Here is a 144179-nt window from a genome sequence, read left to right as displayed (position 1 = left end):
AGAAGTAATAATGAAGCCAAGACCTCCTCTTGTAATCTAGGACAAAGCTGACCTAAGAAGTTTTATTGTCTCAATTCTTTTAAATTAAAAATCAGAAGACTGAAATGAGAACTTATGGGGTATAAATACAATTTTTGTTTGTTTTCTGGTGCACTCTAAAATGACTGAAGCTGAGTTATCTCTACTAAATATAAATAATAGTAAGAATAATAAGAACAATGCAATCTCAAATGCATTAATGGCAATAATAAATAACATGCAAATAATGAGAAAAAAATAGAGAAAAGTATTGAATGGACTAAATTTCTTTAAAAATTTTAACATTGGTAAAATGATTGTTCTGCTATTGTGCAGCTACTGAGTGGGACTTAAAAGGAAAGTCATGTATTTTAATAACACCTTGGAAATTGTCATATAGCAGATATTTATTGAAACTTTTTCCATACTCCTCTCTTTCTCACTCTCTTTGTAAGACTTGGGAAATAAATTGGTTTTGTAAACTGTAAGTGTGAGAATTTTGAAACGGCTAATCTTCACAAGATATTACCGTCATAAATTACTTTTAAAAAACGTGGGGCAGGAATCTGGTATAGGAATTAATACATTATTCAGTTACAAGGAACTACCTCCAGAAACTGTTATTAATGGGAGCAAAGAGCATTAGTCAATGAGTTCTTCTGATACTGCATTATTAATACTCAAAATGCAAATTTTCTGAGATGAATTTGAAGCAAAAAAAAAGGCAGAAGGATATCTGACTTGTGCCAGCCATGATATGAAAAGAAATACATTTTGCATGCAGCACTATTGTATCTGTGAAAATTGCCGCCAAATTGTCATTGAAAGCATCAAGTCATCCTTTTGTTCAGTTTTCTATTTATTTACTAAACCACTTACGAAGGTCTACAATCAACAGTCTTTTCTTAAATTACCTAAAAATACCATTCAGTGAAATTGTCAGATAATTTCCTATTAAAATACAAAAAGACAGTTTTATGGTTAGAAAGCAATAGATTTATAGATGCATATGAAGTTTGGCAGCTCTGCATATGGGATGGAAATACGGAGCTGACTTTTGTGGGTGTTCCTTCAGTTGTCCCTAAAGCTCTCACTCCCTATCTTCCAGAAACATTGCTTACTGCTTTTTCCTGACAGGTCAGCTGAAAACACGGGCTCCAAATCAGCAGACCTCAGCCTTCCTCCTGTCAAGGGGTCACAGGTCTCCTCCATCAGCCTTTCTCTTTGAGTTCTTTATTACTTGCATGTTGCACTATTTCAGACAGTGCTTTGTCAAACAAAACAAAGCCTATTGCTCCTCATATTTTCCACCCTTCCCTGCCTTTACAGGCCTCTCCTGGGTTACTGCTAAAAGATCATGCCTTTGGTGACTCAATGCAGAGAGGACTTCAACACGCTTGCAGCCGAGGAAACCTTCTACCCCAGAGCTGAAGCTCTGCTTTCCCCCTCAAGTTAAAAATTGAGGTGGCCACATTTAGAAGCGTAGGGCCGAGCACAGGGCAGGCAGCCACAGGCAGCACTCCGCTGCCTGCACTGCTGGGGACATGGCAGGGTAGCAGGAGCTGCGAGCAAGGCGAGGGGGAAAGCCATAGCAATGAGCCACCCTCCTCCTCCTCCTCCTCGCCCCACTGCTCCCAGATCTCCGCGTGAAAAACCCTGGTGCATGTAGGAGCCATAGTGTGCTCTGATTCAGTTCCCCTTGGGAAATGCTGCTTTCAGGTAGATGGTGCAGCCGTAGTGTAAAGGGTCAGAGCAGCTGCTGAGCCCCAGGTGAGAAATAGGGATGGACATGGCCCTGTGCAAATTTTAGGTACCCTGTTCCTGCAATCATGGGCCATAAGATGAGCCTGGTGGAGGGAAAGCCCAAGAGATATAAGAGGCTGCCACCAGCCCCAGGCCATCGGATCCCCAATCCAGGTTAGGGAGGTCTGGCAAGACCCCTATTGCTGCTCTGGGCTCCTTTTAATGGAAATCCTAGACTTGACTACATTTTTATTTTCATATTTAGGGTAAATGAAGAACTATTCAGCGATTTGAATGTATCTTTAGAACAAGTAATTTTTGATCACTTCCTCCTTTATTTGATACAAGCACCACGTCTCTGGCTCTCTCTGAACTCAAGCTAGTGTCAGCAAAGACCAGCAGCCATCTCTCACTTCCTGCGGCTGCTGAAAGGAGCTATTTGTAAGTGTGTGCTGTGAGGAACAGAGCCACTTCCCTACCATGTTTGGCCAGAGAAAGAGATTGCACTAAACCCAGAAGCGCCCATCATTGTGCAGTTCGGGAAAGTATTTTAAACATCTCTTTTGCGTTCCTGCTCCTTTTTTTTTCTTCTTTTATTTTTGTTTTGGTAAGGGAAGGTGGGTATACTTCCACATTGTATTGTATGAAAACAAAAGGCTGAGCTATCTCAGACTTGTCTCAACAGTTTTGTTTGACAAAGCAGGATTCTGCAGTTGAGCTGAAACTGGCTAAAATGCAGTGCAAGCTTCAGCAAATGCTCTCAGGGCACTTACTGAGCAAAGTAGTAGGACCAAAACACCTCGTGTGTCCCTGGCTAAGTGAGGTTACACTACAATTGATAAAATACCAGCTAGGCTATGAAAGAAATTTAACATTGAACATGAAAGCAGTAAACACTGAGTGAATGACTGCTTTAAAAAACTGCAGTTTCAGCACTCTTTACATGAAAATAAAATTAAAATGCAGTCACTTTCCATTCTCAAGTATAGCTCTCCTGGGATGTGTACTACTAGCTGGACAGCAGCTTTAAATGCTTTTTTTTTCTGTCTCATAACAGGTCAGTGTCTGAAGGAGCTCAAATTAATCTCGCATCTTGGGAGCAGAGTGCCTATTAGTGTCTTTCCTGGTGTAAGCAGTGCCCACGGATGCATACAAACACCCTGGGGTCCAAGTCCCATCACTTCATGCTGAATGCCACAAGGCATGGGTAGCTGGAGGGACCCCCTCCATCCCATCTGGCTTCAGGCTTTCTGCTGCAAAAGGGTTCTGCAAGGGCTCGGTGAGGGCAATCAGAGCTTAAACCTGTGTGTTACGGGTTTTGCCGGCGCCATGAACAAGTGGTGTAAGCCAGAACAGGCCTCAGACTGAATTGTGGGACTGCAGGTAAAGCTGAAAGGTGCTAAGCAGGGCTGCCAAGGCATGTCCCACAGGCTGCTCAGGAGGTGCTGCCCCTCTTGTCCCACCTCGGCAGCCACACGCTTCCTGTCCCCCCTGCACACCTCCTGCTGCACAAAGAAAAGCACGACGCCAGCAAGACTGCATTTGCAGGAAGTCATTGTTTTTGCTCTCAACACATCTCTTCCTAGCAGAGAGACAAGTGGGCAGCGAGAATGACCCAACAGCCCATGCAGCTATGGATGCCCGAGACACCTGGCCTGAGACGTGTCAGGCCATGCCGTGCCTCCCTTTGCACAACTCTACAACTGCAGCAGGAAGTCTGCAGCAAGAGGAAATCCATCCTTTTCCCAAGGACAGCCTCACGTGTTGGGGCACTTTGGTTTTTTTTCCCTCCCACAGGACCGAGGCTTGGGAGAGTGTGCCTGCTGTGTTACTCATTTCAAAATCCTGGACTAAATAAATCCTCATCCACAGGACTGGTTACACTCTTGTCCTCTGCTGCAGGCTGGTGGTGCTCCCTCCCACACATGGGCACAGTGCTGGCGAGAGCAGCCCCAGGGAGGAGGATGCCTGGAAAGCTCTTCCCCCTCAGCCTCCCCATCGGTAGGGCAGGAGCTCCATGCTTCACACTGCCCTGAGAAGCCACACCACAAGAGACTGGAAAAATCTCACTCTCTGGGAAAGCAGTTGATCCAGCTTCTGCCGGGGGAACATTTCAAAGGCAATTATGGGGAAGAAAGAGTGATTCTTTATTAATAGTAATAATAGCAACAGCCGCAGCAGCAACAACAACGGATTGCATCCATCATTCTCTGCACTGAAAAGTTTTTAGCATCATCTGCTTTAGTTTTTATACAAACAGTTTCTGGGAAATTAGAGCTTATTGATTTCCCTGGGATTCATCCCATTCACTGGGATTCCACCCAGGTTTAAGAAGGATTATTGCTCTGTGACTGCAGCTGCTTCACAAATCAAAGCTGGTGATTCCCCACCTCTGCAGATGCTCGTGGCCTTCCTCAGAAGCCACGTGCAGATGTGCGGAGCCCCAGAGTTTGCCCAGGCTGTAGCTAGAGATCAAACATGGGAAGAAGGTGTTACTGTCAGGATTATCCTTTGCAAGTCCCTGCAATGAGAAGGAGCAGAGGAAAGACCTTTCTCTGACTATGGCTGATCCTGTGCAAGGACAACATTTTCCAATGAACGCTTTTTCCTTAGAAAATGTTGAATTCTCCAAACATCTTTTCCAAGCGCCAGTCTACAGAGAAGTGTTACTCCCATGCCCAAGCTAGGAGTTTCCAGTCACTTTCAGGCTGACTCTTCCATCCTCCGGTCAGCTGCTTTCCTGGTCTGAAACCTCCAGCATTTTCACTGTATGAAAATAAAGATTTCCAACTCCATCTCCTTGCAAACCTATGTAGCACCTTTATGCCAGAGAGAAGTGCACTGCCGATGGAACAGACAAGACAGTCTGAGAGCTGCCTGTATTTACTATCTGCATCTCCTCTGAGATCTCGTGCCACCTCACCTCCTCCATCCTGAGGCTCAGTCTGGCCTTCAGCCTCATTCAGTGCAGCCCTTTGCCTCTTAAATTCACACCCACTTTCCCCTCCTTTTCCTGTTTTCGCACACATTTTCTCCTCACTTCCTGTCACACTTCAGTGATCCCTGTGCTTGAGAGCAAAACCCTTGGTAAACGTCACTGGCGGTTACTACCATGAGCACAAGACAGCTGAGGTTAACCATCAACCTTTGTTCGCATCCCGTAAGCACCTAAAAGATGAGCAGTGGCCTTTGCACAAACAGAAGGTTAAAAGCAAAGACTTTGCAGTGCAGGTGGTGGCACCACCCAGTTCCACAGTCACTTAAGGCGTGGCTCAAGGCCTGGTCCTGACCGCCATAGCTGTGGAGGTTTTCTGGTGGAATTAAAGAGTAAGAAGACTGGGAGCACCAGATAAAGTCGCGTTATTTGTGTTGGCTTTTGCCTTCAGTTTATCATACCAAATATTACTCAGTTAATTGCCTGGTGGATCCACAGTCGCTCTGCATGGCGGGTGGTGACTCGGTGGCAGGGCTCTGCCCGGGACAGCACTGCGGTAGCGCTGCCACCTCCACAGCCTGAGCCTACACCCATGGGCTCGGGGACCAAAATGACATGGGGGGACCATGGGAGAGAAAACCCCACTGGGTGGAAGCTGCAACATCCACTGTGCACCTACCCCGTAGCGTCTGAGTCATCTTGAAAGCAGTGCCAGTGGACCCTGCCACACTCTCACACACATATGCCCAGCCAGATGTCACCACCCTTGCAGCGTGGCCACAGATCAAAGCCACCTTCCTACCCCCTTGCAACAAACAAGGTGAAACAGAGGTCCTTCCAGAGAAGCACAGCCTGACTCATGTCACTAAGTATAGTCAACGGGGCAGGTTTCTTCCTTGTCTGCTTGTCTCCCGTCCAGCAGAAGAGCTCTTGAACCAGTTGGCCAGAAGTGGTGTCAGGGTTTAAGGTGTTGCTCACTGAAGTGCCTGATGAAACCGGCAGAAACCACTCCAGGGTCCCTTAAATTACCTGTGACTCATCCCTCTATGAAGCCATGCCCCTTTCATGTTTATCTTTTTTACAGTTTTTATATTGTCTGATACTCTGCTGGTTCTTGTGTTTTATTAGACTTCCAGGTCAAGGGTTTTAAACTTGTTTATCACTGTCTTGTTGCACAATAAAATTACGTTTGCCAGCTTTTGGTTTTCAGTGAGGATTTCAGTATTCCCTGCATCACATATAGTTCTCCAGGAGTGTGAATGTTTATAGACTCAGTACAGATTTCCTCCATATATAACTAACAGATTGTATGCATTGTCCTCCTAGCACATCCAAAGTTCCCTCTTCATGGCCTCTGACTTCATCGTTTCACAGCCTTCTCATATGTGAACCCTTAAAACAAACCCTCAAACAGCCTGGCTGATCTAGTATTTCTGCTCTATGTTATATTCTGTGTAACTCTGGAAAATAGAGCTGGAAGGACCCTTCAGAGGTCATGACGTAGACAGAGTCAGCTCCAGCCAAATATCTCTAAAATTAAGATCAAATGTTAAGTGACTGCAAGCTCACAGCATCCTGGGACAAGGATATCTGCAGAAGGAATACGGGTCAAGGACACTGGCTGGTGTGGATACAGGCTTGGGTTTGTGGCCTCAGGCAGGAGAAAGTGCCATTAGTTCCTTGGTTATGTGAGGTCTTTGGTGGATCTTCTCTTTTCCAAACATCAGAGTCAGAAGGACTTCCCTGCCACTGGCAGTGAATTGATGGTTGTCATGGGACTGCACAGATTAAAAATGGTACTAATGCATCGGATAAGAATGTTGAAATGCAAGTAAAACATTTGTTCACCTTAATACTTTCAAAAACTTCTAAATGCTGAAAGAAGAAAAACTGCACACTTGTCTCTGAGGCTGGTGTACCCATAGTTACTGCAGGAGGCTACAGTCACACATAACAAGATACAAACACAACTGAAGTTGTTATGTGACTGGCTATTGCCTGCCTTGTGTAAATAATGCCAGAGCAGTCACCACATTGCCAATATTCATGTCACTCCTTGGAGAAAAGGAATAACTGCAAACCATAGCAAGCAACGCATTACAAGAAACACCGCAGCATGGATCTGTTATGATAGCTTTAGTCTAGTAACACACCTGGTGAAAATGCAGGGAAACAGTTCATGCCATGATGATCGTATGATTTAAATTGTATATGGCTTCTGCTGCCCAGTGCTCGTGCTATCCCCTAGCGTGCAGCTGCTACTTTCCTGCCTTCATGCTGTGTGCTAAACTATCATGGAATCATTGAATAATTCAGTTCGCAAAAGAGCTCTGCAGGTCATCTGCTCCAACACCTCACCCAAAGCAGGGCCAAGCTTGTAGTTAGAACAGGATGCTCAGGCCCTTTGGAGCTTTGAAGATCTCCAGTGATGGAGGTTTCCCAGCCTCTCTGTTTCCAATGTTTGACTATCCTGATTGTCATAAGCTCTTTTCTAACCAGTTGCAACTTGCAGGTGGAAAGACTGGGTCCATCTTCTTTATAACATCCCATTAAGGCTGGGTTTGCTCCAGGCTGTGCAAACCGAGCTGCTTTCACAGTCTTTCCCCTTACATCATGTGCTCCAGTCTCTAGTTGTTCTCCACTGGACTTGTTCCAGTACATCAATGACCTTATTGTACTTAGAAGCTCTCCAGAACATTTTCCCAGATGCAATTTCCAACCTTCCATTGTTTTCAAACTTGTAAGAAGATTGAGAATGGTTAATCTATTTATTTAAAGGAAATAAAAGAATAAGTCATATAAGGGCACAATCCCTGGGCTGTCTCTGTATTTAGCATTAGACAGATGGCTCAGATTCCACCTGTGTCTCCGGAGGCTGATGCAGCCCAAATCTAAATGGGGAGCTGCTCAGCTGCGGCCATGTCAAATGCTGAGCAGATGTCACAACTGCTAGTGTCAAAGGGAAGAGGGGAAAATAGGGCTTTATAATCCTGTTCAAGTGTCCTGGAAATCAATACCAGAGCCTCTTGTGTCTCTTATTTTCTGTAGATCTTAAAAGGACAGGAAAATTTTCTGTGGCCATCTGTCAGGTAAATAAGTTCCAGCAAAGGATGAAAGTCACCACAATACAGAGGCATCTCCTAATGGCTTGTCCTGGAGTAAAATCACCTTCATGAGGGAGGACAGAAGCAGAGAAGTGGCACTGGCCACTTGTAAGACAGCAAAGTTTATGGGGAGGTAAGGATGTAAGCAGTAGCCCACACAGAGATGAGTACAGGATGATGGGAGAGATGGCAGCAGTTATATACCTGCCTAGAATAATGGAAATACTTAGGCTGGTCCCTGTCTTTAGAGGGAAATGTCTCTCACTGTTGGCTGTATGGAGAGCCTCAGCACTGTGCTCACACACCACTCTGCCTAAGAATGAGACCCCTGACCTCAGCTAAATTAAGTGCTGGGCTCTCAGCCTTAGCCCTTCCAATAGTTTCTCTCAAGATGCATCTCAAGGTCCCGTTTCTCATAATGTTACACAGTCAACACATAGTAATGCAATCAATACAAAACAATAATGCAAAATCATCATCACATCAATATTGATGAGCTTTATACCAGCTTACTCCTTGAATAACACACCAAGAAAAGTAGATTTTTAAAAAGTACACAACTGTTGGCAGCAATGTCTAGAAAATATACCCAGGTATCTGGATGAAAGTACTGAAAAAATGTGCTTTTGGAGCGTCCTACTGACTTCTCACATGGTTACCTTTGACATGGTTATCTTTGGTGCTTATTGAAGTTCCGAGTCTTTTAATGTATCTCAGGTTGGGAACCAGAGTCATGCTCTGTCTTACTAGACAATAAAAAAATTATAAACTGAGATGCAAAACCATCTAAAAATAAAAACTAATGGGTCTAAACACACTGCTACATACTGCTGCCACAAGTAATGGCCAGCGGTTGTACCACAGACATGATCGTTATATCAGTGATGTCCTGGTGGTGGTCCAAAAATAATTGTACCATTGCTAGGCATGACTCAAGAAAAAAAAACTTTTGTAGCTGGAGAGAACCAAAGGGGCACTGCATCCATCTGCTTGCCTTATGGCAGACTCAGCTTGCTATTTATTGTGAATTCTACCTTCTGTAACTCGCACCTCTTGTTTTGCCCCTTGGCAGGGAGATGACAACTCTGAGTCAGCCAAGTCCTGTGCTCCCCACTCGAGCGGCCATACATTACGTGTCAGCAAGTCTCGCTGAGCACGCGGGAGTAGGAGTCGAGGAGAATTCACTTCTCAGAGGGTGCAAATTACGTGCTTAGCAGGCCAGAGAAGGTGCAAAGAACACCCAACTGTGCTGTTCTGGAGTCAGCTACAGTCCTACCCAAAGGCTCCTGCTTCTCCTCCCCTGCAGTGTGGGGCCCCGTGTCGCAGGAAGGGAAGGAACAAGCTAAAGGCAAGCGAACAAATAGCTGCTGAAGCTGGAATTAGCGTCTTGGTAGGAGGTTCAGAATAAATCTGTCATACTTAGCCTCTCTTTCAGCTGTTTCAGAGGAGGATGTTAGATCTAATGATGAACGCAGCAGGTAGCATGTAGGAACGGTATGGGCCAAAGTAGCAGCAACTCACTCTTCTCTGTCACTTATTATAAGTATTCTTACATAAGTATACTCATTATTTATCAAAGACTAGAGTCTCCAGATTTTTCAGTATTACAATAGCCAAAATGACAGGGCACTTGCCGACTGTTTAGCACCTTCAGAGAACAAAATAGGGAGGAAAGTAGAAACTCTTATTTAACAAATGTGGAAAGCTACAGTAGCACTGTGGGCACATTGACTTCACCAGGTTTCCAGTCCCAGTTACTGCTGAAGAACTCCAGTCCTTGTCCCCCCACTTCCCTCCCACACCTCCCTGTCGAGCTGACACAAGCCTTCATGCAACTGCGCAGAGACCTGGAGCAGGGAAGTGCTCTTGCAAGAAAATGAAACGGTTTTGAGTGGCAGTTTTTCACCTCTGTGGTGTCACTATGTGCCCATACCAACATCTCCGCCAGCTCAGTGGCGGAAATGGCACTAGTGTGGATGTAATCCAGCAGGGTTTGGTAGTGAGAGGAAAGGAGAAGGCAGGACTACTTAAACTCAGCTTGTTGTTAAACATGTAAGCGTGGCCTAAAATGGGTGAAACCTGCTTGCCAGGCTGCTCTCAGGGACCAGAGCTGTGATTGGTTTTCCTCTGGCATGGCACCAGGGTCTGCCGGCGTGTGTCCTCCTGCCCTCTCTGGTCCCGGCATTGGCTGCTCCTCGCATGCTGCTGCTCCATCGGGGATACTTGCCACTGGGGGAGACTTTCAAAAGAAGGCAGGGACTTTTAAATCTTTTTTCAATTTGCACACCTCTAAACCTTTCCAGCGGAGCTGCAGAACCCCGCATAGTGGATTTCAATGTTTGGTTTTCTAAAGTATTTTTTTAGCCAGGATTCCAGGTGGAAAATTGTGGGTCTGAGATGCCAAGCACAAAAATAAGTTCTTGTTAAGGAGAGCTATGTCAGTTTGAAGGCTTTGGGCTGCATTTCTTCTTTTGCTTCATTAAATTTGTTCACAGACAAATAGTTCCCAGTATGCTAACTCGAAGTATTATGAAAGCCTGATGGCTAATGATTCATAAAAATGTGTGATAAGACTGCCTGTGCCTTATCAAACAAAGGGCAAAATATCCAACACAACCACCCAGTTTAAACAGAATTCATTTCTAACTACTTTGGAGATATCTATCTGTAGGTTCAGCTAATGAGAAACAAAACCAGTAGGAAAGTTTCAGGTAAAAACTCATCCAAAATGGGACTACAGGAGCTAGTTTTTATCAGAAATAACACAATAATGTCATAGAGTAACTGTGAGTTTTGCTAACTGTGACCAACGGGATGAAGAGGAAGGGGTCTGAGAATGCCCTGTAATATAGAAATGAGCTGAGTCTCTCATATAAATAGACAAAATTGACCTAGGTGCACATCGAATTAAGCCTATACAGAATTACCTACTGGACGACGTGAGGTGACGCTTATTTCCCAAGCCACTGTAATATCTGTAGATCCCACTGCACCTGGAAGAGCATGGTAGACTCCATAGGGTCTGCTTTTGCAAATTTGTCCTGAGCCCGATTTTTAAATGCCCAGTTCTGTAAGGATGACTTTACAGAACAACTAGAACTCCTACTGAAAACCATGGTTTCAATGCATACATGTGTCCAAAGGGACTGGATAGTTTTGCAGATCTGTTCCTTTGCAAGATTTCTAAGAGCCTGCATAAATGTGATGAAAAAGATAGTCCAGGCATGCAGGGCAGTTTACAGTCTAAACTAAAGTGGCAGTGGCAGTGTAATTAAAATGTTACCTTTTTTTTTTCATTTTCTTAAAAAAAAAATAAATAAAAGAAATACCAGTTGTTGATGTTGTTAACACTCTGACCACACTTTTTGATTACGAGATATGCACTACAGTCCCCTCCCTCAGTTGGTTTGCATTGATGCTGATGTTCTGGGATCCTTCACTTCCACAAGAGCATTAGGGTTTGACCTTACAGACCAACACAAAGCAGAGCATGAAACACAGTAGATCAGGAAGCATATGGGAATAACTCAAGAAGTGAAAGACAAAGAAGAAAGAAAACTGTATTCATAAAGGCAGTAGGGCTAGGCAAATGCTAAATAGGTGGTATATAAGGGTATATATTGCCCTATAAATGCTTCACATAACTATGAAGGTTTATACTTAGAAGTTTTAAATTTAATAGTCTGTGGGGCTTACAGACATGTGCTCCTAAACGCAGAATTCATCCAACATATGGACCTATATGAAAAAGTCCCATTAAGACAATTACACAGGATCTACTAAAAGCAAGATAAGACCATCAGCTAGATCTTTTTATGTGGGAGGTCAGCCATCGCACATTTTAATGTTCTTTTAAGTTACTGGAAGAAAATCAAGATAGTAAGAAGTTAATGACGGTAACAACCCTTGATATTTGGTTCATTTCATGGGAGATTTACGAGATACATATTTTATAATGTTTTTACTAAGAATGCTTTGCCTGAAGTGGACTAAGTTTTTATGCTTTCACCCTGAAGTCGAAAGTCGTAATCGACCAAATAAAATCCATAAAAACCAAGGCATTGCCCTGTCCCAAATTTTACCTTCTAAATTATGAAATTCTAGCTAATATCGGTACCTGTTGAAATTATATCAAGAACATAAATCACAGAAGCATAGTGCATAATACAGGTCTACATTTGTAAGCTACAAGCTCCACTGCTGCTCTAAAATGACTGAATGTTTACCATTAAGGTAAACTAGCCAGAAGACCCAGTAGATGATAGGTGATAAAAGGTTAGATTAAATTAGAGGCTCATAGGATATCACAGGAAAAAGGCAGTTATTCATTTCCAGTCTTATTATTTTGCTGCTGTTATATGACTTCCTACTGTGAAACAAAATCACTGGTCACCACTGAGAAAAGTATTAAAAAGACGAGAATAATAAAACCACTGCTTATTTGAAACTTAATCTTTTTATATTCATGCCTGCTTTCTGAAGGTGGTAAAGTATGTACATTCTTGTCAATTAAAGTACTGACTGAGATAAAAGTGTGGGTTTTTTTCAAAAATCATCATTGCCTTAAGAGATAACGCATGTATGATTGACTGTCTGAAAAGCAAAGAACAAACACAGTAGGACCTACAGGAAATAAAAAGTGCCGCCTTATGGGTCTAAGTGTTGAGTTCGTAACTTTTCCCTAGCTCCAGACAAACCCTGAGCTAGAAAAGAAACATTTCTCTAAGCACTGATAGTGCAGCCTCAGGCTGCCTTCTTATTTTGGTGAGCGTGTTGCTGGTTGCTGAGGAATGAGGAAAGGAAGAACTGCTCTTCAGCAAGGATCTCTCGTGAGAGACGGGGATGGCTGCAGTGTCCATGAAATAGTGGAGTTCAAGATCCTTAGGGCAGCAAGGAGAACACACAGCAAGCTCACTGCCCTGGATTTCAGGAGAGTGGACTTTGGCCTCTTCAGGGATCTGCTTGGTAAAGTACCATGGGATAAAGCCCTGGTGGGAAATGGGGACCAAGAAAGCTGGTTAATATTCACAGATCACCTCCTCCAAGCCCAGGAGCAATGCATCCCAACATAGAGGAAGTCAGGCAAAAACTCCAGGAGGCTTGAATGGATAAACAAGGAGCTCCCAGACAACCTCATTCAAAAAGGAAACCTACAGAGAGTGGACACAAGAGCAGGTAGCCTGGGAAGAATACAGAGATATTGCCCGAGCAGCCAAGGATCAGGTTAGGAAAGCTAAAGCTCTGATAGAACTAGATCTGGCCAGACACATCAAGGACAACAAGAAGAGCTTCTATTGGTAGGTCAGTGATAGAAGGAAGACTAGGGAAAATGTGGACCCTCTCTGCAAGGAAACAGGAGACCTGTTTACCTGGATATGGAGAAGGCTGAGGTACTTGATGACTTCTTTGCCTCAGTCTTTACCAGCATCCAGCTCTGGGGACCACAGCATAAGAAAGACATGGACTTGTTGGAGCGAGTCCAGAGGAGGGCCGTGAAGATGATCAGAGGGCTGGAGCACCTCTCCCATGAGGACAGGCTGAGAGAACTAGGGCTGTTCAGCTTGGAGAAGAAAAGGCTCCAGGGACACCTTATTTCAGCCTTCCAGTACCTAAAGGGGCCTACAAGAAAGCTGGAGAGGGACTTTTTACAAGGACATATAGTGATAGGACAAGGACTAATGTCTTTAAACTGATAAAGAAGAAATTCTTCACCATGAGGGTGGTGAGACACTGGAACAGGTTGCCCAGAGAAGCTGTGGATGCCTCATCCCTGAGGATGAGGAAAATTAATAGCTCAATAATCTGTAATGAACATATCTATTTAATTGGCTTAATCTTGTCCAAAAAGCTCACCTATTTAGACACCTATGCACAGGTAAGTATCTTGCCGTCTGGTCTTTTACAATGTCCTCTGAAAGTCTGTCCAAATGCTCAACAGGAAAAGCAAAACTGAGCATAGCAGTAAAATAAGGGGCCTCTACAAATAAACTTGCTTAAAATTATACTGTCCACATTGTCTTCAAAGGATTAGTAAGAAGATGTTCAAATTAATTTAACCAGTATTTATGTGTGATCATGGTCTGGTCACATTAACAGTACTGTAAAGAAACCACTAAGAGACTCTAGGAAATCCAGTCTTTGAAAACATAATATGACAGAATCAGTTGCTTCACTACTAGCTCCAGTGTTCAAGGCCAGGTTGGATGGGGCTTTGAGCAACCTGGTCTTGTGGAAGGTGTCCCTGCTCATGGCAGGGGGGATTGGAACTAGATGATCTTTAAGGTGGCTTTCAACCCAAACCATTCTATGATTCTATGATGAGGAGCAGTGGCGGCAATTACCCCCACAGAAGGAACATTCTTTTCCTTCTGCTTGTAGAAAATACTATCTGTGTTGGCACTTTTATTTTCCTATCCAAGCCTAGTAATATCAGGTAGTAAATGTGTCAAGACTGAGGGTGTACATAAATTTCCACAGTTCCTGCACGCTCCATTCATGGAGCCATCCACCTCCTGCTAGTCCAGCTGAGTATTTGAAACGTAGCCCACAAAAGAAAGTGCGCAATAACAGGTTCTTGTTATAAGTGTATCTGCACCATCTATTTTAGGCTGGTTTGGTGTTCTAACTTCTGCACAATTTGAAAGACCGAAATTAGCAGACAAGTTTCCTTTCAAAGTCAATAGAGATGTCTGCAGTAGCTAGCTGAACATCTCCTTGCTTGTTGAGATAAAACTGAAGCATGGTTTAACATCACAAATATTTGTCAGCTTGGTCAAATACATAATAATTCTTAAAACATTACCAAGAATGGTATATGCAAATTAACAGCCAGTTTTCATCTTCTATGTATATAATTTGCCTAAAGCAGCACAATATACACTACAATAGATTGGATACTGCAGAATTACACTGGAGATATTTCTTCATCTGTCAAATACCATAATGTCTAAATGTTCATAAGGGCTCAAGTATGTTGTCTGTCTCATTGAAAATACTGTTTTGTGTATGAAGAAGGAGTGTCTGCCTGCAATATGTTCCTTCTATGTAAGTAATGAACAGTGGACAAATTGTGCTGAACTTGTAATAATGGCCTCGTTACTGTCAAAAGTACGAATAGTGGCTGAAGGCAGTGGACAGTCCATTACCAGACTGAAAATCTATACTTTGCATCTATGGAAGAAGGAATCTATCTATAAGGGCCTAATAACATAAGGACATATCAGAAAGGCTAATTTCTCAGACTTCATTAAATCTATTGAAAGAATTCAGTGTTTATTGCTGAAATTCAGCATGCTGTTATAAAAAAATTACATTTGCAAAGACGAAAGCACAGGCCTTGATCATATAATAAATTGATTTATCTGAGCAGAGAAGAACTGTGTACTTAATCCTGCCAAATCTTTGTTCATCGGTGTGGTGTTTACTCATGTGATTAGTCCCACCGGTTACTGCCATCTTCACTCAGCCTGGAGCATGCCCTCTCCATAAATAGCCCTCCACACAGGAGTGGACAAGGGAGTAAACTGCTTGTGATTTCTTCATAATCGTAAGATTTTATTAGTTTGTTCTCTCTGGTGGCTCATTTTCTTTTAACACCGATAACATTTTAGAAAGATATCGCGCTTGAAGACACGTGTGATTAAGATGGCTATAATACAGCGCTGATGCAAGCTGTATTGCTTCTGTATAAAAATCAATAAAAGGGAATTTTAAAACAGATGTTAAGCACTGCGTGGTACTCCAGTTTCCTATCTGTCTTTTAATGCCGCATGCATCTTTGGATACAGCTCTGTGTGAAGGATGATGGGTGAGGTGTTCCGTCCCACCAGTGCCTTCCACTTGCTGCCTCTGGGCCAGCAGCAAGTGACCAAAACGACCAGCTGCTCCAGATCACTTGCCAGAGCTGGGCATGAAGGGATGACACTTTCCCCCTGTCTTCCTTTGTGGGACTGTGCAGAAGAAAGTTGCCAAAAGCAAGATTCTATCTGGGGCTTGCTGCTTCCCCGTATGTATCCAGCTGAAGTCATGGTCACCCTTCCCATCACTTGCGGCTCCGTTTTGTCACCTACGCCAGGGTGGACTCCCACAAAATTCTGAAGAAGTAACAGTGGTCGTAGCCACTGAACAAGGCAGTAGCGAGGGCAGAAAAAAACTCAAGCAAATAGTACAAGCCTTATTCTCTCAGCATTTAGAAGCACAGCCCACTTGGAAATTGCATCTTGTGTGTGTGTGTGTGTGTTATAAACAAAGGGGTCTCACATTCCTTCAGGCCAATTTTTCATCAAGTCAAATCCTGACCAACAGCAAAGCTGTCTCCTGTCCCTGCTGACTCCAATGAGAAGTGGCAGTGATTCACTGTACTCTGCATGGATATTTCACGTGTTCGCCTTAGCAAATGTGCCAGTCCTGCTACACACAGTCTGTTAGCTTATGGCACTGCTGACAAGAAGGACGTACAGCACCTCCACATTCCTGCTCTGCGAGATAAGCATATGGTACTGATATAAAATGTAATTGATTTCACTGGCACAGCCTGACCTGCAGCTCACAGGCAACATACTAAAATAATTTAAAGGGATCAATAATCTGCTATTAGATTGCAACTATTGATATGTGATATTGCTCTTTCAAAACCCCCAACAAACGATTTGCAATGGCTTCCTCTCTTTCTCTATAACTTCAGCTTCCTTCTTTCTTTCTCCTTCCATATATATCCCTCATATATACTTGCCTGAGCACTCCAGGAGGATGACATGTAGGAAAAAAAGATATACCGAGACATAATTACACTGTCATAGCTAACAGAAAGGGCCTAGATGTTTCAAATGTCAGTAGATCTGAAGATGTGTGGGCAGGATTTACAACACTAGTATGTTGCCACTGGTAACTGACTGCATTTTTAACCTTCCCACTGCTGGCTAGCAGTGTGAAAGAGGATGAGTCTAGGGACTTGGCACTAGAAACAAACAAGCTCATTAAAAAAACCTAATACTTAGTGTTGCAAAGCTAAAATGAACAAGGGGAAGGACTGCGTAAAGGTTAGATAAGAGCTCTTTCTTCCTGATGGGCAGCCCAAACAGCATCTGACCCTTCCAGTTTGCTGACATGCTGCTGCTGCTTCTGCTGGGTCAGCCCTGAGGGACTGGTTTAGGCCACTCCAGAATGAGGGGAAAGGAAAGAGTGAAGCTTTTATTGGGAGTATTTTAAAGGCATGGATGTCTCAGGCAGAAGATATTTGATGAAGTCCCACTGTCAAAAAGTTGGCAGCAGGATCCTGCTGAGAGTGATTTGGAGACGCCAAGCAAACTGGCAGACTACTAGACTGTATAATGGAGTAAGAAATACAATCTGAAGTAGGGAGTAGTTGCTGGCAGGGTTGGTAGACCCACAGTTTGGGTATGACGAGCAAGGACTGAGGAGAAGGCCAAGATTCCTGGGCACGTAACAGTGGTATTTTCAGGGTACCTATCCACAGGGAGTGGAACAAATTTAGGGAAAAAAAAACAGGATTTGGTTAAAAACAAGGACATAGTGAGAAGAGAAAACCTTGAGATATGCAATTGCACTTCAGATGTCATGCAAAGAGAGGGGATACTCCAATTTATTCTGCAAAGCACTTGTTGCAACAGAGTCCTGCCAAAAAGGCCCCAGACAAGCTAAAACCATGAGTGGCAGGGGGTGGGGGGGGAGGCACGAGTTGCAAGGGACTAAAACTACATTATTACCCTTAATTAGGCACTCAAATAAAAAACAGCCTGATGTGCTATAAACATCTAGAAATCTCACTGGAATGAAGGCAAGCCCACCTGCTCAGCACCTTGGCATTTCACAGGCCTTTACTTCAGCAGGAAGGGAAATTTCACGGGAAGCTGTGAGCACCCAACTGCTCTGTTAACGTTATCCCTAAATATGCATTTAGGAGTCTTTCAGGCCACCAAACTGAAAATTGTGTGAACACATTTCTGGTCTTAAAACACTATCTGCTGGAGGTGGGGTTTTTTTGGTTTTTTGGGGGTTTTTTTCGATCTCTGAGAGCACAAACCGTAGGTAGATAGCCACAGCGCAGCCTTTGCTGAAAACAAACTGCCTATCAGCTCACAAAGTCCAGCTGAAAAGGATATAGAAGAAACTGTGCTCGTGCTGCAATGCATGTGATTAAACAGCTCTGTTCCATTTAAAGATCTTTCAAAGAATGCCAGACTGTTCCTAGTTTTAACCTTTAAAATGCAGCAAGGACTTTGAGAGCTACTTTGGCATTTCTCAGTGTAACCCACACCTCCCACATACAGCAGAGATGACTTTAACAAGCAAAGCACTGGGGAAGCAGCCGTATATGGGTATGTACAGCCTATGTACGGACTCCTGTAAAAGGGGGCATCTATCCTGGAAAGGTTTTTCACCTGTATTGCTCTTGGCATCACACTAACTTCTCATGCTGAGGAGCGGTGTCATTTAGCTTCACTCATTTTCAGAGCTTCCCCCTCCCCCGTCCACTTAATGCTAGCAAGCCAACTACCAAAAGCGAAGTAGGCAGCAGATTTCTGTGTGTCTCCCAGAGTGGTAGTTAAAGTCACTCAAAAAAAAAAAAAAAAAAAAAAAGAAACGTGAAGTTCTTCCTGGAAGCAATGCTCTCTGCATGATCCAAGCAAGCACGAGTTGCTTTTGTAGTCACGAGCTATGGAGATGAGACTGTTTGGGATCCATCTATCCTGCCCTAACATGTCAGAGCGGTGGGATATAGGTCAGCTGCCAGGAGTTCTCTTATTCCTAATTCATGCTGAAACAATAGAGTGGGACTAAACTCATTGATGCCTTCATCAACACACTTCATTTCTTGAAATGCTTTGTTTGCTACTGCTAGGGAATAGCAATGTTTGTATAAAGCTCATTGTGTATTGCTTTCTCATGGAAGACATTTTATTACACTGTCCATGATAATTTCTATGGGGACCTTCTAGCCTCTGACCTAATCTAAGGACAAGATTTTTTGAAGACCTAGGCATCAGCCTCTCTATCAAGAAAAGCCTTCATACACAGTGTAGTACCGTTGATCTACTCATCAGATTATTGAAGTAATGGATTTACGTATGATCTGGTTTGCACCATTCCTAGGATGCAAAGCAGTCCTAAACCCACCACTGAGCCTGCATTGGTAAGGTTATGGCTGGTCTATATTCCTGTATAGTGCTGGTAGGACTCAATCATTTTACGGTACTTTTCTGTATGGCTGAAACTTCATAACCGGGAGCTTCACTGTCTACTATTTCTGTCAAAAAAAAGCAATGTTGCCAGTGCTTATGGTATGAAATATATTTTTTCTGGGAGGTTCCTATATATTTTGAAGTCTACTTTTCAAAAGAGGTTCCAAGAAAAGATTGAAACTAGCAAGCACATATAACAAGAAAAGGCTTTTTTGTCAGCTTCTTTCAATTCAACTAACCAGTCGCCTCTGCTCTTACAAAGTTATCTTTGCCTTCCTGTCCTTGCTTTAATGAAATTTGTTCTCTGTGTTCCTCCTGACCCTAAGGTGACAAAGAGATACCAATGCTACCCACTGTTCTCACCTCTAGGTAGGGCAGCAGATGTGCAGGATCGGGGATCTCTTGACATCAGGGCATCTCTGATGGGCAGGCAGAGCAGGGTGAAGGGTGCTGGAGCTGACATGAGAGGCACACAGGAGCCCATGGCACCAAAAAACAACAGCATGCAGCCAGCACTAGCCCTGAGATGGGCTGGAGCTGGCCTGTTTTTGAACAGCAGCTTGCAGACCAACTAGCAATGAAATGAGCTGACAGGAAAGCTGAATAAAAATGTTAAAATAGAAAAGGCTCAGCTGCCCAGAGGAGTGTCCTGGGGCTGCACCTGGGAACCCACCCGATGATGCTGCCAGCAATGTGCACCGCTGGGTGACCTGCCCACGCGGTGCCTCTTCATGAGAACCCAAAATGATGGGAATAAACTTGCTGTGAGCCTGGCGGGTGCTCAGCATGCTGGAGATGGTGTCCTCTTTGGGAATGTAGATGCTCAGGGCCATGTCAGCTTTTGTGACTGATGATGTCACCCTGAAATAGCCTTTTCTGCACCACTGGTTGCTGTCATCACGCATTCAGAAAAACATGCATCACAAAGAATGGACATTTCTCAGTTCTCTCTTGATACTCCTCTCTGGGCTTTCTTTTCTTCAGGGGAGGATCAGGTGCCTGTGACAACCCAAGATACCAAAGCTAAATTTCAGTAATAAACCAAACATTGAGGATATATCGAATCATTGGGGCGTTGCATGCATGCAAAGACACAGCTGCATATAGGAAGTCTGGCAGAAACAGTAATCTATTATAGCAAGAAGGAAAAGCAGGAGGTGACATTTTCAAGGCAGACTATAGTCTGTTGCAGCCTTGGGTCTACTTCATGTACATCTAGGCCGTGCTTGCTGTGGGCAGTCCTCATGGTGACTCCTGATTTTACCAAATCTGTGCTCAGGAGTCAACTCTGTTCTCATAAGAACAGTTTCTTCACTACACACGTCTTTGTATCCCTTGTTTTATGAAAGGCACAAAGGTGCTGCCATAATACCTTGAAAAAATAACAGCAGTAAAGTCCAAGCAGTTATTCCTTTGACCAATTTTACTGGACACCAATGTAACCTAGTATCATCTTTTTATTGTCTGAGTTTGATATGGCCACATCCTTTGTAAGTGATGAAATCACACACAGGACATTCTGGAAATGAGTTAGAGAATGTTTCTTTCTATTTTTCTACCTGGTTCCCGTCTTGGTTTTGATAATTATAACTGTATAGTCTCAGAATACTCTAAAGATGACCTAAAATTGGTTTTCATGCATAGTGTTGTCCAATGCCAAATTAGGACCCTTCAGAGAGGAAAGCAAGTGTCATGAGCCCTTTGCCAAACACCTGAAATTTTTGTCCTTCAGGAAATACCACAACATGTTAGACATTGTCACATTTATAATATTGACTGCCATTCCCACTGCACAGTGGATCAGTGGCATTTCTGAGACGCAGTGCCTAGTTTGGGGGAAATGATGAAGCATATCCGTCTGTTGGCTCAATCTTCTTACACAGGTCAGATGATATAGAGCAGGTGAAGTAACAGCGATGCATGAAAAATTAATCCAGCAAGTGATTTTTCAGATTATTATGTAGCTTCAAAATTCTCTACATTATTTTGCATCAACATCTAGCTGTGCGGATGGCTTTAAAGATAAATTCCAAAGCTGCAAGTGATAGTTTGAAGAACTATTTCTCCATTTCAAAACATTTGAAAATGCTATACCTGAGTAATGTAAACCATATCTTACATAGTTATATGTCAGATGGAAAGGAAGCACTGCTATAGGAAATAAAGCATAAGGTGATATCTATGAAAATTTGTGAAATACATTAGGGGAGAATTGAAGCATCTGAGAGCCTGAATTTCATCCTTTTGATCTAGAGAGAAGTAAATTTCAGCTAGTTCATCTGTCTTATTTCAGAGACATGAATGTTGCTGCTACAGCTTCAAAGTAGCGTAATAGAAGATGCTAGGAATAACTAAATTATTAATGGCAAATATTATAAAATGCGCAAATGCATTCCTCTTCTTGTTTGTTGGTTGGTTGGTTGAATAGGGTCGGGTTTGTTTTTGTGGGGTTTTTTTGTTTGTTTTGGGTTGGGTTGGGTTTGGGTTTTTGTGGGTCATTTGTTTTCTTTGTTTTAATTTTCAAAGTCTGTAGTGAACTTCTAAGTGTACTCAATATTCATCCATATTATGCAAACAAAGAGCAGTGCAAATGTCTGTTCATGGAATATGCAATGTTACATGAGATCATTAGATCATTTCCAGGCCCAAATTCCAAGCCCCGGACCACATACCAAAGATAAAATGATCAGAATGACAGTAGTGGTAAAAAGTTTCTTCATCACCAATAAGCTTTCGGTCAATGGAATGATGAATTTTTTTTTTCCAGGACAATGTTTTGATTGGACATGTTGTGAATATTTGGGGACTATTCAAATGCTGGAAATATATTTAAATTAGAGTAAATCCACCTATTCATTTGCAAATTACTGGTGAAGGAAAAATCTGTTAGGTAAACAATAAATCCAGAGCTATCAGAAAGCCTGAGGCTTTAGGACTTCCGAATTTTAAAAAAAAAAAAAAAAAAAGAAAGAGACGTTTACTCCTTACAGGCCTCACTCTGACATTCTTTGCATATCATGGGCTGAAACTAATGCTATAGATTTGATCGTGCTTTGCCATCAGCATCCTCTTGTTGTGAGGGAGCAGTGGGTGGAGAATCTCCCAGTTTCCAATTCTCATTACATTGCATGAATTTCATCATGCCTGACAGTTTTCATAAAGCCCAAGCTCCAGGAGACTGAAAAATCTCCTGAGAACCTCAGTTTTTGATTACAAAGAAAAAAAGGAATGTCGTAGTCCTCATGATTGCAGAAACGAGAAAAAAAATGTATATTTGCTGTGGTCCCAATATGCTGAAGGCTCATTAACCCAGAGGCGAAACTAAACATCTCTCAGAACCCCCTATTTTTTTTTTTTATAAGCAGGAAGGAGAGAAATTCAGAGAGGAGTCTGACATTTTTAAAACCTGGTAAAAGCAATACCAGAATCCAGGTCATTAACTACAGCTGAAAACAGAGAGAAAAATGGATTATTTCTTATCATAAGTCACAGAATTTTGAAATAGGTGTATGGTAAAGAGCAGAGCTTTTTTAAAAAAATTATCATATCACAGGGACAATAGCAAATTAATCTGTCAGACAGTGTACAAATAATGGATAAATGTTGTCTGGAATTGCCTTTCTCCAAATTAACAAAACAGCCCATTTTATTTACAACTTGGTTGCTTCGCCTGTTGAATTGAAAATGCACAAAGCTGGTGCAGCAGATGATCTCATGGAAGGCAGCTCTGCCAAGACTGCCATAGGTTGCTTTGCATAGTCATCCTACTGTATATCATCAAATAAGCATGAGCTGCATTTTTTTTATTTCTTCACACCCTTTTTAGTATCAGCCCAGGGGAATTATTGCACTGAACACTGTATTATGTGGTCATTGTATTTTATATGATGCTTGAATTAGTGCACAGTTCCTTCTTAATAAAACTATGTTGTGCAGCAGATGTATGTGGCAGCCATATATGATTACAATACACAATAGGAACTGCTCATTTCTACACTGTTTCTAGGGAAGTAAAAGGTTACTAGGGGAAGTGGTGTTTTATCACACATTCAGCATTGCACAAAAATAGTCTAGAAGACCAAAATGCTTGCATTAAGGTCTCCACATTTCTGCAATTAATTTTAATACCACAATGTTCTATTTTGGATCTTGTTAGCATACACTTCCTGTCCAATATATGCATGGTTAATGGTAACTGGGGAGGTGCATGAAAGAGGGAGAAATATCTTTTCTTAAATATTGAGAAAGGAAGAATTTGGTACAGCACTTGAGGGCAGAGCTCCTCACCATGTAGCCGCGAGGGAGCTGCCTCGCTGCTGGGGGTGGGGAGGCAGCACGCCAGACACCGTAAAACCTTCATCTCGTAGGGCTGGGATAATGTGACTGCACAGCATGTCGGATCAAAAACCATATGTGCTTTTCTGTTGCTGATGACCCTTTTTCGTAACCAGGTTTTGGGCTGTATTTTTTTTTTTTTTCTGGTCAGTTTGTTGCTGGTGAAAGTTTCTAGACTGACAGCCAAAGAGACTGGTCTCCTTTATTAGCCCCCACCAACCACCACCGCAGATGCAGCCCCGAGTATTACAATCGATCCATCTGAGCCCTCATGTCTCATGCCATCAATTGCACCGCTGTGAAGCAGGTGTCAGATGTGACCACCTCAACATTGTCTATGCAATTTATGGAGAGGATCTGCCACGATTTTCTCTGAATATACACAAAATACTGAACAAGGAGTAAAGCAGGGGATGATAGGAGCCAGTAATTGCTGAATTTGACCTGGAAGGTTTATTTTCCAGTTGATTTTGTATTTTATTCAGTTCTTGATGTGGAAACAGAGCTCCTAACAGTAGTAGTAGCTTATTGCCGTATCTCCTGAAAACAGATCTGAGCTTCACCACCTCTTACCATGCGCCTGAGGCCACCAGGCACGTCACAGGTGGTGGTACCTTTTGGGCAGCACCATCTTCTGATCACTTCGGACTTGCAATTCTGAAGTCAGAGGTCTCATATCCCATTACGTTTTTGCTGAACTATGCTGGCTTACAGCATGCACTTTCATTGACTTACATCAAGCTATATACATCTCCTGCTTTGCCTCTCTCAGAAACGCATTGCTTTGGTTTTCTTCCCATAGATGAATTCCCAGTAAGCAAGTGCTCGCTTCTACTCATTTGCGCACGTACAGTTCAGACTGTACACTTCTGAATTTAGTCATGTTACATCCTGTGTTACCTGATTAAGATCAGTAGCTGGGAGTTGATTGTTTAATTGACTTTTCAGAAACTCAGCTAAAAGTTTCCTATGCTTTTCCCATTATATATGCAGAAAAAAATGAAAGCTCCAAACATTTACAAGCATAAGAAATGCCTCACTTCAGTCTTTAACTAAAACTACTGTGAGGTCCTACGCCACCAGGACTTCCCAAATCTTCCCATGGACTGCATCAAAACATCTCAGGCCTGAACCCTTAGATTCTCACCAAACACTCAATTCTGCAAGTTGCCTACTGCTGGGTGGCTGTGGACTGTACCCACAAACACGCAGCAGCCCAGGGCTCTCTCCTTCTCCAGCAGCACAGATATCCACCAGACCTGCACACAGAAGAGCCCCACTGCCCTCACTAGTGTGAACTCAAGGACAGGGCTGGTTGCTGCAGTCAGATGCTGCAAGGGAGAGGTGGGAGAATGAAACCCCAGATCTACGTGACTCCCCCCAGGTCAGCAGGCCCAGCAAAACCCAGGATTCCCCAGAGGGACTAATTTTGCTTTATAGGAGCTGGCTGAAATAAATACAGGGTCAAGCCCTGAAGATGCAACTAAGGCACTGAAGAACTGCACTCACCACCCTCCTACAGGCTGACAGCATTTTTTTCCCAAATGTTACTCACTTCAAAGTGAGTAATAGATGAAATCCACAACTGCTGAAGTCAACTCCTACTGACCTCCCTGGATCACAGATGTTACCTGCCATCATTTGAGAGAAAATAACTGGAAAGTGTCCTAGGTCTGAATGAACTGCCATAAACCAGCTATATGGAGTGTTGCTATTTGCATGTAGGATTTACTGTTATCATCTTCATTTTAAAAGTTACCATGAGGTCTTTGCTCCCAAATGGTTAGTTTTGAACTAGTAAAGAAACTGGAGCTTTTTTTTTCCTGATACAAATATTTAGAATCAAGTAACCATGAAGAGATTATAAAAGCGTTCAAAACATGACTATCTTTTTATAGCAAAATCATTTTTAGTTCCGTGGGACACAATCCACTAAAATAGCTTTACAATACTGAAAAGCTTATATTCCATCACAGACTGAAAATTAGAATGACTTCTTCATTTAAATACTGTTATCAGCAGAACAAGCCTTAATTATTAAATCAGTTATGGATTTCTACAACCAAGGTTGAACCTCTGCAACATTACAGAACAGTTATTATAAGAGCTATGCTATGGGAGGGGCAAAGCAATAAACATAGCCAAGTTTTCTGCCTTTATCAATGTCTACATTAAAAAAATATTTAAAGTTACATACTCACATGGCAACAAATTATATGACATGCAATTTTTTACTGTAACTGTGCAAAAGCTAGCTTTGAAGTATGCAAATTTATCTATTGGTGAGAGCACACAGAGAAAAAAATGAGAATGATGATTGAGTCATCTCCAGAGGTCTTATAGTATCCCGTGTCTCAGTACCGGCTTTTATGCTTCATATCCTTTGATACAGTTCTCCAAATAGAGGACATAAATACCATCCAGATTTTAAAACATTTTATTTGCATATTAAAAAAATTGTGCATTCCAATAATTAAAATCATTTGAACAAAAAAAAAAAAATGGCACTCGATTAACTGCATTTTACAGCTCGCAGGACCTTGGTACAGCTTTGCATTTATTCGTGTGTTACTCTAGTTTACTGTAGTCCCACCCAAGTTCTTCTTTCATCAACATGCAAGCTCTTTCATGCCACCAGGACCAAAGCCAGACAGGCAGAGGGAAAGGCAGCGCCTTCATTCAGTGTCAGTAGTTCTCTCTATTCTTTTGATGTGAAAGGGGCAGTACAGTCATTTTAAACTTTATCCAACCTCTTTGCATCTTACAAAGTTAAACAGCTAAAAGAAGTAAAATAAGAAGGCAATGCTTGTGGAATGTACAGTGCATAATTTGGAAGGGCAGATTTCATTACGATTCACCCGCTTGCTTCTCCTGTTCAATTGCTAAAAAGAGGAAAAAAAAAAAAAAACAGAAAAGGAGAGAAAAAGATGAAGATTGAGAACCTGAAATGTATTCACATGACAATTCCTATAATTTGTAAAAAATATCAAGTATAAAAAAAGATGTATCAAAAAAAGAAATGTAAATAATTGTAAATTAAGCGCTACTACGCCGTGGGTTCGGGTTTTCGCTGTCTGGCACAGCCACAGCCTTATATCCTCCCTCCACCCGCACCGCCGCACCCCCGCCTGCCGCCCGTCTTTGTCTCCTCCCGCCTCCCTCCCTCCCTGCCTGCCGCCCCCCCGCCTGCCTCCCTGCCTGCCTCCCTCCCCCGCTCCCTGCCCTTCCCCGCCGCCTGCCCGCACTCACTTTCTTTTGAAGGCAGCGGGTTTTTCTCTTGCGTCTCTGTCTTCTTCAATTTGGACTTGTCAAATTTCTCGATCTCAGCCATGTCTGGTTTGTCGGACATGTTGGCAGGTGACTCTGCGCACACAAGGGGAACAGCCCGTTACCCCCGGCCAGGGCTCCCCGGTCTCCCCCCCGGACCCCGGGGCGGCAGCGGCGCCGCGCCCCGCCGCACCCAACGCGGGGAGCCGAAAACTCAACGCACGCCGAAAATAAGCCGCTTAATCCCCGGCACACTTAAAAATAGTAATTGTAATTTAAAAAAACTGTTAGTTTAATCCAGCATCAAAGGCAGTGCAGCTCGCCGCCGGGGGCAACTCCCAGTATTTGCGCGCTGCAGAGTACAATAGAAGGGAACCGCCCGGCGCCGACCGCGGTTTTAACTCGTTAGTGGAAAATTAATTAAAAAATAAAGCCCTGGGACGGCAACAAAGCCGGCTTGCGGCGCGCACGCCACCGCCCTGCAACGGCACGGCCCCCAGACAATACCCCCCTCCCGAGACAATAGCCCCCCCCCCCCCCCACCGGACAATTGCCCCCCTGCCCTGCCCTGCCCGCCGTCCCTCGCCAGCCAGGGTGCCGGGCAGGGGCTCGTGCTGGCCGCGCTGGGGGACCCGAGGGGAGGGAGTACTGGGGGGGGAGGATGGGGGAGGGGGCGATGGGACCCACCGGTGTCGCCGTGCGGTGATGCTCGGACCCGCCGCTCGCTGCTGCCGCCGCTCCGCAAGCCAGTATAAAGAGCGCTCGCTGGCGGGGCGGTTTTATCCCCGCGCCTATGCAAATGACGGTGATGTCACCCGCTAACCATTTTGCCGCTTTCCGCCTTTTTCTCTTTCTTTTTTTTTGCCCCCCCCCCCCCCGCCTTGCTTCCTTCCCCTCCCTCCGCCGCGCAGCCCTCCACCCCCCTGCGCACACGCATGCACGCACACACAGCTATATACACACACCGAGGCACACATACACACTCTTAAAGCCGCAAATCGCCTTGCTTTCGGTCTCGGTCCTGGTCCCCGCCCCGGCACCGGTCGGCAGGAGGCACCCCCGGGACGGTCCGGGGGAACGGCCGCTGTCCCTGGCCCCCGCCCTGCCCCGCCGTCCCGGGGCCGGTGCGCGTCCGGGGCGGGGGCAGGAGCAGGGGCAGGGGGGCAAAGGTAGGGGGGCGAGGGGGCAGGGGCAGCCGCCGGCCACTTTCCGGAGCGGCGGAGAGCTGTGCTCGCCCGTGAGTGGTGCGGTGGTTTTGCTTCAGTTCTCTTCTTTGCCCTTCTCCTGCTTGAGCAATATCAGCTCGCTGATTGTGTTACTCAAATTTCCGCATTTCGAAGGAAAAGACGAAACCCTCGTCCCTTCAGAGATCCGGGTGTTGCTCCCGCCCTCCCTTCCCTTCCCCCTCTGCCTTTGCAACCCTGCCGCAGGGAGAGAAAAATCCCATTGCTGCCCTTGCAACCCTACTGCAAAGAAAGAAAATAAACTATCGCTGTCCTTGCAAATCTGCTGCAAGGAAAGAATAAAATCCCATTGCTGTCCTTGCAGCCCCGCTGCAAAGGGAAGAAAGAACCATCCCCCCCGGCCAGGCCATGCCTTGGTGCCGGTCCAGCAGACAATGGCTCTGGCCAGATGCCGGCCCTGGCCTCAGCCCCGCTCCCCAGCAGCGGGTCGGTCCCGGTGCGGTGCCCCCCGCCCGGGCGTGGTTGCCCGCGGCTGTGGGGGGCGGGAGGGCCGGGGCTGAAGCCGTGGTGGGTCCCGGCTGGGCCAGGCTTGCTGGGTCTCGGCGCTGCGGGGTCCCAAATGTCATTAACGGGTCTCTCGGGGAATTCAATCAGCAACCCCCGAGCAGCAATCGGACCTAAAATCAGCATAATCTAGCTGGGGGAGGGGTGATTGCCGTTGAGTAGGGGGCAGAAAGGGGTGGATGGTGCGGGTGACTCGTTTTTGCATTTACAGCATTGGGTAATAAACTGAGCTATCCACGTGAAAACTGAAAGACGAAGGGGAGGAGGGTGTGTATCTGTGCATGTGCGTGTGGCTGAATGACAAGGAGTCGGGGAAATCTCTGTGCCTTTGTCTGGCAGCAGCTCTGCAAGAGAGCGGAGGCGCGCTTGCTTTCAGGGTGCGAGGTGGTACAGGAGCCAGTGCGTGGGAATTAACTTAATTTCTGCTGTTTCTGCGACAACTGTATGGAAACTATGTAGCGTATTGCTCCTTGCTCCCTGCCTTCCATCAGGGTATCCGATGAGAGGGTGATTGCTGATGAATTAAGAGCCCTGAGTCACAAACAGTATTAATACACGCAAAAAGATCTGTAAATACATTTCGATAAATTCCCTGGGGATGCTGCTTCCTGTATTTCATGGCTATCCTCTCACCCTTGGCCAGCCATTTTTTGTAGCATTTCCAGAGCTGTAATTTCAAGGGAGTAAAATCTTGTCCCTGTGGCAATCCCGATAATACTATAGTGAACCAGGATTTCCAGTCATTACAGACTCTTTCTAAAGCTGAGCTCCTTCACGTTTGGAGGTGTGGGGTATAAAGTCTAATTTCCTCCTCTAGTCCATGAGCACCTCCAAAATTGAGATGAACAGAGTATTACCACCAGGAGCAATGATGTGAGCCAAAAGTACTCCTATGAGCGAGGGACTGTGAGAGACTGAAGACCAAAGGAATTGCTAAGGAAAGAAATGACAAGCAATATAACAGATTATTTTGGAACATTTACAGATTTTCATAGTAACTGCATTAAAAGCGTTCCAGAGAGATCTTCTGTGTTGGATACCAGTTAACTCTGCTAGCTTTTGAGCAAGCTCTGTAAAATGTGTTTCTGGCCTTTTACTGCTTTGATGCTTTTGAGTAGTGAACCTCCTGACAAGGAACTGTGAAATTTCTCTAATGATCGATTCAGCAGTGTCCCCGATGATGTTACAGCCTCAGAATTTTCAGTTTTGCCAAAGATTTTTTTGCCTCTTAGGTGAGAGTAGAATTAATATAAATATTAATTATAATTGTTGTCTTGTGTGGCTGCTGCAGTCGCTCACCCGTGTGCCTGGGAAAATCAGTATTCCCCCAACCTCAGTGTGGGAAATACACTCCTGAAATTAAAGAAGAGTGAATGTTTGTATGTCTGATTTTTCAGAAGCCACTTGTCCAATAGCAGCACTGCTTTCTTCTGCTCATTTTGGGACAGGCCACAGATCTTTTAAATCAGTGTAAGCCGCAGCCTTGGAGCTTTGCCACTATCTGCAAACCAGGCTCCTCTGCTGAGTTTAGATTCAATTATAGTTCTGAGATACAGAGACAAATGAAAAATTTACACTTTTGCTGCTTCTCTGCCTTCCTATATCTCCTTTCTAGTGGATGAATACTGAGATAGTCACAGTATCTTAGAAACATCACACATCCTTTATTACATATATGAAGACAATACCGTTGTGCTGAAGAAAAATAAGAGTGTTGCATTTCGGTGGCAGGACATAGGCTAATTTCTGTAAAAGTAAATCCTCTTCATAGCATTTTGTATTAGGCTACAGCTACAGAAGTTGCATATCTCCATGTGCTTTTATGTTTGCTTCTGTTTGTTGCTATTTGGAGAATGTGAAGAAGGTACGTGTTCATACAAGACTGCCTCATGTCAAATAACTTCTGAGCATAACAAACTCCAAAGCACACTTGGATGGGACAGAGCTGACATCCTCAATAAATGTCCTAGGCCACATGTTGTAAAGGATAGCTAGCTTAGGAGTTCTTATTTTGGACATTGATGAGCTGCTCCATTTTTTTTTAATTGCTTTGTTGGGTTTCGTGTCAGCAGTTTCTTATTGTGACTATTTGAAAAAAATTCCAGTAATAAATATTTGGTAGTGTAGTACCCTGCTAGACATGCACTCAGTCATTTGCATGTTAAATGAGAGCACTTTTCAGCACATTGCTGATCCCATTTGCAAGAAGGAAATTGGACCCTCGCTAACATAGTTTTCAGCTAACACCTTTGAGGTTTCAAACTAGAGCAAGGCTGCAAGTTCTTTCTTGCCTTCTAGGAAATTCACATAGTAGGAAAGGTAGTAAGTGGTAAACCATGGTTCTTGCATCTCATTTCTATGTCCATGTTTGAAGCCTTGTAAAAAACACTCCTTTTCCAGGTAAGTATGTACTGCTCCCGTTGGCAAAAATGTGATGATAAAAGACTTGCTCAAGGCCGTGGAACAGGAGCTTGATCAGATATTAACAGATGTCAGTGAGAGTGTCTGTACCTCAAATTGACTGCAGTGGGCTTTTCCTTGAACTGTGTTTGAAGAGTGTTTTGAAACATGATCAGGAGCACAGATCTTCTAACCTTATGCTAATTGTGCCATAGAATCTATGCATTTGTTAAAAAAAAAAAAAGTAATTAGGGGAACATGAAATATCTATGTGATAAAGCACCCAACATTAATTCCCATCCCAACTTATTATTCATAATGGGATCCCAGGCACATCAGATGACTAGTAAGATAAAAATAAACTCTGTATGTAAATTTCTCGATCATATGGAAAATGAATTAACGTAAAAGAATCCAAGTGATTGTTTTCCAGGTCTCAGTTTCACATGTGAAATCTTCTTTTCACATGCTTGACTCTCTGAGAGAGAATGCTTTCTCTCACTCCATATACCGCTAGAGGAAACAGGAGCTGGCAGTGATCCTGAGAGTGCAAGTAAGTGAAGAGACAGTAATCCCTTTGGGTAGTTTCTTCCTGCACTACCCCCCTGCCAGCAGCAGAAGGGTGTTGTCGGTGACATCGGGGTTTGAGTGTTTGAGTGTTCAGTTGTTCAGATGTCAAGGCACAATATTTGTGGTGTGTGACATGCCACTGAATGCTATTGACAATTATAAAAAAGGGAGCACCATCTTTAAAAGGAGAGCCTTCCCATCCCCCCTCAGCTTAATTTCAGAAGGAGGATTGCAAAATGCGTGTCCTAGCTAGACAAATACTGGCACTAATTGGCTTTTCAAGTAGTGGCATTTCCTTTTTTACTGTGCTTGACAAAAGGAACTTTGCAATAGGTCATGACTTTAAGAAGGTAGTGCTTGTGGGACAGGAAAAGTCAGGTTGGGAAGCTCAAATTGCTGCGCAGGAAGCTAAATACCCTCTCACACCAGTCTGCTTGACTCTGCTTTCCCTGCCTTCCCTATACCCATAAACAATAAAAGAAAAGCATTGTGATTTTTTCTAATTCATGCAGAAAGCTGTGGCAAAGAGTTTGGGAGCTGGGCTGTTTGGTACTCCAAGTGGAAGGCTGCCTGAATATGGTCAGTAACAAAGCAAACAAGATGAGGAGACCTTCAGCTGTGGTTTCCAGCTTTTGAAGGATGCTAAGAAGTTATTGTCATCATGTTCTGAAATTTTAATAAATGGAGAAGAAGCAAGAGGAGTATGTTTCCAACTTTCAGAAAGATTTATTTACATTTGCAGGGAACCACCAAGATTTTAGTTGTGTTACGTTTCTCACACAGGATATTTTGCAAAAGTCTGTGAACTGAAAGTGTCCAAATGACCTGGAGTTACTTGATGCCAGATGCATGTGCAAACACTTTGTTTAAAAGCTATCTCTAGAAACAGTGGTTGATTTGCAAAGTACCTGAGAGAACTGAAAACAATACCCTAGCACATCTCCTGCCTGAAGAAGGCATCTCTGTGCCAAATTTTCTCAAGTACTTGTCATCACTTTCTGAATTTTGCAGCAACTTTACTTTCCTCTGTGTATATGAGTAAAAGTAATTTCAAAGGTATGCAAGTGAAAACGTTAGCATAATGCAGCACAAAAGCATGATGAATCATTTCTCCTAGTGCAACTCAGTAACCCGTGGATCCTCCAATATTAGACTTCTCCTAAGTAAAACTGCTAATGATACGGCATGTGCATGGGTGTCAACAGAGATTACAAACAGAAATCTTAGGCAAATGGAGAGACTGGATTTTTATGTCACCAGTGAATATGAGTTTCTTTCAATGCAAAGATACAGCTAGATATACTTTCAAAACACTATGGTCTCGATTCAACATACAAATAAGTCCATATGTACCAAAGACAAGGCACCTATTCTTACCGGAATTGCATTGAAAAAGAGATGACCAAAGTAAACTTGCAGAATGAAACAATGACTAATAATGTCAAACTGCCTAGGCTATTGTATGGGCTTCGGCAGTCCCTTTGGGGATTGCTAGTCCACTTGTTCATAAGAAAAAGTCAGAGACAGGGAAATACCCATCCGGTAATGTCCCCAGGATGCCTATACTGCTTACTGTACTCGTGGATGAGTTGCAGAGCAACAAAGTGTATCTGACGTCATTAGTTAGGTGAATCACATTGTTCCAACTGTGGGGTTCCCTCCCTCCAAAGCTCATACTCTCATGACATAACTTGATGCGATACAGAAGAGTAGCATAAGTCACAATGCACAAACATCCAGCAGGATTAATTTATTTAGCTTGGAAAACAGTACTACCCTGGAAACCACACCTGTGCTATGTGTTCCATATATAGCTATCTCTGAGCTGGCATTAAACTAGTGGCAACTTGGAACTCACCCCAGGTTTATTGCTTTGTGTTGATTTTCTTGGGTGGATTTCACCACTTGTGCTGAATGCTGCTAGCCATATCTGAGGCATTCGCTTTAAAACCATCTTAAGTGTATTCAGCTATCAAGCTCCTTTGTGTTTCTGTCTCCCAAAACCCATAAAAGTGCAACAATCTTTTGTCTCCTGTAAGATTGTAGCAGGCAAGATTTTTCAAAGTTCCCTTGTGAGTGTATCTATCTAATCTATCTATTTATTTTTTTCCACCACTCCCTTCTTAATTTAATGTATTTTTATGGAGAAAGAAAAAAAGAAAAAAAAAAGGAAGAAGAAATTAAGCTTGCCACCCAACCAGATGTAGAAATGGCTAGGGGGTCTGCTCAAAACCTGACTCGCCTCCTCAATACTCGAGCTTTCACCAGGCTAAGGAGTGAAGGGTGGAGCTGTTGGGGTAAAGCACGTCCAGTCATTTAAAAGGTATTGATGTGATGCTTTCTTCACAGCGCCAGTTAGTAAAAAGTAAGGGAGAAGAAGTGCTTCTTGTGACTGCCACAGCCATGGATTTTAGTTGCCTTTAGTTGTGGTGTACTCCACAGGTGACAGGGACTTGGAGGGTGTGTGTGTTGGGGTGTTACCTTCTTGAGGATGAAAGGCACAGCTCTCGCAGAGTGAAGGCTTCATCACCCCAACAATGTGTGTGACAGAAAAGCTTGTCCTGGCACCCATACGGTTCCTGAAACTCTCGAGTCTCTTGCCTTCACATTTCTCTTTCAAGGTGGAGGGGAGTTACCATGTCTGAGTGTAAACAGAGGTGGGAACAGGGAGAGACATCTGTTGAAGAAAAGTCACATGTGTGGGTTGCAAAGGACCCCGTGCCTGGCAGGCATTTAGGATTTTCCTGGGTTTGTCTTTGTCTCACTTTTCCAAACAATCTCACCTTGACTGTTACTACTGTCAGAGCAATTAAAGCAGGTGGGCAGGGACCTTAAGAAAGCACCACTTTCCTTATAGGAGAGTTCAAATTATTCCACACAGAAGGGTATGGACCAGTGCTAGGGGTTAAAGATTGATAAAGCTTGTGATTTTTGTGTTTAAACTATTAGGCTTAGAGAAAGGCACCCAAGGACAGGGTCGCTGGCAGGAAAACGCAGTGGCAGGGACAGATGGAGCAGAGTCCATTGTCCTTTGCAGGGAGAGGAGCCCTCAGAGTTACTCACAGTTTCTGGTCATAGTGGGGTCTGTGGCATCTGCTGGCTGAAGTGTCACCTCTGTTGCTCATTATCACTAGGTACAAGTTTGTTTATGTCTAACAGAAACAAAAGCATTCCCTACCATGTTTTAAGGTTGGTAGGAAGTTACTGCACACATACACAGGAAAAACAACAGCAGGAACACTGATATGTATTGATGTAGTGGGATTATTGCCAAAACATGTCACTGCAGGCAGGCAAGCAGAGCTCATTTCTGCAGAGAGGTGTAGAGCTACTCTGCATCTGAATGCGAACTATCACACAGCGGCAGAAACAGCAAAAATATGTAGTTTCCAATTTTGTGGCCCACGAGTGTTTTGCTGTTGATATTAATAAGGATGGGATTGAGTCCAACTTCCATTTATTGTAGTTATTCAGTGTGCCTTCAACAGAATGGATGTGAAACTGGGGATGATATCAAACTTCCCAAAGGGAACACGTCTCAACCTATATGTGTAGCCTCTTTATCTTCTGCTGATTAGTCTCCCACACTTGTAATATAGGTTTTATTTCACAGCTGCAGTCTTGTTAAAATGCAAAGTATGGGATGAGAAAGAGGAGCAGCTCTGTAGATTCAACTAGCTGTGAACGATGATTGCCTCTTCCCATAAATCATAGATGTGTGCAGACCCCCAGGTGTTCCAGCAGAGTTTTGTCCACTAGTAAAGAACTGCTGCCACCAGTGGGATGCAGTTTGTACTGACACACACTCCTAATGTTACACATACTTGTAATAATAGCCAAAATATTCCAGGACTCCAAGTCTAAAATGAAGCTGGCTTTGCTGACAGCTGCTATTTATACAACAATTACACAATAATTTATTTTGAAGGTGAAACAAAGATTTCAAAAATGAATTTTTTCAATTTTTTGAATTAAGAAACAACAAAGCCAAAGATGAAACCTTACCCTTTGTGGATTTTTTTTCTTCCTAACAGAGAAAGAAGAGCAAGGAGTGTGAAGAGAATCAGACAACAGGAAATGCCGAGGCTTTTCAGTTTCCTGATCATGGTAAGAATCAGGAACCCAATGACGGGGACGCTGCAGTTGGGGAGAGGGGCACTCCTGTGTTATCAATTTAATTTGCAATATTGTAAGTCAGTAAGTCGCCCCAAAAGCTTTGAAGAAGCAGATCTGCTAGGAATCCGCATAATCTCATTACAGTCAACTGCTGGGCAAGTACTTTGGTGGGCAGACAGCACTGCGTATGTTTTACTTAATTGAAGGTTTGTATGGGTTCATTAGCTGAATTATAATTGGAATTTTAACATATGCTTATAAAATATTCTATGATGTGTTAGTATTGCTTCTGGAAAATATTAAGATGTTACTTCCAAATGCATTAGAATAAGAGAGCTAGTAGAGTAGAGGATAAAAGAGAATTGGTAACTACCTTTTTAAAAAAGCCTATGGGAGAGAACTCTTATGGGGTTTCTGAACACAGATAGTGAGGCAAAACTAGTGCCATAGATTAGAAACAGCAGGAAAAGCAGATTGGAGGTAAATATTCAGGTCTCAGTACGGTAAGTGATCAACATGGGAGAACTGCAAGGATCCATACAAAGACTGCTCTATGGATGCTTCCACATTCATTATTGATGTGGAAACCCCACTGTCATTTGGAGCACAAGGCTTTCTATTCCTGCAGCAGAACAGAAGAACATAACTGTACATTTGCTTCATAACCTTTTTTGTGAGTCTTACCAAGCTCCTCTTGATATCTTGTAACTAGACCTCCCAAAGTTAATTTTTAGTTGTGTATGAAATCTTTTTGCCAACTGCAGATGCACAGCATTCCACCGTCACTGAAGATCTGCTTTTGTTGCATGAGGGCAAGTGATAAACAGATACTCCCAGTTATTCTTTTTCCTCTATGTGTCATTCGTTTCCATCATTAAATCTTCACAGGATGCTTTTTCTTATCCTCTTTTGAGAGTAACCACCTGCAGTCCAATCATGTTCCCTTCAGGCAGATATTGACCATGGCTTTCAACACTGCCTGTCTTACTGTATGGTGCCCGTATGTGCTAGGCAGAGAATGGAGGAAACACAGTGAGACCACAATTCCATCACAGCTCCAGTGTTACCCTGGACTTACTTGTCTAGTCAGAATGATATTATTGCTATTGAATGCTCAGGCAGTTGTCCCAGATGAGAGTAAACTGGTCATTCATTTAATGACATGTTGAGGTTTTCAGGTTTATTGCTTGCTATTGTATTGCTCATACACTGCCATATATTGTTTCCCTTTTCTGAGTGTAACAGAGCAGAGGTCCTGTATGAGATGGGAAAAGGCAGCAAGCAGTCTTTCTTGCTGCAGATTATCAAAATCTCCATGTCGCCCCTCCAAGTGGAGGAGTTCAAACCAGTACTTTCTCCTTGCATGCTTCTGCCTTGGCTTTTTACCTGCCCTAAAATAATGCTTTTAATGGCAATGACTAACAAAAAAAGCACTGTTGAGGAGAAAAGAAGTAACACCATGAAATATAGACTGGGCAAGTGGGTAATTGCAGAGGATACTGTTTTGCTGAGATAAGGCCAAGTGGAGTTGTGCATGAGTTCTGTTAATACGCTTATGAATGGATTGCTCGAAATGAGTGATCCTATGCCATTATGAGATGCTTTAGCCATTTTTTTGGAGCTCACCGGTTTGATTAGCCTTTTCTATCTGGAACTAGCCACAGGCAAAGAAATCACATATGGGACTGCTCTTTATATTTCAGCCATTGAATATGTGAGTCTTCTTTCAGACATCCAAAGCCCCTTTTGAAATCAGGGAAAGGTAACATGAAAAGTCAGCCAGCATAAGAAGTCATTTATGCCTATTAATCTGGGTAGTTGCCCATCTGCATTCATCTTCCATAGTAACTCACCTCGAATTTAAAACCTTAAAAGCATCTGTTATTTCATTTGTGCCAGCAAAGATATGCTATGGATAATATCTACACTAGTATTCCATTAGGGTTCACCTTTGCCCTGTAGTTTGGTGCCAAAATAGGCCAATTTTGTGCCGATCCCCCTATTACCACCAGACTATAAGGGGGGCTGGGGGGGTTCAATATCAGCTGAGATGGGGATCAGAGACTACTTTTGATACTTCTAGTCAAAACTGTCTTGAGGAGAGAATGCTACTGTGTGTTTTTAATTTATGGGCAAAGGAAAGAAGTGAAAGAAAAAGGAGGTGCTGGTAATGGAGAAAGAATGAAGTATTAAGTGAGAGTGATCAGCCTCCCTCAGAGAATGGGTTAATTATTTTCTGACACAAATTGTTGAGTCAAGCCTTTTTTGGGGGCAAGAATTCAAGAGACACTGTAAAATCACTTGGAATAAATGGGAATTTGGGATAATTTTTCTCTCAGCATCTTAAATAGTTTATATAAATCTGCCACTTTTAAAATGATGTATTAAAGCTCTCCTGTGGTTACTTAATATCAATATTCCTCTGAGATTTTACCAATACATCAGCAGCATTAGATGGATGAAATCCAGTCTGCTGTAATGCAGATGCCCAGCATAGGCAATGCTTCACTGAACATTTAAGTATGCAGGCTGGAGAGCAGGGACAAAAAATAAGTCTGCCTTGATGTTGCTGCCACACTTCTGAAGCCCGCGATGGGCATCTCAGGCAGCCCGTAAGGGAAGATGCAGTCTGCTTGTAATTCTGTTTCCTGTTTTTGACTATGGAGGGACCAGAGGCATTTCCCACAGGTGGTGCATTCCCCCACCCCATGGTGCTAGTGCCTGCTTTATGCATCATGGTCTCCAAGGATGTGACAACCTCTGGGTGGATGGAGCTACTAAGCTCCTGTGAGGTTAAAACTTTAACATCCCAGGAGAGCATCTTAAAGCTGACGTGCACCCCTTCCCCAGACCATGGTGGGATGGAAATCTTGCACAAGCATGAGTGCAAGGGTTAGAACAAGGAGGGGCCTGGCTCGAAATGACAGGATCTCCCATTTTCCACGTAATTGCTGGACCTCCTAGGACTTTTCTCACAAGGCTGTTAGTCTTCTTTCCCACCAGTCTGTCATTAAGTTGGGGAGGCAAGTCTGCCTTAATATGGGGCATGAGAGAGCAATAAGTACCCATGTTCATGAAACAAAAACTTCTGAGCAAATATGTGTGGCTAAAACTTAAGCCCCCCCCCAAGAGAATTTTAAGCTAAATAAGAAAACACCTTATACCTTTGGGTGCCTATGGGATAAAGCAATCTATGAAAATAGATGAGATAGCTCACTGTTTGAGATTTGCGTGATCTGTATTCTGAGGATATACTTTTGATATTTTGCACTCATCTGTCCTGTTTGCTTTGATATCTGAAAGATACTATTTTTCTGTTGGTCCCTAACATTGCTGTTTATAGTATAAAGCATGGTAGAAGTCAGCTAATTATGAAGAAAGTTTTTAAAGTACTCAAATGTTTTTGTCTTATATCTCATAACTTCACCCTCACCTTCCCCCAATATTTTCTATAAGAGGCATGTCCCACGGATGTCACAGCCCATTGCTAAGTGAAGTGAGAGTGTGAATAGCAGATAGGGCAGAGAAGACTGAGGTCTTTTTTAGTTCTAGTATTTTCAAAAATTAAACTGTGCCAGGGACTTAATCCCATTAATTTAGACAGATGAAGACAGAACTGGAGCTCAAGCTAAGGGAAGATTGAGTTAGACAGTGTGGCTGAGATAAATGTATTCAAGCTGAATCATTCTGATGAAATTTAACTTAAAATATTTATGGAGCAAATCAAAGTATTAACTTAGGCATAGGGAGTTCTTCAAAGAATGTGAAAAAGACAAGAGAGTTCTCTGAAAAGCAGAAATGGTGAAAGACCATACCCATTTTTAAATGGTGGAATACAGAAGAGCATCAGATTATAGATTTGACAGCCTATCTTGAAACCTCAGAAAAAGAATCAAATACCCAGAAGATGTTGTCATGATAAAGAACCGTCAACAGGGATTCAAGCCAATCCAATTTCTTTCTTTGGATAAGGGCAAAGCATTAAGTGTAAAATATACTCACTCCACTAGGACCCCTGAGACGACTCCTCTGTCATGTTGTCGCAAGAAAACTGAGGAAATACAGCCAGGATGGGAAACCCATACAAAATATGTCCACTAAGAGGAAGAATCAGCAATCTGTTCTCTACCAAGGTGAGAGATGTTTTGAGAGGGGGACTTTTATTAGCAGCTTAGAGGACACAGTAATTAAAAAAAAACAAAACCAAAACCAACCAAACAAGAAACCAACCTAGAATGGCTCGGAAACCTTAGTCTCACTTGCAGAAATAATGGACATTCCCTGATTGTCTTAACTGCTGTTGAAAGCATCGCAGAGGGTGTGAGTCATCCTACCTAAAGTCAATCTGCAGCTGCAGCCCTGGCTCTTCCCACAATCAGTGCAATGGCATCTCTTGGGTGATTCGTCCCGTCCAAGGATAGAGGTTGAGGATAAGGGAAATGAATCACTCCCCACAGTTTCCTCTCGCTGCCATCCCATCAACTGTAGGGGAGTATGAAGGGACTATCTTACAGTAGCCACTTAACTTTTAAATAGCTAGTATTAGGTGAGACAAATCCCATCCTTAGCAGCCACTTCATTACCCAGATTCTCAGAGACACTTGAAAGTAGACACTGAACGAATCTGATAGCTTGACCTGGGATTTGTTGACTGGGTGATGAGGCTCCCATATGAAATAGGTTATACAGGGATCTTCAGACTCTTGCTTGTTCCTGCATTTTCCCGATAAATTACCAGGCTCACTAAGGGATACAGTGGGGAGGCAGGATCACATTATGATCTGATAATTTTAGTTATCAGCTGCTCAGGAGGAAGTGTGAAACTTAGAGTGAAAGCTAGGGTCAAAGACTGTGCACCATTATTGAGTGGAAAGGAATACAATTTGCACAAATAAATCAGTGCAGCTAATGCTGATTCCCTGCATTGAACAACTCCTTCCCACACAGGCCACAATGGTATTAATGGAAGTCTTCCTTGTGAAATGGAGAGCTGCAAGTTGTATCTTAATGGCAACAATCCTTGAATGGAAAGATATCTCTATGCCTTATACCTGGTCCTTTGCAGACATTCAGGAGAGATAGCAGCTCCACAAGTATTGATAATTCTACTATTGAAGAGTTATATTGATAATTCTTCTATTAGCATGAAAAAAAAGAGGAAGAGCAGACCTTGCCATGCAGCCTTTTAATGCAAGCTCTATTCTGTTTTTTAAGCACCTCTTTTTTTTTTTTTTTTAAATTCCTGCCACATTTCATCCGTCATCCCAGCCTAGCCTAAACCCACCACACTCAAAGAAGTGGACCGAGATATTGCATTCATTTTCTGGAGCTCAGTTCCTAAGACCTGGACTAAATAAAGCCTTTCCTGCTGGTCGGCAGCACAGCTGAGCCTTGTCCACCACCGAACCCCACACCCACACTGCAGCTGTCGGTCAGTCCCCACTCCAGTCACAGCAGCGAGGGGCTTGTGTCCCACCACACCATCACCTAAAGTCAGCGGGCCTTTCGGCAAGGACAAAAGACAAGTCCTAGGGTTGGTGCAATGACCACGATTTGAGGTACAGCTCTCTAAGTTGGCTCAAGGGATTGGCTTCTCCCCTATGTTTGGACAGAGATTCAAATCACAGCGCGTGGTAAGGGTCGCCAAGATCAGGAAGGAGATGGCACTGCTGAGGTCCAAAGGTGCAACCAAATTCCAGCCCTCTTTTTGCCAGGGAAGGCTCTCTGTCATGTCTGTCGTGGCTCTCCTCCTCAGCCCAGGCACTGGACCCCCAGCAGGGGTGACACAGAGGCTGCTGCCACCCACCATCCAGCACATGCAGAGCGCTGAGCAACTTCTGGAGCAGCTGCTGCGGAGATATGTTGGCTCAAAATGCTGCAGTACATAAACCTGTTTACTTTGTACTATAATGATCATATGGATAAGGGAACAATCAAAAATGTACGCAGTCTGAATAAGGATCTTATTAACAGATGCCAATCATCAAGGCAGATGGAGCAACAGATATTTGCTTACGTGTTTTCTGCCTTAATCCATGTTTTAAAGCTTACTCACAGCCTCTCACAGGACAATACACTTTCTCCCTGTAGTTGGCAGTGTGGGGAATGAGGTGTTTGAAAGAAAGAGGAAACGAGTGGTTCCATTACAAAATACTTAAACCCTCTGTGCTGGTAGAATATGAAGGCAAATGCTTAAACGTATTCCTGTATGTTCTCTATCCAGTTGTAGGGAGAAATCGCTCTGTCAGGCAGACAGCCTGCTACTGGTAAGATCCTCGAAAGGCTCCATATCCTAACTGAAGCTGCAGTTAAAATTAGCACACCTGCCCCATGGTGTCATCCACACAGATCCTGCTGCAGGAAAGAAAAAAAAAATATGGAAACCAGTGTTTAATTCCTTCAGCAAAAATTTCATCTTGTGAAGGCAGTAAGCGATTCCCAGGGCAGGATATGGAGCACATCATCTTACCCCAGTCCACTCACACCTGTTTGGATATTAGGTGGTGCTTTGTAAGGCACTATGAAATTTAGAACTTTATTTATTTATTTTTTAAAGCATATTGTTCTGTTCATTCCCATTCTGTACAGTTATTGCAGGATCAACAGACATCCACTTCTGCTGAAAGGAGCTTCTTTACCTCTTGTAGTTCCAGGAGAAAAAAGTGAATCCTGTGTTTACTTTGTATGAATTTATGTGTGTGTTCATATGCATATGCATGCATGTTTTAGTGCAAAATAAAATAAACACAGTTTATCTTTTCTCATGGATGCCACTCTTTGCCTGCTTCCACTTCTACTCCAAGCCTTCTCACACATTCCTAACTATCTCCTTTTCTTTTTCTTTGCATACCTGCCAGATTCTTCCTCTGCCCACAGAAAAATTTCTGGCATGTCTGTCACTCTGTTTATATAGTTGCCAGCACAACTGTTCTTCTTTGCTTCTTAGTTTTCTAACAATAATAATATCAGACTGGATTTGAAAGTACAGTGACACGTAAAAATAGTGACAAGTTTAAAAATACCAAGGTATGAAATACCAAACACAAACACTTTTATTTCTTTTAATTTCTGAGCAAAAAGTCTTGCGTCTTTTCATTTGCTCTACTTTCATGACCCCTTCAGAATAGCAGCAGCCAGCAGTGCTCTTCTGAATTCACTGTACATTTATTCAGCAGCTCTGCATGACCTTGTCACACTGAGGCCGGCTGAGCTGCCATTTACAGCTCCCCCCATCCGTTTTGCAAAAGACACTGATAAAGAAATACAGAGTGCAGAAGAGCGGATTTTTTTTTAATTTTAATTTTTTTTTTCCCATTTAGGGATGTCACGCATACTAAGCCACATAGTTCCTAAAATGAAAGCTTTTAAAGACAAGCTTGGGACTTATTTTCTTTAAGCCAGTTGTTTAAATAGTTTGTCATATGAAGTTAGTTACTCCAGGCTCCCTCTATGTAACTGTAAAGGGAAATATGTGCCTCCAAAGGCCAGAGACTCTAGGACTAAGGTAAGTGTCTACAGCTAGTCAGATAAATCCTCTATGGAATTATGTGTTTCTCACTGACTATAACCGGAGCCAAATCTACTCATTAAAATTAAGGGAGGTGCATCTCCCACTTGATAGACCAGTGAAAAATGTAGTCCTGCTCTGATGTGGATGTAGGGTTACCAAAAATATAATGGTTGATCTTTTGGTGAGTGTGGCCAATGTTCTTCATATATTAATTTCTTAAGCAGAGCAGTTATACATGCATTTGCAAGGTGCAAAAGTACAGATCTGGTCCAAGCAGAATTCTTACTAACTTACATCATGACAGGTTAAGTGGATGTTGAATTCATTTCCATAGTGGAGGCCAATTGTGTTTTTTCTCCCATTTGCGTGACTGTATTTACTCATTCCATTTGCCTGAATGATTTCTCCCAAGGTTTTTAGGCTGCATGTTTGATCTATACGCTATGTTCATTGAACAGGTGCCATAATTTGTGTGTAATATTTATTTTAAATAGAAAATTTTCAGTGTTTTTTCCTCCATCAACTTAAAAAAAAAAAGATTGATCCCAGTGTAACATGTCTGATAAATTTACAGTGGGAAACTGGTGGTTCTTCAGGTAAACCAGAGAAAATAAACTCCTCCAGGGAAGTAGATACAGGTTTTAAAATCATTAGGATTTTTTAAAAACAAATAATAGATTTTTTGTTGTTGTTAAAAAAAAAAAGGAAATAATCCTATCAGTGATTTGGATATTAATTATGACAGCGATCTACAAAGAAACTTAATAATTTTCTTGACTTTAAGCACACAATTAGTCCCACTGTCTATTCACATGCTAAATGTAATACTTATGCATTTGTTAAACACAGATATGCTGCCAGAAAGTGTCACTGTAATGAGATTGTTACAGCAATGCATCTATGAGCCTTGCAGCATAATTTCCCTGATTAGCATGACCATTATTAAGGGCACCTTCTTTCAGAGAATATAATTGGGGGTTTTTTTACAGGCTGTCTTTAGTGAAAAACAACTTTTGCACAGAATGGGAGAGTGCCTTTTATGATGTTGTTGATGATCATTTTGACTACTATATTTTTAGGGAAACACTGCACTCTGCAGGTAAAAACTCTCCCTCGTCTTGAAACACGCTGGAAAGGCCTTGGGAAAGCACCACAGATTCTGTTGTTAACCAAGCATCCTTATGAACGACAACAAGTCGCCTTTCTTTCCTTCTCCACTTCTTACTTTCTAAAGAATACTCCCAAGTGTACAGATATTCTGTAACATTTATTGCAGTAAAGAATATGTAACTACACAATAATCACAGGTTGGCTGTTCACATAATTTGCAGGGCTCAATAGGAAAGTTCCGTGTCAAATCTACATGCCCTTTGCCATTTCCTGATCCTCATCCAATAAACTGAATTTCCAGTTAGAAATAGGAGCAGTCAGTAAGGCTCAGCCCCAAGCCTGCGCTCCTAAAGTGAGTCCTTTGTGTCTTCACCCTTCCTCATCGCTGCCTTGCAGCCATATCGTCTCCCCCTGGTCTTTTCTGATTTCTGGCCATTAGATGGCAATCGTGACCATCATTGGCTTCCTGCCTTCGTGTCCTCTGATGGCCAACATACTTGTGTACTCACACTCCTAAGAAAAGCTTTTCTCATCCCTCTCTGCCATTCTCATTTCTAGCAACAGTAGTTATGCAGGGACTGGTTGTTACACCTGCAGGTGGGTCACCTGGGAGAAAGGTGCTCAGTGTTGTCCTGGCACAAGAAACAGGCACTGCAGCTGGAAACAGCAGCACTGCATGATAAGGCTGGCAGGAACTCTCCTCTCTATGGTTTTCATTCCAGGTGCCCTGAATTGCACCAAGTGACAGGTCTCTAGCTGGTGTTTTCTAAGCAAACAGTAGCTTTGTGACTGTGAACTTCGAAAGTTTCAGGTAAATCTATTCATTCCCAAGAACGGGGTTAAAGCAGATAGATGATGTAAAGTCTTTTGGAGAATCTCTGTGGTCATTCGTCCTTCTGGCAGGGATTTGAAGCTTGCCAGATGAATCACCCAGAGGCCTATAGTTGACTTTGTCCTTATTATAGCCCCTGAAGATGTTGTGGCAGATGTACTCAACCCCCCACCCCAGTGACCTACAGTGCCAGCAGAGGCTGGTTTGTGTTTGGCCGCAGCATTTTCTGCCTGTTCCCTAGCTGCAGAGCTGACATGAGGCCACAGAGGCTCCCTCCGTGGGAGGTGCCACCAGCGCCTCCACGTGCAGTGTGCTCACACAGCTGGTCAGCAGTGCAAGCCCATGCTCAGACACATCCTGCTCAGGATCAGTAACTGTGCTGCAAAACTACAGGCTTTGGGCAGCTTCGGGATCCACTCTGGAGGCACCTGCTGTTGTTACCCGTCTCTGGCCACGAGCAGATTTTCAGTTTGGCTGCAGAGAAGGCATCCTCTGTCATCATCTGAAATTCTGCTTGTTGGCAGGTCCTCCCTCTCTCCCTTCTCACCATGGAGAAGCTGGATGGTACTTTCTAAGTCCCCATTCAGCATTTAATCCTAAATTTTCCCTTCAAGTGGCCCCAGACTTCCAGCACATTCCTGCTCTGCCAACCCAGTTCCCGGACCCCAGTGTCCAGGTGCAGTGGGAAGGCAGGATAACCCCTGTTGCTGGATAACTGGAGGGGGGAATGCGTAACCCACCAGTCATGGGAATGCCCTTCAGTACGAAGCAGAGACTCTACCTTTGAATTGTGGGGCCTTCCCTGTAGAAGAGATTTGCCAGTGTTAAAACCTACCAGGGATGAGCTCATAGCCCTTTTCAGGAGCACATCATCAGAGAGAGGAGCACACGTGCATTTTTAGGGCATCATCCATGCCCTGCAGAAACACCAGTGGCTTCAGAGGGTTAAGTGTGGGTACATATTCTCCTTAAGGGTCCCCAAAGCAGGCTGGATACCCTGTGCTCCGACTAGAATAGCTTTTGGTCAGGTGTGTATGTTCCTTATGGCAACAAGCTGAAAAGCACTTTTATAACCCCATCATAAATATCTATTACCTCTTTTCTCAAGCTTCTTGTTGACAATAACTGCACTGGTTAGCTCAGAATTTGTAACATATCAAATAGGAAATTTCCAGCTAGCATAAGTAGCCCACAGCTACATAGGCAGGAGCTCCGTCATTTTAATATATTGTGGTACTGAGCTGAGACACTTCCATAAGCATCCTCTTCAGGCAGTTCTGCAGTCCTTGCTAGCCACCCACTGTCAAAATGTGAGAGCCTGCCAGGCTGGGCCAGTTCCCCAGCTCTGTAGTCCAGGTGCAGACTATGTATGCACGAGGCACAGCAAAGACTTTGTCTTCCTAGTCTGAAATGGCTCTAATACCCTCCAAATCCAAAATTCAGGCACATTTCCCAGAAAATCCTTCCCTTTCTTTTCCCCCTCTGATTGACTACCTCACCTTAAACTCTTCCATCATCCAGAAGAGATCTTCCAAGAGGCCATGGTACCTTCATGGTCTGGCAGGTTCATGCAAAGCTTGTGAGTGTGCTTAGCCAAAATAGCTGCATGTGCTAATCAGAGTGTCTTCCTGTTGTGACCCCAACATGGCATGATGAACTGTCCCTAATGCAGGGTTAGCCATCTCCAAAAAGCATTTTGCTCTGTTATTTTGCCTGTATTGAGAAATACTGATAGCTTTCCACTGTCTCCTAGCTTTGTTGCAATATTGATGTGGTTTCGTCATGTGCCTTTTCTCCCTCTCATGAAAGAGGGTCAGAGCTGCACGGTGTAACCTGTTCACCAAAAGCGTGAGCTACGCGATTCGGGTGAGGCTGGGGCTGAGGGTGGGAAAGGAGCGTGTGCCCAGGAGGTGTGATGGTGTTTGGTGAAACAGGGTGGTTGAACCTGGGAGGTGTGGAAGAGAAATGGCACCTTGTGGCTTAGCAGCGATGTCTCCTGGTGCAATGAGCAGAGCTGAAACTGCAAAGCCATTTCTAATTTTGGTGTTTTCAAAATCTTGAAGGCTTAACCACCACCTTCTAATTTTGCTTCTTTGTAATATTTCTAGCTGTAGATTTCTGGCCCACACTGTGAGGAAATTAGTCAGCTTTTATGCCGTTTCTAAAGGGAATTTCCCTGACTGACTTTCTAATTTGTTTTGATGGGAGTTCGTCACATGAAAATGTAAGTAAAATTAATGTTAGTTGATCAGTTGCTAGTATTAATATATTTGAGGGATTTTATTTTTTTTAATGCACTGATGTATTTTACACGCTTTTGTTTTTGCCACTCATGATAAAGGATTTACGGTGAAATGTGAAAACCTGACAGTGGAGTATTTCTGGTTTTTGATGGCCTTAATATGAAATCCTCTTCTCCCGAGTGGTTAAGGGAGTGATGTGGAATTCACATAGCAGATAGTTAGTCAAAACAGCCTCTCAAAGAGGGTGAAGCTCTGTTTCTGGGGCAAGTAAAATACGAGGAAGGCAGGTCAGATATAGTGATATTTGCTAAATCGTTATTTTAGTTACTTTTCTCTGATATGAAGATGATTTCTTAAGTTTCCTGGACCAAGAATAATGTCCTTGTAAATCTCATTGTCTTTAAAAGCATGAAAACACAGTAAATACAAAATAGGAACAGGGAAATAGAAATCATGAACGCGGTTTTGTACATGAAAACCCCTTCTGCATTGTTTCAAAATAATAATTTTTCCTAAGTTCCTGATCATAAAAAGGCTGTCAAAAAGCAAAATCAAAACTCTGTTTGGCTTTTTAACAGAAATGTATATAAGAAAACTGCGTGTTACAACACTGTACCAGTAGATGGTACTGAAGAATATACAGTAGAGTTCTGGTTTTTTAGGGCTGACATGACAGTACTGGTGTGTCCAGAAAATGGCTTTCTCTGCACAGATCTTTCCATTACCTGTTTCATTACCTGCTGGCTACCAGCGATGCTTATAGAAATAGATTTTACATTTTTAAGCGTCACAGGCCAACATTAAGTAGTATGCATTATTGAACTGCCCTAGAACCATAATTAAAAATAGGAAATGAAAAGAATCAATCACAAAAAGAACTTTCTGCCAGTCACAGGAGCATGGATTTTGTGACAGAAGCCTGTGGAAATGTCTCATTTCAGAAATCTACCAGAGGGACAACATCTCTGCTGAAAAGGGAACTACTTTGACGTAAAAATATTGCTGCTGAGTAGGCTGCTATAACTAGTGGCATCACAGAGCAAATCCTGTTCAATGATCTCAAATCCAATGGTCCATTCTGGCCAATAGTTAAACAAAGATATGTAGTCACATTGGTTTTAACTCATTTGGCTGTAAACTTCAACAGTTAAGGAAAATGAAGAGGGAATCTCTTTGCAGGTTGTAAATGTACCAATAGCTGTTAGTGAATTTTCTCTTTCCACCAGCTACCAGTAGTGACATGTAACAGCAAACATTAGTCAGAAGGTTTCTGTTTCCTCAAGCTTTCATTAAGCATCACCAGAATTAAGCATAGGAAGAATATGTAAATAACAATACTTGGTCTATTTTTACTATCTCTTTAATAGCAAAGAAATGAAAATAAAATCTGAAACTACTTGTGGAATCTCCCTGAATCTGGAAGAGTTACTTTCTTCTTCCATGTAGCCGAGGAAAGTGTGAATTTAGTGCCTTGTTTCATCACTCTTAAATCACTTGCAAAATTATCATTATCTCTTTTCTAACCTTAATTTAATTTTGTCTGTGCAGTCTGGTTCAGATTTTCCAGGGAACCTTTGGGAAGTGGGAAACTTTGAAAATCTCTTTCCTTATGAATAGTTTGGGAATGAATCACAGATGATGGAGGTGGAAGGACACCACCTTATATAATGTAAGGATGTGAAGCAGGCAGCGAGGTGGCAACAGGAATATTCACATTCATTGGTTTTAAGATCAAAGGTAGATGCCCAAATCCTTGTAGTCAATGGAGATGGTCATGGTCCCAAACATTAGGGTCTGGCCCTTCAGGTAAAACTTGTCTTTCTCTGACTGTAGGGGACCCAACATAGCCAACATAAGCATTTAGAATGCCACATGAGAACATTTTCTCCTTGTGAAAAAGAGATTAATGGGCTAATTATTCCATTTAGCACAAAACTAAAGGCCACCTGGAAAGGTGTTTAGCAGCAACCTGTATTATATGTATTATTTAATTCAAACAGTCTCCAAAAGCACATACCCATAACTGTCTCAGCTAATCTACTTGAGGCATTGTAATTGCTGGCAAATTTTCCACTAAATTCAAAGAAAACAAGCAAAAAGAAGTTGATTTTACATGGAAATTATTTTTTCTTTTCTTAAATTCAGTTTTGAAATCCATAAGGTTATAATCAAGAAAGAAAAAGAAATATTATTTTTAGGAATATTAATATCTTATTTGGGGAAGACAGAAGCATCCTCCTTATGAGTGAAATAATGTATTCCTCTAACACAATTAATATTCTAAGGAGCAAATCCATGTCTGTTGATGAAGCCCCCAAGTGCATCTTTGTGTCCTTCCTCTATGTTTCTTGTCCATTATTAAGTAGCTCTAGTTCAGTCACTTAAAATAAATGATACTTAGCTGATGATATGAGCCATGAAAAGTCTGGACTTCAACCACTGCTTTTGTGCCTTCAGGGAATTAAATAAGAGAAAGTATTAATCCAGTTTCCATTAGACAGGAAAATGTACTAAAAGACAAGCAGGTGGTTGAGTACTTTGGTGGACAGGGAACTATTTGGACTGTAAAAAAATATTTCAAAATGAATAATGAAAGAGGAAGAATAAAATAATTGAATGATATACAAAGACAAAAAGCATTTAGGAATGCCACTGGAAAGTGAGACCATATCTGTTTAAGCTGCGTAAATCCGTAATATTTATTTTTAGCTGAAGAGTGTTGAGAAAACTTTTCCCCAAATCACCAGTTATTATAACATTTATGGATACGATCTTCCATTTATATAATATGATCATGCTTCTCAGAAAATCAAGCCAGAGCTTTCTAGTTTCTGACTCTTCCAAACTTCGGCAGTCTTTTCAATGCAAATACTGCTTTCCAATGAAATTACAGCTACCTTCACAATTCAGGCAATTTCTCCATGCTGATAAAGCAGTTTCTAGGGCAAAGGTTGATTTTTCTGTCCCATCACTCAATGAAGTCTGTATAAAATCTTCTGAACTAGCTGCTATTATCTGTGGGAGAAAAAAGGCCCTCAGCCTTGCCCACCTCACAGACCTTTTCCTCCAGGCCAAAGCTCTGCCTCTTGGGTGTCCTGTGCAATATGTGTGTGTGTGTTGTAGGGAGTGTTTTGTGTGGATAAGTGCTGTGGACTGTCAAGGAATTTCTGGCAGAGAATATTACAAAGCTTATTGTGGGATATGTCAAGATACACCAGACTACAAAGGTTTTTAATTTGATCTAAATAACTGTTATCTTCATCTTTTCATAAATAGCTGAGATGGTTTCCATTAAACACAAGATTTTCTATAGAGTTATTGACTAAAATAGTCTCTGTGAGTGTAAAATGCCAAGTGACTTGATGAGTAGCTGAGATTGGAAGGAACCACTGAGATCATCTAGTCCAGTCTCCATTGCTCAGAACAGGATCAGCTAAGGCAGGTGGCTCAGGATTGTGTCCAGCTGGGTTTTGAATGTGTCCAAGGATGGAGACTCAACAACCTTTCTGGGCCGCCTGTTTCACGCTAATTTTTTTCTTCTGAAGACAAGGGTTTTGGTCCTGCCTTTTGCTTTGTTCTCCTCAGTCAGGATCCTGATCTCCACCGTCTCATGGTCACTGCAGTCAACGTTGCTCCTGACCTTCCCATCCTTGACCAGTTCTTCTTTTTTTGTAAGTACAAAGTCCAGAAGAGTGCCTCCCCTTGTCAGCTCCTCAACCACCTGTGTCAGGATCTTGTCATCAATGCATTCCAGAAACAACATAAATTGCTCATGCCCCATTGTGTTTTGCCTTCAGCAAATATCAGGATGGTTGACATCCCAGATGAGGACCAGGATGTGCAAACCTGAGACACCCTCCAGTTGTCTGAAGAAGTCCTCATCTATTTCTGCTTCCTAGTAAAGTGGTCTGTAACAGACACCCACAACACTGTCACTCATGTTGATCTGCCTGCTAACCCTGACCTACAGGCTCTCAGCTGGCTCATCATGTTTTCTCACATACAGAATAACTTCACCACCTCACCATCCTGGGCTATCCTTCCCCAAAACCCTGTATCCAAGCTCACAACTTTCCAGTTGTATGAGCTGTCCCTCCACATCTCTACAATCCTGATGGGGCTGTAGCCCTACAACTACACACAGACCTCTAACTCCTCCTTTTCTTCCCGTGCTGTGGGCATTAGTCTATAGCCCTTCAGGGAGACATCCACATGTGATTTCCAAAAAAAGTGTGAGAGTTTCCACCATTATTCTGTCCTCCTGGCACTTCCTTATTGATGTGCATACACTTGAGGTACACCTCCTTAAATCTTGTTTTGTTGCTTTCAAGGTCTTAAAAAAGAGATAGATAAAACTCAGCTTAAGTATTATCCCTGCCAGAGTAAAGTACTGCTTATTTTCACCAAGATCCAATGCTTCTAAAGGAGATGGTTCATGAAAAGCATAATGAGAAACTAAGTCTAGTTTATGACTGGAGAAATCTAAATATTTCAAATTAAGTTGGAAGATAAAATTGGTACCATTCAGAGCTTGGTAAATGATATTAAAAGACAAATTCAAACACAATATCCTCTAAACAGCTTCAATTTTCTGTTTGTCAGTGAAGAAAAGCACTGTTTGAACTTGAAAGATTTATCAAAAATATTGCACTGAATTTTCCACAATATATCATTGCTTGGCTTATCTTCTGGCAAGGGCATATTATTTACTCCAGGTCTGTATCTGGTTTTGACTGATTTCCTCCTAACAGTACCGTTGTTGCCACCCTGTGATAAAGGTGATAATGCTGCTGCCAGGCAAAGAAATTGTACTTAGCTTAGTGAAAGATCAAGATCAACTCACTTGATAAATAGGCCTCCACAACTGCAGGTAGGAAGATTTTTAAGATTTCTGAAGGGCTTTAGCTGTTCATTATAAAGTCCTTGAACATCAAAACTCTTAAATACAGTTACTGGAGAGATGCAGGTTGGAGGAGTTGTTAGACATGTTTATGTACCTGGGATTGCGCTTTTCTTCTGTGATTCAAAGATGAGTCAAGAAGCTATAAATGGTGCAGAGTAAAAACTCACCCCAGGCCGTATCTTTTGTTGAGCAGCTGAATTCAACAGGAGAAGGTTTTAGCCGTAAAGCCAGCTGGGAGGTGTAGTTGGAGGGAGGCTGCAATGCCACCTGTGTCCTGGATACCAATGAGTGGAGGGCAGGGTTTGGGAGGGTGGGGACCAAGAGAGCGAGGCCTGGGAAGCAGGTTGGACAGCTCACGCCCCCTGTGGGCCCTGCCCTGGACCCTGCACTGTTGGGGTGCCCAGTCCTGGCCCCTGGCCGCAGGTCACCTGGGGAGGGGGCGCTTTGCTTCAGCCTCCAAGGAGGCTCTTCACAGACAGCTATGGTCATGAGATGTGGAAGAGGCAATAGTCTGTGTGGAATGGCTTGGGATTTTAGGGGGGTTTAGAGGGTCTTGTTTGGTTTGTGGGGCTTTGTGTTTGGTTTTTTGTTTGTTTGGGTTTGGTTTGTTTTGCTTTGTTTTTTTCTTTTCTTTCTTCAGGGATCGTTGTAAAGCAGACTCTCCTCCAAATAGTTCTGCCACCATGTGAGTGCTGAAAGAAATGTTGCTGACAGAAAATGAGCAATTATTTCTCAAATTCAGAGTAGTTAAAGAAAATGGAAACCCAGCTGGTATTTTACATAAACGTTTTCATCAGCCAGCAATTCCCTAGGATTTGTTAAGTTAGCAAAAGAATCATCTTCACTTTCCACCATTTTCTTGCATAAATCATGAGGCATTTCAATTACCTTTGGATAGTGGTTCCTGTCTAGATTTATTTTCATCAGCTTGTGCAGAACCTGAAAAGAGTGTGCTAAAACTTTCTTCTTTTGGTTGTCTCAGAGTTTCAGTTCAGTTACGACTCCGTGCTCTCCTTTCAGATCATGCATACGACAGCCAAGAACGACAGAGGAATTGTTCATAGAATCATAGAATGTCCTGAGTCGAAATGGACCCACAAGGATCATCGAGTTCAACTCCTGTCCCTGCATATGACAACCCCACAGTTCACACCATGTGTCTGAGGCCTTGTCCAGTCTCTTCTTGAACACTGCCAGGCTTGGGGCCGTGACACCTCCCTGGGGAGCCTGTTCCAGTGTCCACCACCCTCTGGGGAAGAACCTTTTCCTAATGTCCAACCTAAACCTCCCCTGGCACATCTTCCTGCCATTCCCTCGGGTTCTGTCATTGGTCAGTAAAGAGAAGAGCTCAGCGCCTGCCCCTCCTCCTCCCCTTGTGAGGAAGCTGTAGCCGCCATGAGGTCTCCCCTCAGTCTCCTCTTCTCCAGGCTGAACAAACCAAGTGACTTCAGCTGCTCCTCATACGGCTTCCTCTCCAAACCCTTCACCAACTTTGTAGCCTCTTCTGGACACTCTCCAGTAGCTTAATATCTTTTTTATCCTGTGTCGCCCAGGACTGCACACAGAGCTCCAGGTGAGGCCGCACCAGTGCAGAGCAGAGCGGGACAATCACCTCCCTGCCCGGCTGGCCGTGCTGTGCTGGATGCACCCAGGACACGGGTGGCCCTCTTGGCTGCCAGGGCACACTGTTGGCTCATGTTCAACTTGTCATCAACCAGAAGCCCCAGATCCCTCTCTGCAGAGCTGCCTTCCAGCATCTGGTCCCCCGGTCTGTATATACAGCCAGGGTTGCCGTGTCCCAGGTGCAAAATCTGGCATTTGCCCTTCTTAAGCTTCATGTGGTTGGTGATTACCCAGTTCTCCAGTTTGTCCAGATCCCTCTGCAGGGTCCTTCTGCCCTCATGAGTGTTGATAGCTCCTCTCAATTATGTGTCATCAGCAAACTTGCTAAGCAATCCCTCAGGTCCTGAGTCTAAGTCATTCATAAAGACATTTAAGAGTGCTGGCCCTAAGATGGATCCCTGCGGAACCCCACTAATGATTGGTTGCCAGCCCTACGTAATCCCATTTACTAGAACCCTTTGAGCCCGGCCCGTCAGCCAAATGCACATCCCACTATCTATTACAACATTAAGTGGTGACATTTTGGATACTCCGTAACAGACTTATGACTGAGGCATTCAAGTTTCCTTCAAAAAAGAGAATTTGCTTTTGCTGTTAACAGGTACTTAGCATGAGCTTTAAAAAAGTCATATCATAAATACTTGTAGTCATGGACTGAGATTTTTCTAAGACATTTGTATGCTATCCCATTCAAGCAATTTAAAACAGAGAGGCTAGCAACTGAATTTGAATTCATGAAAGGTCTTTGCAGCACAAGGATTGCAGAGCTCATCTGGGTTTTGGTTGCTACTGTGGAGAAATTAGATGCCTCTCTAAATAAATAACAACAGCACAGACAATAGACACTACTAAAGAGAAATAGGATTTATTGCTAACGGAAGATGAAAATGCTAGAAATCTTTCATGCCTCCGAAAGAGAGTCACTGACCAGACTACTTTTATTTGTTTGCATATGGGAATGTGTTTGTATTGCTATTATAATGTTCCCAAACCAGTTGAAGACAGTAAAAAGGCTCTAATTGAATGTGCCAGATCAAGTTTGTAGCATCAGCATTCAGGCATTTTTATTTCCCTGACTGGCTCAGTTCCTTTCTTTTTTATGGATGGAAAGTTAAGTATTGTGGAAAGAAAGATGCACCTGTCTCAAAACAACAGTATTTTGAAGCGCAGTCTCATTTATGAGAAAAGACAAAGCAAAAATGTAGGAAATATTTAAGAACATTATTATACAAAATAATACATCCATGGGTTAGAAAAAAGCTGTTAAAATGTTGCAGACGAGACTGAGATAGAGAAACATGTGAAGAAGAAGAAAAAAGGGGAAGAACGTGAGATGAAAGAGATAAAAGGACTATCATCAAAATAGTCATTAAAATTGTGATGGAGCAGTGATATGATAGCTGTTCAACTGGTCTGACAACAGAGAAGATTGTGCTCTACAACTAGACTACAGTAAAATGCAATAAAATTATCAAAAACAATCAAACATATAAAATATTTCAAAAAGCATTTGAATTTTAGAATAGTCTGAAACAAAGATGAAAAATATCTTAAAAGTGAGATTACTATGCTTCAATGGCAGCACTCAATATTTGATTAAAACACAGTGTTGTCTAAACAAATATACTTTTTAGAAATATTGGAAAGTTCTTATGGTTTTCACCATGACAGGGTTACCTGGGAGACTTCATAAAGTAATCATAGCTTGTGTGATACTAAAAAACATACATTTTTATAAATTATTTTTTCCAGAAGTGCAATGATTTTCCAATCAAGAGCTGTGAGATTGATTCGAATGACACAGACACAAAGCTATGTGTGAATAGATATCAGTGTTAAGGAAGAGCAGACTCAGCCTCTGGTTTTTCAAATTCTTGGCAGCATTGTATGTGCTTTAAAAAATGAAAATACTCATCCTCTTTATCTCTCTGCCATAAAAAATGTCATTCTAATAAAAGTTATCAAAAGATATATGGATCATAATAGCAAAACTGGAAGCTGTCATCTACTGATCAACTGGCCCAGAGGGACCAGAGTGTAGACAGGAGTGATCTGTCGTTCTCTAGTGTTTGTCCTGGAGTAACTGGAAGTCATAATAGAGTCATTTTTATACTTACCCGGGTAGGAATATTAGTTCTAATGATAAATATGTCCAAGTGGCAGCACAATCAGCTGTTATATCAAGAAAGATCATGAAGCTGGTGACCCACTCAGGAGGTAAAGCACAAAGGAGAAGAAATGATCTGAACATTGGGCCCGCATAGCTCCATGCCACCTTGCTTAGTACGTTAAGTATTTTTGTACAGACATATAAGGTCCAATGAAGTCCAGCCCCAAGCTTTCCTTATGTACATGTACATTTATGCCTGTTGCTCTCATAGGTCTTAAAAATAGAGTACACAATGGGCACATCTAGAAACTTTGCTGATTATTTAAAATATTATTCTCCAGAGTAATGTTGGCAATTTTGCAGTGAAGAGCTAGCAAATAAGATAAGCATGACTTTGAAATGTCCATGCTAAATACTACAAATAAAAGTATAAATAAATTTTATTTATTTTATGTACAAAGCCTATGGCTTTATATATAATTACAGCTGCATAATTCATTCCCAGAAGCCTCAGAGAGCTTTAACAGCTCCTTTTTTTTTTTTTCCCTTCCCTTGGACAAGTTATTTAGGGAAAGAAAGTGCCCAGATTCTTAAATGGCTGAAACTTGTTCCAGTCTGAATTTTGGTGGCATTTTGGAAACTATATTACTTTTGATTATATTTGTTGCTATGAAGCTATTTTCATAGTCTTCACTCCAAAGATGACTGCATCATTAGTGAGCATGCTTATAAAAGCCTCATAAAAGAGACAGAGACACATAAGCCAGGAGAACATGAGAAGCAGACAGGCTTTTAGAGCACAAGCAGCTGACTGTTCCCACTTCACCATGATTTCAGTATGAATTTGAATGAAACCTCTCAGTATCTCTTCCACTCTGCTAGACACAACTGCAAACTTAAGGACAAATTCACAAATTTGGAATAGATGCCAGGGAGGGAAAGAAGACCGAGAAAGAAGGATGAAAAAAAAAATCACTCTAAAGTGATTACCTGCAATTCACTAACCAGGCATAATCCCACCCTCTAATCAGAAAAGACACAAATCCCCCATTTTTTTATTGTTTTTGCCAGTGACATGATGTCAGGGATCAATCCTGGCCCTATTGTGTTCAGTCTGACTGATATAAACACACCAGCATCTGCTCAGACTAGAGGTTAGACGTATTAATCTCAGGCAGTGGGCAGGATTGCAAGCATGCCTCTCTCCCAAGGTACATCTCCTACTGCTTGGCATAAGTACACCTCCACTCAATGTGCTGCCTGTTCTGCACTCCAACTTAAGGTGCCTTTCTCTGTGCCATGCCCTACAGGAGAAACCTGTTTGAAGACCATGAATTCAGCTCCCATAGTTGGCTGTTGCCTTAAAGATCATTGTCTTTTGGACCTTTTTTGTCTAGGTCCCTTTGAGGATTCCTCTCAGCTGGGCTGGAAGTGATTAAATTTATTGTGCCACGTTATCTGATCTGCCAGCTTCTATGATAGTTCCACAAAGGGAAGAGAGCCAGATAAACCCATAGCTGATATGACTAAATTCCAAGTCCCACAGGGGGAAGCAAACCTCAGAAAACGATCCTAATCATTGCATGCAGCGAATGTGAGAAGGACAGGATCACCTGAAATGATCAATAGCAATATCTCATCAATAATTTTAATAGCTTGAATATTGACTGGGCACCATTCTGGGAGATCCCAATGGATCTCCCCATGGCAAGATGGGGCTCCCTATGTCTTTCATCTCGTTATCTCAAAGTACTTTACAGATGCAAAATGATTTGCAAAGCAATTCTTCTTATCTGCATCACGTAGATGATTAAGGCAAAGTGTAAACAGGCTTAGAGAGTACTCCTGGGTCACTCAGAATGAGCAAACAAATATCCTTACACTCAAGCAGTAAACACTCTTAAAAGCAGAAATTTCTTTGAACCTTACGGTGATGCCTTTCCCTGTATCTCTCTGAAGCAGCAGCTGGCTGCATTGTCCCAAACATGGGGAGAAACATTGCCTTTAACTACTGCCTGGACACGCTGCATCTGGCTCCCAGGACCTTCGTTCTGGGCACAGCAGAACTGGACTCTCTCCTTTCCTCCAGGCCAGATCAAAGATTGGTGAAGCTCAGTCACTGCTGCCTCTTGCGTGTCCATGTGATATGTGTGCTGTAGCGAGTGTTTTGTGCTGCTGTGGATATATAGCCAGGAACTTCACTCAACAGGAGTGGCAGGTGTAGCGAGCATCCCAGTAAAAGAAATGTTTTGTGACTGTTGTCACAATGATGCTAATAACAGTAAATAGGAAATCATGTAAATCTCTGCAGGCCAGCATAGGTAGTGTCTGTTTGGCCCCAGGAGGTGCTGATTCTTTTTGGATCCCAGGAAGAAAGGCCCAAGCACTCTCAGGAAAGTTAACCATGTTATTAATATCCCACAAAAAGTGATAACAACTTACAGAGATACAGCATCAGACAGACCTCTGGCCATGGCATGGCACACTTCCCAGAACCTCAATCCATGGTGAGGTCCACCAGCTTGTTGTTGGCATCATCGCTGGTGACAAGTGGGTGCTGCTTACAGGCTCTTTGGTTACAAATAGCCAGCTGCGTCTATCCTACAGCAAGGGATGTGGGCAGCATAGCACAGTCCTCGAGGCCAAGCCATACGCGTGGTACGACATGGCGCGACACAAGCCTGTGCTGCTCAGGTCAGCATGGATCCCAGTCTCCTCCATGTGCAATGATCTGCCAGGTAGGACTCCCATGGGGTTATTGTTTATATGGTTGTGTGGAGCTGCACAGTGATCTGTTGTTGCTGCCTGTGCTATAAAGGTGTTAGCAGGCTGTGTCCATTTGACAGAGTGATTATTTTGTCAGTTTACCTTTTCACAATGTATCTCTTCAAGCCTTGCAGGTTGACAGACTCTCTTAGCACGATCAAGGTACTGAGGACAGCCTTTTTCAACAGCACATGCCATAAAAATCTCTGAAATCCTGTTAAGCCTTATCAGCAGAGCGAGCCAGGTGTCTCCAGGTGAAGCATCAGCAGTCACGATAAGGCCAAAACTCTGCTCATGTGGCATCACCCCAGTAAATGCGCTGAAGGGTGTTAAGTCAAAGCCTTTCACTTCGTTGCTTTTCACAAGCAGCATAGCAAGTATGCTTCAGTTGAGATTGTCACCTGCTTAATGTGGGATATACCAAGATGCGTTATGTTATTGAGATGCTCTAAAAATATATGTCTTTCCCTTATCTGTTGCCCCATAGAATTTTGAAGTGGTTTCCTTTGAACGCTGATTCCTCCAGAGGATTGCTGCTTGGATGGGTGTCTCCACATGCAGAAAACCTGTTCCAACACAAGCTAAAACCCTGCAGGAGAGGGAGATTTTCTGTAAATGCCTGCTGAGATGCGAGTCCTGCCTTTTGGGGCTCAGGCCTAATACTTCTAGATTTCTAATTTCTTGTTATAAAAACTCAAAGTAAAATCCAATATATTGTTTGATAGACTGATTTAAATATTTGAAATCACATAGATTGAATTCAGTGTCATTCAGAGCCTGACTAATGCAATTTGTAGATAAATTAAATCAGGTAATTTCCCCAAAGCTTATTAACTGCTCTGAGTTTAAACTAATCTGAGTTCATGAATGTGAGGCTTTTGAAGCTCAGATCCAGTGCTTTACAAGGTCAGGTATGCTATTGTCTGAGAGCAGATAAAATAAATAGTCGATGTTTTCGTCCTAGCAAGTGCATGAAAGGCTCAACTAGTCATCTTTTCACAAAGTTAAATAGAATTTTTCCCCAACAAATTCTAATAGACTAGTCTTATCTTGTCCTAAAGGTGACATCTTGCAAATTAATTTCTGTGAGATTATTAACACTCTGAAAGATAATTAAGTTGGGTTTTTTTGTAAAGTTGATCCCAGAATAAAAATGCCTGACATTTTTTGGGGAAACAGTTTTTGAGTGGTGTTCAGATAGGTCTTCAAAGACATAATATGGAAGATTTAATTATTTTGAAGATATCGGAGAAGAAAAAGACTATGTAAGGTTTAGATATTGTCAGTATATTTTTTCTCAAAGTTTAAAGATAATTGCACCCAGAAAGGTCAAACTCTGCAAGAATTTTTCAAAAGCTATTTCATGCCTTAAATATTAAATGTAAGGTGTAAAACAGTTCACTGGGGCATGCTATGAAGCCAGATGGCAGGTACGACAGTTAGAGAATGGCTGGTTTGAATTCAAGCATTTAATTTTTAAAGGTTTTGCAAAGCCATCAGGTATTTGGATGGAGGTATTACCCATGCAGGACTCACATACAAAATGAGCATTATAGCACCTCAGATAATGCCTGCTTAGATCAAGAGCTTCCATATTAAACAGTATATTTCAATCCCATCGATGAACACTCTTTGTTTAGTTAAGCAAAGCTAAAGTTCTGTTCCTGAGGAGACCACATGGAAAAGTGCTCTAGCAAAGCTGCTGAAGAAGAGAGAACGGTTGAATCAGTGAGACCTACAAAAGCTCCATCTCCTGAGTCAAAATGTTTTCTATAGGGATTGCTGTACTAGCAGTTCTTTCTCATACAGAGCTCCTGTAAATAGAATTACCAGAGCAAACTCCTGGTAGTACAAACAGCACTGCTGTCATTTAGTCCTAGTGCAGCAACAGGAGATGAAAAACCCTTGGGTACTTTATGCAGATTGCTACTGAGATGTAATTTCCCTAATTCCGTTAAGTTAAAAAAACAAAAAAACAAAAAAAACAAAAGGAATAGGATAGGAATGACCTAATGCATTATGGTTAAGGTTCTTCTTTAAGATTTGTGAACTTCTGAAAGATGTAATCAGAAAGTGCTTTGATATGAATATAGGCAGGTATCAAAGTGACAGCATTATCATTTATTTCCATTTATTGTTAAAGCCTTCGAGCTGATGATTTCTATTTCTGCAGTATGTGGTAGTCTTCTGGGGTAACAGAACATTTCTGGTCCATGAGGATCATGAAGAGCAAGCGAAACAGTATTGGATGCAGTAGTTTTATTTCAAGGCAAATAGCAGTCTGAATATGTTTTCTCAAGAGAGGACAGCTGGTTGAATGGCCCATTAATAACAGCAGTAATATGATAATTCTGTCCTATAGTTCTAACAATCACATTCTAGATCATTTTTAATTACACAAAGCGTGCATTTATAAAAAGGTCACAAGAAAAACTGTTAGCTACTTTGTAAATATCATGGATTCTAGTTGTTTATGAGTTTAATAAGTTTTTGCCTCCCAAGGTTAAAAAGATTGCATTGAAGGAATTAATAGTATCTTGGGCTGTTTTCACAGACAGTATTTAACATTGCTTGTACTGACTGATCGGTCACATCGACACATAGTCTAGCACAACAGGACTACTTTGGAGAGCAGAACAGTTGGTGGTGAAGACCCACTGTCCACAATATATGCATTTTAGGGAGCTTTATTTCAGAAAGATCTTTAGACTGAATACCTGTTAGTTGCGCTTCTGCAGAATGTATTCCAGTTTTGTTTCACCTGAGAGGAAATCAGAGGATGTGTTTCAAGATCATTCCACATGGTGAGCTGAAGCACAGCAAGGACAACCAAGTGGAGAAGTTGCTTCCAATTGTATTCACTCCATGCCTAAACAAATATGCTGCTGTCGATACAGCCTGTGACAAGAAATGGGTGTATTTTTGGCTTCCTGCCCTAAAATGTTCGGCTACGTGTGGCATCTGAGAAATGAAGTCTATCTGCTGGACATGAATTACTGAAGCTGAGAAGTAATGCGTGTATCTTCTCCAGCAGATTATCTTCAGCCTCACTGCGTTCCTTTGTTTTCAAAGACATGGTATAGCGATTAGCTGCACTGGACACTAGCCAGAAATAGCTCGTTAGGACTTTCTCCAAAGCCTGTTTAAAAAAGTGCAAACCCTTCTGGAACTATATGCACCAAGAGACTTCCACATCATGTTACCTGCTTCACTGGAAACAGGGAAATTACTCTGTGGTAGTTGTTCACACCATGGTTAGAAACCCCTGAAATACTGGGATACCTTTTGAGTCCTTGGGTTTGTCCATGCTGAAGTCAGAAGTTTAAAAAGTCTTAGTGGCGGACTTAACTAAAATGGAAAACACTCCATCTTCAGCAAAAAACATCAAAAATAATTTAATTCTGTTAAAGAGACAGAGAACTGAACTGTGCTTGGAGCTTTTTGGAACATAAACTGTAGCTCATTCCATTAACAGACAGTTGAATTGAGTAGCATTTCAAACAATATTAGCCTTTTTAAGCACAGTTAAAATATCTTAATGTAAAAATAATATGCTTACATGGTTTTAGAATCATAATATAACTTCCAGTTACCTGTATTTTTTTAGATTTACTCTGAAAGGGGAGGTGGTTTAGTGTTAATATGAGATATATTTATTAAAGCAGCTTCCAAGGATCAAATTTTAAAGCAAAAATTGTCAGAAAAGACACAGAAAGTAATTCCTCTAGGTGACTGTAAAAAGCATATGAAAAAGAATGGGAGCACATAAACTCTTAAACTCTTCAAACGCTGATAGTAAAAGTTGGGAAATAAACTAACAGAGATGAATGGCAGAGGGGAAAAAGAGAGAAAGGAAGCCAAAGAGCAATAAGCAAAAGCATTAATAAAAATGCTGTTGTAGATACTTATACAGCAAGAATTCACTAGTGGAAGAATATAATCTCCACTCAGAATCCTACAAGATCTAGCAAAAAAGTTGATTTAATGCATCGAAAGAAATGAGTAGAAGTGTCCTGTTTACAAAATGGTTTGTAGGGTAGGTGACATACATGCGTAAATCTCAGAAAAACAGAAAATTAACATTCAACCTAAGTACAAAGCTGCCTAATCAAGCCATTAAAAAGGCATACACAAACAATTCTTGTTCTTTTCACTAGCATTGAATTACCTGGGTGACTTAACCCAGGCTTGCTCAGGACTCAGCTGCAGAAGTTGTTCTCAATTGTTTGCTCATTAAGGTGAAGGCTTTTCTAAATACATCCCCAGGGCTGATGCTGATGCCACTTACCTAGCAATAAAATCCATGGTAGGTGCGGTCACTGTCGGGCTCAGCAATATCTTGAATTCCTGGCATCATTGAGCATGCTGTTGGAAAACAGACGTGGTACGCTTGAGCTGCTGCTGCTGGTTGTGTCCTTCCCTGGGTGGTGTTTCGAGAGGAGGAGCAGAGGTGCAGATAGCCTGCCTGCAGGCAGCCCGAATGATGAGAAGCAGCTGGCACAGCTCCCCACCTGGGCCAGGCAGTGCCAGCAGCATCTGCCTGTGGTTCAGTGCCACCTGCCCAGGGTGACCCATCAGCTACACTGGCTCTGGTATCAGCCTTCATTGACTTGTTGCAAGAACAGACAGATCGGCTCTGAACTGGGAGAGGTCCTGTCAGAGGTGAATTATTTTGGTAAACCAGCATAAAACCACTGCAAAGTCAGATAATGTTGTCACTCACTGCATGCTCCTACTCCTTAGCATGTCTTTTGCCGCATTGGGTGTCCATAGCACAAAAAGGCTGCATAAGCTTATAGACTGCAAGTCACTGTGGTTATTATTCAATAGCCACAGACATAAGACTTGGTTGCGTACGTGCACGGCTTTACTGACTCGGTCCTAAAGCGGAGGAATCTCAGAGGCCATTTAAAGCAGCACTCTTTGGGCTCAAATCCTTAAAAGTACTGAGGTGTTTAAATTTACATTTCAGAGGGAGCAGTATACTGGGTGAAACCCAAGACCTAGTTCTTGGGCACTTAAACTGCACCAAATTCAACCAGGGGATCCAAAATAATCTCTTCCCACTCCTGAATGCATCTTTAGAACCTCAGATTTTGAACAAAAGAAACTTTGTGCACCAAGGCACATCACCTCTGCAGGACCCCTCTCTGAGGCTGCAGGGAAGCCAAGGATTTCAGCAGTGTCACCTTTTTCTCTCTTTGCTTTTATCAATTCTGTGCACTTTGACTGCATTTCAGGAGAGCAGCAAAGTGGCAGTATTTTAATTTTATTTCCAGCAGCAGCATCCTTCCCATCTGACAACTGCAGGCCTAGCTTAAGGACTTCTGTGCAAATACCTCCTGACATGGTTCGTAAGGGGCACTGGGTGACTCCAAACTCTGTGAAGACTGAGCAGTGACATTCTTTGTGGAATGGTACACCTTTCTTTTTCTTAAAAGCAAAAAAAACGATGCCTAAAAAAATCATTATTACAAATAAAGCTATTCACATTTTCAGATAGAGGGGCAGGCTTAACTATTTAAGCAGTTGTTTTTTGCCAAAAAAAGACATTTTTGTCTGATCCAAAGTTTACTACTTGTTTAGCAGAGATGCAGAACACTCACTTCATCTTATTTGTCTTATTTCTGTCCAGGTTTGGTATCTGAAGTCAGTAACAGAACTGATAGGATAGTCAGGTTGTGGCAACTAGGACTCAGTTCCCTCCTCTGCATATGGGTACATCAACACACAGCTCCTGGAAGCAGAGGGTATAGGATATTCTGAATTGTTCCTGAATAGATGTTTCTGCTCCCCTCTGCAGCGAGTAATCAAATACGACATATTTACTAGAATGGTAGTAGCAGTTTGGGGATTGTTTAGTTTCCCATTCTGTACAGGCTTTTTCAAGACGAAAAATTAGGTTGTTTCATTTCAAAATTGTCACAACAAAATGTTTTCACTCATTTCCATTTTTATCTTCAATATCTTCTAGCTCATTGAACAAAGTTCATAACCCTGATGTACAGACAGATATTCTGAATACTTAACCAAATACTCAGCTACTGTACTAACCAGGCTCACTCCGGTACCTTTTCAGTTCAGACAATGCGAGGGAAGTCACTCTCCTGTTTATAAACTGAAGCAGACAACTCAAAGCAGCTCCATCGCATTTGTGTTCTGACGGAAGCAGTGTTAGAAGCTATCTGCTTTCTGTGGGCACAGGACAGTATTTTCATACTAATAAAAATATTCTGCATTGTTGATGTCATCACACAGGTTTGAACAAGAGCTGTCGTTTGATTAAAATAGGGTAAAGAGATGCTTTTCAGTGCTTGCTCAGGGTTGGAGAGGAAGGTTTATGGCAACAAGAGAGTTTCAGCAGCAATGATCTAACCAAGCAGAAAATAAGAATGATTGTAGAAGATTTTTATCTTGAGCTTATTTTTGTATTTTCTTCTGCTTTGGGGTTAATACTGCAAATCCTGCTACAACATAAGATGTCATTAAATAATATTTCTGAGTTTGTCTTCTATTTCCTGTACCAGTAAGTACTCATCATTTGAGTTGAGAAAAGTATGTTCCAGGCTAAAGCAGGAAATTACTGTGATTTCATGTGATCCATGCATCTGCAATTTATAGATGATCCTAGGCTTCGTGGACATGAGCTATGGGATGAAACTTGAAAAAATGGTCCAACTAGTGCAGTTCTCATATGCCCTCAAACAGGGCACGTTTTAAATCCAGAAAAAACTGACATCAGGTTTTAAATCCAGAAATTGTGGAGCCTAGTTCAATTAGAGGCAGATTTTGAAAAGTATTTAGAGACTTAAATTTATCTGGGCTTATGGAAGCATTTGACAGCTGCCAGTGCAATTCACACTGGAACAATATGAAGGTCTCTTGCATGCCAACAAAAATCATGAACCTCATCAAAGTTTTATGCCCAGGTTCTGCTTGAACAGTTAAGGTAAATGGGAACTTGCACAAATGGGTTAATCAAAATTGCCTGTCAAACACAGACTCATTCATTCAAAATCCCTTTGTCAGACATTGGCTTTATTACAAAATAAAAAGGACCAAAAAAAAAAAAAAGAAAAAAAAGTTAAAATTATATGAAGCAGGCATGGCAGACCAGAAAAGCACTGTACCAGAATATCAAAATTATACTGTCAGCTCAAGCCTTCTAAATTACAAGTACAGACAAAAGCCTTAAAGACCGTCCCTCCCCACAAAAGTAGACAAAGATACCAATCAGCCAAGGGAAAACATCCTCCAAAACTGGACCTACTGAGCAACTGAGCTGCTCCCATTGTATTACAGTAGGAGGCAATGCCATGCAAGAGGTGAGTCAATTCTAACTTGCAGGAGGATGCCAACCAAAGATGGCCACCTGAAGAAAAGAATGTCATCAAGTACCGAAGCAATGCCTGGCCTTCAGCAGCTTAAATAAATTTTCATCACCTATAATCAAGGCCACATGTGTTCCAGGTTATCCTTACCTACAGCCAGGGGCGGGTGTGCTCCATAGTGTATCACTTACTTTTGCCTTCCAGGTCTAGGGACCTGCTGGAGGGCATGGATCCTCCCTGTCTGGTTGCAGTTCTGGCTTTCCCCACAGTAGGAATGCAGTGATGTGCAGGTGTTGTGTATACCCAAATCTTTTCTCCCCCTATGCAGTCAGGATATGGCCATAGAGCATTCACAAAGACCATTCTACAGACCAAAGAGTGGTTCTCAGAATAGGGACTTCCTATGTGTCCCCCATTCAAATGCACATGTTGAAAACACACCAAAGGCAGAAACAAGTGTCTAAATGAGCTTGAAAGCAAGTGCTTCAGAAAAGGCCTGGAAGTCAGGCAGACTGACTGTGTAAAAACATCAAGACTCAAAGGAGATAGCAACGACTGCTCTGCAAAGTTATTCAGAAAATAAAAAGGAAGTGTACTGTAACTGTAATTCAGATGAAGCCACAGCAGCTGCTAGAAAAGGAACTGACTGGAAAAATAAACCCCTCACTAGGCACTACATTGGTAAAATGCATGCAATTCCTCTTAATCCAAGGAACTAGCCAGAAAATCAAGTTTTATAGACTACTCTAGATAATGCGAAAACCTGATGTTTAAGTCAGGCATTTTCTTATTCTGATTGTTCTGCAAGCTTTATTAATAATAATGGACAAGCCTTGTTTTCTTGGCCACAGCAAAGGTAATCCCAGCCACTGTAGATATTCTCCTTAGCACAAGTGTCCTCTTGGCCAGGACCTGCAAAGACTTCCTGGCTCCTTCCTCATCCCACAATGCTGTCCTTACTGCCTTTGCAGGCTTCTCCCTCGAGCTGTCTCACACTGCTCAGATCTCCCTCTCCCCATCATGCACCCATGCATGAGGAGACACATACCTGCTTAGGACAATACTCAGCAAAGCGTCTGTTTCCAATTAGTTTGAAATTTGTGAGCTGCCTTTGCCTTTCTTGTAGAAATCAGTGATGGTTGGTTGGAGAGTACTATTTACCTGCTGACTTTCAGAGAAGAGTTTAATGACTTCTCATAATCACTTTCAATAAAGTGATGATGATGATGCCCAGCAGCTTCGACAAGGTGTAGCACAGACTGCAGGAGCAGATGCATTTGACCTTGGCTGAGACATAAAGATACCTGATAGTGCAGAAATTCAGTACTATTCAGCTATCTAAACATGCAGATATGTATCGAGTGGGATTTACAAAAATGCTCACACCTACATTACTTTGTAAAGCTGCCCCTTAGGACCGGATTTGAAGCCATTGTAGTCATGGATAAATTACCATTGACTTCGTTAGGATTCAATTTAGATTAATGTTGCACACTCCTTTGCTGCCCTTTGCTCTCCCCGTTCTTGTGACTTGAATTGTTCTGTCATAGCATTACAAAAAAAAAAAAAAAAAGGAAATGTTAGCAGCAATGCACAGCAATGCATGGGAAGTTGAATACCGATCCGCCTAGTTTTGACAGTGTCTGTTCGACACAAAAAGAATAACACTATTTTTAAACCTTAATTGAATTGTTCTGTTCGTATCTTTAAAATATCACTGCATCTTTAAAAATGTATCTAAACCAAAAGTGAAATATTCCAGCTTATTTCAAGAGGAACAAATGTGTATGCCACTTACTTGCAAAATGGTGAAACCTCACTAATTGGCATAGGCTGACTGAAAACCTATCCCACGTGCGTGCAGTAAACATCATGTCCATGGAAACCGGGTGCAAGAATTTGATTTCTGCATCTGCTGCAGAATATATAAAATCTGCCTTCAGTAAATCTTTTCAAATATATCAAAATGTCTGATGACAAGCAGTTAATGCCAAAATCTCCTTCTCTAGCTATCCTGGGCACCAAACCAAATACTTTATTAAAACATGACAGTATCAAGCTACTTGCAGAATAATTAAGAGAACAAGTTTTGGGTTGTTTTTTTTTTTTTTTTCTTTGTTTTGGGTTTTTTTTGGTTTTTTAAGCGTATGTGATTCGATACTGTCTGAATTGAGAAGTGAAAGAAAAATTAAAGGGAAGATGGAATCAAAAACTAAGTAATAGGAACCAGTTGGTTTACAATTTCATACTGCTGGAAGAGGAGAAGGAAGATAGATTGAGAACAAATGTAGTGGCGAACGGTTGGTCCACGATGGTGAAGAGATAGTTTTGAATTTAAAAGAGCTTAAACTGTGATTGTTAAAGAGGAATACTGCTTGCAGAACTGCTCTGCATCAGACCCAATGTCCCTCTCAAGCTCATTGATGTGGGCTCTTACCCACAGAGTAACTAGCCTGACTGTTTCCAGCATTGTCGCTACTTGCAGACAGGGGAGAGGAACCAGCCGAAAGGAACCCGCCGCAGAAAGGCTGATCTCAGGAGTGGAGAACTGCTGCTTGTGGGCATGTCCCAGCACAGTGTGGGGAAGGCAGGGGCCGGCCTTAAGTGCGGGAGGGATCTCACTACTGGAGAGAAGTAAGGTTGTCAGTCAGATGGGCTTGTTCTTTTTGGTCTGCCCCTTCACTTTTAAATTTATGGACACCAAAAATTTTCTATAGCCATGTGAGTATTCTGGATGTGCACTATCCCTAGCACTAAATCCCTCAGATGCACAGACACAGTGGTGCAGGGCAACCAGTCAAATCTATATCACGCATGTACAACACTCATGTCACAACTCTGCAACAGCTCCATCGTCACTGGGAAACATCAGTTTTCCTGCAAAAAAACCTCAGTAGCTGATCAGCCCATGAGCAGTAAGTCTGACCCACTCCAGAAGTGTTAGTCAGATGGCACACACACTGTGTATGTTTGCAACATTCACCACAAGGCTCTGAATAGTTGGCTAGGTTGAAGTTTTACATTACATATGTTTACTAACCGTGAGCTGTGAACAAGCTTAACAGTTCACCTTAGGTTCCCACGTAAGAGATAAAGTGTACCGCTGATGTAGGCTTCATTAGGTAAAACACAGATGTCTACATTTGACCTTTTCAGGAGTCCCTTTGCAACTAGTGGAGACAAAATGGCACTTCTGAAATATAAGTCTTCTCATTCTAAAGTAGGCAATTGAACAAGGTAAGACAACTACAGTGGCTATGCTGTGTACGGCAGCCCAACAAGTATGTGTTTGAAGATGGTGGCATAAAACACTAAAAAAATGGAAATTTATTACTTTTTTAATATATATATGTATTTTTTCTAATAACTATCTATAGGATTAAGAGTGGCCAAGCAAAAATATTTTAATAACTCCCTCCTGGCCAGGGATGCCTCCTGCACCTGCCACAGGTCCACAGCCATAGCACCTTTCACATGTTTCTTGCGGGTGCGAACACCGTCATTCCGGCACTCAGACGCGCTGTACCCAGCTGCTCGCCATGGCCACGCGCAGCTCCCAGACCCTTCCCGCTGAGCAAAGAAGAAACCACTTCTCCCCCTTTCCTCCAGGACAGATCAAATCTCAGTGCTTTCCTGGTTGGTCACTGCTGCCTCTTGGGTGTCCTACACAATATGTGTCCTTGGCTGACTGAATTCATGATACTATTACAAGATAGGAATTTTGGTTTTCTGGAATTAACAGGTGTAATGAAAACAGTTCTCTCTTGATTTAAGGGAACATGTATAATTTCCAATAGGAATGTTGTCTTGTCTCAGGCTTGCAGTTGTTTACAAATCAACGCTAGTTACAGTGGACTGCAACTCCATTAGTTAACTCAATAGAAATTTTAGCAATTTTGCTACGTCACAGAACCAGAGTGTGAAGCAGCTGTGTGTAATTGTATAGCAGTCTTTAACTGTACAGCCATCTGTAATCAGTTCTGACTTAAATCAAGCACCTTCATGGATTTAAAGCAGCTAATTTTTTTTTTTTTTTCCAGATGAGAGTGTGTACTCAGTTATTATTGAGATATATTTCGCTTGAGCTCCTTGGCAGATTTTCATATGCCATCAGAGGAATATATAAAAGTCCATTATGAGAATAATTTAAAATGTGGCAGATATTTGAGGTGCTTAAACCGTGCTATATAATACATGTCTCAATTTTTGCATACAATAGAGAGATAGTTCTCCCTGAAGTCTGATTTTCGAAAGGAAGAACTTAGTTCAGACCTTACTGATGGAGAAACCTCATTCAAGTTTAAATTTAAAATCTTTATTTCAGGAGCATTTTCAATAAATAGGAGGTCCTGTTCCAAACATGCCACCAAAAAGTATTGTTTGTTATAGCTGCGGTCTAATAACTCAAGGTTATGTCATTCTTTAAATGTAAAATAACTGGTGAAATCCAACTTGTTAAGAGATATGTAAATATTACAGATTAAGTGAAAAGATTAATTCAGTGTCATTGAAAGCCTCACCAAGGATGTCTGAAAACAAATTCAAACAAGCTGTGCCCTTAAGATCTTTAAACTGATTTGCACAAATGAGGACAATAACTTTTAGAGCCAAATGAAACACTTTACTTTCTGATTTTCAATGCTGATTTTCTGAATAGTACATTTGCTCTATTTCACTCTCAGAACATGTTAGTGATGCATGTGACTTTGTCTTCTTCTTCCAGCTTTAAAGGTAATCTGTCAAGTTGCCTTTTTTCTCATATGTTTAAGAAAAATATCGTTTTGTTTGTTTGTGGGAACATTTTCTTTTCTTTCAAGGATAGATCTGCGATGTTATTAAATTCCTTGAAGACAGACATGCCAGCTTTTCTAATAATGTTTGGATTAAGATCAAGGACAGTTAGCTTTTTAAAGGCAGAAAGAAGTTTATGTATGCTTTGCTTTGCTCTTTGAAAACATCCTTTAATATATAATGACTTCAGTGATAGCTTCCTCTAACTACAATGATTTTAGAGATGATAAGTGTTGAGAAAGGTTTTGATACTGCAAATAGATTTGCTTCTGGTAATTGAAAGATAAACCCTGCTCCTCTAGAGCAGATGAACTCTGCACAAGCCCTCTGGAGGCTATCACCTGTGTGAAGAAATCAGATGCAAAAGGGATGCACTGACATGTCTGGCAGTTTCTGAAAGCACACAGCAGGTTATTTGGGGGAGTCAGAACTAAAGTCTGCTTTGTTAAGGATGCATTTGAACAGGAGAGTTTCCAAAGCAAGGTTAAATGGAAAAGGATCATTGAGGTACTATGACTCAGGTCAAGGTGCTGTAGAGGTGCAGGTAGGCAGGATGGCACCTGGGTCAGGTTGCTATGGGACAGCAACAATGCAGTCAGGTTGGTGAGAGTGGGACAGCCCCAAATACTGCGGCAAGAGATTTTCTATAGGAGTCACTAAAGCACCAGTTCCAATCCCCACCAATTTCCTCTAAGATTGTGGTGCTGAGAAAATGTTGTAATGGAGAAGATGCTGCTGGACATGAACCTTTGCTGGTTAACAGGAGGTGGAAGGCTTCTGCTTACTGTCTTCAGTAATCATTGCCATTAAGATGCAGTTCCTTTAACGTTTTAAAAGTTGACAAAATTGCATTTAGTCTATACAAAGGCTGGAGACCTCTCCTGGTTAGATTCTTTGGTATTAACGTGCCAACTCCAGTTCAGTAGCAAAATCTGAATGTTCTCAAAATTGCTAAAGTCCTCTTGAGAAGTCCTCTCTTCGCTACTCTTGAAATGTCATGATTTTAGAATGCACTTTTTCTCTAATTCTCCCAGGCCTCACTTAAATCTTGCTGATGCTGCTTTCCACGTACTAAAATTAGGTATTAATCCTGTAGTATAGACCAAGCAGTGTACTCAAAGTCTGTATTAAAGTGACCAATGGGACGTTAGATTGCAGTCTGGTCATCAACTTGAGGGCAAGCAAACACCTTCACATGAATAAAATATGTGGGAAGCATTGGCATTAGCTATTGCAAGTCTTCAAAGCCTCTCAAGTAAATTAAGGATTAGCCTGAAGGAAAAGCTTTAGTGATGAAAAATGTTATGAAGTCTTCCACACTGATAATTCAAAAATTATTTACATAAACAGCCGGATCACATGCAGCAACAAACCTGAAACATAATGCAATTGTCTAGGATAGATATTCCTACACAACACTGTCACAGACAGTCACACAGATTAAAAATAAGGCAAACCACTTTCATAATTAACAAAAAAAAGGATTAAATATGGATTTATGCTGAAGGAGATAACTGTTTACTTGTTGAAATGACAGATGCTGGCAACTAACGGAGTGGTCTTATTGCAGTGAGATGGAGGAATGTGTCTAGATATGCAATATAGGTGTGTGTCTTCTTCATCATTGTAAAATGACGTGAAGCTGTTTCCTAGATATGCCTCTAGTTAATGCATATGTATACAGATGCGTATAAAATATCTCACACTGAATAGTTAGCATGAGCTATTTTGTCATTTAAAATGAGGACAAAACATAATAACTAGTGAGAATATAGATATTTGAGGTTAGTGTTGAGTCAATTTGCTTGCTCTGCAGAAAAAGAAAGTGGAAGTGAAATAAGGAAGTATTTTTAAAAATTGTTAAGAAAAATAAGCAAAATCATTATGTCCACTTGATGGGTGGGTGGGCATGTGATGATCAGCAAGCAGAGAAATGTGAAGATTCATTAAGAACTAACTGTCTCAACAGTACTCTTTCTCAATAACAGAAATATGTCAAATTCGGGTTCTGATCCTGCTCCAGTTTGTATTGTTTCCATTTGCCAACATGTATTTTCCATTCAGTTATACTACAATAAATTTTCCAATACTGTCCATGAAAAATAACTGCAACATATTATTAAGGCAAACAGTTACTGTGCTCTCCCGTAGACTTGACAACATACTGAGAGAGATAACAAGATATATTGGGAGAGGGAAAGGACTTATCAGAAATTCTTTTAATTGCAAGGAATTTATGAACAGAAGTTAATATAATTTTAGACTATTTTTTTCCTTACACATTATGCAATATAAATCAAATCACACACACAAAAAAATCACAGTTAAGGACACATAGAGGAACACTTGAAAATGAGAGGGAAAGAACATAATAAATTCACAAGGCAATGAGGTATTAAGTGTTCTTTGCATTACATCCTGATTAGTTCATCTTTCATTTACATAGCCTTAGGGTTAGGCATTACAAGAGGGATTTATATTTTTTGTTTTCATTTTTCTTTTACTCCTAATGATTTGGCAAAATGTAGAATGAACTGGGCAAAGGAGGTAAAGCAGTAGGCAGGTAAAACAGCAAAACCTGGTGATTAAGAGAAGTCTACTTTAACAGCAAAAAGAGCCAAACCCACAAATGCTATTAGTTAATTATAAACGTAAAGTGACACTTTAAAGGTGAATAATCTTCCTCTGTTTCCATGCACCTTAGTTAATTATGATCTTGAGTCCTTCGGTCCCCCCCTCTGCTCATCCTTCTCAAGGTCATGCTTAGTGAAATGGCAACTCTACCTCCAGCCAAAGATGATTAGCTTGGAGGATTGCTGAAGAAGTTTAGTCTTGTGTCAAGTTTGTCTTTAAACATCTGGCTGAGCCCTCTGCCCTGTGACAGAATCAGAACAGTCTGGGTATGAGAAGCCAGTTGAGCCTTGTGGCCAAAAGTGTGAACTTTATTTTTCCCAATGAAACGACATGAAAGAGCACCTGGGAGTCTGCAGCAGGTTGCCTCATGGAAGAACAGTCTGAACTGGAGAGTTCGACAGGTGGGGGAATCCGCACTATCCCTCTTTAGCCCCCCAGTTCAGGATCCTACAGGTGGAAGATCTCTCTGCTGGAATCCTCTGAGAACAGCCTCGCTCCTCCTGAGGGAAGACTGCTTGGGGCAGGATTTGGGTCTGAGCACCCTGAGCTCCTCCCTCTTAATTTTGGCATGCAGGCCAGCTGCCCACAGAGGTGGCAAGTGGAGCATCTGCCCTTTTCCCTTGCTGCTCTTTCATTCATGGTATCACTCACACTAGTTCAGAGTGCCTTGCCATGAGAGACTAGGAAAGGAGACCTTTTCTTATTCTTTTTGAGAAGAACTGGCTTATCCAAGAGAAACAACTACTTTCTCAATATACATTATTAAGTCACTCATTGCATGTAAAATTACTAACATAAGAAAATACTTGAGAACATGCCAGACTTGGACTGTTGGTTAATTATTTTGTTCCTGAGAACAGAATACTACTTAGAGAAAACATGTTTCTTTTGTCCTCTTAGGTTCCTCTTTCTTTAGAGCTAGCTATATTTTTAGCTTGCCTTAAAAGTTCTGTTTCTTGAGGTTTGTTTGTTTGGGTTTTTTTTTCCTTTCAATATATAAACCATAATCTTTCTGTGAGATTTATCAACTGACTTAAGTACGCTGTTGACAAAAAGAACGGAAACTGCTGTTGTTTGAAGCATTCTTGTTGTGGTCCATGACATTAAAATTTACTTTTTTTTTCAAAGCTGAAGATTTTTGGATATATGTATATATATACACATATGTATAAACTGCGCTAGGATTAGTGTCTTTAATGAAAGGGCAGAGTCTCAGAAGGTCTTAGCTGCTGCAAAGCTGAGCTCCACCACAACTACCCCTTGCAGAGGTGGTTGCTCCTTTTTCTCTGTCACCTGCAGAGCTGTCCCCATGCTGGCAGTTGCTCTGGGACCAGGGTTAGAGCCAGAGGGGGTGCACATCACCCCTCAGAGCCAATGCATATGCACATGTACAGTCACATCAGTCTGAAGGAATTTCAAACCCATAAATGTCTGTAGTCCAGAAGATTAGCCTTCCTGCCAAGCACTTTCTATGGCTGGATCTCACTTCAAAGCAGGGTTTCGTTCATATCTAGCCATAGGAAGCTGAAGTAGAGTTTGGGAAGAAGCACTATTATTATTAGAGGAAATCTGTTGTCTTTGGTCTACCCCTTAAATGCATGTGACAACTGTGACTGAGAAGTATTTTACAGACATTGTTTCTGGTCCTTAAGAATGTGTTTAGTAAGCCTTGCCCACTCTTGTAACATTATTCCATTTCTTATTTGGAACAAGTGAGAAAATAGGATGTGCATTGTGGAGGATAAGTATCACACAACTAAAGTCATGTCATAACTTATTCTTTATGTGCATCACTTAGGCTGGGACATGTTTCACAATGTTTACAAAACTTAGAGTTATCCTTCAAAGTGCAGCATGTCCTCCCAGCCACCACTGGGCTGAGTTGACATGCCCACCTACAACTGACTGGCAGCATCCTCACCCTCCCCCTTCTTTCCAGATGCACATCAAAACCAAAAACCAACATGGTTATCCATGTGAGTGGCTTCATCTTTACTCATGCCTGCTGCTAGAGTGGACCTTGTGTAGAATGACAGAAGATATCCAATGTGAAAAAATGGAAAATGTGGTCCCAGCAATATCACAAGGCTGGAAGCTAAAGCCACTAGTTGCTACTTCCTTTTTCACCACAGTGGTACCTAAGTTTCCTGGAGTTAAGTATAGGCTATACATCACTGCTCCTTCTTCTTCTTGCAGCAGCCTGAATTGCTGGTTGGGTCTCAAAGATGAATAGTCCAGCTCTGGTATTTTGACAAGCTGATGCCATTGCTGCATGAAGTGTGTTTTAGGACATAATAGCTTCTGTCACGGTGACACTGCGGAACATCCGAGAGGAATATGTGAGGTGAGAAACCACAGTGAATTATGGAAGGGCTTCGAGATTTGTTTTTCCAAAGGAGCAAGGGTCAATAGAATCCTTTTTTGGAAGTTCTTGCTTTTGCATCAGGAATGGGAGTTCAGGATAGATAAAGAAGAGCTCAGCTTAGTGATTGAGCTTCTCCTAGATTAATACTAGAACTAAAAATAAGTCATACTCCAAGGTAATTAGGTTATTAGGTTAAGAGATTTTATTATAAACAGAATACAGCATTCAGCTGCAATGTTCAAGAGCATAAGCTTGCATGAATATAATTCTTCCTTGTAGACTTGTGGATCTCAAGTATTCTGGGTAAAGGATGAGGAAGAATCATCTGCAAACAAGAAAATAAAAATATAAGGCAAAAACTCTCTTGTTTTATGTTTCAGGAACTTTTCCTTTGTTTTTATACACTGGGAGATGTCAGTGAAAAAACAGATTTCAATTGAGTTCTTCAGTTAGCAAAAAACAGGCATAAAAAATAGGGCAGGAAAAGAAGGCGTTCACAAAGAAAGTCTCATTGACAGTTTCTCTCTTTGATTGAAAAGTACTACATCTGTAGGAAAATACAAGAATGGGCATGTGTGTTTTTAAGCAACACATATTTCCAGAACCTCTCACTCTTGTGGAATCTTAATAAAATATTGAGATAATATATGATGCCAGAGTTGCAGATATTACTATGTGTGCAGATATTACTATGAGTATGATATAGATAAGCCCAACAGTTAAGACAGTAAGACTGTAACTTAGCTTGTAAAATGAAAGAAAATATTCAGAAAAAGTTTTAGAAACCAAAAGCAGAAACCTTCCATTTTACAAGCTTGCCAACTTTTCCATAATTATACAAATATGTTGTCACTCCTTCGATAATCCCCCTGCTAGAAAAAGACTGAAACTTTATGTCCTTAAATGTTTCCAAATTTGCATGAGCAAAGATGGTTTTGATTTTGAGGATGTTTCTCTTAAAAAATCCTCAGTTATCTAGGTCTGGTTTTGCTCAGAATTTTAGCATTAGCCATATGTCTTAGTGAAAATAAAGGAAGGAAAATAAAGTGCAGAGACCTGTGGCCATGGTTTTAGATCAGTGGCTATTCTGATACCACTTCTTTGGCTCAGGACTCTGTATCTTAAACAAAGATACTCTCCTACCAAAGCAAAAAAATAAACCCCACTTTTATAGAACTTAGTAGGTCTTCCTAATGTCCCATACTTTGCACACCCAAACTAGGAATTTCTCACCAGGTACAAATTTGATTGCCAATTTTGGTGATTTTTCTAATTTTCCCACTTACGCTCCTGGAGATAATGGTAGATTAATGTGTATGTCTTTTGCATTTAGACACACAATTTATCTTTTCATATTAGGAAGCCTACTTCCATATCTATTCAATGAAGTTGAGCTCCTCCAGAGAGGAATTATAAACCAAATGACCTAAATATCTTGCTCAGAGTGAATGGAGAAATTTATCTTGTACCTGATTTTTTCAGGTGAATAGCCTGTCACAGACCTTATTTCTGCAGGCAGATACTTTCAGAACAAGACTGAGAAAATGAAAAGGCAGGGAATATTCAGAAGACAAAAAGTATATTCACTGTTTTGGAGAGCCTATTGCCTCAAAATGTGATCTACTACAGACCAAGGGCTCCTGATCTTCACAGAGTTTTTTGAAAGACGCTGTTATGAAATTCCTTTACAGGATATGTTTGCTACATAGCACCCCAACTTTATTGCAGAACAAAGGCCTAAGCAAGCTAATGCTATGTTGAAATTAGACCTGCTCTGACTTCCAGAGGTCCCTTCTAACATAAATTATTCTCACAGGGAGACACCTGCAAGTTCCTTCTATCTCAGTTCTTAAAAACAGGGAGATCAAAGAGACAGAAGAGGATTTTATATTCATGTAAACCTATGCTATAAGTAAGGATGTTTCTTCCCAGTTTTCATTGATTATACTTCTCATGCTACAATAATGATAGTACAGTAAACAGTGCATTTTCCTGCTGATTCCATGAGAACTGTAAAAACTTGATAAATTTGCCGATATTCCTCATCCTTTCTCTTCTTTCTACTTCTTCCACTCCATATGTGGTCTTTCCACACCATGTAGACTGAATACCAAGTCTAGCCATTGTCTGGTACAATTTCCTTACAGGAAAACAAGAACTGATGAAGGACAGCTCTGGTCATCACAGTTGGTGTTTACAGTATTTCAGATATTTTGATGTCCACATGACATAGTCACTCAAGACCAACTTGCCACTGACTGCACATGTAAACCTGGAGCAGCAGTCACCTCACCTAACTGAAAGTATCTGCAGTGCACACACCTACATCTGAGCTGATCACCATGGGAACCCTTTACAGATAGTGGGGAGAAATCCTGGTTTTGCATTGCAATTACTTTGGCCCATGTTAAACCTCTGCAATAGGATGAGATAAGTGATAGTCATAAAATGTCTGTATCATCTCACGTCTGAATGTAGAACGACACATCGACCTGTAGATGTCTACATTCAGGTTAGCTGAATGCCCTTACCTCTTCCTCCTCACTGACCTCACTCCAGATCACAAGCTACACCATAGTGAAACCTTGAGGTATGGAAGCCTCAGGACTCTTCAGTGTTTGGTAAATTCTAAGACTACACCACCAACCAGGCAAGCAAGCTCCAAGGTTAAAATCTTCATACAGTTAAAGTAATAAATTAGTTTGAATCTGTCAAATAACTCCTACCTTTTTCATGGCGCTCCATTATAAAAAAAAAAAAGATTTCAGGAGGAATGAAGGGCATGCCCATTTATGGCATTTCTTGGTTATGAACCTAACTAATCTAAATTCAAATTCTTTTTCTTGTTCAAGAAAGATTTTGATTAATGAAATACTCTTAACTACTATGTACCAAACTACCTTAAAAAAAGCCCCAAACCTAGTTGTTCTATGACTACAGAGGTAATCTTCAGTCCGCAAAACACACATGGTCCAGGACAGTAAATGGCCTCCTTCTAGCATACCGTGAAGCACTGAGAGAGAGGGATGTAGCCCTGCCTCAGCTCATTAGGCTGGTACTTCCTTCTTGAAGCATGGTAACTATACAGAGGTGTCACAGGACACAGAAATCGGGTGAGGAATTGTCTTCTTTAGCTAAAAAAATAACTTTGTGTTTCAGTCTTCCTTGGTCCCTCCTTATTCCTCTGGCCGTGGTTTTTGCAGGGGAAGAGTGTAGGTATCAGGAAAGGTTTTATCTCATGAAACCAACTGTGGGCTCTTCTCCCAGTGACCCAGGTGCTGGCTGAGAGTGCTGACCCTTGCAGTGGTCAGTGCCATGCCAGCGGATCACTCCTTTCCCACTGCAGACTACAGCACCATTCACTGTTGCTCTTGGATATTCGGAAAAGTGTTGGTGCAGCAACCCCATCCTCTCTGCAGCTTTGTGCTGCAGCATGCGTAAGCCCCTTGCTGTACCATCAGCTCGGATTTTTGTATATATTGACATATGCATTGTTACTAATGCCATAAGAATCCCTTGGATTCTTCTAAATGGAAGAGGAGGAAATGCTTCTTCCCTCAACCTTCGAAAGGCCATATGACCTTGTGCCACTACCCTAATCAAGGGTGAGAAAGAGGATCTGCTCTGGGTAGAAATTATGTAGGTAGGTAGAGGGAGATTCTGTGGGAGTAACTGAGGAGTAGAGATTCCTATTTCAAGCATTACCTTATTGTATTTAGAGATACAGATTGTTTAGGCTTAAAAACACAACCATCAGCAAGATATATTATTAAAAAATATACTATTAAAACAAAACCATAAAACTACAGTATTCTCAAGCAGGCCCTCCTCTTTTTCCTACATCTGTTTTAACCAGTAAAAATGCTGTGACAAATTGGGAGGAAAACCACTTCGTTATCTATAATATTATTATATGAAGCCTGGTTTTCTTGTTTGTGTTTTTCTTCCCGTCTGTCTGGATACTTCCAAATAAATGAAAATGGAGCTATTTAAAGAAAGGACCAGACAGACTTGTAGGAGTTGCAACACAGGACCTGGGTGGAAAAGGGGAAACCGAGCTCCTGAAGCTGATAGCACAACACTGGCGAGGAGCTCCAAGTCCTCTGGAAGGAATCAGCTCAGCCAAGGAGGTAAGTGAAAGACAAAGTGAAGACGTTACTTGGAAATGAGCAGTAAGTGCTTCTTAGCTTCTATCACGCCCAGTCTGGCTGTCTTTTTCTCTCTTCTTTCCACCTCTTCCCCTTTTTCTTTTTTATTTTTACGTTCCTTTCTTTGTCTTTTCCTCTTTGTTTCACTGGATTTTGTCCATCTGCCTTGTGCAAAGGCTTGTCTCAGCCTATCTGCTGTCCTGCTTCCCCTTCTCACTCCCAAACACCAGCTCTGTGCACAAGGACTCCGTTTGTCTTGTAACTCCTTCTGACCTACAACCTGCAAACCCTTCTGAATTTGTTTCTCATATATGTTACTCAGCAGCTGTAAGCCCAAGATGAAGAGATAATCATTCTTACATTTCCCCAACTCCTAAAATTAAAGCATGAGCTTTGCTTAGGGTATTTTCTGAAACGGGTGAGTCAGAAAATAATTTTCTTGATTTGAATAAATACACCAAATACAGAATCCATAATTTTCTATTAAAATCACATTTACTCCAACAGTGATCTGAACAGCAGCAGCTTCAGGCATGGCCCAAGTCCTCCCAGCAGTCTGTGTACAAAAGTAAGCTGGGCAGGTGTCTCACTCGCACTTGACCCAACCCCAGGAGATGCTGGAGGCGACCAGTGAACTGAAAGCTGGAAGTGGTGAGTCTGTTCAAAACCAGGGACTTCCAGAGGGTAGTGCATATTCTCTTATTGTGCAGCAACCAATATCAAACAAGGTGCATGTCAGATAAACGTCTGTGCTGGCAACAGTTTCTGTTCAGTCTTGTCATAGCAAAACAAGTGAACTATCAGCTTTGGGATTAATTGTGCATTTTGTTTTGGGGTAGGATGTCACAATTGCATTTAACCTCCATGCTTCCACGCTGTCTCCAAATGAAGTTTAGGATCTTTTTCTCACCGTGCATCCGAAGAGTATTCACAGGGAAGGGTAGAGCTAAACAGTTTCTTGGAGAAGCTTGTTGTACGCCAGGGTATTGCTCATGGCTATTGCATTTTTCAGGCACTGCCAGAAGTAGGGCTGAGATCGGGGGTTAGTTGGCCATTCCAGGACAGAATTTCTGCACAGCCTCTTCCTCAGCCGGACGTAGCGGGACTTCTGCAAAACCTTCTCCAGAAATATCAAGATAATGACATCTGTTCTTTCATCTAGAAGCCGCTGGTGGGCCATGTAAAATGTTGTCTTGAAGCTGCCGCTTTGAATGTATTTCTTGGTCAGCACAAATATGGTCTTTTTGCTCAGCTGAATGCTCTGGGAAAGGTTGACAAAGACTGGCTGTCCTGCCAGCCAGTCCCTCTCTTCCAGACACAAATTGAACTGTCTGGCTTTTTGATCTTCCAGCCTTTCAACCAGTTCAGTCAGCACCCACTCATTCACAGCTGGATCTTTATTGTCATAGGCAATAAATGCATCGTAGCAAGCCTCTGGTAAAGACAAACGCCGATAGCCCTTCAGCTTGGCAGCGCAGTAATGGTAACTATACCACACATCCCAGAAGTAGAGGTGGCTCGTCACTGTGAACACCATGAAGCTGAGCACAGTTGCAGCTGACAGAGCACACAGGATCAAATAGGAGGTGTCCAGCTCGCAGGTATACAGATCCAACAAAACCAGGCTCCTTCCCTTATGTGCCCCTGGGCCAGCACAGATCACATCTGTGGCCAGAAGGGGAATAGTCACTTGAGTCTGATTGATCCACCAAACAAACCAGACGGCATCACAATTGCACTTGAAAGGATTGCCATGCAAAAGCAGCATCCTCAGGTTGTTAATGACATTTTCAGGGAAGCTCGATTTCTTGATTATTTGGATCTTGTTTGAGCTGAGATCCAAGTATTTCAATTGAAAAGCGCCTCTGAGAAAATATTTGGTTAGCCGTTGAATGCGATTGTTTCGGAGCATCAGTTCTTGGAGCACTGAAGAGCAATTGGACAGCTCTCGGGGAACAGTAGTCAGAAGGTTATTGCTGAGGTCCAGAGTTACTAGTCTCTTCAGATTCTGCAGGCTTCCCCAGCTGAAAGTCTTCAGCCGGTTATTGGTTAAGTTGAGGACCTTGAGTTCTGGGGGCATAGCTTCAAAAACACCGGCGGGCAAAAAACTGAGTGAGTTGAAGGAAATGTCCAGTTGTTCCAGGCTGGTCAGATTCTTGAAGAATGATAAGTACCTGGCATTCCCATCCATCCATAAAACATCTAAACGATTGCCTCTGAATTCTAAAATCTGAAGAGACTGGCTTTCCATTCCTGTGCTAATAGAGGTAGAAATCTCATTCTCATTCATCATCAGCTTCTTCAAATGAGGCAAGTCTTTCATAAAACTAAGCACGTGAGTAACACCTTCTGCCAGAAAATAATGTTCATTATTGCTTAGGTCTAGTATTTCTAAAAGTTTTAGCTCTTTGAATGAGGTTGAATATAGCAAGTCAATCCTGTTGTTAGAAAAATCCAGATATTTCAATCCAGACAAGTAGTAGAATTCACTTCCATTTAGAGTTTGACTTATTACATTATCTGACAAGTTGAGACATCTGAGGGATCTAAGTCCCTGGAAGTCTGAGGGGTTAATGAAAAATATGTTGTTTCTGCTTAAATCCAGAGTTTCTCCATATTTCAGGCACTCTTCTTTAACTAATGATTGAGAGGAAGCAGCTTCTTTGTCTTTGGACCTGCAATTTCGCTCATATAAGTCATACTTGAAATAATGCATCTCTTGTAATACTTGCCTGTTGTATTGCTCTAATGAAATCCTAGGATTAGAGCAAAACCCATTAAAGTTGTTTTCATCTGAGGAAGGAGAAATTTTATTCACTGAGAGGTCTATGAGTTTAAGAGCTGGGAATTCCTTGAACAGTCTCAAGTCAGCTACTTTAATAAAATTAGTCCCGAGATCCAACACTGTTAAATTCCTAAGACCGCGCAATGGATCTAGATTTTCCTCTCTAAGTTCTTTAAAGACATATCCCTTGAGCCGCAGAATTTCCAGGTTAGAGAGGAAGGAAAACGTCTTAGACAGATTCAAGAATGGAGAATAGACCTTCACTTCAAAATTAAAAGACAGATCAAGCACTACAAGGCTGGGGATAAACTTCAAAAACTGAGCATCTCCAATCTCCTTCATGAGGAAATTTTGGGAGAGGTCAAGCTCCTTGAGATTCCTGATGTTTTTAAACCAAACGCTGGGTATGCTCTGAAGAGAGTTACTGTGAAGCCGCAAAATTCTTAATTTTTTCAAGGAATAAAAAGCATTTGAGTGTATCTCAATTGTACCCTTGGGGCAGGGAGTACAAGGATATGGGGCATTATAGCAACGTGGGCAATTACCACTAAGATCAAGAATTTCTAGGTTGTGAAGGGCACTTAAATCATGGTCTTGAATCACTTGAATCATGTTATTGTAAATATACAATTCCTTTAAAGTAGATGACAAATTGGGTGGAATCTGAGTTAAGTTGTTAGACTTCAGGGATAGTACTGTTAATTTTTTCAGCTCCAGAAAGGCTGTTTTTTCAATTTCAAAGGAAACATTGCATGGGTTACGGTAGTAACAGTTCTGTCCCAGATACAATACTTCTATGTTTCCTAGCTCTGACAAATTGGTTTTTTGGATAGAAAATATATAGTTTGCTTCCAGGCTCAGCAGACTTAAAGTAGCAGGGAGACCCCGGGGTATTTCCAACAGTTGGTTTGCATCCAAATACAATGATTTCAGTCTTGTCAGGGCAGCGAAACTGCCATTCTCAATCTTCGGTCTCCTGATGCACACATTGTCTTTGGGCCCTAGTTTGACAGGCACACAGTTGCATCTGAAGTCAATTTCCACGAGGTTTTCAAGATGTGCAAAGGATGTTGGATCGATATGCAGGATGTTGTTAATACTCAGGGTAAGGTTGGTGGCATTTGCAGGAATCCCTCTGGGGACTTCAGTGAGACGCCGATCAGTGCAGTCCACTGTCACAGCACCTTCAGAGACTTTAACATCACAGGGCAAACTTCTGGGAAACCAAGATCCTGACAGTAGTATTGGAAATAAGAAGAGCAAGACCAACAGCAACGCATTTGGCACCTTTGTATGAGGTACCTAAAAATAAGGAAATAGGGAAGTATTAGTTTACTGCAATGAAAACATCTAAAATACCATCATACCGATTACATACTGGATCAGACCAAATATATAGCTAACCTGTAGTCCATTCTCTCACACTGGCTAGAAGGAGATGCACAGGTGGGATTCTAAGTTTGAGGAAGGCGTATGTTGGTATTTCCTCAAATTCTTTATTTACTGTCTTACCACTAGTAGTATTAAGATAAATATCACTCTTTAAATAATGAATCTTTTAAAAAAATCTACTAATCTACTGAAAAAATGACAAAGGACAAGAGCTGTGATTAAAAGCTACATTGCTGTTATTTTTTTTTTAATGGAGTAACAAGCAGCATTAAACATCTAGCAGGTTGCTGTTATATGATTGTGTAAATTAGCAAACTTATTTTTTCAAAAATCTACACTCACTTAAAAGCTAGTCGAAATTTTCAAAACCACACCAACTAACAGGTGAGTGCCTAATTCAAATGTCACATTATCATAAGGATTCTTCCTCTAATAATTGCCAGAATGACATGCAGTTAACCCTAGCCAGTCAATGCCTATGGTTCCATATGGTTTAATACCTACTTGCATTTTCACTGTCATTAAGAACAAAGTGTAAAAATGAAAATCAAACACGGATTGAAGGTTGAGCATGTCCCATAAAAGACTAATAAGCAGTAAATAGAGCCAAAATCCTGCAGACATTTAAGAACCTTCCAAAACACTCTCTATCTGTCAATTCTTTGAGGTCTTGCCTACTTTATGTATTCCTGTGTATTATGGGAAGAACAATAAGCTTTTAATATTTCACAAGATACTGGTTACTTCTTCAGCAGCAATTGATGTTAAAAAAAACCCTGTCCCTCTGGCCAGAGGGACCCAGACAGGCAAGTGGGCTGCCAGCCTTGGCTTGCCTAGCACAGGCAGAGCGGTTGTGACCGTTTTGCTGCCTCGCACAGCTTCTTGCATGCCTGTGTCTGGTGCGGGTCAAGAGCTCTAAAGACAAAAAAACTCACAAAAATATCATCATTTCTCCTTGGAAAACTCAGTGGTGAAGGCTTGGAGATGCACAGCACACAGAATGCTCTTAAACAACCAGGATTAGTTATGCATGGAATACTATTGACTAAATGTGTATACCCAGTTAAGCAGGTGAAAATCAGACGATTAGTATTCAGGCTACACAGAAATGTGGTGGCGTTTTTTGTTTGTTTGTTTTGTTTGGTTGGTTTTTGTTTGGTTTTTTCTTAGCTGGGACACAAGAATATATAAAGGCCCACTCAAACAGTAAGTGAACACTCTCTTGAGTGTAGCCATGTCTATCATTCTCTGTTTCTATTATTCTATTCCTACAATTTCTCATGGAAAGCTAACCTGGACTAAACAGGCCATGGTATGAATTCACAATTCATTGTTTTCAATGCTTGTGAAGTCATTTGTTGAGAATCAAAATAACTTTCATTTGGTTTACAGCAATTCACTTTGGAAAATCACCCAGACAGAAGATAGTTCACCACTGTCTTCAGTACAGCCTAATCAATCAACTTTAAAGAGTTATTAACATTTCTGATTTCCTGATATAGACAAGCACTTGGATGAAAATGATGAATATGAATAATCAAAGTAAGTGGGGAGCCAATTTGGAGAAAAGAAAATGCAGTCATTTCCTCCCACCGCCCTAGCTTTCTTTTTAAGAACTCTTTTCCCTCCACAGATATGCTGGTCTTGAGGAAAAGTTAGTTACAATCAACCTTTAAAGATTTGCTAAAACAAATTAAAACCTTCTATGCAAGCAACAGAGTAAGACCTGATCAAGGTGGGATTGCAGTCTAGATTGCCACAAACTTTCTACATGAACTCATACTTGGCCAATGGACTCAGACACCTAATATTAGGCACTCACCTAAGCTCCTTAGTTCATTGCCTTCAACCTGGGCTTCACTGACATTAAAGAGAGACTGGCAGAGAGAGGGGAGAGAGAGGCCCCGCTGCGGCTGCTACTCAGCTCTGGAGATGGAGGGACCTCTGCCTGACCACACACCAAACAGGGACCTGCACTGCAGGGTTAGGTGCCTAAAACTAGAGGCAATTACTCTGGGCTTTAATAATCTTCACAAACATATTTATAGGTTTCCTAAGAATTCAAAAAACGCCTCTTGTGACATTTGCAATGCTCAGATTTTGAACTCTCATGTATTGCAGCATTTTTAGGAACTGAAGTGTTGTTGCAGAGCCAGCCTAGATCCTACCATCTCTGTGCTTCATTTCTTTGTATACCCTTCTCTTTCCTGACACCTTTTTAATGCATTAGCCATTTTAACTGTAAACTGTTATATTCTGCTGCTCTATTTTCATGTGTAAAACCTTGTGTCTGTTATAGTAGCAGCACAATTTCAAAAAACATTGTTTTAATTAGAGGAAACAAGCAACACTCACTTGTACAACATCTTGGCAATGAGAAGCTAGTTTAAAATTACAGCTAGAGGTATGCACGTGAGGTGTCCTTTTCTCTTGGCTCCATGCTTGGCTTCATAAAAGTTCAAAAAGCACTCATTTGCTGCTATTTAGTAGGATGCGCACAAACCCATAACGATTTAGGTTATTCTTCAAATATTCAGCAACAATACAGCTAGGTGTTTCTGAAGGAAGTTCTTCTGTAGATGTTCAATACGTATTTACGAGATGAAACTGGCAAATGCTAGCAAGAAAAAAATTACCTCAGAAGTTAATGCAATTAGAAAAGATATTATTACACTAATTCTGTAGCATACTAGTATAAACAAGTCCTAGCCAGTTAGTATTAGCACACATAAATGCTTTACTTTCCTGTCTTTACGTATTGCATCTTCTAATCAGAATAATAAACTGGGATATTTAGAGAGCAGAAAAGGTGATTACGTTCTTGAAAGTCTTTCACAACAGTTGCAGTGAAGGCGGTCTAAGAGCAAATTTAAAATGAAAGTTTAACCTACCATTTTCTGGGTGCTTCCAGATCTGGCAGATTTGTTGCTGGAGGAGACTGTAAATCAGAGCAGAAGAAAACAGCATAAAAGAGGTCCGTACTGGTTCAGCCCAGGTGCAGAGGAGAGTATAACAACATAACTCACTCAAGGCAACAGCAGCAATCACTGCTCTTATCTTCTTTCTCTTCAGCTGAACTCCAAAAGAAGGCAACTACAAAATACTTGAGAGCATGAGATTAATCAGCTAGGAGACAAATGTGTTACGTAAGGGTAACATTCATGTGAGGCACTTAATATTTGCAGAAGCTGAAGTTCCTTCTTTTTTCCCACTATTTTAGTGTAAACTGCACAAATAAAGAGACAGAAATTGTTAATTGACATTAACAATACTATATATTTCAAAGATTAGTAGTTTTTATAATTATTATTTGGGATTCATTTCTGCTGCTGATAGTGTGAAGGACTCTAATTTTACTAAAAATCAGTCATGTCCTAATATAAGCAGAAAATCTCTTAAGATGAATACATTGTGGAAGAAATATCTATTGAGTGAATGAGACTTCAGGGAAGGGAACCAAAACCAAGAAGAAAAGGATAGTGGTAAGAGCACAGGAAACAGTATACAAAAATATAGTAAAAACCAAGCGGGAGAGTGTAGAAGAGATCAAGTTAAAGATGACATGGATAGACTTAAGCTGCTGACAATCCAGCATTTTGTGGAACATGATGTCTGAGAGTTTCTTACTTAGAAGTTTCTATGCTTAACAGACATAGTTCAATGGTTAGGATATTTATCAAGTGGAGTGGGGCCTTTTATGTCTTCTTTCCCTACATATTTTTCTTTACATTTTAAATAGCAGCTCAAAATTTCTCTGACTCTTGTGGACCTGAGGAACTCATTTTGGAAGACTGGAACCTGAAGAACGAACAGCAAAAGAATTTGCAATCATACTTTAAAATTCCCTGTTTTTAATGGCTGAGTCATATAGACATATACAAAACCAAGAAAATGCACAGCATCATTGACATTTCAATCAAGGCTTAGGAAAGGGTTCATTAACTCACTATAGGTTCAGGAGTATCTTTCTCACCTTTTTGCCTCATTACTAAAAGTACTGTAATAAAATATGACTTCTCTGCTATTTACTGGTAAGAGTGTCCAGTCATCCAACTCGGTAATTTTTACAGGTGCTCAGTGTCCTTGGAGATCTTCCTTACAATCTATACCCACAGACTTCAGAAGTTTTAATAGACGTACTGATGCTTTGTCTTTTCTTTTCGGCTAGGTTGATTTTACTGGTTTTTCACACTATGAACTCACTGTCACTCAGTCAAGAGAACAAGAGTTTCAATTCCATGCAGAGTGAAACTGTAACTTTAGCTGGACACTAATAGAAACACAGAGTGCTTTTTTTTTTTTTTTCTTTTTTTTACCTAAGATATCCGGGAAGAAAATTATAGCAATATTTCCCTTCAAAAGGTGAGTGGTAAATGCAAGGGAGCTCAGCAGTCCAGAACTTCAGAACTATAATTTGATTTTTAGAGGCAGGGAGAGTCACTGATTTACTGACTTTAAAAGTTCAGGTTTCCCTCAGACATTGTGGAAAATCTCTTTTGCCTTTTCTGAAACACAACAGAACTGAAAGCAGAAGAGTACTTTTCACTATGCCACGTGCTAGGGGAATATCCACTGGTAACAACACATGTATTTTGCCACCTCTGCATGTAAATAATACAGTTTTAAATAGAGCAGAAGTCTTTAATTGCCTTAGTCCATCATTAGAGGTTTGCTTTGCAGTTAGATTGAAATGGGACTGGTAAGCATGACATTTTCTTTCTTTTTTTTTTTTTTGTTTCTCTTCTAAACCAAAACTTGCAGCAAGTTGCTTTAGTTTATTTATTAAAATCAGGATTCTACTGTGTATGTGTTAAAGCTGGGTAGCTGACTTAAGTCTTAAAGTCTTGCAGTAATGCTTTTTCTCTAATTTGATACCTCGCATGATGATAACTGTGATACCACCCCACATATTCATTGTTAATACAATGTTCAGTGTAACATTGCATAATTTACCCAGGAAATTATCTAAGAGATAAGTTAATTTGCTCAATTTTTGAAGTACATAAGTTGACACTTCAAACTGATGTAGACAGATGTATGAAAAGAGACAGAAATAGAAAAGGAGAGCAAAATTGAGGAAATGATAACAAAATCTCTTGCAAAAGCCTTAAGGGCAGTTGCAGAAATGTGTTTGCAGGCATTAAAAATAGCCAAAACAACAAGTAGAAGACAACAGTAGAGAAGACTGGCCCACAGCAAAGGCGCAGGAAGCTCTCAGAGCTCTGGTGAGGGAGAAGAACCTCAGAGATCTGCGCTAAGAGTTTACCCAACCTCCCAGTGCACTGACATAAGACTGGGGGAGCCACCAATATGAGAGAGACAGACTTTTCCATTTCTGAAAGCTGAGGCTACCACAGGCTACTCCAGTGCCAAGACTGACCATTTGGTGTTTACAGCAGTCTAAAACTGTTTGCTGAAATCAAAATCACCTGGCATTCCTGTTCGTGAAAGTGAGTTACCTTCAAGGGAGGCAGTAGGGATGCAGAAATACCTGAAATAAGATGCAGTTAGTTTTCAAGCTCTTCAGGGTCAGCAATGTGACTACACCTCTCCCATTTACCCCTTCCTAAGGGGTCAATAAATAGGGTAGCCAGAGAGAGCACCACTGCCTTCCTTGGGGGGAATGTGGAGGAGGAAGAGTTCTCAGGCAGTAATGCTGGAAGTGGCGGTGCACGGTAATGCAAGAACTGATGGCAAATCGTGCAACTTGCAGGTTCAGAGGAGTTTGGGCACTGGTGAACTGGATATCCTCAAGTCCTATTTCTTAGTGATGAAATGAGTAGCCTGCAGGACCACCCTGATTTGAAATGTTTCATGTAGGTAATCTTCCCATGGCTTTTGAAGTCATTCTCAGGAAGACACTGAGGGAGCACTGGAACAGCCTCTTCAAGACAATGTGAAACTCAGATGCTGATGGACCCGACCAATTCACATAGCAGGAAAGCAGCTCTATATGAAATAAAGGCTTAACATTAGGTCAAGCAAGCGACTGTAAGGATGCTCACATTAAACATGCAAGCATGTCAGTTTATGGGCTTCTAGAGACCATGAAGCATGATCTTCTCATTCATTATAGGGCTTGATATTGCCTTTTAAAGAATTATGCATGACACTTTTATGTGAGTGGGCTAGTGCTCAAGAGAGGTTATTTTGACCCTAATATTATGGACTGTAATTGATATAGGTGGACTTCCTTTCTCCCTCTACATATATTTTTACCCATACAAATTATCTATATGATATAGATATGTATGTTATATACTATATATATTGCATGTTTGTATAGGTACTTGCACACTGCACATACATCATTCGAAAATGTCTTTAGTGTCTTGTGTAATGGAGGCTGAAAGGCTCCCACATGCAGTGGTGCAGTCATTCACTCACAGCCTTATGCCCTTCCTCTCAGGCTGCTCTGGAACCTGTCCTGGAGCTGCAGGGGGCAGGATTGTCCCTTTGCCCTCACACCCCTGTTCTCTGGGCCTTGGCCCTTGAAGCTTTGGTGGGGCTGGGTGTCAGAACTGAGACGAAGTGTCATGTGACTCACTCCCACCTCCCCCCAAAAGTAAGTTTAGAGTAAGGAGTGACTGGTACCCTGTCCTCCCAAGCCCTGGTAATGTGGTTAGCTTAACTAATTCCATTTTACGAGGCAAGCAGCCATTCTCTGTGACGGAATGGGTCGCGTATCCATTCCCTTTTCCCTCATTCTCAGGCCCTGAAGGTCCAAGTTGAGAAACCTTCCCCTCCCTACTGCCTCGAGGTTCCTGAGCACCAGGCTGACTCCTCCCCTCCTTAACGACATTGAAGGTCCCAGGCACCTGGCCCACCAGGTCATGGTCCTGGCCCCACCACAGAACAGGGTGGCACAGCAGCACACAAAGCACTGTCTGTAAAACCAAGCAATTACAAGGCCTATGTGGGGAACCTGGGCCAGAGCTCCTGCTGGACTGCAAGACCCGTGAGCCTCCAGTGGCAGAGACGCCTCCACCGTCATCTGTGTCCTCTGATGATTCAGGGAGTCACTCATATTCTTTTACATGTTTTTCAAGCCTAGATTATGATTGTAATGTTGATACAGCAAACCACGTATTAAGATTTGATCTGATTTGAAGATGGTCCAGGTGATTAGAAATCATAAAGTAAGTTATGACCTAGGTGATCAGAAATCATCAATTAAGTCATGTTATAAATTCTGAATTACACTACTTATGATTGATTCCTCTTGTAGAAATCCCATGCCATTCTAATAATGACTCGTGTGCTATACTAATCTTAATATCATCTTAAGAAAATAAAGCCTTTTTTCTAGCTACAGCTTCGCAGTGTAATCATTCTGCCAAGGGTCCCTAAAAGAACCTGTCTGTCCCCTCAGTGTCAGGTGACAACCACTCACTATGGACTCTGCATATGTATATATATGTACACACATGTGCACAACTCTTAATTTGAAAAGGAAAGCAGCAAGTCCCATGCTTCATCTGCTCTCTACAATGTCTTTTATTCTTTCCACTTCTTTACCTTTTCTTACAAATACAGTATAACATGGGCCTGGAGAAGAACAAGATGAGTGTCCACAGTCACACCTTGTTTCTCACTCATGACAACCGTACCAGGTGTGGTTTGGATGTACTCCTATGGTGCTGTGTTTTAGACTGGTGACCAGTGTTGGTAACACACCGGTGTTATGACTACTGGAGAACTTGCATAGCCTCAAGGCCTTCTCCGCTTCTTGTGCTGCACCCTGGGAGAACTATGGGAGTGGGCAAGAGGCTGGTAAGGGACACAGCCAGGACACTAGATCCCAACTGACCAAAGGACATCTGATTCCTCATGGTGCTGTGCCCAGCAAAAAAACTGGAGCACGGGGACTTTCACAAAGCAGTCGTCACTCAGAGGCTGGATGGGCATCGATCTACTGATGGGAGGTGGTAAGTGATTGCATTTGCACCATTTGCTTTTCTTCATTTATTAACCTGTCTTTATTTCCACCCAGAAGCAACTCCCACTTCTGCTCTCCTGATTCTCTCCCCAAACAGGCTGGCTGGGGGCTTGGCTGCCAGCCAGGGTCATCCACCACAACATGCGACAGGCTACAGAGCACCAGCTTTAGCAACAGATACCTGACAAACAACTCGGAGAGGGGCTTGTGCAGTGAAAACTTGCCCAGGTTTCACTCCCCGTAGTCCACTGCCTCAGCAACAGGCTCTGAGCTTTCGACATTTAAAACCCTGGAGACCATGGCAAGAGCTTCCAGAAAGGCTGCAGACTTCAAGGCAAAAAATTGTACTTCCACTAGGGCAGCAAAAATGAGGCAAAACAGGGTTTGTAGACAAATATGAGCTAAAACCTCTACCTACTGCTATGCAATGCAGTTTTTTTCCCTTTATTTCAGAATAATGGTGCTGAGAGAATGAAGTTTCCCACCAGGCTGAACTGTCATCTGATCTTCAGACCAGAATCCCAGCATGGACTTGGCAGCGTAGAGCATTGAATACCAAACACACACAATTTTCTGTTTCCATATCTTTTAATTCTGTCTAAATGGACGGGGTTTTCATAGAGCTGTTGGATTTCACCTATAGCTCTTCATATGCATTTCAAGTACACAAAATGCAGCAGACACAGTAAGCTTAATTCTGTATTTCCCTTCTGCTCTTTCCCCCATCTCATCCTGTTGAGTGGGTTTGCTTACAACGATCTGAGAAATAAGAACTTGAACTCCACTACAAAGTGTTAATTCAAACTCCCAATTAAATTTAAACACTGTGTCCCTTTTGTCAGAACATAAAAAGGAGAAGGATGATCTTATTATAAAGATGTGTACCAGTCTGGTATGATTAACAGTTCATCCTTATGTCCAAGACAGCTGGAGCATGATTTATGAGCAAGGTTTGCATGAGAATCAATGCCCACAGTCTTCCCTATTTGACCTGTGCAGGGCATATGCTTCAAAAAAAAAAAAAAAAGTATCAAAATAACAAAACTACAACCAATCTCTTGGCATAAGTAATTTTCATGATTTATTTATAATATTTGTGCACACTAAAGGCGAACAACTCAGCATTTTGTTTGTAACAAAGATCTGATCTATAAAACAACTGAATTGATACCATGCATAAAAAGCATTGTGTACTTTTTTACTCTGCGTAGTAATAAGATCAAAATTTTGGTATAATTATGTGGCCACAGACTTGGGGTTAACAATGTAACTGCAAAGCAATATTTTCAAGACAATAGTTGAAATAATCTTACATTTGAAAAATTGCTTTACCAAATAAAGTGATAAGTTGCTGGTCAGCATGCCAAAGTTTGAGGGAAGTTGTGCTAATGAGGTCCTTCCATCTGCTCCACAATGTCGTGACTACACTGAAGCACATTTGGAATGTTTCTATACTAATCAGTGCAGCATGAGAAATAAACAAGAGGAGCTGGAAGCTTCGGCCCAGTCCCAAAGCTACAATGTCATTGGCATAACTGAAACCTGGTAGGTTAAGTCCTGTGACTGGTGTGCCATGATGGACAGTTATAGGCTCTTCAGGAGGGACAGGCAGGGCCAGCAAGGCCAGGGCGTGGTGCTGTATGTGAGAGAGGGGTTGGATCCTATGGCACTTGCCATAGTTGGTGATGACATGGTCGAGAGCCTCTGGGTAAGGATGACAGAGAAAGCAAATAAAGTGGATGTTGTTGTGGGAGTCTACTATCAACCACCCAGCCAGGATGACAACACTGATGAATTATTCTATAAGGAACTAAGAAATAGCTCTAGATCAGCTGCTTTTGTCCTTATGGGTGATTTTAGCTTCTCACGTGTCAACTGAGAATATCATACAGTGGACACAAAGAGATCCAGGAAATTCCTGTAGCACATTGAACATAACTTCTTGGTACAGGTAATAAAGGAGATGACTAGGAAAGGTGTCTACCTAGATTTGTTCTTCGTAAACATAGAGGAACTCATGGGCAACATGGTGATTGGTGACTGTCTTGGTCACAGTGACTATGAAGCAGTAGAGTTTCAAATCGGTGACATGAGAAAAACCGCCAGCAAAACTTTGACCCTGGGTATGGGGAGAGCAGAATTCAAGCTACTGAAGGAGCTAGTTAGTAAGGTCCCCTGGGAATCTGCTTCTGAAGGTATTGGGATCCATGAATGATGGTTACTTTTTAAGAGCTATCTCTTAAGAGTGCAGGAGAAGCAATTTCAAAGTGTTGGAAGTCAAGCAAGTGAGGCAAAGGTTGGTTTGGATGAGTGGAAATCTTCCAAAACCTAGGTGGAAAAGGAAAGTGTATGGACATTGGAAGTGAAGACAGGTGACACAGGAGGGCTACAGAGATGCTATTTGCCACTGTAGGGGGAAAATTTGTGTGGCCAAAGCTCAATTAGAGTTCAAGTTGGTCAGTACTGTAAAGGACAACAAAAAGGGCTTTTTAAAACACGCTAACAGCAAAAAGAGAATCAGAGATAACTTGATAAGGTAAATCACCTTACAAATAGGGATGCAGACAAAGCGGAAATATTTAATACCTTCTTTGTTTCTGTCTTCAAAACTGATGATGGGCCCTGGGACTCCCAGAGCCCTATGTTAGGAGATCGTGACTGGGGGAATGACAAACTCCCAGTTGAGTCTGAACTTGTTCAAGACTTACTGCTCCAGCTAGCCAGCACATAAAATAATCCCACGGTACTTAATGAGATGGCTGATGTTGTTGTGGAACCTCTCTCCATTATTTTTCAATGGTCTTGGGAATCTGGAGAGGTCCCAGTTGACTGGAAGATGGCAAATGTTCCAGTTTTCAAGAAGAGTAAGAAGGAAGACCCTGGCAGTTACAATCCTGTCAGTCTCATGTCAGTGTCTGGTAAAATTATGGAGAAGGTTGTTCTGGGAGTTGTTGAAAGACCCTTGAGAGACAATGCAGTCACTGATCATAGCCAGCATGGGTTCACGAGGGGAAAGACCTGTTTAACTAACTTAATTTCTTGTTGTGACAAGGTCACCCATCTAATTGACCAAGGGAAGCCAGTAGATGTGGTGTTTGTTTGTTTTAATTTTAGCAAAGCTTTTTATACTGTCTCTCACAGTATTCTTCTGGACAAAATGTTCAGCAATACAGCTGAACAGGTCCATAACATGATGGATGAACAATTGGCTGATGGGTGAGGCTCAAAGAGTTATAGTAAATGGGGTTACATCAGGCTGGCAGCCAGTCACCAGTAGGGTTCTCCCGGGCTCAATTTTAGGGCCAGTGTGCTTCAATGTTTTTGTAAATTATCTGAATGTAGGAATCAAATGTACATTAAGTTTCCTGATTTTTTTAGTACAAATTAAGAGGAACTGTTAACTCCCTCAAAGGTACAGAGGCCTTACAGAGAGATCTGGATAGACTAGAGAGCTGGGCAATCACCAACTGCATGGAATTTAGTAAGAGCAAGTGCCAGATTTTGCACCTGGGGTGCAGCAATTCTGGTCATACACACAAATTGAGGGACGAGAGGCTGGAGAGCAGCCCCGTGGAAAGAGATCTGGGGGTTTTAAGTTGATGGCAAGTTGAACATGAACAACAGTGTGCCCTGGCAGCCAAAAGGGCCCACCGTGTCCAGGGGTACATCAAGCACAGCACACCTGGCTGATTAGCAGAGGCGATTGTCCCACTCTACACTGCACTGGTGCAGCCCCACCCTGAGTACCGTGTGCAGTTTTGGGCACCTCAACGTCAGAAGGACATCAGACTATTAGAACCTGTCCAGAGGAGGGCAACCAAGATGGTGAAAGGCCTTGAGGGCAAGACTTATGAGGAGTGGCTGAGGTGACTTGGTTTGTTCAGCTCGGAGAAGAGAAGGCTAAGGGGTTACTCATCCCAGTTGCAACTTCCTCAAAGGGGTCAGCAGAATGGAAGGTGCTGATCTCCTCTCTCTGGTGATAAGACACAAGGAAATGGTATGAACCTGGATTAGGGGAAGTTTAGACTGGACATCAGGAGAAGTTTCTTCACTGAGAGATTGGTCAGTCACTGGAACAGGCTCCCAGGAAAGTGGTCATAGCACCAATACTGTCAGAGTTCAAGGAGTGTCTGTACAATGCTCTTAGTCATATGGTTTATTTTTAGGTAGTCCTGCAAGAGGCAATGAGTTGGACTCAATACTTGTTTGTCTCTCCTGACTTAAGATATTCTATGATTCTGATTCTACCTTATGAAGAAAGCCATATTACAGCTACTTAGAGATACAGATTATTTAGGTTTACAAACACAACCATCAGAAAGACTTTTGGTAAAACATAACCATAAAGCACCCACTCTTCTAACCAGCCCCTCCTCTTCCCCCTGCTTCTGTTGGTAATCAGTAAAACTGCTGTGATAAATTGGGGTGAAAAAATCCCTATTATATGTGATATTATTATATGAACCTTGGTTTTCTTGCTTGACTTTGTGTCCTTGTTTGTCTGGATGCCTAAAACTAAATCAAAAAGTGGCTACTTTAAGAAAGGACCAGGCTGAACAGTTAGGTGAGGAAATGCAGGAGGAGGTGAGATCACAGAATCATAGAATGGATTGGATTGGAGGGACTTAAAGATCATCTAGTTACAACCCCTCAGCCATTGACAAGGACACCTTCCACTAGACCAGGTTGCTCAAAGCCCCATCCAATCTGGCCTTGAACTCTTAACAAGGGTGAGGCAACCACAACTTCTCTGGGCAACCTATTCCAGTGTCCCACCACCCACACAGTAAAGAATTTATTCCTAATATCTAATCTAAATCTACCCGCTTTCAGTTTAAAACTGTTACTTTTTACCCTATCACTACACTCCCTGATCAAGAGTTCTTCCTCATCTTTTCTGTAGGCACCCTTTAAGTACTGGAGGGCTGCTATAAGGTCTCTCCCAAGCCTTCTCTTCTCCAGCCTAAATAACCCCAACCCTCTCAGCCAATCTTCATAAGAGAGCCATTCCAGAATTCTTATCATATTTGTGGCCGTCCTCTGGACACACTTGAGAACAACCATGTCTTTCTTATGCTGGGGGCCCCAGGTCTGAACACAGTGCTCCAGGTGGGGAATCTCACAAGAGTAGGAATAGAGAGGGAGAATCACCTTCCTTGATGTGCTGGCCATGCTTTTCTTGGTGCAGTCCAGGATGCAATTGGCTTTCTGGGCTACTAGTGCGCATTGCTGGCTCGTATTCAGTTTTTCGCCCAGCAATATCTCCAAGTCCTTCTTCTCAGGGCTGCTCTAAATCCATTCTCCTTCTGGCCTATATTTGTGCTTGGGATTGCCCTGACCATGTGCAGGACCTTGCACTTGACCTTGTTGAACCTCATGAGGTTTACATGAGACCACTTCTTGAACTTGTCCAGGTCCCTTCCCTCAGGCGTGTTGACCACACCACTCAGTTTGATGTCATCGGCAGACTTGCTGGGCATGCACTCAGTCGTGCTGTCCACGTTGGCAACAAAGACGTTAAACAATATTGGTCCCAATACTGACCCCTGAGGGACACCACTCGTCACTGGTCTCCACCTGGATATTGAGCTGCAACTCTTCGAGTGCAAACATCAAACCAACTCCTTATCCACCAAATGGTCCATCCATCAATTCCATATTTCTCTGTTTTAGAGACAAGGATGTTGTGCGAGACAGTGTCAAATGCTTTTCAGAAGTCCAGGTAGATGACGTGAGTCACTCCCCTTTTCCACCAATATTGTAACTGTCACAAAAGGCCAATAAATTTTCAGGCATGATTTGCCCTTAGTGAAGCCATGTGGACAGTCACTGATCATTTTTTTGTTTTCCATGTACCTCAGCGTAGTTTCCAGGAGGATCTGCTTCATTATCTTGCTGGGCACAGGGGTGAGACTAACCAGCCTGTAGCTCCCCGGGTCTTCTTTTTTCCCTTTATAAAAATGACAGCTATGTTTCCCCTTTTCCAGTCAGCAACAACTTCAGCTGGTCTGCCACAGCTTCTCAAACATGATGGCTGGTGGCTGAGCAACTTCATCTGCAATTTCCCTCAGGACTTGCGGATGCACCTCATCAGGTCCCAGGCACTTATACACATCAAGGTTCCCCAGATGCTCTCAATCCTGGTCTTCTCCTAGGGTGGGTGTCCCTGCCTTTGGATTCTGCTACTTGTGTGGTTTGGTTAGAGAACTTGCTGTTCAAGACTGAGGCAAAAAACTACCTTGGGCTTCTCTGTGTTGGTTGTAGCCAGGTGTCCTGTTTCACTCATCATGGGGGATACAATTTCTTTCATCTTTTTTTTTTGTCTTATGTACCTGAAGAAGTCTTTGTTATTTTTTACACCCTTAGTCAATTTCAGCTCCATCTGTGCCTTGGTTTTCCTCATCTTCTCCCTGCACGCTTGGGCCACAGCCCTATAATCTCTCCAGGTTGTATATCCCTGACTCCACTGCCCATGCATATTTTTTCTGTGTTTTAGTTTGGCTAAAAGGTCATGGGTTAGCCAAACTGGCCTCCTGCCTTTCCTTCCCAACTACTTGCATGTTGGGACTGAGAGCTCTTTTGCCCTAAGAAAAATGTCTTTAAATATCTTCCAGTTCTCTTTTGCTCCTTTATCTCTGAGGGCAGTTTCCCAAGGGATCTTGCATACTAGCACCCTAAACAGCCAAAAGTTTGCCTTTCTGAGGCTCTGAGTCCTCAGTCTACATTTTACCCATCCTGCATCCCTCAAGACTGAGAATTCTATGCAGGCATGATTGCTGCAAGTTTCAAAGCAGTTAAGAGTATCAGCTCCCCATCGGCCAGAGCTGTCACCAAGACTCATTGACAGAAAAGAGAGAGGGGAGAAGCTGCCCAAGACTGCACTGTGGACAGGATCTCCTGGCAAGGTCAGAGCACGCTGCTCGTCCTGAAGCAGAGAGCCTGCCTGTGCCACGCACAGAGGTTTAGGCTGCCATTACAAAAGGCTTCAGTTGAAATACTGTCATATGTTTGATGAGGTTGTGCTGTGAACTGGAGTAGGGAACAGGCCCAAGTGTTCATGTTTTTGAGCAGGGTTTCTTCCTTTTTTCAGGACACCTGTAAACTCAGACCCCAGCTCAGATTTTTCGTGATGCCCCAGCAGCAGCTGTGGGACAGGGACCTGCTTGGGGAGCAAGGAGGCAAAGAAGGGCTGTGGCTGCCCTGGAGCACCACAGTACAGCTAAAGAAACAGTGGGATGCATGGTCTCCTTGTCTGACTTGGCCTTACGTGTTTTGCAGTTTAAGTGACTGTGTTTTGTTCTGGAGAAAGTCTGGGCTCATGGAAGCAGGCCTGTCACTTTAGCATGTCCTCAGCCACCAACTGCAGCTGGACCTGCTAACACCAACTCAGTTGATACACAAGGGGTTTTAACACAGGACCTGGACGGAAACGGGGAAGCCGAGCTCCTAAAGCTGATGACACAAGACTGGCAAGGAGCTCTGAGTCTTCAGGGAGGAGGCAGCTCAGTAAGCAGCCAAGTAGCAAGGTGAAAGGCAAAGTGAATCTGCAAACCCAGACCTGCAAAACCAAAATTTGTTTCCCACATATGTTACTATTTCAGCACATGCACGTTCTTCAAAGTCTCTTCAGATTTATGTGATTTCTGACATATCACACCCAAGCTCCTGACGGCAGTCCAACCAGAATACCCTTACCGCAGCCGTTCAGCCTATTGCCCACTCAGACAGAAGCTGTAGGCTCAGCGGCTATAAGCCCAAGATGAAGAGATAATCATTCTTACATTTCCCCAACTCCTAAAATTAAAGCATGAGCTTTGCTTAGGGTATTTTCTGAAACGGGTGAGTCAGAAAATAATTTTCTTGATTTGAATAAATACACCAAATACAGAATCCATAATTTTCTATTAAAATCACATTTACTCCAACAGTGATCTGAACAGCAGCAGCTTCAGGCATGGCCCAAGTCCTCCCAGCAGTCTGTGTACAAAAGTAAGCTGGGCAGGTGTCTCACTCGCACTTGACCCAACCCCAGGAGATGCTGGAGGCGACCAGTGAACTGAAAGCTGGAAGTGGTGAGTCTGTTCAAAACCAGGGACTTCCAGAGGGTAGTGCATATTCTCTTATTGTGCAGCAACCAATATCAAACAAGGTGCATGTCAGATAAACATCTGTGCTGGCAACAGTTTCTGTTCAGTCTTGTCATAGCAAAACAAGTGAACTATCAGCTTTGGGACTAATTGTGCATTTTGTTTTGGGGTAGGATGTCACAATTGCATTTAACCTCCATGCTTCCACGCTGTCTCCAAATGAAGTTTAGGATCTTTTTCTCACCGTGCATCCGAAGAGTATTCACAGGGAAGGGTAGAGCTAAACAGTTTCTTGGAGAAGCTTGTTGTACGCCAGGGTATTGCTCATGGCTATTGCATTTTTCAGGCACTGCCAGAAGTAGGGCTGAGATCGGGGGTTAGTTGGCCATTCCAGGACAGAATTTCTGCACAGCCTCTTCCTCAGCCGGACGTAGCGGGACTTCTGCAAAACCTTCTCCAGAAATATCAAGATAATGACATCTGTTCTTTCATCTAGAAGCCGCTGGTGGGCCATGTAAAATGTTGTCTTGAAGCTGCCGCTTTGAATGTATTTCTTGGTCAGCACAAATATGGTCTTTTTGCTCAGCTGAATGCTCTGGGAAAGGTTGACAAAGACTGGCTGTCCTGCCAGCCAGTCCCTCTCTTCCAGACACAAATTGAACTGTCTGGCTTTTTGATCTTCCAGCCTTTCAACCAGTTCAGTCAGCACCCACTCATTCACAGCTGGATCTTTATTGTCATAGGCAATAAATGCATCGTAGCAAGCCTCTGGTAAAGACAAACGCCGATAGCCCTTCAGCTTGGCAGCGCAGTAATGGTAACTATACCACACATCCCAGAAGTAGAGGTGGCTCGTCACTGTGAACACCATGAAGCCGAGCACAGTTGCAGCTGACAGAGCATACAGGATCAAATAGGAGGTGTCCAGCTCGCAGGTATACAGATCCAACAAAACCAGGCTCCTTCCCTTATGTGCCCCTGGGCCAGCACAGATCACATCTGTGGCCAGAAGGGGAATAGTCACTTGAGTCTGATTGATCCACCAAACAAACCAGACGGCATCACAATTGCACTTGAAAGGATTGCCATGCAAAAGCAGCATCCTCAGGTTGTTAATGACATTTTCAGGGAAGCTCGATTTCTTGATTATTTGGATCTTGTTTGAGCTGAGGTCCAAGTATTTCAATTGAAAAGCGCCTCTGAGAAAATATTTGGTTAGCCGTTGAATGCGATTGTTTCGGAGCATCAGTTCTTGGAGCACTGAAGAGCAATTGGACAGCTCTCGGGGAACAGTAGTCAGAAGGTTATTGCTGAGGTCCAGCGTTACTAGTCTCTTCAGATTCTGCAGGCTTCCCCAGCTGAAAGTCTTCAGCCGGTTATTGGTTAAGTTGAGGACCTTGAGTTCTGGGGGCATAGCTTCAAAAACACCGGCGGGCAAAAAACTGAGTGAGTTGAAGGAAATGTCCAGTTGTTCCAGGCTGGTCAGATTCTTGAAGAATGATAAGTACCTTGCATTCCCATCCATCCATAAAACATCTAAACGATTGCCTCTGAATTCTAAAATCTCAAGAGACTGGCTTTCCATTCCTGTGCTAATAGAGGTAGAAATCTCATTCTCATTCATCATCAGCTTCTTCAGATGAGGCAAGTTTTTCATAAAATTAAGCACGTGAGTAACACCTTCTGCCAGAAAATAATGTTCATTATTGCTTAGGTCTAGTATTTCTAAAAGTTTTAGCTCTTTGAATGCTGTTGAGTATAGCAAGTCAATCCTGTTGTTAGAAAAATCCAGATATTTCAATCCAGACAAGTAGTAGAATTCACTTCCATTTAGAGTTTGACTTATTGCATTACCAGACAAGTTGAGACATCTGAGGGATCTAAGTCCCTGGAAGTCTGAGGGGTTAATGAAAAATATGTTGTTTCTGCTTAAATCCAGAGTTTCTCCATATTTCAGGCACTCTTCCTTAACTAATGATCGAGAGGAAGCAGCTTCTTTGTCTTTGGACCTGCAACTTCTCCCATACTCATCATACCTGAAATAATGCATCTCTTGTAATACTTGCCTGTTGTATTGCTCTAATGAAATCCTAGGATTAGAGCAAAACCCATTAAAGTTGTTTTCATCTGAGGAAGGAGAAATTTTATTCACTGAGAGGTCTATGAGTTTAAGAGCTGGGAATTCCTTGAACAGTCTCAAGTCAGCTACTTTAATAAAATTAGTCCCGAGATCCAACACTGTTAAATTCCTAAGACCGCGCAATGGATCTAGATTTTCCTCTCTAAGTTCTTTAAAGACATATCCCTTGAGCCGCAGAATTTCCAGGTTAGAGAGGAAGGAAAACATCTTAGACAGATTCAAGAATGGAGAATAGACCTTCACTTCAAAATTAAAAGACAGATCAAGCACTACAAGGCTGGGGATAAACTTCAAAAACTGAGCATCTCCAATCTCCTTCATGAGGAAATTTTGGGAGAGGTCAAGCTCCTTGAGATTCCTGATGTTTTTAAACCAAACGCTGGGTATGCTCTGAAGAGAGTTACTGTGAAGCCGCAAAATTCTTAATTTTTTCAAGGAATAAAAAGCATTTGAGTGTATCTCAATTGTACCCTTGGGGCAGGGAGTACAAGGATATGGGGCATTATAGCAACGTGGGCAATTACCACTAAGATCAAGAATTTCTAGGTTGTGAAGGGCACTTAAATCATGGTCTTGAATCACTTGAATCATGTTATTGTAAATATACAATTCCTTTAAAGTAGATGACAAATTGGGTGGAATCTGAGTTAAGTTGTTAGACTTCAGGGATAGTACTGTTAATTTTTTCAGCTCCAGAAAGGCTGTTTTTTCAATTTCAAAGGAAACATTGCATGGGTTACGGTAGTAACAGTTCTGTCCCAGATACAATACTTCTATGTTTCCTAGCTCTGACAAATTGGTTTTTTGGATAGAAAATATATAGTTTGCTTCCAGGCTCAGCAGACTTAAAGTAGCAGGGAGACCCCGGGGTATTTCCAACAGCTGGTTTGCATCCAAATACAATGATTTCAGTCTTGTCAGGGCAGCGAAACTGCCATTCTCAATCTTCGGTCTCCTGATGCACACATTGTCTTTGGGCCCTAGTTTGACAGGCACACAGTTGCATCTGAAGTCAATTTCCACGAGGTTTTCAAGATGTGCAAAGGATGTTGGATTTATATGGGGGATATGGTTAATATTCAGGGTGAGGTTGGTAGCATTTGCAGGAATCCCTCTGGGGACTTCAGTGAGACGCCGATCAGTGCAGTCCACTGTCACAGCACCTTCAGAGACTTTAACATCACAGGGCAAACTTCTGGGAAACCAAGATCCTGACAGTAGTATTGGAAATAAGAAGAGCAAGACCAACAGCAATGCATTTGGCACTTTTGCATGAGGTACCTAAAATAAGGAAATAGGGAGGTATTAATTTACTGCAATGAAAACATCTCATAGTCCATCATACCAATCACGTACTCGCTCAGATCGAATATACAGCTAAGCTGTGGTCCATTCTCTTACGCTAGCTAGAAGTGGAAGTATAGGTGGGATTCTAAGTTTGAGGAAGGCGTATGTTGGTATTTCCTCAAATTCTTTCTTTACTGTCTTACCACTAAGTATTTTAGTATTGAGATAAATATCACTCTTTAAATAATTCATCTTAAAAAAAAAATCTACTGAAAAAATGACAAGGGCTGTGATTAAGGGCCATATTGCTGTTATTTTTTTTCTTTAAGGAGAAACAAGGAGTGTTAAACTTCTAGCAGGTTGCCGTTATATGATTGATAAATGAGCAAAGTTAATTATTTGAAGCATATGAAGACAGAGAAAATCTCTAGTCACTTTTTTGTGTCTAAGTGGTGCAGCAGGTCACTAGCCATTTCTTCTTGGAGTATGGGGTTTCATTCTGCTCCCTGTGTCTGTCTTCTAGCTCAGCTGGCTGGGTACCCTGAGAACAAGCTGTCTTACTGTTAAAGACTGAAGCAAAGAAAGAATTAAGTACCTCATTCTTTTCCTTAGCCTTTTTCACTATGTTTCTCCCTGCATCTAGTAAGAGGTGGAGATTCTCCTTAGCCCACCTTTTGTTGTTAATGTATTTTAAAAAAAACAACCAACCAACCAACCAAACAAAACCCCCAAAAACCCACCAAAAAAAAACAAACCAAGAAACCGAAACAAAACATTTTTGTTGTCTTTTACTGCATAGCCAAATTAACTTCTAGTTGGGCTTTGGCCCTTCTAATTTTCTCCCTGCATAACTTCACAGCATCTTTGTGGTCCTCCTGAGTTGCCTGCCCCTTCTTCCAAAGGTCATAAACTCTCCTTTTTTTCCTGACTTTCAGCCAATGCTCTCTGCTTAGCCAGGCTGATCTTTGTCCCCATGTGCTAAAAGATGAGCCACTCCTGCACCTTTAAATTTACTTCTTGAAGAGTATCCAGCTTTCTTGGACTCCTTTACCTTCAGAACTTCTTCACAAGGGACTCTGCCAACCAGGCCCTTAAACAGGCCAAAGTCTGCCCTTCAGAAGTCCAAAGTAGCAATTCTGATAATCCTCCTCCTTATTTCTCCAAGAATGGAAAACTCTCTCATTTCGTGATTGCTATGCCCTGGATGACCTCTAGCCATCACATCACCCACAAGTCCTTCTCTGTTCACAAAAAACAGGTCCATTGTGGCACCTTCCCTAGCTGGCTTACTAACCAGCTGTGTCAGGAAGTTGTCTTCCATACACTCCAGGAACCTCCTAGACTGTTTTCTCTCTGCTGGATTGCATTTCCTACAGACATCAGATAAGTTAAAGTCCCCAATGAGAACAAGGGTTAGCAACTGTGAGACTTCTCCCAGCTGCTTATAGAATATTTCATCTATCTCTTCATCCTGGTTCAGTTGTTGGTAACAGACGCCACCATAACTGCCTTGTTGACCTTTCCCTCAATTCTTACTCATAAACACTCGACCCTTTCATCATTATCATCAAGCTCTAGACAGTCAAAAAACTCCCTACCATAAAGGGCTACCCCAGCACCTCTTCTTCCTTGCCTATCACTTCTGAAGAGCTTAGAGCCATCCATTGCAGCATTCCAGTTATACGAGTCATCCCACCATGTTTCTGTGACTGCCATTATATCAGTTTTCCAATTGCACAATGGCTTCCAACTCCTCCTCTTTGTTGCCCATGCTGTGTGCATTGGTGTAGAGGCACTTTAGCTGGGCTATTTATCCTGCCATCTTTTTTGGTGGAGAAGCTCTGACTCCTATGTGAAGTGCTATGGTGCTTTCTTCTTTTCAGCAGATCCTCAGAACAGAGACAATGTAGTTAAATATTGCAGTTGATAGCCATGACTATCATTCATACAGTTTCTCAGGGAAAGCTAACCTGGACTAACCAGGCCATGATGTGAATTCACATTTCATTATTTTCAACTCTTGTGAACTCATTCGTTGAGAATCAAAATAACCTTCATTTGGTTTACAGCAAGTCACTTTGGAACTTCACCCAGACAGAGGCCACTGGGTAAGGTAGTTCACCAATGACTTCAGTACTGTATAACCAATCAACTTTAGAGGATGATCAACTTTTTGATTTCCTGATGTAGACAAGCACTTGGATGAAAATTATGAATAAGAATAATCTGAGTAAATGGGGAGCCAATTTGGAGGAGATATAATGCATTCATTTCCTCCCACCATCCTAGCTTTCTTTTTAGAACTCTTCTTCCTCCACTAATACGGGCAGAGATCTGGGAGGGAGAAGGAAGGGCTTTACCACTGATATTAATTACACTGAAAACTGAAAGTCTTCCTTTGAATGAAAAGGGACAAGGGACATAGCAGAAGAAAAATTTGGTTATATTCTTGTAGATATTTTACCTTCCTTCTTTTCCAAGGGACGCATTATATTAGGCATGGAAAAGACTTAATTAGACTAATGAAAAAACAAAGAGAGACTAACCATAGCCTAATGTCCCATGATGCCCCAGCTCCTGCCTTCCTTGATCTCTTGCCTTACCAGACCAACGTACCCCAGGGACCAGGGTCGTTTAGCCAAAGGAAGTGCCCATGGAGTGTGGCAGAGAAACCACAGAGACTCTCTGCATGGCAGGACATGTCACTCCATCACATGGATTCCATTTACTTTTATCTATCGACGGATGCTACCGCAGAACATGAGGTGCTGAGCCCCGCCAGCCATGGACGCAATATGTGCAGCCACTTAGGGAAATACTGACAACCACCATGGAGCAGACTTCAGCAGCCCATCTTCCTCTAAAAGAAGGAAGGAAAACCTCTTCCGCTAACTGGGAGTCAAACCACAGATGGCTGCTCTTGAGGAAAAGTTAATTGGAATAAACATTTAAACATTTGCTAAACCAAATTAAAACCTTCTGTCCAAACACTAGCGTAAGACCTGATCAAGGTGGGATTGCAGTCTAGATTGCCACAAACTTTCTACATGAACTCATACTTGGCCACTGCACTCAGGCACCTAATTTTAGGCACTCACCTAAGTTCCTCAATTCATTGCCTTCAACCTGTGCTGCACTGATGATAAAGAGACTGGCAGAGAGAAGAGAGGAGAGAGTGGCAGAGAGAGAGGGGAGAGAGAGGCCCCACTACAGGCACTACTCAGCTCTGAAGATGGAGGGACCTCTGCCTGACCACACACCAAACAGAGACCAGCACTGCAGGGTTAGGTGCCTGAAACTAGATGCAATTACTCTGGGATTTAATAATCTCCACAAACATATTTATAGGTTTCCTAAGAATTCAAAAAACGCCTCTTGTGACATTTGCAATGCTCAGATTTTGAACTCTCATGTATTGCAGCATTTTTAGGAACTGAAGTGTTGTTGCAGAGCCAGCCTAGATCCTACCATCTCTGTGCTTCATTTCTTTGTATACCCTTCTCTTTCCTGACACCTTTTTAATGCATTAGCCATTTTAACTGTAAACTGTTACATTCCGCTGCTCTAACTATTTTCATGTGTAAAACCTTGTGTCTGTTATAGTAGCAGCACAATTTCAAAAAACATTGTTTTAATTAGAGGAAACAAGCAACACTCGTGCAATATCTTGGCAATGAGAAGCTAGTTTAAAATTACAGCTAGAGGTATGCACGTGAGGTGTCCTTTTCTCTTGGCTCTATGCTTGGCTTCATAAAAGTTCAAAAAGCACTCATTTGCTGCTATTTAGTAGGATGTGCACAAACCCATAACGATTTAGGTTATTCTTCAAATATTCAGCAACAATACAGCTAGGTGTTTCTGAAGGAAGTTCTTCTGTAGATGTTCAATACGTATTTAAGAGATGAAACTGGCGAAGGCTAGCAAAAAAAATCACCTGAGAACTTGCAGCAATTAGAAAAGATATTATACTACTAGTTCTGTAGCACAGTAGTACAAATAAGTCCTAGGCAGTTAGTATTAGCATACATAAATGCTTTACTTTCCTGTCTTTACATATTGCATCTTCTAATCAGAATAATAAACTGGGATATTTAGAGAGCAGAAAAGGTGATTACGCTCTTGAAAGTCTTCCACAACAGTTCCAGTGAAGGCGGTCTAAGAGCAAATTTAAAATGAAAGTTTAACCTACCATGTTCTGGGTGCTTCCAGATCTGGCAGATTTGTTGCTGGAGGAGACTGTAAATCAGAGCAGAAGAAAACAGCATAAAAGAGGTCCGTACTGGTTCAGCCCAGGTGCAGAGGAGAGTATAACAACATAACTCACTCAAGGCAACAGCAGCAATCACTATTCTACCAGTACTCTTCAGCTGGACTGTGTCTTGAGAAATAATTGAATGTGAAACAACTGCTGCAACCGACTTCCTCAAACATTTGTTCTCAAAATTAAAACAACAGTGCCGCACTTAGTCCTCCACCTCCCATAAAAATAACTGACTACTCTTATTTTTTTCCTTTTATGCAAATTCTCACCTTACTCATACATCCACGTGCTGTTGTGACAAAAGATTTCTTTTTCGTCTTAAACACTCCAATTTTCTCTCTTCTTTGCTATTTTTCATTTCAAACTGTGTTTTACATACCTACAGTGTCATACGTAAAGATCTATAGTAAGACCTACTCCAAAAAGATGAACATCCAAGCCATGGGGAACCCCAAAGGAGGGCAATTGCAAAATGCTAGGCAACAGAGTATATGATCACTCAGCTAGGAGACAAATGCATTGCAAATACATAACATTCACTTCAGACAACTAAAAGTTGCAGAAGCTCAATTCCTTCTTTTTTTCCCCCCTCTCAGCAAACAGATACAGAAATATTAATTGACATTAACAATATTTTAGATTTGAAAGTTTAGTAATTTTTATTATTACTTCGGGTTCATTTCTGCTGCAAATACCTTCAGGAACTAGGACAAATCTCTTCAGCTGAATACTTTGTGGAAGAAATGTAAATGAAGTGAATGTGACTTCAGGGAAGGGAGCCAAAATAAACCAGGGAAAAAAAAAAGGATAGTGGTAGGAGCATTGGAAGCAATATACAAAAAGGTAAAATCTGTGTGGGACAGTGTAGAAGAGACCAAGTTAAAGATGATATTGATAGACTTAAGCTGCAGACAATCCAGCATTTCATGGAACATGATGTCTGTTTGAGAGTTTCTTATTCCAGAAGTTTCTATGCTTAGCAGGACAGACTATTTCAATGGTTATGATATTGGGGGGCTGGTGGGTAATATCCTATTTCCCCACATATTTGTCTTTACATTTTAAATAGCAGTTCAAAATTTCTGACTCTCGTGGATCTGAGGAACTCATTTCAAAAGACTGTAATCTGAAGAATGAACAGTGAAAGAATTTGCAATCATACTTGAATATTCACTGTTTTTAATGGCTGAGTCATATAGACATAAACAAAACCAAGAAGGTGCACAGCATCATTACCATTTCAATTAAGGCCTAGAAAAGAGCTCATTAATTCACTATAAGTTCAGGACTATCTATCTTTCTCACCTTTTTTGCCTGATTCCTGAAAGTTCTGTAACAAAATACAATTCCTCTGCTATTTACTGATAACTGGATTATTCTTTTCACACAAGATGCACTGAGGTTTTAACTGGGGATTATTATAACTAATGGAGACGCGTCACTAAAATCCTGTTGCATTCAACAAGGGCATTCAACACATTTCCAGTAGGAGGAAAAACCTTCATTGCAAACACCTTACACTAGCTATTCCACTCTGGATATTTCACAGATTGTTTGTCACCAGAAGAGAACGTTAGTTTCAATTCATTTATATTCACCTTCTTCTAAAGCAAAAGCACTTAATTAATTGTGAAATAAGAGAATGACTTGGCATGAGCTGGATTGTTGAAGTTGATTTCTTCAAGCGCCTAACCATATTTCAGGTCTATGACACTGGAACACCGCTAAAATATGAGATGCTTAATGCCCATTCACTCTGGTTGCAAGTAGGTTTTCTAAAGCACAGTGTCCAGTCACTGAACCCTGTAATTTTTGACAGGAGCTCAGCGTGCTTGCGGATCTTCTTTGCAGTCTACACCTACAAACTTCAGAAATTTTAATAGACGTACTTTTGTTTGGTCTAGGCTGATTTTACTTTTTTTCATATTAGGAACTCACTGTCACTCAGCCAAGAGCACAAGAGTTTCAATTCCGCACAGAGTGAAACTGCAGCTTTAGCTGAACACTAATAGAAATGCAGAGTGCTTTTTTACTTTTTTTTTTTCTTTTTCCTTTTAACCTAAGAAACATGGGAAGCAAATTACAGCAATATTTCCCTTCAAAAGATGAGTGGTAAATGCAAGGGAGCTCAGCAGTCCAGAACTTCAGAACTAGAATTTGACTTTTAGAGGCACGGAAAGTCACTGATTTACAGATTTTAAAAGTTCAGGTTTCCCTCAGATGTTGTGCCTCTTCTGAAAGACAATAGAACTGTGTGTACACATACGCAGGCACGTCACAAGAAGAGCCAGAGGCCACGAATGCATTGCAAAGAGCAAGTTTTATTTTAGTTACCTCTCTACTGGGAGATCTCTGAAGTGGCACCTACGCTCCCAGGCAGAGGTGACACAAGCGGGGACGCGGGCGCTGGTGAGTTCAGCCCTGCTGGAAGATCGCTGGGCCTGCTGAGCTCGCCTGGATTTCAAGGCTTCAGGCAGGAGCAGCCTCCTGCTTTTGCTCACAACAAAGCAAGAATCTCAGACATAGTGATAAAGTGCCTAGAGTTTCTCACAGGCCTATGTTATCTAACACAGAGGTTCTACTCATCAAGCACACAAGGTCAGTAAAACAATTAGTGTGATGTACGTGCTTTTTCTACAGACAGGTGCAAGTCACTTTGAGCGTATTTACATTTAACTAACCTCGCCAATCTTGCGCTGTATTCTCATACAAACTGAAAGCAGAAAAGTACTTCCTACTTCATCACGTGCCAGAGGAAGATCCACTGGTAACGACACATGTATTTTGCCACCTCTGTGTGCAAGGAATATAGTTTTAAACAGAGAAGAAGTCTTTAATTGCCTTAGTCCATCATTAAAGGTTTGCTTTGCAGTTAGATTGAAATGGGACTGGTCAACACCACATTTTCTTTTTTTTTTTCATTTTTCTTTTCTCTTCTAAACCAACACGTGCAGTAAGTTGCTTTAGTTTATTAATAAAAATCAGGATTCTACTGTGTGTGTGTTAAAGCTGCGTAGTTTACCTGAAGTCTTGAAGTCTGGCAGTAATGCTTTTTCTCTAATGTATTAACTCTCATACCGATAACTGTGATACAATCCCGCATATTCACGGTTAATACAATGTTCAGTGCAATATTGCATAATTTACCCAGGAAATTATCCAAGAGGTAAGTTAGTTTGCTGAATTTTTGAAATACATAAATTGACTCTTCAAACTGATGTAGACAGATGTATGAAAAGAGACAGAAATAGAAAACGAGAGCAAAACTGAGGAAATGACAACAAAATCATTTGCAGAGTAGTTTATGAATCTGTTCACAGCTCCTGCAGTCTTCCTTGCAATCACTTTCCAGCTCCAGCGATAACCTCTCGTACATACCACGGACAGAAACCAGGGTGGTCGCATGCTTGAACAGGAGCTCTGTGCAGTTGCATTGATTCTGCCAGATGCCAGAAGCTCAGGAAAAGCAGGGGATACTGCTTTTTGCCAGGGGGTCACCATGCTGTTCGCACCCATTGCCAAACATCCACCCTGTTTCCTGTTCTTGAAAGTGAGCTATGTTCAAGGGAGGCAGTATGGAGGCAGAAATATCTGAAATAAGATGCAATTAAGATGCAACTAGTTTCCAAGCTCTCCAGAGTCAGCAACGTGACTACATCTCTCCCACTCCTCCCTTCCTAAGGGGTCCATAAATAGGGTAGCCAGAGAGAGCACCACTGCCTTCCTTGGGGTGGTGGGGGGGGCAGGATGTAGAGGAGGAGAAGTGCTCAGGCAGGAATGCAGGAAGGCGTGGTGCACGCTAATGCGGGAACTGATGGCAAATCGTGCAACTGGCAGGTTCAGAGCAGTTTGGGCACTGGTGAACTAGATATCCTCAAGTCCTGTTTCTTAGTGATGAAATGAGTAGCCTGCAGAACCACCCTGATTTGAAAAGCTTCATGTTTCTTTTCTGATTCCATATCTTCTGTTAAAATGGATGGGGTTTTAACAGAGCTGATAGATTTCACATATAGTGCTTCATATGCATTTCAAATGCACAAAATGCAGCAGACACAGTAAGCTTAATTCTATATTTCCCTTCTGCTCTTTCCCTCATCTGATCCTGTTGAGTGGGCTTGCTTACAAAAATATGAGAAATAAGAACTTGAACTCCTTACAAAGTGTTAATTCAAACTCCCAATGAAATTTAAACATTGCGTCCCTTTTTTCAGACCATGAAAAGAAGGAGAAGGATGATCTTATTATAAAGATGTGTCTGGTGTGATTAACAGTTCATCCTTATGTCCAAGACAGCTGGAGCATGATTTATGAGCAAGGTTTGCATGAGAATCAATGCCCACAGGCTTCCCTATTTGACCTGTGCAGGGTTGGCCTCCAAAAAAGAGCACCAAAAGAAAAAAAAAAAAACACACAAGCAATCTCTTGGCATAAGTAATTTTCAAGATTCGTTTACACCACTTGCACACAGTAATGGAAAATAATTTGGCATTTTGTTTGTAACAAAGATCTGATCTCTAACACAACCGAATTGATACTGTGCATTAAAAGTACTGTATACCTTTTGTGTAGTAATAAGGTCTAAGCTTTGGTATAATTATGTGGCCACTGGCTTGAGGTTAACAACTAAACTACAAAGTAATATTTTCAAGAAAATACTTTAAATAAACTTTTTAAAAATTGCTTTACCAAGTAGAACAGTAACGTAAATTAATTTCCATTTGGTTATAAAGTATTTTTGAGGATTCAGCTGTAATGAGGAATTCTTCTGAGAACTAGTGGCTAAACTGAATTCTTCTCACTATATCTTATATACTCCATTTCTGTATTCATTGCTGAAAGCAGTACAGGTGAAATTGTTTTACTTATTTTCATATAGGAAAACAAAACTCACAGAAGAAATAGAAAATTACTGGCAAAAATTATATAGATTAAAAAAATAATTTTTAGAGAAAGCAAAAGAACAGTCTGCCTGAAGACTCTCTTATATAAAATGGGAAAATGCATTTTATAGTGTAACATCATTATATAAATTATAATAGATATAATATATAAATATATATTTATTATATAAATTATAATATATAATACATAAATATATATTATACCTTATATATTATATATAGTTATATAAATATATAATTTAAAAAATATATTTATATAAATTTACATCTATGCAGTAGGAAGTACTTTTCTGCTTTCAGTTCTATTGTCTTTCAGAAGAGGAACAACATCTGAGGGAAACCTGAACTTTTAAAATCTGTAAATCAGTGACTCTGTGCCTCTACAAGTCAAATTCTAGTTTTGAAGTTCTGGACTGCTGAGCTCCCTTGCATTTACCACTCATCTTTTGAAGGGAAATATTGCTGTAATTTGCTTCCCACGTTTCTTAGGTTAAAAGAAAAAGAAAAAAAAAGTGAAAAAATATTCTATTTTATATATATTATATATAATATATGCACTATATATAAATATATACCAGAATAAGCAAGGTAGGATGAAATAACAGTATTTTTAAATGGAGCTCCACAGTACAGAAGCATCTCTCAAGCATGGCAAATGCTTTTGTAATTAACAACTGCAATTTCAGGTGGGAAAATGAGTTCTCATGACCTAGGTGCAGGAACACTATCTTAATACACACAAACTCTTCTAGCAGGAAGACTGAAAATACTCCACAGAATGATTCAAAGACCTAAAATTACAATATTAGATTTGTTCTTTTCCCCCAGAAACCATTACTGACTGCATTACCAGTACTTAACCATGAGCTTTCTCAGTATATGAGAGGCAAAACTGTTTTCGTAACGATTTTATTTCTCTAATGTTAGAGTGTTTGAGACTAGTTAGTCTACCATAGATCACTGACTACACAGAAAAGTACTGTGGTACTTCATAATAGAAATATGGAGCTCTATTGACTGTGCAGTTTGAAAATAATAATAATGATAATTAAAACCAAAACAACAACAAAAAACAAACAACAACAACACCCGCCACAAAAAGTATTTTCAGATACCTTTTAATCATGTAAATGTGGGAAGAGGCCAGCTTGTATAAATATAAATGTGTTTAAATTTGCTGTTTGGACTTTGCATGGTGAAGCTTTACAATATTAACAGGAAAACTGCTATGAAATGATTCATATGATCACAATCAAGAAATGTCAAACTATGGAGAAAAAATAAAATTTAAACCAAACTGCTCATGATTACAGATTAGTCCTTATTATTGAAACACATGAAATGAATCATCCCAGGAATACTGAAACATTCATCTTACAACTGAAGACAGTAACTGCACAGAAAAGATGTTAAGCAAATGATTTAATGTAATGAGAGCTTTACAAAAGAAAGCAGCAGTCACATACATCTTGTGGAAAAAAAGAACATGAAGTGTATGAAACACAGTTAATACCATGGATGTGTCAACAGTTCTTTAAAATTAACATGAAATTTACATTCTGTTAGGGCTTACAAAATACTATTCATGGTAGTTAAGCATACCAAAACAAAAAACAACATCTGCTTGCTGACAGGTGAATAGATACCAGATATCTAAGGCTGCAGCATTTAGCTTAACACAGAAAATGGTCTTACATACATACATCCCATTAAGTGCTATGGACAGTTCGTAGTTCTGTAGAGAAAAACAGATCCAAAGCAGCAGTTTAGCAGAAAGTGAGGATGGGCACATAAGAGAACTTACACAACACATAAGACTTCCAGACTCAAGGGAATTCATAAAGTTTCTGCAAGATGGAGGTTTATTGGCCAGTTACAAAGAACAAATTGTAATTACAAGACGACTATAATAATTAAACATACAAGCTCTGGAATTGTACAAAGATACTAATTCCTTGTGGTTGAGATGCACTGTTAAAAACAAGAGTGCTAACTGAAGGGACCTTTGCAAAGATGCAATGTTATCTCCTGCAGTTACAAGGGGACATGACTGAACAGGTAAGACACAGATTCACCATTGTGTGTTCTTCGAATTGCCTCAGCCAGGATCATAGAAATGTCAATAAACTGAAAGAAAAATAAAGATGATAAATTTTATGGGATGCTAGGAATATTAACCCATACAGTTTATAAATATATGAACAAACATTCACTTTCTAGGAAGTAAAATAACATTAAAACATTAGGTACTTAACATATGCATAAGAACTTCATTGATACAAAGTGTAAACCCAAAAATTGAGTAAGAAATCATTGAATAAGATTGCTGCACAGGCATATGGCTAAGGACTTCTGGCACAGGGCATATTGTCAAAAAGAAAATATTCTAGCCATCAGATGGCACTGTCCACTTGACACAAATACAGTTTAAGGGAAGTACACCTTCCAAGTGCTTGCCTTGTTTTAATAAATATAAAATATTTTTTAAGCTTTCAAAAAAGTAAATGTTGCATTAAAAACAAAACAAAACAATCTTTTATGCTTTCCTCCACTATGTTCTAAGGGAAAAAATATCCAAGAGGGACAACTGGCTTCCCAGAACTATCCCATGTAAAAGCTATTAACATTGTCAGCTTTGTATTTTTAGTTTGGTTTTTGAAGAGTTTGTCATTGTTATCTTGAGCATTTTCAGTAGTGTATTTAAAAAAAAAAAAGTTGTCTAAGATTTCTGTGGCATCCACAATAACATAGCCAACTTAAGTTCCTACATACTAATATTGTATGACTGATGTAAAATTTGCTGGTGTTGTGAGGGGTTTTTTTTTAATTTGCCACTCTCACAGTCAGGCATACTCAATCTGTTGCGAATACAAAATATTTTGCAGTACTCTATTGCACTACCCGAATCCCTTAAACCAGTTCTTTGGCATGTTCTACAAACAACAATGTATTTTAGAATATTATTTTCCTCTCAAGGTACAAATTGTGGCATCAGTTAACAGTAAAATACAAATCCAGAGTTTAAACAGATGACACAAACACATCCCTGTACCTGAATTTTTGGGCAGTGTTTCATTTTCTCTTCTTGGGGAATTGTATTAGTTACCACAACAGCCTCAAATGATGCATTATTTATCCGAGAAATAGCAGGACCAGAAAAGATGCCATGAGTAAGAATGGCATAAACTTTAGTAGCTCCAGCAGATACTAACCTGTAGAACATGAAGGAAAACTATGCTGTGATGCATGTTTACATACACGGCTATAGAAGAAGCCAGATAAAAATCTCTGTAAAAGAAATTTTACACACAAATTTCTCCTGAAAGCTATAGGAACCTACAAGTATCTACAAAATAATTCAGAGAATTTTAAACTTTTTCAGGTTATACAAATAAGTCTCACAAAAAAAACCCCCAACCTGCTAATTAAATTTAATACTTCTTATCAGTAGCCGTGATACTAATCTAAAACACCACACTTTTTATCATAGTAGCACAACATAGAACTGAATTCAAGTATGAGTTTTCTATCTTAATCAGGCAAAAAAAGTTGGATGGCAGTATTCACAACTCCATTGTGCCTCTATTATTGCCCACCTTTATTTTCATTTGCGATTCAAACAATTCTGCTTGGAAAGAGTTTCTGAGGAAGAAGAAATGTTCCTGATTAAAAGCCTAGCTTACTGCAAGCTTGTGGGAAGACATGCTGCTGATCCAAGCACACAGTGAAATGATGCAGCACAGGAGGGAAAAAAAATACATTATATATAAACCAAAAAACTAGAACACCTTCTGAATGAGTCAGAATCTCTTAATTTGTTTTTGACTGGCCTCTCTGCCTCCAGGTGCTCAGCTATGTCGTAGCTGCCTTTCTACTCTTGCAAGGGGAGACCCTGAAGAGTGGTGTTTTATCAGATCATAAGCACAGCAAGATAAGAAAAAAGACAAAACTACAAAAACATAATATCATTTTGAATGACGCAACAGAATCAAAGTTTCCTGGTCATCCTCAGCACTAAATTTAGTAGCTGCAACCTGCAAGGATGATGGACTATGACAGTGTGAATTTGTACTTAAGTTTCTACTTGAGCAAGTTGATCTGCTGTATCTGAGAATATAGTTCTCAGTTCATCTGCTTGATATGCATCTAGGTTGCTGAGAATAAAAAAGGTCTAAAAAGTATTTTGGTGAGCAAGTCTAATCAAGCACAAAATGCATCTCATCTGGATTTGGCATTAATGAAAAGCATTACTTCATGCCGAGAACATGATTCTAATGCAGCATCTTTTACACAAAAGCATCTTTCCTAGTGAATGCTGCAGACACATTGAAGGTTTCTGTTGGTTTTAGAATTTGCTCTATAGAAATCTACTATAAGTAAATAAGTGCTTATTTCATAAGAGGAAAGAAATAAAGGCCTCCTTTTTGACAATAATTAACTTCCTCTATGCACAGGAATATTTTAGAAAAACATCATTGGTGAGGCAACTTGTGATTTTGATCTGCAAAGGGCACAGCCTAGAGGAATGTTTTGGGGCTTAATACAGACTAGTATGCGGATAGCAAAAAACTGCACAACCTCTCTTTGCAAAATTCCATCAGAAGTCCATCAAAGTGAAAAGAAACACAAGAATATATGAATCCTTCTACCATGAGTTTGACATCCTTTTTATCTAGATTCAACTAGAAAGAATCCAGAGGGTAGAGAGCAGAAGTCTAGAAACCATGTGAAAAGACTGAACAAACTGAAGTTTGTCTAGAGGTAAAAGAAAACCCTCTTCAACTAGCTTCCAGACAAAAGACAGGAACACTTATTCTCACCTCTCCAGATGAAAAGTAGTTTTATACTGAAGAAGAACATTAGAGATTGACAAACATTAATTGAACACTGGGGAGAAAATACTTTCTGGTGTTAAATCTAGTAAGCTTTGTGGAAGCTTGCATAAGGAGAGTGGAAAGGCTCCGTGATGAGGTTCAAGAAGAGAATGATTTTTCTATCAGTTGTTTCTGCCTTGGAACTGAAAAATGCACTAGGTAGCCCAAGTCCCTTCCAAGTTATATGACTTGTTATGTATTGTGTCCTCTTTCTAAACATAGATAATGTGTTTCTATAAATACTTTCTCAGTTTCACACTCTAAAGAAGGAGGCAGCTTTATCACAGGACTGTGACCTATAGACTCAAGGACGAGAGGGACTTCATGCTACAGTGGTCAGGTTGGGTTATAAGCATGCAGGACACAGCAACTGCGTTCATCAGCTACATGCAGGTTACAGTACAGTGAGACAGTGGGCTAGTTCATAACAACACTTACTTCTCTGCTGCATGACATATTGTGCCACATGTGTCAGCCATATCATCAACAAGAATTGCTACTCTGTCTTTCACATCACCAACCAAGACCATTCTGTCCACTTCATTTGCCTTCTTTCTTTCCTTATGAATGAGAGCAAATTCCACATTCAGTCTGTCAGCAATGGAAGTAACCCTAAGTTACAGGAAGAAATACACCACATTTAGAGAATTATTTTAAAAGAAAGAACAGAGCCATACATGTGTATTTGTCATAAAATACAGTTTATGTTTCCTGGCTTTCAAATTACCATGGCACAAACTTTTGTGAGTCGTGAGACAGGACAGAAACAGTCTTAATTCACTGGTAATAAATACAACCAGAAAGTTTTAAGCTATACTCTAGAAATCGATTTTTTTATTGAATTGACTTTGGGTTTTCTGTCATTAACTGCCTAGCTTTCAAAACATTTCAGATATTTACAAGGTTTTATCAAGCTTCTGCAATACCTAGTCACACTAGATAATTTAAAGTAGAGATAGGCTCAATTCTAAGCCTACAGCAGCATGCACTTTAACATCCTAACTGAAAATACCATTGCAGGAGTGTAAAACCAAGCCACAGGGAAAACAAGTTAAAAAACAAGTTAAGAGTGATTAATAATTCTTTTAGAAGTACTAGACTAGTACTTCATTAGTAATTTCCTTAGCAATACATCTGCTTGACAAAGATCTTTGAAAACTATTCAGGGTGACCTCTGGTGGCCAGACAAACCTTCAGTAACAATTTGTTACAGACTTCTGATTGCTTTTTTCATGTGTTTGTCTTTTCCTGGGTTTGTTTTTTTGTGGTTTTGGTTTGATTTTGAGGTGTTTTGGTTTTTGTTTGTTTGATTGGGTTTTTTTGTTTTGTTTTTGTTGGGGGTTTTTTTGTCTGGTTTGTGTGTGTGTTTTTAATATACCAGAGCTGGTAGGTATAAAGACACAGCAATAAACAATACTATGCTTTTTCTATGTTGGTGCAACCTCATAACCTGTCTTTTTAGAATATATATAGAATGTTGTTAACAAGATTATTAACATGCACAGTTAATAGAGAATACAGGTTTTTTTTCTTTACCGCTTAAATATGAAGGAGTTGTTAGTTACTGTATTTCAATAACTAGATGATAAGTAAAAAACCCAAATGTTTTGCCTTTTTTGTGAACAATAGTCTAATATCATAGCAAGTCTCGATACCTCAGAGTCATCAAGATATAAATAGAATTTGCATGCCTTATATCAGTCACAAAATATAATAAGCTGAGAAAAAAAACACAAACAAAACAAGCAAGAAACAAAATAATCCAAGTATTTTAAATTAGTGCAAGCCGTATTTTTTAAAATTTTCTTTAATGCTTACAAATTTAAGATAAACTTTCTTCACATTCTACTCACTTTTCATTAACCCAAGTATTACTTTGGAGGTCTACATGTTTTAAATGGAAAGGCCAAACCATTTTCTTTACATTACATTACCGGAGGTGAAGAAGAAGCTGTGAATTTATTGAAAGTCACATCTTCCCCTACTTCACCAGCAACTGCATGGTTGCATTACAACAGAAAGGTACCAAAGATAGACTCTATCCAGCTATGGTAAACATAGACTCTATCCAGCTATACAGTGAAAGTGGTCCTCAAAAAACAAACTCTTATGATCAACTTGATAACATAAAAACCAAACAAAACCCACAACAAACAAAAAAACAACTGTGAAAACAGTGTCCAGATAGGAACAAACAAAGAAATTTAATTGACCGAATCATCTGAATTTTGGAATGCATTCTATTCTGCAGTTTATATTCTTCACATCTTCAACTTGATTAAACTAAACAAGAACAACTATAGAGTTCTAATCAGTCTTATTTCCCTATTAATTATTAGAACATGAAGACTTACAGCAGACTGAAGGACTTCAATTAAAATAAAATTATAACAGCCTTTCACATTTCCTCCCATACTACATTCCAAACATTTAAATTACTATGAGCTTACAGGATTCTTACTTTATTTTTCTTTGTTCTGATTCGGTTTTGTAGCAGCAGCATGACCAATAAAACTTGAGAATAAGCATTTCGCCTCAGTGGCATGCTTTATCACCTCACCAGTCTGCATGCTTCAAGTTTTTACATTTATTTGGTATCTATCAAGTATAAACTAAAGATAGTCTGCTAAATGAGTAACACATGCTACAAATGAAGAAACAGTAATGAACTAACTTTTCTATTTTCACCTTTTGCCACTCAAAACAAAAATTCATTCCCTTTTTCTAGTATTCCCAGTGCACAACTTGGGGTCAATAGGTTTCAAGCTGGAATGCAATAATATAAAGAAGAAAGAAACACGAGTCAAGCAAGCTCTTACCTAAATGCCAGCAGGTACAGTGGGGATAGGCCAGATGCTTTGACAGAGAAGGGAAACTTAGGCAATTCCAGAGCAAAGCAGGAAGAGGTGCAGCAACTGGATTAAAGAAGCAAGCAGCAGGAAAAATCTCTTCCCTCCTGTGAAGGGATTCAGCTAATGAGGCCATAGCCAGGGAGAGAGAAAAAGATTTTCTTTAGAGTATAGAAAGCACCTGGGTGTTTTCAGGCATGAACAACATTGGAAGAACTAGTTATTCTGTTTTTACAAGACAGCTGGATTCAGCAGTGATGTACCCTATATCTTGCACAATTCATAGACACAAAAAGACGACTAAACAAACTAGTTCATTAATGACTATCTATATAGGAAAGTAAGAGTTTTAGGCTTATATAGTACCTTTTTGCACCACCTGCATCAGGTGAGACTATGATACAGTTTCGCCACTCCAAAATGTTCTCTTTAATCCACTGCAGCACTGCAGGTTCTGCATACAGGTTATCTACTGGAATGTCAAAGAAACCCTAGTCCAAAAGAGAAAGAGAGTTTCAGGAATATATGTTTATGTCTTACCTGGGACAGAGACACAGGGAAAGAATCAAGCCTTTGCCTTTCATGTATGGTAGAACTTTAACTAGCATTTTACACTGCTGTAACTCTGCCCTCTGCTATTACTGTCAAACCAAGCAGAAGTTAGACAAATACTAAGGTCTCTAAAAATGTCACCCAAGAGTAGTGAAATAAAGAACAGATGTTATTGAATGATATAATAATCAGGAAAGATCACCTTCACTCAAGTAAAGGTGCACTCAAGTAAATTCATGCTTGTGTAAAGCTCTCAAAAAATCCAGTAAGGCGCAATTTCCACAAATTTCAACTGCTTGACATGAACAGTAGTATTTCAATATGGGAAGATGCAAGTTAATATCACTTAAGCAGCAGAAACGGAACCTTTCTTTTTGTGCAGGTTGTAATGACAAGAAATCTGTGTTAGACCACAAATGAAACTGCTTTTTACTTGCATGACAGCCTTCTAGCATGATGGGAAATTCTGATTAAACAGAATACCAGAACTGGAAGAGAAGGTATTTTCTAGAAAAAAAGGCATATTGAAAAGAGGTACACGTAACAATGACAAACAATGTCTGCTTTGTGTCTGAGACAAGAGTTTTGTCATAATCTCTGACAGACCAAGGTTAAGAGAACTAGTGTAAGAAGTTGGAGCTCTTACACTAGAGTTGGCAAATTCCACTGAGGACTCCAATGCACAAGTATGCGAAGTACCTGCAAAATCTCCCCATAAAAAGCAAGACTGGTCTCTTTCAAAAAAGGGAATTTAATTAAAAACAGGTAGCAAGATTTTCTCTTAACCCGGAGGATTACACTTCTGTACATAGCCTTTCAAAACAATGAGCAACAGAGAATTAATGGTAGCCATTCACATTAACTCGGTAGAGCCCCTAGCCACCATTAGTAAGAACAGATAGTTACCTGGATCTGAGAAGCGTGCAAGTCCATGGTGATGATGTGGTCAGCCCCTGCAACTGACAGCATGTTGGCAACAAGTTTTGCAGAGATTGGAGCACGGCTCTGAAGAATAAAGCACAAATGCTTACATTTTAAAAATATTTTTACTAGATCCAAGAAGTCAGGAAATTAGCTACTTTTATTGATTTTTTTTCCTTTAGAACATCTGAGATCTAGACATGAAGAGCCAAACCAGCTTGTCAATAGCTAGTCTTTCTACTAGGGTTTTGAAACTCAGCAAAACATCTCAGAATATCTAAATCAGTTTGCGCAGTCTGTCTAATAATGCTTTGCAGTAATTAGACTAACAAGCAGATACAATTGGGATATAATTTTCCAGTTCTTCTATTTAAAACTTAGCTTGTTTTTCTATAGCAGAAGGACAGACAGTCTCCATTTCTCCAAGCCACTACCCTATCTTAACATCCAAATCTCAAGCAACCATCCTGTTCTAAAAAACACCATCAAAAACAAAGATTGAAGGCGGAGTGAACGCGACTTTTGAAAACACTGCTTTAAAGCACAGTTAGTATCAAGCTTTTCTTCATGATACAGCAAAGCTTGTAACAGATCTGTGTTGGCAGGTCTTTTACCCTGGCCTATTTATCTATTATTTTTTTGCTAATTCAGGCATAATTGTTGGATGCAATTAGGAGTCTAGAATTCCCAAAAGGGACAGGGGGGAATGAGAAAAAAAAAAAGTGGAAAGAACAAAAGAAGAGCAAAAATCTAATTAGCAAAGTTAATGTCAATGTCAAGAGCTTTTTAAAAGTGTCAAGGATGCAGAACAAACAGCAACATAAAAATGAGAAGACGGAAAGTCATGACTGGAGGATACCTCACTTTTTTGGAGCAAATCCAAAGTTTTTTTCAGATTTTTTTAAGTTCTGAAAAATGTTATGTTGGCATAGCTTTCTCTGTAACAGAAATCAGACGTTTTGTTTGTTATTTCTTTCTGCCAATCTTTAAAGACGACTAATAGGTAGCAGTAACATTAGCATGAATGCACTGTTAGACTCTTTTTTCAGTATTCTCTCCTGCTATATCTCTTTATCAAACAGCCTTATCTAGCCTCCTAGGAATCCCCTCTCTCTCCACAGAACTACAGAATATCTTTGCTCACCTTCCAGTGATGCTCAAGGACATAATCTAAAATAAACTGAACCACTGCCAATTTAACCTGGATACTTTATTGCCTGTGTCATATCAAGGAGCAGATAAATTTCCTCAAAACTTTTGCTAATTTAGGTGGAAACTCAGCGTTTCTCCATTTTAACCTGCAGATTGCCAACATACTTCCAGAAAACAAAGATATTGTAGTCTTTTTTATGGCCGGATCAAGTTTATCATCATCATTACAGAAATTTTCATTCTGAAAATCATCTCTTTCGGTTTTTGTATTTCAAAGAATATCACCACCATTTAGTCTCCGTAAGATACAAAGAAGATATATGGGACAGCTGGCACTTCCCTAGATCTCTGTAATTCAGATGCATATAGCTTCCATAAGAGTTTGCTACCATTAGCACATCAGCATGGATGATTTTCCAGTTACCAAGGACTATGCTGCTCCTCACTTCAGTTCAGTTCTGTAAGGATGCTATGAGGTCCAAGCCAGCCAAAGCTTTCTGGATATTTCTATCATTAGTAGTAAATTTTAGGTTCATGCCATTCAAATTCCTGATCACTTCAGCTCATCTTAGCAGTATAAACTGACATTAAGCTGGACTTCAAAATACTCTCAAAATTCTGCCAACATCTAATAAAAATTTAGTTTCTACTCTCTTGACTCTATCATGATGTTCTCTTATCAGCTCCTCACAAAGATCTGTTTTGATGTTACAGCTAAGCTGGACTGACAGGTGATGCTGAAGCCAGAGGTTTGCTCCCCTGCTTGTCCCATCCTTTCTTCCCAGGCTATACACTTCCACCACCTCCCTTGTGCTGCACACCAGGACTTGCCTGAACCCACAGCAGCCAGATGAGGCAGCTCAAATGGAAGAGAAGGGAAAAAAAAAAAAAAAAGGTGGCAAACCAGGACCACCCACTCTGGTTGAAACAAGTAACTCAGGCTACCTGCTAAAGGCAAATAACATTCTTCCTGGAACACAGTTTGCCATTTCCACTCCATTCAGCATACTGAATTTTGATTTGATTTTTTTTTTCCATTTCTGTTCAATGTAAATACAACTCAGCTTGTCCCATGTAGCAATATCATGAGTATCACCATTACAAAAAAACCCCACAAACCCACAAAATACTTTCCTGCATCAAATACTAATGTATACATTACCAGTTGGTACTTCTTTCAGCTGCTGGCCTTGCAGGCTGCCTTCCCAGAAGGAAGAACTGGAAGGTTTTACCACTAGGTAACTTGTAGGCAATCTGTGATGTGTGCATGTCTGCTAAAAAGTGTTGGTGGACAGAGGGTCTTGGAAGGAAAGATAGCCAGACACCAATATCTGTTTCTCAAGAATGGCCCAATAGGAGATTAAGACAAATGAAGTTTGCAGCTATCTGACAGTTTCCTTTACACAAAATCGTGCATTAAAAAAAAAAAACACACCACACATGACATGTTCAAAAGGATTTAAGATTTGATTTCTTGCATGGAAAATAAGTTTTGTGCTACAATATGATCCAAATTGAAGATTATGTTAAAATCAAAAGAAGTTTATTCATGGGAACCTCAGATAAGCTGGCCTTATTATTCAGAAACTTGGATGACAAAGATAGATGAGAACTCAAGATTTCCTTTAACTTCATCTTGAAGTTTGTAAGATTTGCTTCTGATCAGAGAGGCAAGAGCACAAAGAGATTCACAGTATTCATTGTTCCATTCTTTGGCACAATTTGAGATTAGTTTCAGAATTATTAGTGTGAAACATAACATTACATTATGTACAGAAACTAAATCGTAAATAAAAAAAAAAATCACTGAGTTTTTAGTTCCTAAGCAAATTCTCTCTTACATATAGAAAGTTACATAAATTATTTCCTCCTTTGTGATGCATTACAAATTTACTCACAATTCTTAAAATTACCAGGGCAGGGGGGAATCTACAAATCCAATATAAACAACCTCACAAGAGTAACCATGCAAAGGACACATAGCTGATAGTAAAAGCTGTCCATCAAGATTAAAGCTCTCTTGCCTTTAAGCATCTTATTACATTGTCTTGCTCAAAATGCATAACATGCATACTGGGAAAGGGAAAAAAAAAAAAAAGCAAGAAACCCCAAAGATTTATAACTGGAACTTTCACTTCCAAGAAAGCCAGTTGTGAAGTGTACGGATACTGAATGTTAACTAATTTATTACCTAAATTTTTCATTTCAAAAAATGATACTCTTTGAAGCTTCAGAATTTGACAGCCATTATCTTGAACGTCCAGATAGATTTTTAACTAGAAGCTAGGAGTTTTCTCATAGCAAATTACAGGATTACTCTCATGGCCTAGGTGAAACACAACTGAAATCAAGAAGTGAAATTGAAGACCTTCCCAGTTATACATAATGTAACCCAGTAAGTTTCACCCTTTAAGGCTGCATTAATGGAAATGCATAGCGTTAGATTAAAAAAAAAAAAAAAAAAAAAAAAAAAAGGATACCTACCCAACGCTCCACGGACCCCTTCTACAAATCAAAAAAACAAAGTTACATGAGCTGTAGAACACCAAACTTACCTGTCACTCTACTTCAAACTTAATCTGAAAGGCATCTCTGTAGCATCCTGCATAAATGTGTCCTGCCCATGTCTTGGAAGATTAGCATAATTAGAGGATGTATAAACACATCTCTGGCCAAAGCACAGATACATCTGAGCTAATTTTACATTAGCTAGCTTATGTATCGGAAGTATTCTAGCTCTAAATTAATTTACCAACTTTTCTACAATCGTCAGGAAGCCTTTTATTTTTTTTTTTAGCCTGTTTCTCATTGAAAGCTAGTCTAGGTTTCATGCTAAAATTTCCAGATGAGATTACATAGTATGATTTTTTTTTTCCTGTGCAATGCCCTGCCCTTAAATAAATAAATTTAAAACAACCCCAAAACTCAAGAGCACTTTCTTTGTTCTCAGCAATCATAATTGCAACAGAGGCATGAAAAACACAGGCTTATTTCAAGCAGCAAGCACTCAGTCCATTTAGTTCTTTACAGATTAAAGTAAAAAACTTAAATTCAAACCAGAAATCATCCAGCTAGTGAAGATTATACTGCAATCTAGCAGCATAACATAGCAATGTAGAGCTACAAAAAACTACAGCAATATCTTCCCTAGAAGAGAAGAAAATGTGTATATAACCATAGGAAGAAAATAGCTGGCACTTCACTGACATTTCAGGCAGCGTACAAAGCTTGTGTACTCCACATGGGTCAAAGACCAAGTGTTGTGATGAAATCCAACAGCAGGAGGAAAGATCTCCCTGTCAATAAGCTGCCCAATGTTGACAGCTATATTATAGCTCATTTTGCAACATGGAGGTCAACTACCAAGGTTAATTTCCAAAGATGACAAACATTTTCTCAATTGCAAAAGATTAAAAAAAAACCAAACAAAAAAAAAAGGCTTGAATGGCTTGCCTGGAATTGCAGGAGAACTCAGTGACACCCAGAGAACAGTCTGGAACCAATGCTCAAAAATCTCTGTTAGTGTCTTAGTTACTTTCCTATGCTATCCATCTTCAGATGGCATTTCCAAAACACAAAACGCTCCTGGGCAGCATGCTGGGCTAGCATACTGTGGGTTTTACCTGGAAGTCTGCCACATGGATTTTGGCTACCCTTGCTAAGGCATATCCTTGATGCAAGGAAAACTTGAGACATACTCATCCTTCTCCCACACTAAGAACTTACAGGATGGTCCAGCAGAATTTTCCAATAAGAATTTGGAGATCAAAACACAGTGAGATGCTTTCCTTTCCTTTCAACAAAACTTTCATCGCTTCCCTTTCAAGCTCATTTTATTAAAAGTAGTGTTTCAGCTTTCCTGATCTAGGGAGAGCATTATTCAATACAAAATGCAGCAGAAATGAAGTTCCAAAAGAGGCAGGCAAAGAATAGGGACCTACTATCTAAGTCCTGAATTCCATTTTTGGAAGTATAACAAATGGATCTTGATAATAGTAGTTTGGTGTTAAAGAGCCTGCAGGTAAAGAATGAGTTTACCAGAAATAACTTTTCTGTATTTAGTTTTGTTCTTAGACACCACAGGCTGACCATTACATATTTTGTAGTATCTGTCATTATTTTTAGCTTCTGTATTACTTCTCAGTCCTGTTATATTTTATATAAAAGAATGTAAAGAACAGAAGTCTTTCAGGATGGTTTGCCTGATGCCCGAAGTGAAAGTGAAGGTGCAGTCCATTTATGGGAAGTATTGGAGAGGTGCAATCTTCCAAAAAGACAACCACTGCAATCCAATCTTAAAGGCCAAGTTCATATTTCTTCTTGTTAGCTCTTTTCAAGTGAGTTTAGGTAAAAGTAACATTCACGTAACATATTAAATGTTTTTTTCTATATATAGTAGAGATGGGAAAGTTTAGTTCTGTATTTTTTGAAAGCAAATTCACTTGCCAAAGAGAGTTTGTTGGTGTGTTATCAACTTGGCTGAACTGGTATATTCATCAATTATGGCAGAACAAATTCAGGAAAAGGGCACTAAGATCAGAAGAGTATTTATGGGGTTTGCACACAATTTTTGGTCTGCATCAATAAAAATAATTATTACAGATATAAAAACTTTTTCCTTAATCTGTCTTGCAGTGTAATGTTTCTATTAATTACTGTTACGCATTGTAAATTTAATCAGTTCCTTCCGTTTGACTGTCAGTTTAACCACATATGGTAAAGCTGACCTACATATGCTAACAGCACTTCAAATTTAGGACTTCATTACATGCAATTAAAACGTTTTAAAGGGTATGCTCTCTCTCTCTTTTTTTTTTTTTACCTCTATATATGAAAAGAAGCTAGAAAAAGCAGGAAAAACAATCCCATAAGGTGAGGTTTTTCTAGCAGAGTACTCTGCAATATAACACACACACAGGATGTACCTACTTTTTCAAACTGGAGACATGTCGATTTTCAGAACACAAGCAAAACACATTTTATTGTCTCACATTATTCACTTACAGATTATAAAACTGAACATTTTAACAACAACAAAGGATAAAAAAGCATCAAATCTCTCAAATCTCTTAAAAGTTTATGAAAATATGCTTCATTTCCAAAAATTTCAAGTGAACAAGCTGAAAAAAAAGCCTTCCGAAATTACACAGTTCTTACCTACCTTGTCCTTCTTATCTTGCCTGGCATATGGAAAACACGGAATTACGGCAGTCACTCTAGAGGATGATGCAATCTTGCAAGCATTGATCATGATGAGCAGTTCCATTAAGTTGTCATTTATTTCTCCACAGCCACTCTGGATGATGTAAACATCTTCTCCTCTTACACTTTCACCAATCTCTACACTGAAAGAGCAGGCGATGACCATTTAAACACTTGAATTATTGGACAAGCATTATTAAAAAATAGGAAAAAAAAGAGTGGTGTTTTAACAAACTCTTATTGGTTTATCTCCATTTAGAGTAAGATTTTTTTTACAGTGATTTGGATAACTGTACCCTTGATGCAAGGTCTATTTCAATATAAACCAGCCTAAAATTTACTTCAGGCCAGATATCATCTTTGTAAGGTCAGCACCAAACAACATGTAATTATGGCTATAGCACTGATGCAGCTCACATTGTTATTAAATTTGATAATGCTTTTTTGGTTTAGTTTGTATATTCTGTGTCCTTGCCATCTCCCAAGGAGATGGCCATTTAACAAACTACTTGGATGATAAGTACAGAAATCATAGAGCCAACTTTAGACCATTAGATACTACCTTGCATTAAAATACCTCCTTAAAAAGAGCAATTATTTTTCTATGATAATTAAGATACTACTAAATTCAAGAAACTACCGCGCTTTGGAAAAGAGAAGTATCAAATCACACCCCAAAACCAGAAGTCTGGTTAAAATTTACATCTTGGTGTTTAAGTAAAAATATCTTTGAGAAAAGTTAAAAGGGCTGCTTATCAACAGCTCACCACGACTCAACAACTCTCACGTTGCGCCAGTTGTTCTAGTTGCTCTAACTATGCTTACATGCTTTGGTTCCTTATGATAGTATCTAAGAGTTATTTTATTCTTCCACAGATTTCAAGGCAAATTCTGGCACTGATCACTGCTCACACCACAGAATTAAAAAAAAAAGCTTTTAAGTAAACAGGAAAATTAAAACAAAACACTTGAATGTGGATTCTTTTTCAATTATAGACCCAAACAAGAGAAATCTACTGTTGACCCACACTAACTTTTCTGTTACTCCAAAACTTACATATAAAAGTAGGAGACTAACCTTCATTTTCCTCTGAATCCATGTACAACATACAAGAAACATACAGACTTTCTAAATAAGGAGGCAATAAGACCTTTCAAACCCATGCTCTAAGTCTTAATTATTAAATGCTAACATATCTTTGGCCCTTATTTAAAAGGCTGCATCTTTACCCAAGACACAAGCTTCCAGCTGGAAACTATTCAAATGACCCAGGTGTGGGTAGAATAATTTCTCTGATGAGTCCTGCAACACTGGGGCTTTTTCTAGTCAAAACCAGTCCAAACAGCTTTCGTTTACCACCTTTCAGGGTGTTGTGTAAGACTTACTAGCTTTCTGTAGCTACAAAACACAGAAAGGAATTTACTGCTTAAAAACATCTTAATTATTACCATCAAGACAGTTGAGTCCATGCTCTCAGCTCCCCTACTTGACTTCCTTGCAATCCCAAACAAGCTATAAAAAGGTCTTAATTTTTCTCCTTAAATGGATACATTTTTTGCATAAGAATGCTACTAGGAGGATTTCTTAAGGCCAAAAGAAAGCAAACGATCTGGCAAACACCAGGATCTTTGAAAGGACAGAGGTGGCCAGGGACAGTGTCATCTGCAGATATACAAGTGTTAATCCAGGAAACCTTTTGGAGGCTTTCATCATGGCACAAAGATACAATTTTTTAGTCATAAAACTTACTTCACTGTCCAAGTTTGTGATCAGTGGAATAGAGCTGTTCGGAGAAAACTGTTTTGATCACAATATCTTCTTAGTTTATTTTCCTTTTTGGAGCTGAAAAAGTTTTGGTCAACATAACTTTAGTTCAGCAAGACACTAAGCATATTCCATAATTGGAAGAACTGGTCAGGCTTCATTAGAAGCCCTAGCAAGAACAGTTCTGATATTGGAATAACAGAGTTCCACTTACCAGAATAAATAAAACCAAATAAATAAAGAAACCTCTCACTGCTTCTGAACACAGAAATCCAGCTCCGACTAAAGCATCCTGTTGTGATAGGACAAGGGGCAATGGTTTTAAACTAAGGGAGGGGAGATTCAGGCTAGACATGAGGAAGAAATTCTTTTGCAATGAAGGTGGTGAAACACCGGCCCAGGTTGCCCAGAGAGGTGGTGGATGCCCCATCCCTGGAGACATTCCAGGCCAGGCTGGACGGGGCTCTGAGCAACCTGATCTAGTTGAAGATGTCCCTGCTCATTGCAGGGGGTAGGACTAGATGGCCTTTCCAACCCATACTATTATTCTATGATTATGTCTACCTGCTAGCTTATGGGCACAGCCTCAGCCATCATTATCGATTCATGGTTATTCATATGAGGGCTCTGAAAAATGATGATAGCCACTTGACTCAGCACAGACTTGCTTAATAACAAGGCTTGTCAAATACGACACCTTTGGAATAGCTCTGAAGACAAAAACCACCACATGCAAAAGCTCTATGGTACCTCTTTAAACTCAAGACTGTGAAGTTGCACTCCAGGTCTGGAAATTAACCTGGAAGTCATTACAAAGGAAAAGGAGGTATAAAAAGACAAAGAAGTAAACACCATCATTTTTTAGGTAGAATGTTATTGGAGTGACAAAGGAGGGCAGAATAAGATTTTAGTAGAGAAAAAAAAAAGTTACCACTAGTTTCATATACTTCACTGAATGACAAAAATACATGATCTTAATGTACATTACGTACACAGAGAAGCCTGAATTATAACACTCCGAGTTGTTTTGCTCCTTTAAAAACCAGTCGTTTCTAAGCACACCACTAAGAAATAACAGGTTTCATAAGGTCAGGGAATATACTTTGAGATAAATATAGATCTGGTTAATACAATGGAGGTGAAGTGGTGCCTCTTATGTTGCCATTAACTACTATCTTTTCAGTGACCTTGGGCTAGAAATAACTTTTTCATCTGGTAAATAACTTAGAAAATGGAAATTATACCTTCTTCTCTCTTGGTGCATTTGAAATGTTTATTTGGTTATGCCTTTCAGGCCTTATTTGGCACATTGAAATGTGAATGTATGTGTAAATGTATATAGAAATAACCTTTTCTGGTGAGACCAAAGTTATGAGTGGACTAAAATAAATCAAGCTTAAATTAATACTTACATTGCACTCGAGAGTAACCTAACTAAAGGTGCCAAATAAAAACGTAATGTAATTTTTGCACAAAGATCTTCTCCCAATCGACTGGAGACAGCTGTGCAACAGATGAGTATCTCTCACTGTGTACCTTCTCAAAGATTGGTATTGAGAGGTATTGTGTAGACTCAACCAACAGACACACTGAGCTGCCTATTTTACCTTCATGGAGCCACACTGTAAAAGATAATCAGTCATTGTGCTGTTTTGTTTGGTTTTTTTTTTGGAGGGGAGGTGTTTTGGATTGGTTCATTTGGGTTTTTTTTTGCCTCCCCCCCCCCCCCGCCTTTATTTTTTTCTTTTTACACACATTCAGCTATGAACAGGCAAACAATAAGAGACTATAAACTATACCATCAGATATTTGAAGTATTGTACCTCAAATATCTATTACAGAACACTAAGCTAACAGCAGTCAAACTTTGTGACAGTTCTTATTAACATTACTACTAAATTCCACTTAGACCATCTATATCATGGCCTAATTAACTGTCACTCCATTTGGGGGCTTATTTAAACAGTTTCACATAGTGATGACACAGAAGGACACAGGATTAACTCTTGCCTCAAGATTACAAGCTCTGTTTGTTTTATGCAATTTAATGAAATTGAGCTATTTGGTAACAGTTTAAATAAACTTCTCATTCAAGAAGAGTCAACAGAACCTGAAGATTAAAAGCCCTGAATCCACACAACTGTGTTTTAAAGTAAAAATTATAGAAATTACTAGCCTACAAATGTAATTAACTTTATTTGAGCCCAGTGCATGGAATCTACAAGCACAAGGCTCCAGCTCGGAAAGATACACATAAGACAGGACATGATGAAAAATGAGTTTGAGTGCTGGTATCTTCCTTCATCTTGCAAAGACTGATTTGAGAATTCAGTTTAATAAGTAGAAACTTGGATAGACTAATTACCATGAATTAAGGATAAGGCTCAAAACCCACTTATGTTAGAAATATATTTCAATGGCTGAAGCATTCATTAAGCAAAATTCAAAATCAAGACTAGCAGCAAGCTAAGCTCCTTCTGAGTTAGATTTATAGTCTACTCCTAATAACTTATAGCGATGGGATTTTAAAATTTGTACCTCTTAACTAAAAAAAAAAAAAATAGTTGCAAGAAAACAGGAGAATAAGTATGTGGAACCAGACTAAAACAGTAAAGAATGTAAATCTATAACTGGGATCCTGTTCAAATAATGCATTTAAAAGGACTCTATGTACCCTTTTCAAAGATTAAGTTTCTAGCTATACTTAAAAGTAGTAAGATTTCTCAAGCAATTTAGGTGCCAGTGAAGTACATGTGTATTTCGGACACTTTGAATAACTAGAGAAGAGGCCAAAATTTAAGGTCCAGAGTCCTCATACAGTGTGCAAAAAGAATCAATATCTCAAAAGTGATCAAAAAATCCACATGCTGAATTTGCATTTCATTGAAACTCAGCCAATGGAAAGCCCTAAGCAGAGGGGTGTGTTTGACCTCTTAGCTTTGGGAATACATTTTGCAGAGTAAGGTCTTTTAACACAAGACCTCCAACTTACTGGGCAAATATTTCAACTGCTGTGACATTATATAACACAGTGGGTATCAGCAAAGCCCAAAGCAATTAAAAAAATAATAAAAATGCCACAGTTGGTTTTAAATCTATAGGTATCCCATATCACCGGGCACTCATAGTATCCCCTTAACTCTAGGCTCTTCCATTTTGATTAACAGCTCCAAGAGCAACCCCCAGATAGATCTTCATTGACAAATGCCCTGTCCTAGTGGTGGGCACTGGCATGGTAAGCACCACAAGATGGGAAATACTTTCTTACCCTCCACCCTGGCACACAGCCTGCCACCAGAAAACACCTTCACTTGAGCCACTCTGGGTTGGGTCACGTGCAGTCCAAAAGGAACCCTCAGAAATTCAGAAACAAAGGTCTAACAATCCTGAGCACACGCAGAGAGTCAGTAAAGGCTGAATACCAAACTCTGCAGCTAAGGACATGTGGGATCAGCAGGCTCACACAGGTCCATTTTTTGTTTTTAAATTTCAAGGATTTAGCATCTACTTAAAGATAAAAAAATACACAGTATGCTGCAAAGACAATAAAGCAGAAGTCTCAAAACATGCTTTGAAGCATTTTGGGCCTTTTCTGATCAGAGCAATGAACGATGTGATAAACAGCCATATTTGCTGCTACTTCAGCTCCCTATAAAAACAAAACACACAAAACGTGCAATCCAGAAACAAGATTTATTTTATTCAACCAAGCTGATAAAATCGGTTTCTCCAGCCTCCCTTTGCTCATGACAGTGTAAGCAAGCAGGGAGCAAGGGAAACGGATGCCCCCGCTGACACAGGCAGAGCACAACCCCAGTTGCAAATCACTTGCTCAGCAGCAAGGTGGTATGAAGAGACACTTCACATCCATCATGTCCCGAATCTCTACCTCCTTCAGCTGATTTAACACCAGTTTATCACCTGAGCTTGCCTACTCCACAATTAGGGAACTGCAAACACCATAACCATCCACTCCAGTGAGGGTGACGCAGCTCCCAGCCCCTGCAGCAGCTGAACCCAAAGGAACCAGGGAACAGGAGATATCACGAGGTCATGTCTCATCCAAGACAACTGCAGTGGAAGAACTGGAGGATGCTGAAGGGGAGATGGGAAGGAATTGTTACAGCCAAGTGCTGAATTGTTCACCCCTGATATATAGCACTGATATAAAAGTTTCCAGGTTTGTTCCTGATTTTTTCAATTATTTACTTCATAGAACAAACTGTTTTCATTACCCCATTTAATGTGAAATAGAGACTCACATCCATCTTTGTAAGATTTCTCCAAGGAAACATCAGAAACATCAGCTTTTTTTTTTCCTATCTTCCAAGATTAAATTTCAGTCTAAGATACCAGTTCCATTTTTTTATTTAGAAACAAATGGCCCTCATATCAGCCACACAGCTTTTCCGATACAGCAGACAAAGAGACATCTCTTTGTAGTCAACTCACATTTTCCTACGTAAAAGCTGAATTGCATACACTTAAGTAATACAATTTGAATAGTTTGGGTTGGAAAGGTCATCTAGCCCAACCCCCTGCAATGAGCAGGGACATCTGCAACTAGATCAGGTTGCTCAGAGCCCCGTCCAGCCTGGCCTGGAATGTCTCCAGGGATGGGGCATCCACCACCTCTCTGGGCAACCTGGGCCAGTGTTTTACCACCCTCATTGCAAAAAATTTCTTCCTCATGTCTAGCCTGAATCTCCCCTCCTCTAGTTTAAAACCATTACCCCTTGTCCTATCACAACGGGCCCTGCTAAAAAGCCTGTCCCCATCTTTCTTACAGGCCCCTCTTAAGTACTGAAAGGCTGCAATAAGGTCTCCCTGGAGCCTTCTCTTGTCCAGGCCAAACAACCCCAGCTCTCTCAGCCTGTCCTCACAGGAGAGCTGTTCCAGCCCTCTGATCATTTTTGTGGCCTCCTCCGGACCCTCTGCAACAGGTCCATGTCTTCCCTGTACTAAGGGCTTGATGTTTCTGAAACAACCCAGCTTCAGCAGCTGAATAAGGCTGCTCGTAGAGAGCCTCCAAATTCACATGTGCCAGGCAGGACTTCAGTTCCCTTCCTCATGGATCTGTTGAGAAGATCTGCAAGATGACGCATTTCAGCCAGGAAATGTGACGGGAAGAGGCAGGGAAGCTCATGGGAATGGGTGGGATCAATAACTTCTTCCACTGGAGAGATGTGCATAAGAGGATGCCACCTATGGCTTCAGTTTCTCCATTTCAAGAATAATAGGTATTTCAAGGATGAAGTGAAAATAGTCTTTAGAGAGGCAACCATACCATACATTGTAGGAAAATATTTATTTAATAAGTAATGTATATTCAATGTTGTTTTTTTTTTTTAAATCAGCTGATTCACCAAAAAATACCTGCACTGGGACTTAATTGTGTATCAACTATAAATAAATGCCATCTTGGTGTATTTGGAGACAATTTCGTGAAAAACTTCAGAACGTTTATCTAATATGTGTATACTTCTGTTACGTCTGTCAAAAGTTTTCATGATGTAGAGGCTACAACAGTCATGCCTGTTTAAGGACTTCCATTCCTTTCCTCTACCTCCAGCCTGCCAAACTCTGTTCATGACAGTTGCTTGTGGGGTTTGAACACGATAAACTGGCCGAGTCCCCACTGAAGCACTAACATTTTGCCAGATAAGTGAGAAGGTGGTGCTACCCAAGCTCCTACCATGACACTGTGGTTGGCACTTAATCAACACACAAGCTTTAAACACTAAACAGTTATCTTCCACAACCAGGTATTATTGAGGAACTCTCTCGCTGCTTTAGTTAGGGTTGCTTGATTTTGGTAGTCAACTGAAGGAAAGAATTCATACAATTTAGATGGAAGGAGGAAGAAAAAAAAAAGAAAACGGGGCAGTAGTCAAATCCACCAGCAATTTCCCTTGCTTCCTCTAGCACAGACATTGCATTTCTCAGTTACAGACCTGTGAGCACACTTAATGCCTAAACCAGAAGAGAACTGTGCTATTGCTAGATACACTAGTCCAGTATAAATTAAAAAGAGAAGCCTTTCCCATTTTAAATGTTCTGGAGTTGGGAATGTACCTGCCTGTTTAGCCACAGTGCTTGTCAGTGGTGGTTTAGCTCCTCAAACCCATCTGCTAAGGATTGGGACTGAGACCTAAAGCCTGTTTGAGCTGAAATATAATGCAAAATATTTAATGACTCTTTCTTCCACTCTGTTCTGCAAGCCAGACTAACTGCAATTCCCAAGCAAAGGATTTCCAGCTAGGACCCTTGGACAAGGATTTAAGCCTGGGGCTGCACACATTGATTTACACATAATTTACATTTAAGAGAATGCAGCAACCAGCAAAACAGAGCTTTTTTTTTTTTTTTTTTTTTAAACAAAAGGTGAATCTTCTCTGCAACTTGACAACTTAACAGATCTGACAAAGCAAAAATTTGTTGACCCTCAGGCCCAGGCCTATCTGTTTGCACAGGGGTTTACCCTAGTGCCATTGGGAAGGTTTAAACTTCTTTGAGCATTTTTACTATCAGGTTCTAGTAGACTGCAATACTGCAAATGTATTTTGTAATGCAAATACACTTATTTATAAATTTTAAAATGCAACAAAAATGAGGAAAACAAAAATACTATGCTGGATTATATTTATATAGGAAGAAATACATTTCTGCTTGCATATACAGAAGAAGAAACTTTGTTATGCAGACAGAAAAATCCAGATGCCTCAGGAAAGGACCACCACAGCATAAATATCTTATCAACTTTAGGTGTGGTTTAAATTCAGATACCTAGTTGAGGAATTCTCTTATTATTATTGCTGATTTTTTTATTAGCAACATAAGTCTACAAAACTGGAAGGCAAACAACCTGAAATAAGTTACTAAAGAAATTGAAAAGATTACCCACTTAAAACATTATGTAGTGGTTACAACTATACTTGTTTAAAAGGAAACAAGAACTTCATTTTAGAATGTCAAAAGTATGAAGTTGTAAGAAAAGTGACTGCTTAAGTGTTTCATTTTGGTTTATGTGTTAAGGCATTTTAAGTTCAGGAAAAAAAATTTAAAAATATGCAATGTCAGCCTCACAGCATTGCAACAGAAGCAAGCAGAAATAATGTTTAGATTAGATATATTCCTCATATCTACACCACACTACATCCCGGCTTGCCTAAGAAAATAAGCTGACACCATTAGATTAGCCAGACCACTAACATGCAGTCACCACTACCTACTTGTTCAAAGGCAGAAGCCAATATTGCACACCTGGAAAAACAGGAGATTATTGTATCCTGAAGCCTAGAATTTAATGAATTTACCTCACAAAATAAATATCCAAATTTTGGACATAAATTTCTACCTTGGATGAAATCTAAATCAATTGATCTCTGCTTAAAACATAGCAAACAACAGAACTAAAGTGTATCTGGAGAACAAACATTAACAAAAAAAATAGATGCAAGTTAGCAAGAAAGTCATGCAACCAAATACACAAATTAAATTTTATCATGCAGAAAAGAGATCAAAGGGCAATAAAGTGACTATGGGACTGGAAAGACTTGAGAGAAGATTTAAGCCTTCATGTAATCAGGAATGAATAGAAGAGTTAGGGTGTGCAAACATTAGGTAGCATAAACACCAATGGAAGAGGGTTTATAGTAATGCCAGTGAGCATAACAAGAACAAGAGCAATTAAACTGAGAATGCAAAAACATAGAAGGATAAGCTTTGTGAAAGAAATTTTAGAATATACCATGTTAATCCCTCAAAGGAAGTAATGAAAATATGTTGGTTCAGGAGATTCAGAACAAGAACTGAAAAAAATAAACATACAATAACCTCAGAGACTGGCAAGCTACTTACAGTTGGGAAATTGTGTTTCAGAATCAGCTGGCAGCCTAGTCTCATAGACCTATATAAGAAAGCAGTTGCGCAGTCTACCAGCTCATGCGATGAACATGGAGCTGTCACTTCAATTTAAAAATCTGTATTAAAAATTAGTAAATAAAAGATGTCAAACTAGTAAAGAGAGGCAATATTTGTAGGAAAAGCACTGGCAACCACATTCTCAGAGGGTCAAGATCAGCAAGCTGTCCTCATGATTTCACGCGGGATTTTTTGCAATGTTATCAGAGTCACTGTCTGCATTTGGGTGGCCAGGAACCGAATACTGCACTTTGAGTAGTGCGCCAAGGCCATCCTAACAGCTGTATTATCCTTATGTAGGACTGACAGCCTTGGACTAAGGAGAGAGCTGTACAGGAGCTGTAACTGGTCCACCATACACACAACTGACCACTCATATAAAATAAAGACCAGCTGCAACAAATTGTGAGCTGTGATTCAACCCAGGCTCTTTTTCAAGTGTCCAATCCACCATCACCATCCCGTTCTCTTATCCACTCACATACAGACCTACTTACAAAACTGCAATTGTACCTGTAATTAATAAAATCAAGATTATTTTATCTTTATGGAGATGAAGCTGATCAACAGTTGAATTATCTATCTGTGAGCGGGGGGGATGAGCCTCACGTTGCAGACTAGCTGTTGCCAATACCACCCTCACCTCACCGGAGGATGCTCCTCACCCGGGTGGGGGCAGTGGCACCTCTCCGCAGGAGCGGCGGCTGCCGACGGGAGCGCTCCCGAGCCGGGTCAGCCCAGGCGAGCCGGGACAGCTCCACCGCAGCGCTTGTGCTCCGCCGGCCCCTTCCGCCGGCAGCGGGAGGGAGAGCCGAGCCGGGACGCGTGCTGGGAGACCGGGCAGGACACACCAAACCACCCCGTACCCCGGCGGCTGCGCCCGCACCTGCTGAGGGACACCCATGCGCAGCGCTTTCGCCGCCCGCCCGCTCCCTCCCACCCACGCACCTGGTCTCCTGGTTGCTGAATTTCTTGGTGACCGCCTTGCCCAGCTGCAGCCCGAGCCGGTCCGCCACCCGCTGGGACAGGTCGCGGTGGGAGCTGCCGCTGAACAGCACGATGTTCGGCATGGCGGGAGAGGAAGCAGCGGGGAGAAAGAACACGGGAACCACGGCGCGGGGGCGCAAATAACTGGCGCGGCGGGACCGCCCCCTGCCCGCCGCCAGGAGCGGGGAGGGGCGGGGGCAGGGCCGGGGGCGCAGGTAGCGCTGGCGCCCGTTAGCCGGCTGAGGGGAGGCGCTGAGGGAGGGGCGGTGCTCGGCCGGGACATTTCTCTCCACCTCCCCCCCGAACCTTCCTCCCAGGTGCAGTCCGTGTCCCTTGCGAGTCAGCGAGCTGCCGTCCTGCCTCTGAAGCAGGGTTAGGCTCGACTTTACTTCAGGCGGGCAGAGCTCGGCCTCCGCTTCTCACGGAATCACAGGATGGTTGGGGTTGGAAAGGACCTCTGGAGATCATCCAGTCCAACCCACCTGCTAAAGCAGGTTCACCCAGAGCAGATCGCACAGGAATGTGTCCAGGTGGGTTTGAATGTCTCCAGAGAAGGAGACTCCACAACCTCTCTGGGCAGCCTGTTCCAGGGCTCTGGCACCCTCAGAGTAAACACGTTTCTCCTCATCTTCAGACGGAACCACCTGTGCTTCAGTCTGTGATTGTTGCCCCTCATCCTATCGCTGGGCACCACTGAAAGGACTCTGGTCCCATCCTCTTGACACCCACCCTTGAGATATTTATAAACATTGATAAGATCCCCTCTCAGCCTTCTCTGCTCCAGGCTGAACAGACCCAGCTCTCTCAGTCTCTCCTCATGAGAAAGACACTCCAGGCCCCTCAGCATCTTCTCCTTCGTACTTTGAGAGAGAGACAAACATAAGGTCTTAACAGGGGTTTGGCTACCTTTGTATGTATGATTCAGGTGACACTGTCACCTACAAAAGCAATCACCAAATGCAGGTACAGCTAGGTATATGTTTAATTAGATAGATATCTAATCAGTTTTAGCTACCGGAGCTGCCCTTAAATAACCTGCAGCCGATTCTATATATAAACCTTGTGTTTTCCATTAACATGCTTGTTTTTCTAGGTTGTTGCTTAGAAATAGGCTCATGTACAACCTACTGTCAGAAAACTGAACAAATACAAAAAGGTCTTAGGTCTTGGCTAGAGTTATTTTAGCTCATATGTATAAAACATAAATTGCAATGGATAAGTGACTTTAGAACCACCTCAGTTTTCCTGCCTTAAGCAAACCTTTGCTTTGATGAGCAGGGTCTTGAACATATGTTTAATAGTGCTCTATCAGTAAGGTAATTCATGACGAAATAAACCCCAGCGTTGTGTAGTTCATCTCTACAGGCAGCTTTAGAGCTGATCAAAAAGTCCTACCAAAGTAATTTTTCAGATGAATACTGAATTTTTAACAAAATTGAATTTATGCAAAGTTGTCCTTTTTTCCAGTAAAGAACTTTCTTCTTAAAAAAAAAAAAAATCCCAGAAGAACAAATATATGTCCTGAATAACCAACAGCTAAGTAACAAATGGTAAATGGTTTGGGGTAGGAAGTTTGGGGTCAATACCATTCTCCGTGGCCTAAGCCATTCAGTCAGGTATTTCCACAAATCACGGACACTTCTTGCTAAATATTGCATCACTGCAGAGGCAATACAAACAGGGGACACAGCTTATGGATCAGAACGGGAACAATGAGTACTGTGACTCAGCACAGCATAGTTTCAGAATCAATTTCAGTGTTGGACACATTGCAAATACCTCACCACACGAGGCCTGTTTATATGGCCCACTCGCCATTTTGCCTACTTTGTATTTTCTCCTTATGCAATTAAAAAGAAGTGGGTTCAACTGTCAGCACTGTACTTTCATAATGGCATCTGAAAGTCAAGCCAGTGTTTCTTTCAGTTCATACATCTTGTTCAACAACTAATTTTGTAGGCTACATTACTTGCAACTCTGAGTTTTGCCAGCTGTCCTGATTTCACTGTGATTTTAATATTGGTTATTCTAAAATCTTTAGCTTCTGAGACAGGAGATCTCAGCCTCTATTAAGACTGCATGTTTCAAATCTGTGAAAGAGTAGACTTGCTGATACGACCTCAGGATTACCAGAACTAAAAGCAGTGCTAGACAGAAATGGGTACTTCAACTTCAAAATAATGTAATAAAGGAAAACATTACTTCCCTGTAGGCTCAAAACAACACAAGAACTTTCGAAATTGTCTGCAGAAGACAAGAAAATTACTTGGGCTGCCAGGAGTTTTTTACATATGTTTGGCAGCACTGAACCCTACAATGAACTAGCTCACTTGGTGAATGTATTTACCCACTCTATTTTTTCCCCATAGTATCCAGTTAAAACTCCTGTCCTCACACACAATTTAGTATCTATTCCTCTGTTCACTGGCTTAGCGAGATACCCAGACAGTTCTTTTCAGCTTGGTTAGCAAAAAACCACTAAGACTTCCATGCCCAACTGCTAATTAGTGTTCATCCTGTAGCTACAATATAGAAACTGCAGTCATTAAAACCAGTTGTGGAGGCTGACATACAAAAGAAAGAGTGCTGATTGACGTGCAAAGTATTATTATCTTTCCCTTGCTTGTGACAGATTAAAATAGTCGATCAAAATTCAAAAGTTGATGTCATCACTGCTTGAAGCTGTGTTTGCTTTGCACTTTTGTAGAGAAAAAAAAAAGTCAGTATTTTCCCTCTTTTGATTAAATAAATGAGAACAATAAAGGAACTACCTGCCTAATGGCAGAAAGTAAAACTTTCCCTCAACAGGAAATTGCTTTCTTCCTTTTATCATCACATTTTGGATAGAAATGGTCTTGCCTGATGTAGAGTGTAATAATCAGCAAAGAACAAGAAGTATTGGTCAGCTTATCCAGGACAAAGACCGCAACAATTACTAGTTAGCCGGACCTGAGAAAGCATGTGTAATTCTGCTTCTGCAACAGAAAGCCCTTCCAGCAAAGGTATGAGAGCAAGGTAAAAATAAAAGAATTTTAAATATCAGAAGCAGAAATTGGACTACCTCAAGACTTTTCTACATAAAGCTGAAAATTTTTCACACATCTTGGTTTCATTGCAGTACACGTTTTTTCAAATCTTACCATATAGCTCACTCTATGACTGTCCTCTCGGGTCCCATTTTAAAAACTGTTACATCCTGGGGAAAAACAAACAAACACACAAACACACAAAGTAACCCAGGACTGTTATAGTTTTTGTATCACAATGACTTCTGGCTCTATCATTGGTTTCTTTCTTTCCAGATTACAAAATATCTTTATGGGGGAATATCTGTTGGGGGAAAAAAAACCCCAACACAGCCTTTTAAAAGAACTGACAAAAATCCTGGCTGGGTCTACAAAAATATGATGTGAATATCAAGCTATTTCATTCCCTTCTTTCACAGTCATAATTTGCAAAAGACTCTCTTGGCCGATTTCTGCCCTGGTTACTGCATTTAATTGTCAAATGTTAGCAAACCATGGCTCTGGTCTCAAAAGAGTTGACCATGAAAACTCTGAGATTTAAATAAACAGTTGCAGGGTATTTTTATTTGTTGTGTGTATTTTTAACTGTTAGTGTACATTTGAGTAATGACTTCAAGATTTTTTTTCAGAATCTCCCTTAAAAAAATAAGAAAACTAATATTTGCCTCTAATCACTTGTCTTGAAGGGCTTTTGCTTGAAGAATAAACAAAAAATATTGGAGGCCTTGATGTGGAATAGCAGCAGCTGACAGCATTGCAGTCACATCTGTCCAAATGTATTATCTCTGCATTTTTGACCTGTGAATCTATTGTTTTCAAATACCGATCTGGTCCTTCCAAAGCTTGTTCTATCCTGCAAGTGCAAAAACGTAACAAGTTGTTAAATGAATAAGGCTACTGAGAAAGCATAAAGTTTTGTCCTAAGACCCCTATAGTTATTCCTACCACCGAATAACTTAGCACGTTCTTAATGATCTTGGCCACCCACTGCTCCCAAATTGCCCTCAACGTTCCCATGTTCCACATAGCTCCAGTCATCTCCCAGCTGTCTTCCAAATCCCTATTGTTTCCCTGCTTTGTTCTAACATTTCAAATTTCTGTGGCTGTTTCTAATGTTACCTGTGGATAATTTCTGAATATTGAATATTTCAGCTGCTGCTTCTCTTTCAGATCCACAGCTCTATGATATGCTATTCACCTGCTATTGAAATATCTTTGATCACTTAGCTCCACATTTCTTCGTCAGCAGTTACAGCTCCTACTGCTTCACCTACTTTATTCTGTAAAAAAGCTTATTGTCCTTCTTACATTTATTCTGAGGGAAGATGCTAAGCCAAACAGCTTTCATAAATTTTTCCTAATGCGCATCATACACAGATTTCTCAGCTCAAATCATCATCTAACAAGTGGCATCTTATACAATGCATGATCAATGGAGAGAAAGGAAAAAAAATTCAAACTGCAAGTTATATAAACTTAACTGTTCACTTTGTGTTTTGTGATCAGGACATCTTCCCATCAATGACCTAGACTGTTCTTAGCCCCCTACTTATCTCCACAGTGATGTTCTCTTCTTCTTGAACAGATTTTATCTTAAACTGCCTTTAACTTAGCAACAGAAAACGCCTTTTGGTGCTGAGAAACCTGGAAAACTTGTCACAATTTTTCCAGTCTGAGCTTTGATGGCTGTGTTTCAACTGCAGTAAGCAATCATTTCTTTATTCTTGTAGTTATGACAGGTTACCAAACTTACAGGTATCTGTCATCTCATAATGCTGCAGTTTTCCCAAACAGCTTATAAAGTAGTTTTCAGGATTCTCCTGTCTAAACAGGTACTATCTGGGGCTTGTCTTGAGCATGAATTTTCTGCCACACAACAGTAGCAAAAATGATCTACTGAAAGTATTTTTGTAGGTACTGTAGGTATTTCTAAGGAAGAAAGGGCCAGACTAGGTGATTTCTTAAGATCCTTTATAAGTGTTATTTTCTGCAATGCTGCTATTATTTTAGAGTTTCTTATTGGTTTCACAATAATATAATGCTTCATCACTTAGACTTTTTCCATTTTAAGTCATCATACAGTCATGACTTGCATTCATATGTCAGTGCTTCTCTTGGACTATAAGTATTAGCATTTATGTCCATTATGGAAGTGTTTCAAAGATCAGGCAAGTTACAACATCGTTTTTCATTTGTGTTATTTCATCTGTAGTAAATGATAGTTTGACCTTGAATAACCCAGCAATGGGTTCTCATGGAGAAGAAAAAATTCTAAACCATCAAGAACTGTCATGTATTAAAATCTTGCTGTCCAGGCAGCTTTGTTATGTGTT

At 40.9% G+C, this 144179-nt stretch overlaps 4 protein-coding genes across 6 annotated transcripts; all 4 read right to left on the bottom strand.

Moving 5' to 3' along the window:
* Positions 1-25757: 25757 nt before the first annotated feature.
* TMSB4X (thymosin beta 4 X-linked) lies at positions 25758-27399 on the bottom strand. The gene is made up of 3 exons (XM_065642922.1): positions 27291-27399; positions 26586-26699; positions 25758-26218 (listed from the first exon to the last, which is right to left on the bottom strand). The coding sequence occupies exons 2-3, from the start codon at positions 26683-26685 to the stop codon at positions 26184-26186; spliced, it is 135 nt and encodes a 44-aa protein (XP_065498994.1). The 5' UTR covers positions 26686-26699; positions 27291-27399; the 3' UTR covers positions 25758-26183.
* A 53350-nt stretch (positions 27400-80749) lies between these two features.
* On the bottom strand, positions 80750-90974 carry LOC135991431 (toll-like receptor 7). The gene is made up of 4 exons (XM_065640118.1): positions 90888-90974; positions 86868-87052; positions 86149-86158; positions 80750-83890 (listed from the first exon to the last, which is right to left on the bottom strand). The coding sequence occupies exons 1-4, from the start codon at positions 90972-90974 to the stop codon at positions 80750-80752; spliced, it is 3423 nt and encodes a 1140-aa protein (XP_065496190.1).
* Positions 90975-100286: 9312 nt separating this feature from the next.
* Positions 100287-110797, bottom strand: LOC135991367 (toll-like receptor 7). Its single transcript, XM_065639994.1, has 4 exons — positions 110773-110797; positions 107619-107811; positions 106902-106911; positions 100287-103427 (listed from the first exon to the last, which is right to left on the bottom strand). Exons 1-4 carry the CDS (start codon positions 110795-110797, stop codon positions 100287-100289), a joined length of 3369 nt encoding a protein of 1122 aa, XP_065496066.1.
* A 3659-nt stretch (positions 110798-114456) lies between these two features.
* PRPS2 (phosphoribosyl pyrophosphate synthetase 2) lies at positions 114457-138903 on the bottom strand. Of its 3 annotated transcripts, XM_065639923.1 has the most exons (8): positions 138782-138903; positions 128105-128288; positions 125428-125448; positions 121777-121875; positions 120685-120809; positions 117908-118081; positions 115648-115807; positions 114457-114722 (listed from the first exon to the last, which is right to left on the bottom strand). In XM_065639923.1, exons 1-8 carry the CDS (start codon positions 138901-138903, stop codon positions 114630-114632), a joined length of 978 nt encoding a protein of 325 aa, XP_065495995.1. In that variant the 3' UTR covers positions 114457-114629. The 3 variants fall into 3 exon arrangements, with proteins under 3 accessions (XP_065495995.1, XP_065496002.1, XP_065496011.1); XM_065639930.1 differs by lacking the exon at positions 125428-125448 and having other exon boundaries at positions 128090-128288; XM_065639939.1 differs by lacking the exon at positions 125428-125448.
* Between the last annotated feature and the right edge of the window lie 5276 nt (positions 138904-144179).

Source organism: Caloenas nicobarica, chromosome 1 (assembly GCF_036013445.1).
Source record: "Caloenas nicobarica isolate bCalNic1 chromosome 1, bCalNic1.hap1, whole genome shotgun sequence".
NCBI classification, from domain to species: Eukaryota; Metazoa; Chordata; class Aves; order Columbiformes; family Columbidae; genus Caloenas; species Caloenas nicobarica.
This window is presented reverse-complemented; position numbering and strand designations above follow the sequence as displayed.

Excerpts from the sequence above, each read along its gene's own strand:
- LOC135991367 (XM_065639994.1), bottom strand. The coding sequence starts at position 110,797 with ATGCGGGATTGTATCACAGTTATCG. Across the intron at positions 107,812-110,772 it reads GGATTGTATCACAGTTATCG|ACACAGTCCAGCTGAAGAGT; the intron begins GTATGAGAGTTA and ends TTATTTCTCAAG.
- LOC135991431 (XM_065640118.1), bottom strand. The coding sequence starts at position 90,974 with ATGACGGTGGAGGCGTCTCTGCCACTGGAGGCTCACGGGTCTTGCAGT. Across the intron at positions 87,053-90,887 it reads AGGTTCCCCACATAGGCCTT|CTGAAGAGAAAGAAGATAAG; the intron begins GTAATTGCTTGG and ends TTTGGAGTTCAG.
- TMSB4X (XM_065642922.1), bottom strand. The coding sequence starts at position 26,685 with ATGTCCGACAAACCAGACATGGCTGAGATCGAGAAATTTGACAAGTCC. Across the intron at positions 26,219-26,585 it reads CCCGCTGCCTTCAAAAGAAA|CAATTGAACAGGAGAAGCAA; the intron begins GTGAGTGCGGGC and ends TCCTCTTTTTAG.
- PRPS2 (XM_065639923.1), bottom strand. The coding sequence starts at position 138,903 with ATGCCGAACATCGTGCTGTTCAGCGGCAGCTCCCACCGCGACCTGTCC. Across the intron at positions 121,876-125,427 it reads AGGGGTCCGTGGAGCGTTGG|AGCCGTGCTCCAATCTCTGC; the intron begins GTAGGTATCCTT and ends TTTATTCTTCAG. Across the intron at positions 120,810-121,776 it reads TGCACGCTTCTCAGATCCAG|GGTTTCTTTGACATTCCAGT; the intron begins GTAACTATCTGT and ends CTTTTGGACTAG.